The 113,330-nt window shown below is 48.1% G+C and overlaps 1 protein-coding gene across 4 annotated transcripts; it reads right to left on the bottom strand.

The window, feature by feature from the left end:
* Positions 1-21,120: 21,120 nt before the first annotated feature.
* Positions 21,121-100,457, bottom strand: FBXW11 (F-box and WD repeat domain containing 11). 4 transcript variants are annotated; one of them, XM_064671404.1, is made up of 15 exons: positions 100,322-100,457; positions 92,484-92,563; positions 84,848-84,949; positions 59,154-59,216; positions 57,891-58,116; positions 46,033-46,219; positions 45,170-45,260; positions 33,603-33,740; positions 32,914-33,032; positions 31,698-31,947; positions 30,128-30,246; positions 29,461-29,571; positions 28,439-28,517; positions 26,817-27,005; positions 21,121-23,531 (listed from the first exon to the last, which is right to left on the bottom strand). In XM_064671404.1, the coding sequence occupies exons 3-14, from the start codon at positions 84,896-84,898 to the stop codon at positions 26,844-26,846; spliced, it is 1,596 nt and encodes a 531-aa protein (XP_064527474.1). In that variant the 5' UTR covers positions 84,899-84,949; positions 92,484-92,563; positions 100,322-100,457; the 3' UTR covers positions 21,121-23,531; positions 26,817-26,843. The 4 variants fall into 4 exon arrangements, with proteins under 4 accessions (XP_064527474.1, XP_064527476.1, XP_064527473.1 ...); XM_064671406.1 differs by lacking the exon at positions 84,848-84,949; XM_064671403.1 differs by lacking the exon at positions 92,484-92,563 and having other exon boundaries at positions 100,322-100,338.
* Positions 100,458-113,330: the final 12,873 nt, after the last annotated feature.

Here is a 113,330-nt window from a genome sequence, read left to right on the forward strand (position 1 = left end):
TGCCAAGGGTGGTTCCTGCCCGGTGGTGAGTGAAGTGATTATTGTCTCTGCACTCAGCTCCACACCGAGCGTGGAAACCTGGGGCATGAAAGGCACCAGAGAGATACACAATATTATTGCTGCTATTACTATTATTTCACTGGCCTTTCACCTCACTCTCTGGCTGAGCAGCAGAATATGAGTATTCCTGACCATCCCCAAGCCTGCCTTCAGTCAAGCCTCGTCTTTAGCACTGCAGACCTTCAGGTCTAATTTTTTCCCATCATCTCAGTTCACAGAGCCACAGACCATGTTTCTTTACTCAGTATTAACTTCAAAGTATTTTTCTTTTTAAAATACAAGTCAATGTTATTTGTTAAATGACTGTTTTGAACTTGGATCCAATATTTTTAGTAAAATAAAAAAGAAAAAAAAAGTTTTGTTTTGTTTTATAACTGGAAGGGATCCAAACTATCCATGGCATTTATAATCCAACTTCCTTATGAGTCAGGACATTTATTGCCAGAAAAATATTATTTTAACTTCATTAGTGCAATATAGCAGTGACATCTAGTGGCTTTCATCAGTGTCATGATAAGCAAGGGACAGGTAAAACTGGCAGGATGTGGGAACAGACCCAGCTCAGGGGTTTATTACAGCATTGTTGGGATCCACTGGAAGATGGACAAGCTGTTATATAGGATTTCCCAAAATTAGAAAATTCTAATAATAATATAATGAAAATAAACTCTGAGACTGGAAATTCTAATCGTATGACACCCATGGGTGATTTCTTTAGCTCACATTTGTAACAAGTAAGGTAAAATTCCTGACTTTCTTCATCCCTCACACTATGGAGCTCCTTCATCAGGAACTAGAGAGACAATATTCTCAACTTTCTAAATCAAAGCTCAGTCTAAGGCAATTTACAGACCATGTCACCCAAATGCCATGGGCACAGCCCAGTTCCTCTGGAAAAAACACAGGACTTGTGACCCCGTTTTCCATAAAATAAGATTATGTCTTCAATGTTACCTGGTTTTCCCAGCTGAAGCCCCTTCTCAGGCCTTCAGCCAGGACACATTTGCACTCAGGAGTACCAGTGGGTTCAGGATTGGCCTGTTGGGAACAGGACTATGGCAGTGCCATCACTGTCAGCGGCAGGGGCTGCTCACAGGGCTCCTGAAGGAAAACTGACACCAGAGTTTGGCAAATGTAACACTTTTGGTGCTGGAATGGCCATTTATCATCAGCTTTGGAGCTGAAAATATTTTTTGTCAACTGTGCATTGATATTACAACCAACCTGGCTTTCTCTCTGGGCTTGCCTGCAAAGACTTAGCTGGGCACAAAAGTTGCCAGCTGTTGTTTGAAGACAAAGTTGGTTCTGCTCAACTGGCTTTGGAGCTTCAGGCCAGTAAAGCTTCCTGGGATTTCAAACTCTGCCACGGATCTTACACTTCATTCTGTCCCTTTGGCTCAGGAAGTCCTTCGTTGCTTGGTCAAACTGCATCAAAAGCAGGGTGGGCAGCAGGTCAAGGGAAAGGACTGTCCCCCTCCACTCTGCTCTCCTGAGACCCCACCTGGAGTGCTATTCACTGCTCTGGTGCCCCCAACATAAGGAGCACATGGAACTGCTGGAGCCAGTCCAGATCAGGGACACGGAATTGCTGAGGGGACTGGAGCACCTCCCCTGCAACAAGGGGCTGAGAGCTGGGGCTGCTCAGCCTGGAGGGGAGAGGGTTGTGTGGAGACCTCCCAGCACCTGCCAGTGTCTGAAGGGCTACAGGGATGCAGGAGAGGGACTTTGCATCAGGAACTGGAGTGACAGGACAAGGGGGAAAGGGTACAAATTGATAGAGAGTAGATTTAGATTAGATATAAGAAAAAATTCCTCCCTGTGAGGGTGATGAGGCCCTGGCACAGGTCGCCCAGAGAAGCTGTGGCTGTCCCATCCCTGGAAGTGTCCAAGGCCAGGTTGGACGGGGCTTGGAGCAACCTGGGCTGGTGGAAGGTGTCCCTGCCCATGGCAGGAGGTGCAACTGGATGTTCTTTAAGGTCCCTTCCAACCCAAACCATTGATTCTGTTCTAAACTTTCCACATAGAAGGCCTGTTTGACAAGAAAAGCCTCCAACTGAGAAAAAGATATTAATAATTGTTTTACTTAGCTGTGGTCAGTCCAACTACATACAGAAAAGGAGACTAAATTTTGGGAAGCTTCTTTTGTAGAAGTACATTAGCCTGTGTTGGCTGGCTGATCTTAGATAAACCCCAGGGTTGCTCCACAGTGGACAGAAATCTTCCAGGAGCTTTGTGGGAAAGCCTGTGCTGGGTTCTGGCAGTGCAGGTGAGTGCCTGGCATGGGGGTGGATCCATGTGTGCATGTGTTTTATTAGGAAGGGATTTAGTTCTCCCTGTGCAGCAGTGACAGCCCCCCAGAGGAAGGCAGAGCTGGGAAGTTTCTGATCCAATATTTGTGCTGTGCCTGCACTTTGTGTCCCCGTGCCAATGTTGTTGCTCTGCTCTCCCTCCTCGGGATTATTAGGGGGTTTGAAACATTAAATATAATTACTGTCTTTGAAGTTTAGACTTCACAACTGAGGCAGTTTTTCCACGTTGGCAGTTAAGCTGCAGCCTCCTTCCACGGCTGGCAGGCCAAGGAAACAAATGCTCAGCAGCACATCTGCCTGGAGCAGCTCCGTGGGGTCACCCCACTGCTTCCAGCCCGGGTGGAGCTGCCCCACACCCACCCCCCTTGGGGTCGGAGCCAGGGGTGTCCTCCAGTGCAGCCCCGTGGGACAGCCCTGGGGCTGTGGGTGATGGTCCCCAGCACAGGACACTGCCGTGCCCCAGGGCAGCATCCCCTGCGTGCTGGGAAAGGGTGAGTCAGAGCAGGCTTCAGGCAGACTTCAAATGCTCCAGCAGGTCTGGCAGAAATATTTATCCACCTGCATTTGCAAATATGCTCTACTTTCTCACTTTATAAATACACAGGATCCCGTTGAACACTCGGCCTGGCAGAGCCAAGCATGCCCCTTTTCATTTGATGAACCAGCTGTTTTTCTGGCCTGTTCATATAAACATATTTGTGTGTGTTGATTTTGCAGTTCACTGGGAAAAGAAACAGATGACAGGTTGTATGTGCAGTTTTGTTATGTATAGAACTGCACCCAGAAAATTCTCTTCAGTCCATTTATGTGTTTGTTTTGCACGAAGGGAAGCAGCACATAAAACGCTTCGAGAAGGCACAGGACTGGTGATGTTTTTCAACCAAATGGGTGCAAAATCAATTCATACAGGTGAGATGTTGCAGTGGGTCTGTTTGCAGGTCACCTCGGGCTGCAGCACCATGTGATGTCAGTCTACACGTGGGACAGCTGAAGTAGCCTGGACAGTGAGCTCCTGCTTCCTTTGGTTTTGGCTTCCACACCCCTGTTTCCATGTGTAACCTGGCACTGGCATTCGAGATTCAGACCAGGTTTTTCAAAGGATCTGTGACAGTCTTTGCGGCACTAAAATGCCATTTTTGTAGGTTGATGAGTCAAGAACTCACCTGCTCACCTCCTGCATGGCACGTGTGTGAACAGCAGCCACAGGCTCATTCTGTCCTGTGTGGAGGTTTGACAGGAGCTACTGCAACACCACAATCTCAACCAGCTCCGAAAATTATAAGGGGATGTTAAGGACATTTTACCAGGCCTGAAAAAAGAAAACGTTTCAATATCCTATTGTGGCCTCTCTCCAGCCCTGTAACCTGCTGAGAACCAGACTTTAGAGTGCTGTGGCAGCCAATGCCTCTCAACTCGGACCTCTTTTTGAAGGCACTGTTTTTCATTCAGCTGCATTATAGGCCTTTCCAAGGGAGACATGCGACTGGAACATCACACGGAAAACCTCAGCTTAGCGCCCTGGCAGTTTGTCCAGGGGGTAACAGGTAATTGCATGGGCCCTCAGCTCAGGAAGGACATGGAGGGGCTGCAGCAGGTCCAGAGAAGAGCAGCGAGGCTGGGGAAGGGACTGGAGCACAAGTGCTGTGAGGAGAAGCTGAGGGAGCTGGGGGGGCTCAGCCTGGAGAAGAGGAGGCTCAGGGGAGACCTCCTCACTCTCTGCAACTCCCTGACAGGAGGGGGGAGCCGGGGGGGGTTGGTTTCTTCTCCCAGGAACCAGCAGTAGCAGGACAAGAGGGCTGGGTCTTCAGCTGTGCCAGGGGAGGTTTAGGTTGGATATTAGGAAGCAACTGTTTCCCAAGAGAGTGATCAGACATTGGAATGGGCTGCCCAGGGAGGGGGTGGATTCTCCATCCCTGGAGGTGTTTAAGCTGAGACTGGATGTGGCATCAGTGCCATGGGCTGGGAACCACGGTGGGGTTGGATCAAGGGTTGGACTTGATGATCTCGGAGGTCCTTTCCAACCCAGCTGATTCTCTGATTCTATGTAACACCACAGAAGTTGTGCAATCCCCGACATAAGGAACTTTGCCTCACACAGGTCACTGGAATTAGACAAAAGAGAAGATATACTCCTTGGAGGTGCCAGATTTCATCTTACCAGTTTAATTCTTTATACTTACCTTAAGAACGCATTTATTATTTAATATTTTGCTCCATTTCTGGTTGTCTTTGGGCCCAAATTGTAGAATCTAAAGCACTATCAAATGGCTCAACCTGGTAAATATTCCCATTTCACCGGCTGCCAGAAATAATCTCAGTATGTTTTTACAGCCATCTGCCCCTTCCATTTCATCAGCAATCCCACTGAACTCCTTCTCTTGGGCAACAACTGAAATTGTAAAAGACCTTGTTAGCGTGTGTGTGATTTTAAGACATGATTTCACCACCAAGCAAAAAGACTGAAGGCAAGTGGCAGTCTACAGTTTTCTGAGGGGCAGAGGAGGGGCAGGGACTGAGCTCTGCTCTGGGGGGACCAGGGACAGGACCCAGGGAATGGCTGGAGCTGTGTCAGGGCAGGCTCAGGTTGGATCTCAGCCAAAGGTTCTTCCCCCAGAGGCTGGTTGGGCACTGACCAGGCTCCCCAGGGCAGTGGGCACAGCCCCAAGGCTGCCAGAGCTCCAGGAGGGTTTGGCTGATCCTCTGGGGCACAGGGGGTGACTGTTGGGGATGGGCCTGTGCAGGCCAAGGGTCACATTCTGTGACTGTGAAGTTAACAAAGAAAGCTCATTTTCCAAAAGACAGTCTTGTCTCCCTGATCCTTTGGAACTGGCATCCCAACAGCAGCAGCTCTAGCCCAAATATGAGCTATGGGGTTCTATTTCATTTTGAAGAATAATCTAATGCTATTTACTTCCTTTGGAATTTCACACAATTTTTTCTTTCCCTGTAGAAGTTTGAAACAACTTTATTTGCCACCTCCTGGGGAGATGTGATGCAGGGCAGGACACTCTGACACACCTGCACTCACGTGCTCCTCACAGTGCAGGGAGTGGCTCTGTTGGGGGGGGGATGTGCCTGCTCTGCCCAAACATTCACTGTTCCTTGCATGTGCCCCAGGCAAACTCAGCCCCCTTCGCCCCCTCCGGCAGTCAGACAACCCCAGCTGGACTGGCACCAGAAATCACTACTCAATCCTCAGCTGAGCCAGGTGGCTGAATATATGGGAGAGGAATCATTTCCAAGTTGCGTGCCAAGCTCATGTTCTCTGCAGTGGGGCCCCACTTTGTGCTGGGGAAGAGCTGGGGCTGTGAATCGCAGTGTCATGGGATGCTCTGGGCAGAGAATCCACTGCTGTTGGCTGGAGCTGCTGAGAGACAGCTCTGATCCTGTTGTAGCTCTGAAAATAGATCTGCACCTGCTATTAACATCAGCTCTGCCATCAAAACCCTGTCCAAGGGTGTAAATAACTCATGAACAAGAGAGATTTTGAAAATAGACTCCACTCATCCTCCCCATCAAGGAAACAACACAGACAAGGAATCCAAATCTTTCTGACCATTCAAAAGTTGAGACAGCACATTACAAGGGTTAGAAAGATAACCCCAACTGACAACTGTGCAATGGAAGTGGGCAACAGATTCACCTGAATTAAGAAATGCTGTCAAAGATCCAGGTATAAATTGACTTGAAAGCACCTGAAGAACTCCCAGGGTAATGAAATGATCCTGCACGTGCCAGCTTCCAGCTTCTCTGCCCTTGTCCTGCTCCCTCTTTGCCTTGCATGTGGGTTCCAAACTTGTCAGTGCACTGACTGTCCCTTTCTGTCTCCTGGTTTGTACCTGCTGCCCAGGGTCACAGCTGCAACTGAATGTGGTGTTTATTCTGTGAATAAAAGTATGAGAAGGTAGTAAAAGATGGCATAAGCAAAAATTTCAAAACCAACTAATCATTTAAAACATTTTTATTCTGGTTTATGGCTTGAGCTGCTTGAAATTCAATATTTGGGTTGTGAAGTAGTTCAACAATGCCTCTAAATTAATCTTCAACCACTGTGATTTCCAAAATCATATGACATTTTTCAAAATCTTTACCCATGAATTTAAAGTGAGGACAAAAAGCCCCATCCATTCCAAGAGGCAGAGAATGTTTATTCCCAGGCAAAGTTGGAGGGTATGCATTGGAGGAAGTTGTTTTTGAAGGTGATTACAAACTATTTACAAGAAATAGGTTCTGGTGTTGCTAAGAAGGAGCTGGATAATGAACAGGGATATGCACAGTAGTAAAATCCAAATATACAGGGATTATAAATGCAAGATGAGCAATGGCAGCTTCAGCTGTCTCTGTCTGCTGGTTTACCCAGCTGTGGGCTTGAGGTCACTGCACCACTTGCTTAAAACCAATGGTCTCATGTCTCATGCACAAGTAACATTTCAATTCAAACCAGTCCCAGCTGGTGCCCAAACCCTCCTGTCTGACCAGGCCCTGCCTTGCCTGAGCTCAGCCTGAGCAGAGCAGGACCAGCCCTGTGTGAGGAGGGTCCTCACACTGCCAGCCCAGACCCTTCCTGTGACCCTGCTCCCACTGGGGACTGTGTTAGTGGGAATCAGGCTGGATTTGTGCTGAACTCTCCTCAAAGATGGAGAAGTAAAGCCCCAGGTTTGGCACAGGTGACCTTGAACTGTCTCAGAATAAGCTAAAATAAAGCTTGCCTCAAGTTTGTGTCCCCATTGCCCTTGACCTCTGATGGCCCTGTGGTTCACAGGAATTCTGATGCTCTTCCCACACCGTATCATGGCGCTGGCTGAGAAAAAGGACACATGTCCAGTCCATGATGTTCCTGAAAAAACAATGTTGATTTTCCTTAAAAAGGGATATCATCTGGGTGCCTGTTCTCCTGCTGCAGGAGCTGAGAAGGAGCATGGCCCAGTATATTTGGATTGTGTCACATGGGACAAGTTAAACACTCAGCAATGGGCTCAGGAATTGCCAAAATGTCACAGAGGTAGTGGAAGGAGCGAAAGTCTGGCCAGCTCTCACATGAATGTGTGCTGGCTCCAGAATTCCTGCTGGAAGCCTATGTGGCAACTTGAATTTCCTCATTTCACTCCTCTTGTTTCAGTTATCCGGTCATGGAGTGAAAAAGCAAAACAAAAGAAGAGCACCCAAGGTACGTGATTAATCACTCCCATTAATGGCCAAAGTCACAGCAAATCCTTCCCCAGTGCTCTGCTGACACACACTGGGCTGGGGGCTCAGCCAGCTCTGACCAGCAGACTCCTAGAAATGTGTGTTTGCAGGAAACTCATCAACAGACAAAATATGATATTTGTTACTGGCATCTTTTCCAGTTCTATTATTTGCCTAATATGGCAAAACATGGTCAGGATGAAGCATAAGGTGCAAACAAACCATGCTGTGCTCACCAGGAAACCAGCTGGGCAGGAGGGCTGGAGGAGAGGGTGTGGAGTGGAGACCTCATAGCAGCCTCCCAGTACTGAAGGGGCCTGTGGGGATAGGGACACTTCACCAGGAACTGGAGGGACAGGACAAGGGGGAATGGCTTCACACTGACAGAGGGTAGATTTAGATGGGATATGGGGAAGAAACTCTTCCCTGTGAGAGTGGTGAGGCCCTGGCACAGGTTGCCCAGAGAAGCTGTGGCTGCCCCTGGATCCCTGGAAGTGTCCAAGGCCAGGTTGGACAGGGCTTGGAGCAACCTGGGCTGGTGGAAGGTGTCCCTGCCCATGGCAGGGCGTGGAACGAGATGATCTTCGTCCCTTTCAACCCAGATCATTCTGTGATTCTATGATTCCATCCCACCTGGAAGGACACCTGACTTAATCTCCAGGAAGGATTCAGATCTCTCAGCTGTCACAAGTGGGGCACAACTTCCAAAAACTTTCCTAAAATTCAGCCCCACACACAGGTTTTCAAAAGCATGTGCTGCCAGATGCTCAGAGCCCTTGGGAAACCCCAGCCATCCAACATGGTCCCTAAACAAGGGCTGGACCCTCCTGGATTTAACCCTTCTGAGCTGAGAACCTCACTGCAGGCTTGCTATTGTCTCACAGTGGCCATCAGGTGCACCAGAAAAAGGAAACCTTGAGGGCAACAGATCTTATCCAAGGTCATCCAAGCAGAAATGCCTTGCTCTGCAAACTCCTTTTCTCCCACTGTGCCCCGAGTGGCACCGGGATGGATCAGCACCAGCACACAACACACAGCTGTAAATAGACCACATAGAATGGTGTTTCATTTTGTATTCTCAGCTCTGGTGTGGCCAAATGAAAAGATCCACATGGAAAGTGTCCCTGCTCACGGCAGAGAGGTGGGACAAGATGATCTTTAAGGCCCCTCCCAACCCAAACTGTTCAGTGATTCTGTGATTCTGTGAATGGAATCAGAGCCCCACCTCTGACTTGGGGGGGCTGCCCACCACTCACCCTCCAAAGCTCATCCAGCTCCAGCTCCTTCCCATGGCTGGGATCTTCATCCCACCACTTGTCTGCCATCTGAGACAGTGCCATGGCAGAGTTTAGACCAAGGAAAGAGTCTGACAAAACCAGGCTGTGGAAAAGCTACCAAAACTTCACCTGTAGAAAGCTGCCAAAGCCCGAGGAGAACCCAAACCCACTGTCACTGACACAGGTACAGCTCAGGCAGAGAGAAACTGGAAAAGGAGCCAAATACAATGCACAAGGAAGTCCTGCTCTGAGGCATTGTTCCCAATAAATTAGACTGCTCTGAAGTGAATTACCCAACTACAGCATCTCTTTACTTTCTCTTTTGCATCCATGCACCCCGAAAGAACCACAGGGAAATAAAGACCACAGGGTCTCGTAAGTACCTGTTTGAATCACAGAATCCCAGAATGGTTTGTATTGGAAAGGATCTTAAATCCATCTCATCCCATCCCCTGCCATGGGCAGGGACACCTCCCACTAGCCCAGGTTGCTCCAAGCCCTGTCCAACCTGGCCTTGGACACTTCCAGGGATCCAGGGGCAGCCACAGCTTCTCTGGGCAACCTGTGCCAGGGCCTCACCACCCTCACAGGGAAGGGTTTCTCCCATATATCTGACATAAGCTTCCCCTCTGTCAGTCTGAACTCCTCTTTTAGTTTGATGGCACTGCAACAACATCACTCAGCAGTTCAGGGCATTTTGCCCACACCTTCCCATCCTGACATGGGGTTAAACAGGGCCCCAGAACATCTTAAATCCAATATCTCTAGTGCAAATGCCTGCAGGCTTCATTTTATCCCCAAGGATTATGCAGAGCCAGAAAACCTCCTGAGATATGTAAATATGCAGGAGGGGTAGGACAGAAGAGACAAACACAAGCAAAAAACCAGTTGGTCTGTGCAGGCTGAAAACTGCACATACCCACATTTAGGGAGTGTGTGCATCCCAGCAAACCCAGAGGGACACTTCTTGTCTATTTTCTTGTCCAGTAACAGGACCAAGACTATTTCTCCTACAGAAATAAAACAAGAAGTGTGTTTCCCCTGCTCCCTCTTTGCTGGAAGGGCCACGATCTTCTACTAAGATCTTCCAGAGCAGCTCCAAAGCACAGGGTGCTGTGAGGAGGGCACAGGAGGGAGCACACTCCTGCAGGGGCAGCATTATCTCCTTAGGGTGTCTGAATCAGCTCAGGCATCTGCCAACCCCACACCTCCTGCTAACCAGGCTCTGCCAGCTGGGCTTGGAAGGGAAAGTTCATTTGTTCTTCAGCATCACTCTGTGCCTTGCTGGTCACACAGGGCTGATTTTGGTACTGTTTTCATTGCTGCTCTTGCCATGAATATATGATTCTTTTTGATTTTTCTCCCTCCATTCCAATTTTCTTTCCAACCCCTGTCAAGGCAACTGGTGCAGGCATTTATGGCCTTTCTGTTTGGTGAGATGTGATCTTCAGCAAAGCAGAGTTTGACCTCCCCTGCCTCCAGGCCAGCACAGCTTTCTCCTGAGGCATCCCTGGCACTGGGCATACACGGGGTTTTCCCACAGCAGTAAGGGTGGGGCCAGAGAAAAAACAGTATTTTTTTCAAAATGAACAATGCACATTCCCACACACCCCTGTGCTAGAGGGGCTGTGAGGTCCTACCCAAAAGTCAGAGCTGGGGAGCAGTGCAGACCAGGGCATCCCCAGCAAGAGATTCAAACTACAGTGCAGGCTCTCCCTTTTTTTCAGGGGAAACACAGATAAATACAGAGGTACCTCAGGCCCAGGATCCAGCCTGGCACTCTGATGAACCACGTGCTTGCCTGAAAAAAACAAATTCTCCTATGGGGGCACAATCACTTCCACATCAATCCTTTTCCAAGTCCTGCTTGTAGCTAATTTCCAGGACATGACATCACCATCTCCTGAGGTCCTTTCTGAGCCTTGGAGTTCAGTAACTGCCACCATAAATTTGGAAGATGAAGTTCAGCAAGGGGAAGTGCTGGATTCTGCCCCTGGGATGGGGCAATCCTGGATGGATGGACAGACTGGGAATAAGAGGCTGGAAAGCAGTGCTGGGAAAGGGCCCTGGGGGTCCTGGTGGGTGCCAGTTGTCTCTGAGTCAGCAGTGCCCTGGCAGCCAGGAGGGACAACCCTGTCCTGGGGCATCAGGGAGGGGATTGTCCCACTCTGCTCTGCCCTGGGGTGGCCTCACCTCAACATTGGGGCAGTTTGGGGGGACACAGTGGAAGAAGGGTCTAAAGGTTGGAAAGTGTCCAAAGGAGGGACACAAGGATGGGGAAGAGTCTGGAGGGGTCACACAAGGAGTAGCTGAGGACACTTGGTGTGTTCAGCCAGAGAGGAGGAGACTGAGGTCAGACCTCACCGGGGTCTGCAGCTCCTCCCGAGGGGCAGCTCCATCTCTGCTCTGTGTGAGCAGGGACAGCACCCAGGGAATGGCTGGAGCTGTGACAGGGCAGGCTCAGGTTGGATCTCAGCCAAAGGTTCTTCCCCCAGAGGCTGGTTGGGCACTGCCCAGGCTCCCCAGGGCAGTGGGCACAGCCCCAAGGCTGCCAGAGCTGCAGGAGGGTTTGGCTGATCCTCTGGGGCACAGGGGGTGACTCTTGGGGATGGGCCTGTGCAGGGCCAGGGGTTGGACTGGATGATCCTTGTGGGTCCCTTCAACCCAGCACGTTCTGTGACTCTGTGAAGGCAGCAGCTCTCCAGCTGTTTGGCAGCTCTGCCCAGCTCTTTGGGCTGATCTGTATTTCCCCAAAACCTTTCCAGTGCTTGAGAACATGCACCTTAGCTGTGGTAGACCCCTGAGGAGCCCCCTGCCCTATCCTCTCCATTTATCCCTTCCCCCAGAGCTGAGCAGTTTGTCCTTCCTTGGCATCACCAGCAAATTTAAAACATCCCATTGTGTATGGGATCAAGAACCATGGCTTTGTGGCAGCATCTTTCCCTCCCCAACACTCCTGCCCAGGCTTTCTCTGCAGTTTTCATTTGCATTTGGGCTTTTCATTGGTGAATTTGCAAAATTTTGCCAGGTTTTGACACCAGTGGCACAAAGAGACAAAATGAGATGGAGGCAGCGTGGGGGTACACATGGGAAGCATCACAAAATCACAGAATGTGCTGAGTTGGAAGGCACCCACAAGGATCATTGAGTCCAGCTCCTGGCCCAGCACAGGCCCACTCCCAAGAGTCAAACCTTGTGCCTAAGAAAGATTTGGAATCCACAGCTTTACTGAGATAGACCAGAAAGATCAAGCTAAAACAAGGCTGGAATGACCTCACCACCCCAAGCCATGTAAACCAACATGGCAAGACAGAAGGAAGCCTTGGGAGGGGGGTAAATTTAAATTTTTCCCAAGCAAAACATTTTTATTAATTTGATAACCACCAGCATTGTATTTTGACATTAAGATTCCAGTCAAGATAATGGGAAATGGCAGCTTTTGAGAAAAGCTTTTTTTTTACAGCACCATTCAAAAAGCTTAGAAGCATTTGCTCCATTTCTGTTGGAGAATTTCACCTACAAGCAGCCCTATATGTTATGTGTTTTAAAAAATATTTCCATATGCTAAAGGAATGCAAATGGTTGCCAAGGAAAGGGGCTGTTACAGCAGCAGACTGGGGCTGTTTTTCAAGGAAAAACTGCTGCAGAAACAAGGTATCCACAGAGGTGCACTAAAGCAACACTAACTGCAGTGACCTTGAGATGACCTAGACCTCCTCATATTACAAAAACGAAAAGGGAGTTAGAAAATCTGAGGCCAATTAGGCCCTTTTTTTTTTCCTGGAGACATGATGAAATTTCCTGAAACAAAAACTTTAGCAAATTCTATAAAATACTTCTAGCTTTGGTGGAAAAATAAATTATTGCCTTTTTATCTCCTCATTCCTGAGGCACAGAACTGGCCCACTTCTGTTTGTGCAGATGGATTGGAGGGAAAACACCCAAAGAAGGGCCAAGTGGTGAGATTCTTGGCACAAGCAATTAAATGTGAAGTTATTCTCAGGGCTGCCTATTTGTTATTGCAGCAGGAATCATTAAGATTATATGGAAAGATATTGTCTGGGAAAAAGTGTGAAGTCAGGATTATATGTCCTGAAATGTGATAAGTGAGCAAAGCATCGTCTGTCCTGGGCAGGGTCCCTCTGGAGCAGCAGTGGCTGCGCTCAGGTGGCTCCCAGGACACTTGGCTTTTGGGCTGAGCTTCACTTCTGAGCCACGTCCAGGAGGCCCAGAGGCAGAGGAGAAGGTTGTCTCCTCACAGTGCTGTGTGTTCACCCACCTCCTTCCCATGGGATGTCCCTGGAATGAGGCTTCTGGTGGGCCCGAGGTGCTGCAGAGCCTCACTCACACCACGTGCAGCTCATCCTGGAGCAGGGTTTGGTGCTCAGCAGCTTCCCACCATCCCAGCCAAGCAGTGTTGGGGGGATGGCTCAGCCTTCTGGGAGCACACCCCAGACTCTGGCAGGGAGAGGCAGGACCCTGCACGAGCTGCTGCCCATGGTGCCAGACACCCCTGGGCACTGTGGCTGCCCATCGCCTGCTTCATCCTGGAGGTGCTGAGCAGGATCCATGCTGATTGCTGTAAGAAATGGGTGCAATCACGACAGAGGAGGCACCTCTGTGAAGGAGACCTTCCCTGCCCCATTACCTGTGGCAGCTCCCACTGTGCTGCTCTTCCCATCCCCACATCCCCCCACACCCCTCTCTGTGCAGGTCAGGATCAAAGGGAGAGGGGCTGCACAGTGGGATGGGGGCCCTGCCAAGGGGCAGCAGGATGAGGACTGGGGAGTGGAAAGGGTCCTTGGCAGGTCACAGTCAGGCAGACCACTAAGCTGCCCACCTTGGGGAGGGTCCTGTGGGGGGTCAGGAGTTGGACTCGATGATCCTTGTGGGTGCCTGACAACTTGGCATGTTCTGTGATTCTGTGATCCAGCTAAGCCTCTCTCCCTAAAACCAAGGCTCCACAAGCAAAACCAGGAGCCATTTTCTCTCCCATCCAAGGGCAAGCAAAGGTTTGGGGCCACACTCTCCTGGCCACTTCCTCATGCCTCTTCCTCACTCAGAGCAACCCCATTCGGGAGGGTGATGCTTGTGTTCCAAACCAAGTGCTGGGGGTTTGGACTTTTCCTTTCACAGCTCAAGTCCTGTGGCATCTGCTGCAACCTGTGACAGGGGCTTGGGGCCAGCCAGGAGCACGTGCCGAGGTCCAGCAGTGCCCAGGAGGGGCTGGCACGGTGTCTGTGCCAAACCAGCCGGGGTCTGGAGTCAGTGACAGGTGTGCTGAGTGCTCCAGGTACCTTTTCCCGATGGATCCCCCACACCACCCCTGAGGAGCTGTCACGGTGCAGCCAAGCACAGAGCAGGGTGGAGGGTGCAGACCTTGCACAGCTCATCAGAGACTCCTGTTTAGATGGCAAAGACCTGCAGGATCCTCGGATTCAGCTGCAGGTGAGGAGCCTCGTTGTGCTGATCCCAGAAATGCCACAGGCACAAGGACCTACATTCCTGGGACATGAGGCTGCCCCGGGTTCACAGCCACGAGCTGACAGCGGGAAGGATGATACGGGAGAGAGGGTGGTCAGACTCCAAACCCTTCCAGATGCAGCCGGAACTAATCACTGCTCCAAGAGCTCAGGGAAGGCAGGGGAACTGCACTGAGTCACCTGTGCCTAAAGCCTGATTGCACACAGTTACCTTGTGTGGAGATGTATAAACCACCTTGAAAATTCTGGGGAGTCTCTTTGGTTCAGTTGGAATTTTCACTTGTTAAAGTACTGTTTTGAATATTCAAAAAAAAATAACCTAAATGCTAAAATTAAATGAAAATCTCCTAAGGATAAAAATGTTTCAGTCAGTGCTAACAGATTTTAGTGGGCACCTGCCACGTGTTTACTGATAAGAGAAACAACCAGGGAAACTGAGGGAGCTCAACCAGCTGAAAGCAGAGAGGTCTCGACTCATTCAGTCCCTCATCCTGCTACAGCACCTGGACTCAGCATCCACGAGGTATTCAAAGAGGATGTCAGCCACAGACATGGGGAATCACTGCTGACTTTTGTCATCTTATGCCCTGAATTCCTGTTATACAGGAAAATAACAAGTATTCCTGCAGAAAGCAGGGAGTGCTCCCATGAAGACACCACCTCCCAGAGGGGTATTTTCTTCTGGTGTGTGAGTGACTGACAAGTGACTGAGTCCTGTTTCAGCCACAGAGCACAGCACAACTGCTTTTGAAGGAACCAGGGAGAAGCTGGACCTTGGAAAAGCTGGTGAGTGCTCCAGCCCACCCCCATGGCAGCAGGAACATGGGGGGCACCATAAAACCTGCGGGGCCAGGACACGGTGTGTGCTCAGCACCCTGGGCTGGGGTACAGGGACAACCAACAAACCAGCACAGAGCAACCAAGGTGCCACTGCAGCATCCCAGGGCTGGGTCTGCACTGCAGGGATGGGCACAGACCCTTTCAAGGGTGCTCTGAGCCCTGTGGCAGCACAGCCAAGAGAGGGTGTTCCTGAAGACTGGGTCTGCCCTGGGAATTTTAGGAGAATCTCTGGTGGGATGGGATGGGGTGGAGAAGAGGGTCTTTTCTGAACACATTATTCCTACACTTTTATCCCTGTATCCTCACAGCATGGCCAGCACGGGATGGGGGGATTCTGCCCCCTCAGGTGAGACCCCCCTGCGGAGCTGCTCCAGCCCTGGGGAACAGCACAGGGAGGACATGGAGCTGCTGCAGAGAGTCCAGAGGAGGCACCAAGATGATCAGAGGGATGGAGCAGCTCTGCTGGGAGGAAAGGTTGGGAAAATTGGGATTGTTCAGCCTGGAGAAGAGAAGCTTTGGGGTGACCTAATTGTGGCCTTCCAGTGCCTGAGGGAGCTGACAGGAAAGATGGAGAGAGACTATTGACAAGGGCCTGGAGTGCCAGGACAAGGGGGAATGGCTTCAAACTGCCAGAGGGCAGGGTTAGATGGGATATTGGGAAGGAATTGTTCCCTATGAGGGTCGGGAGGCCCTGGGAAGCCACAGGGATCCACTTCCTGGATCCCTGGAAGTGTCCAAGGCCAGGTTGGATGGGGCTTGGAGCAACCCGGGCTAGTGGAAGGTGTCCCTGCCCATGGCAGGGGGTGGAACAAGGTGATTTTGAGATCCCTTCCAACACAAACCATTCCATGATTCCATGATTTTTCTTCAGAAGTGGGTCCCATGAAGGCTCCCCGTGGGACTCAGAACAGGGGGATGTGTCCCAGACTCTGCTCCTGGGCACTCCCCAGGCTCTTGTCACAGCAGAGGAAGGTCCAGGAGCTCTGCCCATCCCCACTGCCAGCAATGCTGTGTTGGTTAATTCAGGCTGGAAGATTTTGGCTCTCAGAAATCCATAGCCCAGGGTGTTACATACCTACACACCTTGGAAACAAGGGCTAAAGCCTTGATCTTGATACCATGGGATATTGTGGTTGGTGCTGTAAAAATACAGACACTGAGGGCACAAACCTGGACTCACTCTCCTGGAAAAGCACTGAGAACTCAGTCCTGGAATGTGCTTTCCATGGTGATCAGGTGGCTCCCATGGGAATCTGGGCCTGTCCCAGGATGGGGCTGAAAGGTTCAGCATAAGGAGTTGCATGAAGGCAATGGCTCCACCAGTCCCAGCATTTCCTTCCGGCTGAAAGATTCAAATTCTGTAATCTCTCCACAGTTTTTGTTTGGTTTGTGTTTGCTTGGGGTTTTTTTCTTTACAAAATACATGAGAATTCAACCAACCACATTAGAGAAACACATTTCTCTCAAGTTAACTCCCTTAGCAACAGATTAATTCGCTAAAGGTATTAAAAACTATGAGAACCCCCCCAGAAGGTACCATTTTTAATCCTTTGTGACCTTTTGACTCTGTTAGTCTTTACCTGAAGCAAAAAAGTGAGCACTGTGGGGAGCACAGGGAAGATCCAGTGGCAGCTCGAGGAGCATCTTCCCACAGATAGAGGGAAAGAGCCCAGGCCAACAGGTGGGGTTCTGCAGCTGAGAGGCAGGGGATGGGCACAGGGCTCTTGCTCAGAGAAGGTAAATCCCTTCACAGCTCCCAGTCCAGCCCCAGGATGTGCTGGGATTCACCAGAGCTGGAGAGGACATGGAGCCTCGGGGCTGCTCAGCACAGCCCTCCCCCAGGGAACTGGATCACAGAACTAACACCACGTGGGACTTCTTAAGCAGATTGTTCTGCCATTAAAAAACAAAACCTGAGTGTACACAGCTTTCCCACCTCTTGGGAACACCAGCTGGCTCCTTCAGAAGACATCCTTCAGAAGACACACAGGGCTCCTGAAACCCTGAGGGACTGAATGACTGCAGCCTTTGTGTTCTGGGGTTTATTTGTTAACCATGAACACACTCACCCTTCAGAACCATTCCCATTTGCAAGATTTAATGAGCTGGCCCCACGGAGTGCTCACCCATTCCCAAATCAGGGCAGGCACACCCTGCCACGGAGGGCCCTGTTTGAGACCTGCTGGGAAGAGCTACTGCCCAGAGCAGAGCAAAACCTTGAGTCTGAGGAGGCTCCATCAGACCCAGGACCCAACCCCACCCTGGGAAAAACCCAGGGCATGTGGCTGAGCACTGTGCATTCCCCAGCTCAGCTCCTGCTGTCCAGAGGCTCATCCAGCAGAGTCATCCCACCGACCCCTGACATGGAAGGGCCAGCCCATCCTAGTGGGAGCCTCACAGAAAAAAGAAGCATGATGTGCTTGGAAATTAAAAATTAAACCTTCAAAGGGAAAAAAAAGGAGGAAAAGAAAATACAAAATTTTCAACTGCGGAAAAAAAAATAGTCAAGAGATACAAACGCATCTCACTTTGTTTGCACTGACCTGTGCCAAGGAAAAGATGGAAATGCCATTCCCTAAATCATCCCGACAAGGAAAGCTGTTTCTCCTTCAGCCTGAGCCCTGTCTCCAGATAAAAGAGGGGCCACCCAGCCAGGGCTGCCCCCCCACCCTGGACAGCAGAGCCTGGAGCAGCCCTGTTGGAGCTGCTGGGAGCAAGGGGGCTGTTCCCTCATGGATACACCTCACAGGGAGTGAAGGGGCCATTCCCACATGGATACACCTCACAGGGAGTGATGGGGCCATTCCCACATGGATACACCTCACAGGGAGTGATGGGGCCATTCCCACATGGACACACCTCACACGGAGTGCCAGAGCTGAGCCCACAGGAGCCCCCAATCCATAAACATGCAGGGAATGTTTCGCTCCTTTTTCTCCATGAAGAGAGGGAAACATCTCCCAGAGTGGGCACTCACCCCAATGGACTTCTCCTGCTGTTGGCACCCAGAATATCCCGAGTTGGAAGGGGTCCACAAGGATCATCCAGTCCAACTCCAGGCCCTGCACAGACACCCCAACAGTCACACCCTGTCCCTGAGAGCATTGTCCAAACCCTCCTGGAGCTCTGGCAGCCTTGGGGCTGTGCCCTGGGGAGCCTGGGCAGTGCCTAACCAGCCTCTGGGGGAAGAACCTTTTGCTGAGATCCAACCTGAGCCTGCCCTGACACAGCTCCAGCAGCTCCATGTCCTCCCTGTGCTGTTCCCCAGGGCTGGAGTAGCTCTGCAGGGGGGTCGCAGCTGAGGGGGCAGAGGGGCAGAATCCCCCCTGCCCTGCTGCCCACGCTGGGGGATCAGCCCAGGGCACGGGGGTCTCTGGGCTGGGTCATGTCCAGCCTCCCCCCCACCAGCCCCCCAAGTCTTTCTCCCCAGGGCTGCTCCATCTGCTCATTCCCAGCCTGGATTGATCCTGGGGCTTGGTCCAACCCAGGTGCAGCACCAGCCCTTGGTCTTATTAAACCCCATGGGATTCCCGTGGGCCTCCTCTCCAGCTTGTCCAGGTCCCTCTGGATGGCATCTCGTTCTTCAGGTGTGTCCTCCTGAGCCATCAGAGCAGGTCACAAGTGTGCAAGCACTCAGCACTAGCCTTGCTGTGCCATGAGGCCCTTTCAGGTCCCCAGTGCTCCCCAGCAGCTGCTCACTGCCCCAGTCCAGAGGGGATGGAGGGTAAATCAACATGTTCCCACTCAGCACTGCTGGCCCTGAGCTGCCCTGGCTCAGAGGTGGCTACTTCCACCTGATTCCAAGAATGGTTTCTAAAGCTTTCCTCATACAGCCTGTACAAGTAACAGATCTGAGATTTCCTTCTAGGAGCTGGGTCACATTGAGACACCTTTAGGAGGTGGACTGTTCTCTTTCCAGCTGTCATCTGCTGTGTTCTCACCTCTAAACAGAGACCAGAGCACCCCACGGACACGGCCTCTGCACCCGTGGGTGGGTTTGGAGGGGCAGAGCCAGGGCAGCACAGCAGCATCCCCACATGGAGCCCCACAGCCTGACCCCTCCTCCCCACAGCCCCCAGGGGGGCAGGCACAGGCTCACCCAAGGTGCTCAGTGCTCTAGGAATCACAGGATCACTGAGGTTGGAAAAGACCTCCAGTATCTTCAAGTCCACCCTGTGCCCCATCCCCACCTTGTCCCCAGCCCAGAGCACTCAGTGCCACAGCCAGGCCTTCCTTGGACACCTCCAGGATGGGGACTCCAAACCTCCCTGGGCAGCCCCTGCCAGTGCCTGAACACCCCTTCCAGCAGCAGGGCAGGGATGGGTCCCAACACCACCCAAGGCAGCCCCAGCAGGGTGGGCAGGGTTGGTAGCAGATGCTGGGCCCGAGCGAGAGACTCCAGTGCCTGTGAGGGCCAATGGACCCCAGACCTGCTCTCCTTGCCCACATGCTCCTAACCTTTGGTGGGAGGGGAGGGTCCAAAGGGGCTCCAAATCACACCAGGATGGGTGGGAACACCCAGCAGAGAGGTGCCTCCACAGCTTCACTGCTCTGGTGGGAATTAAGAGACAACTGTTAAAAAGGCTATAACTGCAAGGGAAACTCCAACAAAACAACCAAAACCAAAGACCACCCAGGTAAGGTGGAATGTTAAAGTTTGACCTCAAGGTTTATAATGCAGGTCTACCACAGGGCTTTTGCAGCTTATTGGGATAACAACACCCAGCAAGACCTTCCCAACCCCTCTCAGGAGCCCAGCAAGGCTGCACTTTTACAGTGCATTTCTGACAGAAAACAGATGAGATTTGGATCCTCTGCTCTCATTGAGAGCAGCCTCAACCTGAGCAGCAGCAACCCTGCTTAGAAACTATTACCCAGTGCTAGAGTGGGTCAAGAAGAATAAAAAGTGCTCTGTGTTAGAGGCATTCTGAGGACTGTAATTGCCAACACTGAGCCAGAACCAAGTTCATATTCTTACCACAGGGTTTGCAGCACCTTTAAAAGCATTTCAGGTCAGTGGCTCCAACAGACACCTCACCAAACCCAAGGCTTCACCCCTGTGACCCCCATGGCTGGCACACAAAGCCAGCCCAAGTACCACAGCATGAGGGTGTAACCAGAGATTGTCACCCCTCACTGTCCTTGGACCTGACCTGGGACAAACCAACACAGTCCTGGCCAGTCCCCCTGAGGCAGAGGATCTGCACCATGGACCATCTCTGGTCAGGAATGAACTGGAGCAGCTCATTAACCACACACAGGCAGCAACTGCTCAAACTGATTTGAAGTGAACTCATGAATGAAACTACTGAGAGAGAGCAAGGGAAGGGGGCACAGCCGAGAAGTTTTTCTCCCCAGTCACTGTACATTAAAGACAACCCAAAACAAGGCTTTTCCTGAGTCAGAGCGAGCACTGGAAGACACAGGGCTCAGGGCATGGACAGGCTGTTTTAACAAGCAAGCAGATGAGTAATATTTTAAAAATTCTATCTGCATTCTTGATAAAGTAAGAAAAAATTCATCTGATGTTCCTGTGGAGGCAGAAGTGCTGCAGGCAGGGGGGTTCAGCACCTCTGCCACGGGGGAACGAGCTCAGCTCCCTCAGCCACTGTGTCCTCCCAGTTTGCACCCAGCAAAGGGAAGGGTGACACCAGCTCACACCACCCATGCCAGAGCACAGCTGGGCCACAGCACACACGGTCTGACTCCAAATGCTTTGGCCTGGCAGCCTGTGCCCTCCACTGGGCACTGCACCAGCACTACACCCTCACCCACGGCTCCGGGCTGTGCAGTTGCACACGAGTTTGTATCGTGGAATGGTCTGGGTTGGGAGGGACCTTAAAGATCATGGGCAGGGACACCTTCACTAGACCAGGTTGCTCCAAGCCCGGTCCAACCTGGCCTTAACTCAGCACAGGACTGAGGGCTGTGGAGACGATGTCACTCATCCATTCATTTGACAAATTAAGTTCAAACTTTTTTTTATTAAGCACATTCCACAGTACAAAGCTTTAGATCATGAACAATATCTGTACAATTTAACAGTTTCAAGAAGCTGTTCATACACCAACTTTCCAAACAGATAATTGGCAAACATAATTACAAGTTAGAATTAGACTATCCCAGTGCTTTGAAACATTAATATCGCAGTAATGTACAGTTGCTCAATTATGGTTAGCAAAACAAAGTCCAGAGTGCAGCCAGGATCACTACCATGAATCCCAGGAGTCGAATTCCTTGGGTGCCAATCACAAAAGTCCACTGCTATGTTACACAAAGCACAAAGAAGTTTAGACTGCATGTTCAAATACCATTATCTCCCAAGGAAAAACAGGAATTTAAATCTTACACATGCATTTTAACAAAAGGACTCCGCTCTTCGGAAACAAATACCTTTTTCTTCAGGGCTGCGACAGGTTTCTCTTTTTAGCCAGTTTAATATTAAAGCTGTTAGATGAGAAGGGGAAAGTAAGACACTTGCACGAACTACTGCCAAGCTTACCAAAAATGATCTTATGGACACTCAGAGCGTTGGATCTTCCGCACTCCAGCACATTCGGTCACGGCGATGAAGGAAGCGGCACTGGAGGAACATGGAAATGGGAGTTTGACTCTCCCCGTGCAGGGGGGAGGGAACACCTCCAGCTGCACTCCCGGGGGGTCTTGTACCACCTCGCCATCCGTGTGCTCCGGAGGGTCTCATGGAGGGTCCCCCCGGAGCGGCCTCAGCACCGCCTGGGCCTGACCTGGGACTGGAAGGGGGTGAATGCAAACCAACAAACGCTGCCAGAGGACAACAGACACAGGACGTACACACGGCCAGAGGAACGACAGGACACTTCTGTGCCAGCACAACTCCCCCGACAGCGGGTGGGCTCACGGGGGGACAGAGGAGCCACATGGCTGAGGCCGATGAGCATCCACGCCTGACTTAGCCAGGGCTCATCCTGACCTCAGGAAAATGCAGTTGTACAACCACATAAATTAGAGGGGAGACTATGAGAACTTAAGAAACTATGGAGTTTCTAACAAAACCATGCTAATGAGGAGGAACCAGGACATCGCAACGTGGTCACAGCAGATTGTTATGGAAAACCAGCACGGGAACGAGCACGGAAACCAGACCGGAAGGGAGCTCCACTCCACCGTAAGGAAGTGTTACAAACCAAACATAAATAAATGTAACTTTGGCCCATGGTATCTTCTCCACTGAGCAGCCAAACTAATGCTACCGAAGGACATCAGCAGGTGTCTGTGAGGACCCGCTGGTGTTAAAGACATCTGTAAATACCGCGGCACAAAAATATAAGATACAGAACATAAATTAAACAGGTTTTAATTTTTAAAAAGTTTAGAAATTACATTTTAAAATATGTAGTTCCCATTAAAAAAAAAAAAAAAACAAAAACAAAACCAAAACAAAACAAAACAACAAAAAAAAAGAAACCAAAAACAACTAATGAATACTGAAAACCTCCTTTTGCAGAGAAAATGTCTAAGTAATTCATGTCCCCACCAGTGCCACACTCAGGACATCCTGCTGCCAAGTGCTACCACGTTCTGTGTTAGTGTGTACTGTCAGGAAATCCTGACTCTGGCACCAGAGGTTTCTGTATGTACATCATATCTACACGCTTACACAGTATCTGAAATGAGGCAAGCACACATGGGGTTTACTAGAGCAAACATTGGGGAGTGCAGGATGGCTGGAGTACAGGGCACAGGGAAAAGGAAAAGACAGTGCTATACAATTAGTTCAGATAACCTAGCCTGAATTACAGGGAATCTTTAATTTAAAAGAAATTATTGGTGCAGAAACAAGTAAACTGTCATCCAAAAATATTACTGAGCGAATCAGAAATATTTGTAAGAGTCCAACGTACACTCCTATGAACAGAACGGGCTCTGAAACTGGCATGAGTAACGCCTAAAGGACAGTGGTGACTGGAAAGCAAAGCTCTGTACATTCTGGGCATGTGTTTGGCACCCAAATTTCGTTGGAGAATGTTTTTTTTTCTTTAAAGTCAGACAAAAGTGCAAAGCAATATAAATTAGGCCAAGTCCTTTCTTGACTTCTGATTTATTTCTGAAAAACAAGCCATCAGAGTTCAGTTTCTACGGACAATTTACATGTGAAGCTTTGGATTTCTCACGGCAGGGAAGGATAGGCTTCTGAAATTCATCTACTCCAAGTCAGTGAATTTGTAGCAAATTCAAAGACGACCACTGAGAGCAGGGAAGATTAAGAAATTTAGATATAGAATTGTGCTGCTTTGCAACTACACAGCATCTAGAACCAATTCTGACTTTAGCTGTCAATCAACATCTTCAGGCATGTAGTAGCCAAAAATCCAGTAGTTCAAGACTGTGGAACCCTGCAAAAGACAAAAGACAAGTGAACTGAGAAAAGGCACAAATCAAACAGCATCCAGAGCTGGGCAGGCCCTCACCATCCTCTGCTGGAAGGAGAAGGGCAGAACGGCTGGAGGACGTGACACTGCAGCACACGGAGGGCTGCTCACTGCTAACAGCCCTTCCTCCAGGGGACAGCACCCCAGGGACTCTGCTGTGGGATGTGCTCTGAATTCCCTGGAGCAAGAGCCAGGCTCTGCAGGGCACTGTTCCTTGGGGGGTCACCCAAGGCTGGCAGTGTTCTTAGACGTGTCAGAGTCAAACCTGCCCTGGGCACTGCCAGGTGACCCCCAGCTCAGGTCACTGAACCCCAAACACTGTTTACTCAAACAGTGATCCACAGCTGCCAGAAAACTGTCCTTTCCTCCTCATCCTACAGAGGAGGAGTTTTGCACAGGAGGCAAGTTCAGTTGCTTTAATACATGAGGAGCTTTTAAGAAAACAGACACAACACTCAAGTACTTTGATATTTCATTGACCTTTTCCATCCCGATGACTCCCTTATCCGCTTGGAGGCTGTGCAAGCTCTGAGCGTAATTAAATTTGAACTTTGATTGTACCTGCCACTTCCCTGACATTTTTATGGACTAGGGAGAACTTCCCTCTTCTGATACAAAATTCTCATGAAAGGTTAAAACATCCGTAGGCACTTCCCGCTGACTCCCCTTCCCCCAACCCGAGGCCTAGTGCCTAATATAAGAATATTAGACTATCATATGGTAACAATTTTTATCATGTTACAATAAACAACAGGAATTCAACAGAAAGCAATAAAACTCTCACAGCCAATTGCCAGGACTGTCAAAAATGATCCACTTTGAAGAGGCCTCACATTGCAAAGCCTGTAAAAACGTGTACAGGGCTGCTTCAAAATTCAGAAGACTGTAATGTTTGAAAGCATATAAAACTGTTTCATTAAATGTCATAATGAAATACTAGCTGTTTGACCATAATTTTATGTAGATCTATGGTTTTTGGATTCTGAAGTCAGACAAACCTGTCAAAAAGTGACATCACAGCATCTCTCCAGGAGAGGAAATAGCTATTAAGGGACTGTCATTACCAACACAAGAAGTCCCAGGACACGGGGGCTGTGTGGTTCCAGCTGTGTGTCATGGGACAAGCCAGACTGAGCTGTGCAGAACTATCAAGTGTGCAGAATTTGAACTGCAGAACACCCTGCCAAAGGCATTTCATATTCCACTGGCAAATCCCAATGACAGGGAGTCATCTGGGCCATGTGGCAAGGAAGTCCCACACCAGCACGCTGCTGGTCCAAGTGAATCAATATAAATTTTATTCAACTCCTAATTTCTTGACCCAAGGGAATGGCTGGAGCTGTGTCAGGGCAGGCTCAGGTTGGATCTCAGGGAAAGGTTCTTTCCCCAGAGGGTGGCTGGGCACTGAACAGGCTCCCCAGGGCAGTGGGCACAGCCCCAGAGCTCCAGGAGGGTTTGGACAACGCTCTCAGGGACAGGGTGGGATTGTGGAGGTGTCCTGCACAGGGCCAGGAGTGGGACTGGATGATCCTTGTTGGTTCCTCCCCACTGAGGACATTCTGTGATTCCTTCGTGCTTAAGACATGAATCAAAGCTAATAAAAGAAGCCCAATGTACTTCTGTAAGAGAAGAACTGGTCTATCTCAAATGATCTTCAGGTTAACAGAAGCAAGCAGTGGTGCAGGGACTAAAAGACAGACTGTTCCTGAAATGCAACCTGTTCTGTCTGAGAAAGCAAGAAAAATAAATAACAGAATTACTCAGAAAGGAGGCAAAGAAGTTTTCTATTCAGAGGGAAAACCATTTAGCTGCAAGAAGCCTTGGAGTTGCCACAGCAGCAGCTCACTTAGGTCTGGACCCAGTGGCACAAAGCCAGTGGCAGGGGCAGGATGGAGTCCCTAGGGACACATCAGTGACAGCACCGAGCTTTCCCCAGGGATGCAAGTGTGTCTTCTGGGATCAACTGGAACGAGGGAGGCAGCACTGGAAAGCCTGGCTCTGTGGGGAGGTTCAGGAGCTCCCTCCCATGGAGTTGTGTCTTTAGCCAGTCCCCACCATGTACAAACATTCAGCTCAGCACTTGGGCCTTTGCAGGTGTCTGTTGTCCCTCTGCAGCAGGATGAGCAAGTCCATGAGTTTCACTAAACTACCCTACAGCAATGTTCCTAAAACGTGGCCTTAAGAGAAAGTTTAAGTGGGATTCTGCACATGGCTCATCATCACATCATTAGCCTTCTTCCTTAATCATGAGCCTGATTAGGTGGAATAATTACAGAGGCAGCTGCCTTGGCTTTTTCTAGAATAAGCAGAGTTCAGCAGCAGGGAAGGCAGCCAACACTTTCCCAGGAATGCTTCCAGGTGAAAGCAAACTCAGTTTGAAGCAGGAGCATCTCAAAGTATGTCTTCACAAGGGAAGCTATTTCCTAGCCAGAAGCAGAGATCCCACAGGAGCAGCAAACCTGAGGAACACGTTGCCACAGCAGGGACAAATGTATCCAGATAGATAATGAAAGTCCATTCTTATGTGAAGATAGGGAAAGCTTTTCACATCACATTTAAGCAAAGCATTATCTACTTCAAATAAAATAAATCCTTCCTGTTGGGGCAATGTCACTCCTAAATCCTCCTGTCGTGATGCCTCCAGTGCCTGGGAAGCATCCAGTCTGGCAGTGGCAGAGACTGCTCTGCTTTGGAAAGGCAGTGCCTGTGTTTCCACATCCCAGCACTCACAGCTGTGCATAGCTGGAAGCTCGACTGTTGGCGTAGATGACCTAGGGAGAAGAATCCACTGTCCCAACAAAGGAATCTACAGCAGAGCCTTTGAGCACTAACTGGAGCTGACTGGCAGGAAAAGGGAACCAAAACAGGCCAAGTTTCTGTCCATTTTGGACAGCTCTGAGCTGTCGTGGTGCCCAACACAACGTGATGTTGAGCTCTGAGAGCTTCCTCTGCTCCTCGTGGTGCTCACAGAGCTGCTCTTTCCTGGTGAGCACTTGCCCAAGACTGTTGTGAACACATAATAGCTTTCTACAAAATGCTTGAAGTACCCAATTCCAAACAGGAGGGGGAGATAACAGGACATGCTGAAGCGTGACTGCACCAAGACTAGATGGTGAAAGAAGTGGCATAAACAGGCTTTATTTGCTTAAGGAAAACTTCATCTTGTGTTTTGACTAAGCCAACCTGCAGGCAGAGGGAACATTTCAGATATTTATAACACATCCAATAAAAGGAGGAAGCCTTTCTTACCTTCTGAGGGCAGTAAAGTGCAGACTGTTATCTGGAGATGTAAGTGTATGTTCTAGATGGAGAGCGGGTCTCATTCTGGGCACTCGGTGGCACGTTTAAGAAATCCCAAATCAGAATTGTATCGTCATGGGAACTACTAATGATCTGAAATTCATCAAACTGGAGCCTAAAGACACGTCCTGAATGTTCCTGTGAGCAATAGGCAAGAAGTTAGCAAGGCAAGAGGGGAACACTTCAGTACATTGGTATCACACGTGTATCTGGACACGGGACAGAGTGTCCAAACTCTGCTGTGCTGGCTCAGAAACCCTTCGTTAACATTACACACAAATTCAAGAAAAGCTGCTTTTGTATGTAAGCTTTTTACAGCAAAACTCACTGCTTCCACATTCAGTGCCTGTACACCCTGAGCCTCCCTCAGCAGGGCCAGCCAAAGGCTGAGAGTATTCCAGACCAAAGCAGCAATTTCGGAGACTGGTTGGCACCAGTGCTCTCCCAGGGCTCCTTCTCTTGCAGAATTCTCTGCTGACTCTGTTTCTGTGCAGCCCCAAAACATCACATCCCAGCTTCACCTGGAGATGCCGCTGGAGGATCCTCAGGGCTCACCCACGAGTTCAAACACTGCTGTAAGAAGGGGGGTGGAACACATGCTCCAGTAGCTCTTCCAAGAAACCTCAAAATGGCACCAAGAAGCCCAGAAAAGGGTCCCCTCTTAGTCCTGCTTATCCATTTTTATTCACTTCAAAATGAGGACACTGCCTTTATTGGAGAACTAATCCCAGCTGGCAGAATGACCCCCAAACTCTAGCCTGAGCTACGGGATACCCACAGAAGGAAAACAATCAACTTTTTCATTAAAACTAAATTAAAGAATGGTTAAATCTTATCTCTGTGCGAAGACCACTGAAGGGAAAGAAAAACAGGAAGCTCCTCTGGCCATATAAGCCCTTCTCTAGGTGCTGGCAAGGCCAAGCACGTGCACACCTACAGCCAATGACTTCGGGTTGCTATCAGCTTGTCAAACTGACTCCTGAAGGGAAATTCCACCCACATTTCGATTAAAAGAACAATTAATTCATTTCCCCAATCTATTTTTAATCAAGTCAGCTGTCATAAGCCAAAACCCTAATTATAAAAAAAAATGTAACTTAAGCAACAGCCTTAAATGTGACAATCTTTCGAAGGGACAAGAGTCCCTGTGGCAATGTGCAACTCAACCCCCCTTCCCCCTTCCCAACTCTTCCTTGCAAAGTGAAGGGTTAGGAGAAAAGTTTGGGAAAGGCTCCCAAGATTCCTCCTCTCTTTTTAATAAAGAGGAAATTTAAAGCCAGCCCCACAGTGATATCAGGGAAACACACCAATAACTAGAAGGATACACACAGTTCATGATGATTTTTTTTCCTGTAAGAGCACCTGAGAATCCCAAACTAGAAAAACTTGGTCTTTCATTTAAGCTCAGATGCAAATCATTCAGGATATGACAATAAATTTTTCTTTACTCTTAAGCACTCTAGACTTCATAAAACATCCTAATATTCCCACCTATCCCACTATAATGCAATAAAACACCCCTCACCAAGAGAATATTTCAGATAACCCCAAATTAATGAGTTTTTACGTACCACTAATGTACGCAGGCATAATGTACTTGCTGGGGCACGAGGGTCAAGAGCAGCTTGCAAGTCCCAAACTTTAATTTTGCTAAAAGGAAGAGAAGGTCATTATGAAAACATCATTTCAAGTATAAGCACAGAAAACAACATCCAAAGCCCTGGAAAGTTTGCCATGTTTTCCCTACAGCTAATTCCTCAGGATTAAGCAAATTGTGAGAATCTGTTGTCACTAAAATACTAAAACTCAATCTTGTAAAACACAGGTAGTTTTGGGTTTCTTTTCAGCAGTAAATGCAGTGGTGGCTTTGTGATGGTTGTATGACAGACAAGTTGATGGTTGTATGACAGACAAGTTGATGGTTGTATGACAGACAAGTGGACTGTGCACACACAGACCCCTTGGGAACATGGGAATGAAGCTGGGCTGGCCAACCCCAAGGAGACACTGACCTCAAATAGAAGGCTACAGACAGACACGGTTCCAGAATTGTTTTCAGTAACTCTGCTGTTCAGGCAGAGAAAGAAATGGAGGGTTTGGCCATGGATGTAAAATGCCACAAATCCATTAAACACTGAAAACACTGAGCAAGACAGAGGTGCCCTGGTGGGACTCCTGCCCTCAGCCCCACAGAAACAGTCCCTGAAGACTTCTGAGAGCCCCACAAGATACATTAATGCTCATAATAAACATTTTTAGTGTGCTGCCTTAGAAAAATAGAAAGTTTGAACTACTCTAAGCACACAGGACCTGGCAAGGAGTGATTCCTGACGGAAGAAACAAAGCAATGTCACTTTTGCCCAACAAAAGTTTACTTACGACGGAAAATCAAACTCAAGTGATAACACAATTTAGGAGTGTGCTAAAGGGCACTAGACAAGCAGCTTCTTGGCCACTTAAAACTGTGCTGAAATGCTCAAGTGATCCATTCACCAAACCAGGAGAGACCCTGGCCCAGGGAACACAAGGCTCAGGGGCTTTTAGAAGACGGTTCACTAAAGGCAAAATTTTTGGCAACTGCTTTCCAACATACCCATCGTAGGCTCCACTAACAATCCTCTTGTTGTCGAACCTGATGCATCGAACCAGCTCTTCGTGGCCTTCTAATACCCTTAAACAGGCACCACATTCGATGTCCCAGAGCCTGCAGAGAACAGAGCAGGGAGGCTGAGCACTGCAGCTTCAGCCTCACACCCAGGGATTTAAATGTGCTACCGACTGGTTTCCTGGGCAAAATATTGTGTAATTTGCTCAAAAAGGCATGAGAACCATGCATGCCACTCAGAGCAGCTGCAGCTTATCAAAATTGGTGTAGTCATTCAAAATTACATGGAAGTAAAGCTTAGATCTGTGTTATTCTGGGAAATTTTAACATACTTTTTTCCATCTGCATAAACAGTTGATTAGAGGTTCAGGCAATTAGAAAACCAGTGACCAACGTCTTCCCCACCTCTCCAAGCAGAAGACAAGGTGATACAGCAGTAGGCAAGAAGTTTTGTTTAGTTTGAAATAAACCTGTGGCCCACTTTTTCACGGGGCTGTGATACGTTTACTCTCACATTGCATTAAGTTCCATTCATAAATCATCTGCTCCACTGGAAGCCATGCCAAGGATGTGCAGGAATCAAAAAAGGGGGAGATCCTGTTTTCCCTGGTCAAATGGACTCTGTTACACAGGAGCAGCAGCCCTGGGCACCCACCTGATGGTGTTGTCTGAGGACCCACTGACCACCAGCCGGTCCCGGTACTGCAGGCAGGCGATGCCGCGCTTGTGCCCGTTCAGGGTCCGCACGAACTCACACGTGCTCGTGCTCCACACCTGGGGGACACAGCAGAAACTCCTCTGAGGACTACACCACACAAGGTTTATGGAGTTCAACAGACACCACTATGAATTCACAAACTGGAGAGCCCTGAGGTTCAGCTTTTGCAAACCCCCAGTGTATCTTTCCAGGCCAAGAGGGTGCTCTGGGGACCCAGCAGTGACATTGAGCACTGCCACTGCACACAGAGCCACTGAGAAGAGCAGGAGGGTTGCATATAGAATGTTTTCAGGTGTTAGAGACTGCCCCAAATGACATCGTAAATTTGATTTCACTTGAATCTTGGTAAGTTAAAAATCATTTTTAAAAGTGGAAGTTATAACACACAAAAACCCCACTTTCTTTACCAAAGAATTTACTAGCAAGCTACTAGTAAAGAGAAGGTCCAAACTGTGGCCTTTAAAAGTTTGGTGGCTGCTTCTTTCTTAACATTAAAGGATTCAAACAACTTTGCCCATTTTTAATGAACTGTAATTGAAGTTGTAATGCAGAGTATCAAGTGGCTCATTTTCCAACACAGCACAGCAGGATCTCTGGCAGAGATTTGGACAGGAAACTGCCAAGAACTTCTTGGCCCAGGCTAAGGCAGCTCTGGTTCAGAGAGGGCAGAGTGGAAATGCCTTTGTTATACTGTAGACTCTGGGTAACTCAAATCTTCTGGTATATAACAGCCTTCAAATACGGCCTCTTCAGCCTTCAAACATGGCCCAGCCTGGCTGAGCTGCTGGGAAGGCACAGTGAGGAGACTGAGGGGAGACCTCAGTGCAGTTCCAACTGCCTGGGCAGAGGCAGAGGAGGGGCAGGGACTGAGCTCTGCTCTGGGGGGACCAGGGACAGCAGCCAGGGAATGGCTGGAGATGTGTCAGGGCAGGCTCAGGTTGGATCTCAGCCAAAGGTTCTTCCCCCAGAGGCTGGTTGGGCACTGCCCAGGCTCCCCAGGGCAGTGGGCACAGCCCCAAGGCTGCCAGAGCTCCAGGAGGGTTTGGCTGATCCTCTGGGGCACAGGGGGTGACTGTTGGGGATGGGCCTGCGCAGGGCTGAGGACTGGACTGGATGATCCTTGTGGGTCCCTTCCAACTCAGCACATCTTGGGATTCTGTGAAAGGCACTGCTGATGAACGTCACAACTGGACAGGATTGCCAAGCGAAATTAAAAATACCCACTGGAAATAGGCACAAGATGTTCCACATTCAACAACCAACCCATCTTGAGAGTAGAGCTCAAACAGCAAATGTGATTTGCTCTTCTGCAATTGCACCACAGAAGCCACGAGAGTATTCAAGCACAGTTATTTGCACAAACACCAACTGCCAGCAAGAGGAAGCCAAGGGGGAACAAGAAAGGCAAAGGCCCAGAACTGCTCATGGCTGCTCCGAGCTGAGGACGCTCTGAGGCTTCCCTGGCTTGGTGGCCACGCAGAGCTGGACCAGAGCTGTGCCCACTCACTTTGATGGTCCTGTCCCCTGACGCTGACACAATGTACTTGTCATCGAAGTCCACCACGTTGACGGCAGCGCGGTGGCCGACCAGGACCCGGCGCAGGGTGATGTCGGTGGGTGAGGCCATGTCCCACACGGCGATGGATCTGTCCTTGGAGCACGTCACCATCAGGCCGTTACTGAACCTCAGATGAAGCACTGCCTCGTTGTGATGGATCAGTGTGTTCAGAACTTCACCTGTATTGACATCCCAAACCCTGCGGAGAAAAGAGCGTATCCCACATGAAGGATGATGGCTCTGCAGGGCGTGAAGGGGCACAGGCCTGTCTGATCTCTACCAGAGCTCTCTGGCTGTTTAACCCCTGCCAGGGCCTGGGGAGAGCAGGGAGATGAGTGCTGGGAAGTATTCTTGTCACACCTCACACCCACAAATAACAACTAACATCAGCAAACACTTAGGCAGGAAATGCCTAACCTGGGACCACTGCTAAGAGAATAAGCTACTTAACAACTCTACAAACTTTTCCAGGATGACTAAAGTTTGTATGATGGAACAGACCAAAACAAACACTATCCATATGGGGTTTTTCCAGTTTTACACTATTCATTCAGATTTCATCCCCACCAGTAGCAACTGGGATGCAGCACCCTCCAGAGCTACCCAGCAGCTTACATGAAGTGTAAAATCACTACTTAATTCACTGTATTTGAGAGATTGCCATTGGCAGACCAATGCAAGGCACTAGAGGAGACAAGGCCCTTCCACTGAACTGCACCTGAGTGTCTTCATATTGGGACATCTACTGATCATTAAGATCATAGAAGAATTTTAACTCATTATGAGCAAAACTGCAGTCAGACAAATGCTCCATATGTACTAAATGCCCTTTCAATAATAGTCACAACTGAGAGATGTCAGAAGGCAGTACCATAAACCCTAAACCAAGAAATTATTGTACAGTTGGCCATCAGCCACTCTAAAACTTCAGGATATGCCTTGAATCACTCAGGTCATATTCCTTCAGAATTCTTAAAGGTAAAAACACGAGACAGATTTTGAAAAAAAATTATTTAATGAGATGCTCTGCCAACTATGAATATCTTGCTTCTGGAATAATAGTATCACATTTGTATTAGAGATGTCTTCTGATATTTAGAGATTAATTGTAAATATTCCCAGCCCTGATACTCAAATTATCTTTGTGGAAAAACTCAACACTCACCTCACTGTAGAATCTGAAGATCCAGTTACAATGACTCTTTCATCATATTGCAGACAAAGAACTGAGCCAGTATGTCCCGTTAATACTTTTAAACATTCCAAGCTTGTTTTGTCCCAAATCTATTAAAAACAAGAAGGATAAGTGGCTTATCAAGACCAAGAACATGGATCCAAGACTTGAAAACTGTCGTAACTGCGAAGGAAGGAGGAAAACTAGAGCCCCATGAGGAGTGAGTCTGTCCCATCAGTGAGCCTTGTCCTTCCTTTCAGCTTAAGGCAAGTCTTGATGCAAGTGTGGTTTGAAATAACCAACCATCATGGAAAGATCAAATCCTGTCTGGCAAAAGGAAAAGCCATGGACAATGAGCATGGAAGTAACCTGGCAGGATGACAGCAAACCCCTGGCAATGCCAACAATCCCAGCAAAGGACAGCGGGGCACACACACACTGCACCCCTCTTGTGGGAACACTGATCTCACAAGAATGTCTTTGTGGTCAACAGAACTGCCCTGGCTGGCAGTGCCCAGCGTTTCCAGGGCAAAGTGCAGGTGGCTTTGCCAGGGTCCAGCAGACATCTTACCCTGCTGAACCCTGCACAGACAAACACTGTCCCACGAGGAGACAGGGGAGCCAAGGAAGCACAGGCAGCCAGCTGTGCCTGGCAGAGCTCCACTGACAGCAGTGTTCACCTTGATGGAGTTGTCTCGTAGGCCACTGATGATCTTCTCATCATCATACTGTAAACAGTAGACCCCTTTGCTGTTCTCGGAGCGGCACTGGATCCTCTGCAGGTTGTGTCGCCCACACCGCCAGTTGGATTCTATGGTCTGGGGGCAGGGGGAGAACCAGCAGTTAGTCCCAAGATTAGAGCAGGAATGCTCCAACACACACAGACTTTGAAACATGCCATCCTTAAATCTCAGCTATGTAAAAACTTCAATGAATCTTTTCTCCCCCCTCAATAAAAACACACAAACCACAATGAATTAGAACTAGCACTTCTGTAATTTGCCATGACTAAAGCTGTGTTCAGTGGGGAAAATTATGGTCAGGCAACCTTAATGACAGTTTCCCAAGGAGCCACTACAGAGATACATTCAGTTCTTCCTCCCCCCATATTTATGTGACCATCTGACAGAAGCAGCAAAGATGAAACCAGGAGCTCGTACAGTGCCATGTTTAGTCTCCCCTGAGTGACCAACATTACAAAACTGCTGAGTCCAACAGCTGGGTTATGTGAGTTCTTGGACCTTTCCTTCCCCTACCCAGCCATATCACCTATTAATTGTAGTTACACACTTTAAAAAGGGATTTTGAGATATGAAAGCCTCCTCTAAGCCCCTTGAAACCTGATAAAAATAAAACTGAACAGGGACTTTATAAAGTTTCAAACAATCCAAAGTTGCTTTCCTCCTGCTCCTGTGGAAGGGTAGCTCTGCACGTTTGCATTCTGAGAGATATTTTTACAGAAAGAGACCTGACATGCCTTAAAAAGCTGCAAACTATTTTACAGTAGAACCAGGATAATTTTTGTGTTTTAATCAGCTTTATTACTTGTTGGACAACCACTGCTGGTTTCAAAGCCATGTAGGATTTTGGACAGGAAGCTCGTAACAACCATAAGGGAATGTGTGCACAGAACTCCAGGCCAACACCTGCAGCACCTGGACAGGCTGGAATGTTTTCACCTTCCAGCAGAGGCACCAGAACAGGCCACTTATTTAGCAATTTCTCAGGGATTCTCCCCAAATACTGCAAGGAATCCTGGGCAGAAGTTGATTGACTCAGTTTGTTTGGAAAAGCATATTTATAACCCATATAATCCTATAATCCCAACTTTCAAAGCAATAGCAGGCACCTCTGCAGCTCCTCCAAGACTCAAAACCAACACTTAGCAAAGACAGAAGTGCAGTGTGACTACGACATCCCAGTTCTAGGAAAGTATCTCTGCTTCAGGGGAAAACTAACTTTCCACTTTGTTTTTCATGCATCTGCTCCTTCAGTTGTCTCCCATTATGCAATTTGGAGAGAATTATACACAGTCATAATACAAACCTGATGTGCCCCAGGAATTTGTCTAGATCATAAATACCAAGAGATGCTTCCAGAGGAGCAGCTGACAAGCCACTCATCCTCTCTCATTCTCTTCCAATTTGGTGGGGAAGCTGATGAAATTAGGATAATGAGGCGGCTGTCAGTTTGGGATCAGCTTCCCTGGCCAAGCAGTGCACTGCTGACTGTCAGACTGGGAACTGGGCTCCAATCTCACACTGCTCTGCTTCAGCCTTGGAGGGAGCAGCTCCTCATTATGCTCCTTGCTCAGCATGGGATGGAGGGGGAAGGACAGGCAATTTTCAGGCTTTATCTGAAGATTTTTCATCTGTACTAAGTGGGCAGGACTGCAGCTCATTAACTCCTTTGCTGCTCCAGAGGTGACCCTCAGAAACAGGAGAGGACTGCAAGCAATAACAGCATGAACCAATGCAATTATAGATCTGAAGGTAGATTTAAAAATGCAACAGTAACACTGAAGAGACAGGAGACAAAGCATCAGAGATCTGAGTTAGCCAATTTAAACAGTTTTACAAACTATCTATGTTCAGATACTCAACTCTAAGAAGCCTTAGGGGAGAGCTTCCCTAAAGCACTGTTCTTGGAAAGCTCTGCAAGGAGCAGTTGCACAAAGCACGTGCCAGATGAGCTGTGAGAGCTCCAACAGTCTGTGAGCACTTTCACACTCCAGCTCCTGCGACAGCCACTCCCAACGGCTCCAGAACACACCGGGAACAGCACAAATCCCAGCTGCTGCTGCTCACAGTCCCCAGCCACAACAGCAGTGAAAGTTCACTCAGCAGACACTGGGGACACAGGGTGCCTTAATTCTTACAAATTCACTATAGGAAGCTACTTAACACACTCCCTGTAAGGAAATTCTGGCTTCAAATAAAGGAAACTGCAGTCCCACGTATATCCCTGTGAAGGCACTGTAAAGCAGTAAGTCACATGCAGGTGCACATTTTAATTCTGTGAACAGAGGTCATTTCATGTAGACATTACATGGGGTGGCTACTGTGGGAAAATACTGCATGTTTGTTGAGAACTTGTAAAATCCCCTTACACTGCGTAAATTCTCGGTGTGCTGGGAAGGCAGCCACCATACACACAGTACACAGCAGCACTGCAATGGGCAGCAGAGTGAAACCAGATGTGCATGTATAGAGAAATAACATTATTTTAGATGACTGAATAGGGCTGAGTGGGTGGGCAACCTGGAGGACCCTCCGAGAAGGAACATGGTTAGTACAATACTGGAAACCACATGAAAGCTTTTTGCTCTGGGAAATTTCTGGTTGTTACTCAATTGTGCAGTTCGTAAAAGTCTTCATCTGCAACCTCCTTCCAGGAGATATCTGACTGACCATGGATACACTGAGCAGGTGGGCAGGGAGGAGATCACTGTGCTCATGGACTCTCACAAACATCAGGGAGTCAGTGAAGAGTCCCACTGTTTACTTGCATGTTTATGGTTCCAAACCTAACACCAATATATTCAACACCCACTACTGTATTTTCTACAGATCCACTCAAAAGTCTCCAACTGCCTCTGTTCTTGGCTTTCACAATTAAAAGCAAGATGTTGCAGAACAGTCTCCTGAGTTCACACTTGGTTCTCACCCTTTGCTAAATATGCTCACCAGAGCAACAGCAGCAAGTAGCTGACGAATGCTGTACAACCAACAAAATTCGGGCATACAAGGGATAAAGACCAAGCCAAAGCATTTGCCACAGCAGGAGAGCCATTTGGCAGCTGAAGTGGTGCATAAATGGATATGGAAAAAAGGCATTTAATGAGAGAAATCCACATAGAAAAAGCAGTCCAAGACTTAGAGGTAAAGTCAAGCCTTGACCACGCCAGAATATATTCACTGGTACAAAGATGCACAGTGCAAAATGATGCAATTCATCTGCATTAACAGCTGGAACTATACATTAGAAGTGTTAAGGATAACCTACTACAAACAGGGGTTTTTCCCATTAGATAATGTACACTGTGTTCAGCTCCTTGGCTAACAATTGCATTTTTATCCTTGTGAATGTTATTGTAGAATAAGTGGGTTTATCTTATCCCATAAACCAAGGAGTTTCTGTTCCCTCTGAATACACAATTCTCCTGCAGGACAAATGGGGCAGGAAAAAGAAGAAGGAACGTACACATTTGTTACATACACAGGGATTCCTCTGACACATTAGCTCTTCACGTGCCTTCTTCAAAGAGAAAAGAGAAAACCCCTCCTGACCATGGCAGAGGAAAGGCAGAAGTAAGGTGGGGATGGGGCATAGGATGGACTTGATGGTCCAGGAGGTCTTCTCCAATCTTACTTCTAGGATTTTACCATTAAGGATTCTGCCTTGTGCTATTAATTCTCTCATCCTATCCCACAAAAAGCCTGAACCAACCTGATCAAAGAATCATTTACTTGGAAAAGCCCTCTGAGATCATCCAGTCCAACCATTCCACAGCACTGCCAAGGTCACAACCCATGTCCCCAGGTGCCACATCCACATGGCTATTAGATCCCTCCAGGGATGGGGACTCCAGCCCTGTCCTGGGCAGCTGTGCCAGTGCTTGATGAAGAAACCTTCCTAATATCCTAAACATCCCCTGGTGCAACACGAGGCTGTTTCCTCTGGTTCTGTCCCTTGTTACTTGGGAGAAGGAGAGCAGCCCTACCCTAGATTATCCACATTAAAGCTAAACCCTGGAAGAAACAAAAAGTTACATGGAAGAAACTGCTGCCATGTTACACCGGAAGAGGCAGTAAAGAGTAACAAAGGAAACAAATACATGGAAATAAATGCAAACAAAGGTTAATTCATAAAAGTGATCAACTGGGTTTTGGTATTTACATCACTTTATGCAAACAGAAGAGTCAAGTAAGAATAAAAATCACCTTCATGAATAACTGTAGCAAGTCAAACAGAGAATTTACTATACCCCACTAACATATAAGGAATGTTAATTTTATACATATGTATGCAGATATTTCAAGTTCAGCATGCATTGTTTAATATAAGCAGAAGTGCCCACTTTCACACACACACATACAGAAGGGGGGAGATTTCCAGGAATTGATAAGTGGGCTTCTGGCATGATTCAGAAAAATCCCAGGATACTCAGGCTGTGTTTTTAAGAACAGCCCCAAATTAAAGTGAGGCCAAAAAAACAGGAGTGAGAGCTACTCACACTTGAACACTATGTGGGCTTTCAGCTCAGTCTGGGGGAAAAGAGCCCTTCCAGGACGGACTCCCAAGACCAGAGGAAAAGCTGTAAACAGTCCAGAAATCTAAACAACTCCAGAGCAAAAGGAAACTGAAGCTTTCCCCAGCAAGTGTCTTGGCAGAATTTGAGGCCTAAGATCCAAATGTGACAACACAAACTGATGGAGTGTGGTCCCTTTCTGCATGAGACTGATCCCATAAGGATGAAGCTGCTCCAAGGTCCACAAGTGCAATCATTCCAACCTCACTGCAGCTTCACTGAACCCTTTTTAAAGCCACATTTTAAAAGAACAAATCGACCTCCTGATGCTGAGATCAATCTGGGCAGTGGAACATGTTTATGTCTGACAGAGGAAGAGGAGAAGACTTGGAGAATCTGCATTAAAGACTACTGACACCCAAGGAATCTAGAAATCACTTTGGGAGAAAGCTCACAGTGTAGTCTCGACCACTGAATCGAGCCTGAGGAAAAGACACTGTGATCTCCAAGTGTAAAACCAGTGTTAGACCAGCTGAGGCAAAACAGGTAAAATAAGGCAACAGAACCTGCCCTTTCAGCCCTGAAGAACAGTCACTCAGCATTAGGACTGTCTCACTGCCCAGGGTGGTGGGAGGGCCCCACTTGCTGGCTGACAGTGGGCACAGAGACACTGATTACTGCCAAGGAATTACTTCCCTGCAGCTCCTCCTGTCCCCACGGTCCCGTTCCTGGATGCTGTGCTGGCCAGCCTTTGATGGGACACCAGTTGTTCTGTCTCCCCAGGGAAGGAGTAAAGAATCCACTCAGCTCCTCAGCAGTCCCTAGAACAGGAGGATGCAGATGGACAAAGCAGATGCTCTCCCTGAATCACAGAACCATAAAAACCTCTGAGATCATCAAGTCCAACCCTTGATCCAACCCCACCGTGGTTCCCAGACCGTGGGCTGTCCTCTCCCCCTCTGCACACACAGCCACGAAGTACAGGAGCCCAAAAGGGATTCAAGGGCAGCACCTGCTGAAGGAAACCTTTCTCATGCCTGCAGTGCCATGATCACAGTAACACACACTGATGGATCTGGCTCCTTTTCTCTTAAAGGATCCTCATTTCCACCAATTTCCACCAACTAACAAACCTAAGATTAAAATGTCCAGCTTTTATGTTAGAGGTGCAACATCAATATATACTGACTTTAAATGGATTCCTGGTAACACCAAAGTGAAGGAGGGAGGAGAAGTACTGCTGTAAGTGCCAGATCTGGAGAGGAAATCAAGCCAAACAGCAACAAAAAGAGAGATCCTCTGAGGCACTTCAGTGACATGTGCCTCTGACTATACACAACACCTGACAAAAATCATGCTGCTGAAAAATAAAATTATTTCACCTTTTAGGTTCCATTAGAGACGACAATTAAGTTCAAGCACAACATCATAAAAACACAAAGTTCTTAGAAACACAGAATATCCTGAGTTGGAAGGGACCCACAAGGATCACCGAAATCCAACTCCTGGTCCTGCCCAGGACACCCCAACAATCCCACCCTGTCCCTGAGAGCATTGTCCAAACCCTCCTGGAGCTCTGGCAGCCTTGGGGCTGTGCCCACTGCCCTGGGGAGCCTGGGCAGTGCTCAACCAGCCTCTGGGGGAAGAACCTTTTGCTGAGATCCAACCTGAGCCTCCCCTGACACAGCTCCAGCCATTCCCTGGCTGCTGTCCCTGCTCACAAGGGTGAAGAGATGGAGCTGCAGACCCTGGTGAGGTCTGACCTCAGTCTCCTCCTCTCCAGCTGAACACACCAAATGCCCTCAGCTGCTCCTCATGTGGCCCCTCCAGACCCTGCCCCATCCTCATGTCCCTCCTCTGGACACTCTCCAACAGCTTTAGATCTTTCTGATATTGTGGCACCCAAAACTGCCCCCAGGACTCAAGGTGAGGCCGCCCCAGGGCAGAGCAGAGCGGGACAATCCCCTCCCTGATGCCCCAGGACAGGGATGTCTCTCCTGGCTGCCAGGGCACTGCTGACTCAGGGCCAACTGGGCACCCACCAGGACCCCCAGGGCCCTTCCCCTAGAGCTGCTCCCCAGCAGGTGTGACACAGGCAAAGTGAGCCAAAAAATCCAAGACAGGGCCCACCCCATGCTGGGGCATCTGAAAGGGGTGTTTGCCCTGTTCAGAGGAGACAGCAGAGATCTGTGTCATGCACCACAATAACTGTGTCCCTGCTGCTCCAAAGCCTCTCTTTTCCTTGGCCAGCTTCATTTTTAAGAAATGCCTTTTGGAAAGTGCCTGTGGAACAGAGATTTCAAAGGTTGGCTGAAAAAATTTCTAGGCAAATAATGCTGACCAGATTCTCCCCACACATGCACATGAAGTTTCTTCAGATCATAATGAGAGCAGTACTAAACAAACCCATTTCTCTCAGAAATTATACACTGTAACTTTCATAAACAACCATCTCCTCGTGCTGGCAGGGACTAAGGGTGGGAGCTGATTTTATCTCCTTTTCCAATTGTCCCAAGGCTTTAAAATTTCAGTTCCAGTCCTAAAATCTGAACTTATTCAGAATTCAGAAGAACACATGATGTTTATCTGATGGGCTGGCACCACATTTTCCTAAGGTCTTCGGAAAAAACACATTTTAATTCTTGTCTTAATTAAGTGGACCTAAGTCTCCATGGAAACCAGATGAGGGCATCCATCATGTGCCTAAAGATAAGAGGAACATTTATGAAATAAGTCTTCTCAATTCACCACCAGAAATAGATACTTGTGCTAATCCTGAGGGGAAAACAGAATAGTTGGCCAAGCTTCACAAATCAGATGGAAAAATTCCAGGGATTTGGGGTTCTGGAATCAGCACCACTGAACTCCCCAGCCTGGCACCGTGGGAAGGACACTCTGCACCAACCAGGTGCTCTCCAGAAACAAGGCCTTGCAAACCAAGTTCAGTTTCCTAGGACAACCGCCAAATCAAGTTTTCCCTTTAAAAAAGCTCTTAAAGAAGTTTGGCAACTCAACATGTGACTTGGAGATAGTCAAAATGATGGGCCACCTCTCGTGAAATGAAACCTAATTAAATCTTTGGCTTCATGGCGAAGGTGGAGATTTACCACCTCTTTCCAAGAATTTGGTTTCAGATCTCTAAATGTCCTCTTATTTTCAAATCCAATGATTTCAGAAGGGACATGATGTTCCTAAAATGTGTTTGGCACAAAATAAACAGATACTGGCACCATTAAATTTTCAGAGGCAAGGGAAGCCCCCTTTGCCAAGTCACTCACTGCCTGTATTACCTTGGAGATATCACCACATCGTGCTGGTGTGAACTTTTGACCAAAATACAAACAGAGCCCAAGGGAAAGAATTCCAATTTGCTGTTTCTCACTCGTCATTTTTCTTTCCAATTGTTAATTCAGATTTGGGATTATTTTTCAAATTGTGACAGTCAGAGAGCACCTTCTCCTTTGAGCTTATCTCTGCCCACAACCCAATTTAGTATCACCTGCAGTGAATTCCAAACTCTCACCATTAGAAACAGTCCAGCAGAATTTGGTTAATCTTTGTGCTCCAAGGGTGTTTTACTGAATTAAAAAATCAAGTCTTTTAACAACAGGTATATAATTCTATAAATGCTTTGGCTCATCACTCGCTCCCCAAGATCTGACCCTCTGACAGAAACAAGATCTTATTAAAGGCCCAGGAAAATATTTGAAGAAAAAACATTTTGGTATTCAGAGATACAAAATTCTTCATCACAGTTAAGATGAGAGTCTTATTTAAGAGCTTCTGCACATGGCTGTGAAACATGAAAGAATGGGAAAAGTAAGAAACTGTGGGAGAGCACAACTTTAGGCTTAAAAACAATGAGAGGAGGAAGAAGTTAAGAACTGCTCCTAATCTTAAAGCTAAATTTGGTTGTTATGGTACTCACCCTCTATATTTTTAAAAAGTGTTAAAAGCTTCTTTTGACAGCCCTTTAGGGAAGTAATTTGTGAAAAGTACTTTAAAGGGAGATTTATTTGAAAAATTATAATAGACCTTTGCAAGTGGAAGAATTATTGGCCCCTTGACTATCAGCAGAAACACTCAGCCCACTGCAGGTTGGAAACCTGGCAAACAGCAATATTTCAGAGGGTTTGAAGGAAATATGTAAGCAGGGAAAACTCTGCTGTGGCACAAAGCCCCTGCCTTCCCTCCAGCTCAGCTGTGCTCAAGAAGCAGGAATGGGAATCACACTCCCTGTGTAAATGGAGCCTTGGCAATTCTGGAAGTGGCCACTGGTTTTCAAACAGACTTCTCCACTCCAGAACACTGGACACAGCAATATAGGACAGATACTGAGCCATCAGTGTGTCAAAAAAGGAGGCAACAGAGATGGGGAAGGGCCTTGATTTGAAGGCGTGTGAGGACACTGAGGGCACTTGGTGTGTTCAGCTGGAGCAGAGGAGACTGAGGGGAGACCTCAGTGCAGTTCCACCTTCCTGGGCAGAGGCAGAGGAGGGGCAGGGACTGAGCTCTGCTCTGGGGGGACCAGGGACAGCAGCCAGGGAATGGCTGGAGCTGTGTCAGGGCAGGCTCAGGTTGGATCTCAGGCAAAGGTTCTTCCCCCAGAGGCTGGTTGGGCACTGCCCAGGCTCCCCAGGGCAGTGGGCACAGCCCCAAGGCTGCCAGAGCTCCAGGAGGGTTTGGATGATGCTCTGGGGCACAGGGGGTGACTCTTGGGGATGGGCCTGTGCAGGGCCAGGGGTTGGGCTGGATGATCCTTGTGTCCCTTCCAGCTCAGCACATTCTGGGATTCTGTGATTTATTTCCTAGTTCAGGCAAAGAGAGGCTTCAGTTCCTCTTGGTCACTTAAGGTCAGAGGCAGGAGCCCAGAGCTGACAGGTCCCTGCTTTACTCCACTTCCCAAGTGCCCCCAGGCCATGGATGGTGTTGAGGTTACTGCCAACACCTTAAATTCCTTAAATGCCAAGTGATGACAACCACCAACAACTGAAGTTTTTTCATGGGTTTATAGAAACAAGCACGGAAGGGAAAGCACAGAACTACAGGAAGTTTTCCCTGAACAGCCTTGATTCTGCTTCTCTATTCCTGTCTTCCTCCACCTGAGCCACACAGGAGTTCCCTGCGTGCCCCAGGAATATTTCACTTCCTTATGAATAGAAGCATTGGACAGAAACTACAAGAACCATAGGAAGAAGCAGCTGGATCACCAGGCAGCTTGGAATGGGCAGAAACTGCAGCAACAGCTCCCAGTTTGCTCTGTGCAGTGCAGAGAACACAACTCTGTCTCTTGACTTCCAAACACTGGGGTGTTTTCTCTCCATTTTGAACAGGAATTCAGCTCTGGGCTCTGAGCTCTTATTTACCAGGCTGTGTAGTGCAATTTTTTCTCCTAATTTGAGGGTTTAATATATTTATTGTTAATTTAATGAAATTCAGAGGTTTTTTTAGGAAGCATGCTCATGACTGTATGTTTTTAATGGCACACCCTTTCCCCACTCTCAGACTGACCATTTTTCTAGATTTATTATTGATATTGGGGATGAGAAAAGCATGGAGGGTTTGTTTTTTTCCTACTTATTTCATTCTAGCAAGAACTGTCCAATTCAGGAGCTTTGTTTCTGTGCACTGCACCAGCAAATCTACAGCAACTGAAGAATCACAGCATTAAAGAGCAGATTGGGACAGTTCAAAAGGCCTCAGAAAGTCCTCAGAACACCTTCAAGGAATTCTCCCATCTTTAACAGTAACAATCCCTACACAAATGTTCCACTTACACAAATATATATATGAGTTTCAGAAGACCATCCTTAAAAGTGTGAGTTACACTAACACCGAACTCTTTCAGTGGTCTGTGCAAAAGTTTTCATGCTGCTTTTTGCCCATTTTCTTTACAGAAAGCAAGAAAATATCACAGTGAGAGTTCCCCTAAATCCCATGGGCTTCTGCTGATTGCAGTATCACTCTCATTCCTTACAGGGAGAAGACATCAAATAACAAAGTGTATCATTCAGCTCACAGGTAAATATGAAGTTTGGCCATATCTTGCCTAGGCTGCATTTCATGCTTAGTTCTTTATCTCTGAAGGTTAATAAATTATGTAGCAAGGTTTATAAAAAGATATTTGAGAAGTATATTATGCCTTCCAGCAGATCCATTTCACAGCCAAGTTAAGAGCTCTGGATAATTTTGTTTCCTGAGTGCCAAGGAACACAAATTGCCATTTGCCATTGCTCAGTGATTCCATTAGTTCACATCTGTCTTCAACACCAAAACACGTGTTTCCCCACTAATGAATTTCAGACCAATAATTTCACATCCTGAAATGAATCCATGACAGTCTGGGGTGTAACTCCAGAGGGTTGTGGTGGGTACACAGCAAACAGAGCAAGACACATTTGCTGCCCGCAGGCAGAATATTGGGATTATCCTGATTTATCAGAAATACTTTTAAATGACCAAGCAAGCCCAACTCTGGAAATCTTAAACCAAGATGAGCAAAATTTTATATCCAAAATTTGCCACTGATGCCCCTGTGGGTTTATCATCATAGGCCTGGTTATTGTTCCCATCAAACCACTGGAGAGGGGAAAAATCCCACATGGTGAGCAAAGCTGGATTTGCAAAAGTCAGTCACTGCTCTAGAAGTACTAAGTTACATTTTAAATGACTGGAGTTTTAAGGCATTAACCTTCAGATCACTTCCTAAGGGAGTGTGACCAGTACACTGAACATTCAGCAATACATGGAAATGTTTGGCAGTCGTGTGCTCTATATCAGCTATTTTATTAAAATCCATAGTCCCAGAAGAGTTCCAAAAATTTTTAAGTGCAAAAAGGATGGTGTTAACACCACGTTAATGCCTGTGCTGTGGCAGTGAGTTGCTGAGAGCAGTAGTGACACAGATCCATTGCTCCAACATACACTCCCTCTGAAAGCCCCCCAGCGTGCACCATTGTCTGTCCTGCAGACACCTACCTACATCAGAACACCTACCTCTATATCCTGGATTATCTTCGGGTATAAGGACCTGTAAAATGAGTTGGGGGGCCCATCTGTTGGTCTGTTTTTAAACAGGTACTGATCCCTAGAAAGAAACAGAAACACAGTTTTCATTATATCACCAAGAATCCAAACTTCAAAGGGATGCAAAGCCTGCCCAGAACAAACCACTACAACATATTCTCACAGGATACCTGGGAGAATTTTTAGTATTGCTGTTACAACCCCTGTGACTGTGCAATTTGACAAGTATTTAAAATGTCCAAGATTAAAAAGATAACAGGTATTTTCCTTATGGTTTCCCAATTAGGATTCACTGCTCCACAAGGTTTCCAGGCAGCAGGTGTCCCTTGCTCTGTACAACATGCCTTGCTTTGCTCAGGCACACCACTAGAGAGCACAGGGAAACAGGTTTCTGAAGCAGAACATCTCTTCAGATACTTGGAAAGGACAGAAGAAGTCCACTGCCACAAACAGAAATGGTTTCTCTTCGAGAGGCTTCTGCAGCCCAAGCAGCTATTTTACACTGTAAGCAAAAAAGTTGAATTGGAAATACTTCATTTGAGAAAAAGCCCTGCAAACGTGCTGTCACTAGTTTTTGTGAGCTGATGGAATTGTTAGTTCTCCCTGCAAAACAGAAATTCCAAATTTGCAGAAAGCCTTAAGCAAGAAAGCAAGTGTGACAGACACGGGAGCACAAAAGGACAAGGCAGGGCAGGAAGGGGAGCTGACAGCTTTGCCCACAGCTACCCCCCAGTCCCTGGAGCTCAGCAATACCCATTTAGTATAGATTTCCTTTTTGGCAAAGCTCATTATTAGAGCATTGTAAAGGAGAGTTTAGCTGTGAAGGCACTTACCAACCCCTCCTCTCTGACAGCCCCTTCCACAGCGGGTCCGTGCGTACCATCCTCTCGATGAGCTTCTTCCAGAGCATTCCCTCCGAGATGACCCTCTGCCACTCCTTACACACCAGCTCTGCTGCACAGAGGGATCTGGCATCGAGATAGGAAAGGATGTTCTCTGCTATGTGATCTAAGCCTTGCTCTGCAAAGGAATAAAGGCAACCAGTCAGTTGGTGCACAGAGAACAACTGAACGAGCTTTGCAAACAGCCCAGAAATGCAGAGCTCTGGGGCACTGCAGGGACACCAGAGTCACCTGTCACACGGGCAAGCACCAGCTACAAACGACTGCAAACACACACCACAGCATCTCCATGTTTGGCACCTCCCCTGCTCTGCCTGTGGGACTGTCCCTCTGCCCTGCAGGGAGAATGAGCACAACAAGGCATCCAAAGGGCAGCAGGGCCAGGGAGGGGACTGTCCCCATCCACTCTGCTCTCCTGAGACCCCACCTGGAGCACTGGGCACAGTTCTCGTGCCCCCAACATAAGGAGCACATGGAACTGCTGGAGCTGAGGCCATGGTGTTGCTGAGGGGACTGGAGCACCTCCTCTGTGGAGACAGGCTGGGAGAGCTGGGGCTGCTCAGCCTGGAGGGAAGAAGGTTGTGTGGAGACCTCCCAGCACCTGCCGGTGTCTAAAGGGCTACAGGAATGCTGGAGAGGGACTTTCCATGAGGAACTGTAGAGACAGGACAAGGGGAATGGCTTCACACTCACAGAGAGTAGGTTTAAATTGGGTATTAGAAAGAAATTCCTCCCTGTGAGGGTGGGGAGGCCCTGCCACAGGTTGCCCAGAGAAGCTGTGGCTGCTCTGTCCCTGGAAGTGTCCAAGGCCAGGTTGGATGGGGCTTGGAGCAACCTGGGATAGTGGAAGGTGCCCCTGCCCATGGCAGTGGGCAGAACTGGATGACCTTTAAGGTCCCTTCCAACTCAAACCATTCTATGTGGTTCTGTGAACCCAAAATTCAGCAGAGTGCACAAGCAGCAGAATGCATTTTGCTACTTCTGGGCACAGAATGTGGGACACTTTGAGCACACAATCTCCCAGCACAGGGTCATCTTCCAGCACACACTTTACTAAGTAGCAGCAGTAACAAATTAAACTATTGATTCTTTGACCATTCCCTCACATGTAACACCAGGTAATTCGGCTCAAACATACAGGGCACCACAGAAACAGACACAGAGCACTGAAAGTGTGAGCACAGATTCTGCAGACACTTTCTTGCACCAAACACAGGGACATCCTTTCTATTTAAGCCCTCTTAAGAATCTGCTGGTGCCAAATCCACTCCTTAATTTTCCTCAGGATTCAAGTGGCAGAGCATATGCCAAAGGCACCATGCCCTGCAGCCTGATGTAAGGAGGGGAAATAATGAGTTGAACAGTTATTTGTTAACTGCAAATGGTGCTCTTATCCCAATTCAGGGATTACTGTTCCTAGATCCATACTTAGTGAAATTATTCCTGAACTACTTACACCAGAGGCTGGGGGGGTTGAGGCTTCGCCTCAGCAAGAGGGAAAAATAAAATCAAAAGCAGTAATTTTTTTTAAACAACTTCAAGTTGAGCAACTCAGATTGTAACATTCCATAAAGGATTTATTGAGGAGCCAATGGATGCAACTGGTTCTAGTATGAGAACCAGTTAAGAACCCTCAGGATCAGCAGCAGTTGAGTAACTCTCAAATCATGAGGGGCAACAGTGCAGCTTCTGCATCCTAAATTCCAGTGCAAAATAGACTTAGGTTAGCTTCCCAAAGATTTCCCAATGTATTTACAACAGCCATACAAATGGATATTATCTCGGCATCTTTCCTGCAGCTGCTGCTCTCCCACTCTCAGGGCACAGAGGTGTGAGTTTGGGCACTGCCCATCAGAGTGAGCTCAGCAGGGAACCACAGGAGAACTCCCAGGTAACAGGACATGACTCCAAGCAAAAGCCTTTGGCCAGTACTCATCCCAGGAACATCCCCCTGGGAGCTCCAACGCTGTGATTCCACCTGCAGCATCAGGATGTTGGTCAACAAGCAAGAGCTACCACAGAACCCCAGAACAGTTTGGGTTGGAAGGGATCTCAAAGCTCATCTCATTCCATGGGCAGGGACACCTTCCAGGCTGCTCCAGGCCCCACTGTCTGGGGACTAGGGACACACCACCATTCCCTTCGAAGATCCCAGAAGCAGCCTGGTAACCCCTGTGATCCTTTCATACCACAGTAGGGTCACAGTTAGGTATGAAGTGCTCTCAACCCCAGCACATTCCAGACTGCCAGAAGGGGGGCCTGGCCTGTTGATCCAGGACTACATAAGGCAACGTGCTACAAGAGATTATTTCACAGCTCTCAGTTAATACTTCTCCAGGAGCACTGGGCACTTCAACTGGAACTGGCACAAGAAATAAACACGCCAATAAATAGGATTATTGCAGTGAGCTGCCAGCACAGACCAATGAGGACACCAACCAGGTGAACACTGCACGTGTTTGCCTCTGCCCAGACCTCGTCTCCTGCTGCAGGTGCCTGGTTTAAAAACAGGATTGCAGTTGAGCAAAGGTCCATACACAGAAACCACTTCAATAATGTGCTTGCACTAAATTTAAACAGCAATCAAACTTTTCTTGTCCATGTTCTAACTACAGTGTCATGGGTCCCACAAAAAGTCACTCGTAAGTCTGTTATTTATTTCAAAGGACCTGCAATTTTGCTTTCCCCAAAACTCCCCTGAATCTGAGATCTTGAATAACTCCATTTTCATGAGTAACATACACCAGTTGGCCAAGCATGAAAAGAATCTGTCAAAGCAGGAGATGACGACCTTTTTAATTTTCCACTTTATCTCATGACAGCCTACTTTAGGCTTCAAATAGTCCTGGAAAACGAAAGGAACTCCTGTTAATTTCTGAAGGAATTAAGAAAGTGTGTTCATACAGTCCTCCACTGCATGCTAAACTTGGCATGGCCTCTGTAAAAATGAACAGCAACAGAAAGGAGAAGCCAATACATGTAGTTTTATTCATTTATTCATTTCTTCTACATAATTTAGAGAACTAAAAAAAGGCTTTAAAGGATGGTGAAAGCTCCTACAATGTAAACTGGGTTTATACAAATTTTTCAACACCAGTCATAATAACAGATTCAAATAACTGAAACGTAACAATGTCCAAATAACTGGTGGGTCTCAAATCTCACCACTTCCAAAAAAGAAAATTCTCTCTTAACACCACCGTGTCTCAGAGCAGCTTTAAGCTGCCCCACCTCCTACATCAGCAGTCTGAGGAAAATACCAGGGCATTTTAAATCCACTGGAACAGTGGCCTGCCAGTCTGCCACATCCCAGTCTTGCTAGTCAAAACAGCTCCGAGATTCTAGATGCTGTTCACTTGGGATGTATTTATCTTACTGTGATGCCATGTAATCCGAAACAGTTCTCGAGGCTTTTGCAGAAAATATAATCATTGCAAGGTCCCTTTCAAGAGTCAGTCTAAAATTATGAAGCCTTAGGTACCAAGACAACAAATTAATTCATTATGAAAGTGGAGGACATGGATGGTTAAAATGAACAAACAGGTCTGCTGAGTAAAGCACTTCTGATTGTGAAGGTTCCAGATGTGAACAGGGCACACACCACATTCTAACAGGAACTCATCCAACAGTTATTTTAGAATTTAGTACCAAAGAGTCGTGTTCAAAAACACAAGAACAACCTATCACAGAATCCCAGACTGGGTCAGGCTGGAAGGGCCCACAGTGGCTCATCTGGTCCCACCTCCCTGCCCAGCAGGGCCATCCCACAGCACATGGCACAGGATTGTGCCCACACAGCTCTGCAAGATCTCCAGTCAGGAGACTCCACACCCTCTCTGCTCTCTCTCCAGGGCTGGGTCACTGCCCAGCAAAGAAGTTCTTCCTCCTGTCCAGCTGCAACTTCCTGGGCATCAGTTCCTGCCCGTTCCTCCTGGGCCATTGCTGGGCCCCCCGAGCAGAGCCTGCTCCAGCCTCTGCCCCCTCCCTGCAGCCCCTGACACAGCCTGGGGAGGGCCCCTCTCAGGCTCTGCTCTGGAGGCTGAACAGCCCCAGCTCCCTCAGCCTTTGCTGCTCCCAGAGCTGCTCCAGCCCTTGGGCATCTCCGCAGCCTGCGCTGGCCCCGCTGCAGGAGCTCCCTGGCCCTGCTGTGCTGAGGAGCCCGAGCTGGGCCCAGCCCTGCAGATGTGCCTGCCCAGGGCTGGCCAGAGGGGCAGGATCCCCTCCCTGCCCTGCTCCAAGGCTCTTCCTGATGCCCCCAGGATCCCATTGGCCTCCTTGGCCCCCAGGACACACGGCTGGGCAGAGCAAGTGACTCTGTGGTCCATCTCTAACCCTGCACTCACAACAGAGCTCTCCCTGTTCAGGACATTGTGAAGGGGAAGGATTTTCTACACAAAGCACAGCAGTTCCCAGAGCAAACAGTGCAAAGGACACGGCAATTATCCCCTGTAACTGCAAACCCCATGTGAGCAGAGCACTACACCGAGGTTCCTGGACAAAAGGTGTTTCAGGCTCCCATTTCACTGCAGCATTTTTCTTCCAACAGCCAATATCCACCATCTGACCTGAGCTCACCTCCCCCTCCCTCTGCAGAGGCTGTTAGTGCACTCACTGTCCTGCACATGTACTAAAGGTGTATTATTTACCTCCCACAGGAACATTTAGTCAAGTCATTGGGTAATAAAGAGACTACGGTGCTAAGAACTGTCAGAATTGATCACTCAGTTCCATCAGGCTGCTACATTTCATGGGTACTAATTAAACAGAAAAAATAATGACAGCAAAACTTGGAACAAGTTTGAAGAAACCAGAGGTAAACACTAAAGAGTTACAGATAATTTCAGCAGACCCAGCAATTACTGAAAAGTGAGGAGAACACCATGATGCCAACAGGATTTCTGCAATATGGGGCAGAGTGACAAGGACACGGACTTTCAGCTTCCATCTCTCCTGGAGATCCCAGGATGCTGTCTGGTCCCTTCCCTGTGACAGGCATTTAGAACCAGCAGTGGTGTGGCAGGGGAGCACACACACATCAAACCAACCTTTTCAGATGTCCTGAACTCCCCTTTGTTAGAAGAAAAACACAGCCCAGCTATGGCTGGGTTCCAGAACAGCCAGGAGCACACGACAGACAAATCTGCCAATGTCTGCACTCTTCAGGTGGCAAATTCTCTATTCCTGCATCCCTAAGATTGTAGGAGACTGAGCAAAGGAATGATGCAAAGTTCACCACATAAATGTCTGGAGAGCCAAAGGAACAGCTGTCCTTGGCACATGGGGGTCAAAACACTACCCATGTTTTGAAACAATTCTCAAGGTTTTTCCAGAAAATATAATTATTGCAAGGTCACTTTGAAGAGTCAGTTTAAAATCATGAATCCTCAGATATCATAATGGCAAACAAACTGACTATGGAAGTGGAGGACACAGTGATCCCTAGTGAAGGTTGGACAGCAGGATCAGTGCTGAACAGGGACCCAGCTGCTGGATGCTGTTGTCATGCCCAAGGTGAGAAGTGTAATTTTGCCCAATTAGCATAATTTATAAACCAACAATAACATGTGTACTGAACTCCTTAGGTGAGAGAAACTGAAAAGAGCACTGAGCAAGCCCTAACTGTGCCCTTCTTTCAGCCATGGACTGAGGAGGGGCTGTGGGAGGGACAGGGCAGCCACGCTGGCACAGCAATGTGGTGCTCACACCTCACTTATAGTTCTGAGCAACTTTTGAAATGTAGAGATCATGAACATGTCAGATATGAAATCAACAATTCCTAAAGGAGAAAGTGATGGATAAATAGAAGATGCTCAAATGACATGGAGGCAGCTTCAGGGTGAGCTAATTGTGGCCTTCCAGTACCCAAAGGAGCCAACAGGAGGATGGAGAGGACAAGGACCTGGAGGGACAGGACAAGGGGGAATGGCTTCACTCTGCCAGAGGACAGGGTTAGATGGGATATTGGGAAGAAATTGTTCCCTGTGAGGGTGGGGAGGCCCTGGCACAGGTTGCCCAGAGAAGCTGTGGCTGCCGCTGGATCCCTGGAAGTGTCCAAGGCCAGGTTGGACAGGGCTTGGAGCAACCTGGGATGGTGGAAGGTGTCCCTGCCCATGTCAGGTGGTGGGACTGGATGGTCTTTAGGGTCCCTTCCAACCCAACCATTCTGTGATTCCATGACATTCATGGATAAAAAAATATTGTAAGAATTTATCTGTTACTGCCATCTCCTGGCAACAAACTAAACAATCCTCCTGCCCTGAAGGAGAGATGGATGAGAACTCCAAGGAGCTGTAAAGTTACCCACAACCAACCCAAGGCCACACTGCAGAGCATCCTTTTAACCAAACATGTGCCTGGTTCTGTGGTTTTTTGCTGCTGTTGGGTTTGGGGCTTCCCCCCTACTCTCACACACTCCGATTATCTTCCAGAAGACACCGACCAGTTCAGTTTGAGAATCACCCCTGACAAGCCTTTCAGAGTCAGCACTACTGCATCACTTGTGTTTCCAGAGCGGGTAAGTGGGTTTGAATCAAGCACAAACACTTCACAGGTTTCATATCAGCATATTCTGGTATTAGAAATCCATGTTGAATTTGAAATCCTTCACGTGAGTAAGAATGCACACGTCATTTGAGCAGTGTCAGAAGAATGTGACTGAGTCACAATCTTAACACCATAAAAAAAGCACTTGAAGTCAGTCCCAATGGCAGACAGGACACAGCAGGGCTTGCCTTCCATCCTGACACTTTTCAGCACAAGGCAAACACAGGATTGTTAAAGTCCATGGGTTTATGATTTCCTATTTAGAAATGAATGTGGTCTTCAGTCACTTATGTTCAACTTGAGTTTGCTTTCTTGTGAAACATATTTCTCACAAAGATTTTTCCATACTTCTCCAGATTAAATGCAGTTGCCCAGAATTGATTAAAAAAATTATAGATGACAAAGCAGGAACATGTTACAGTTGTTCAGTCTTTCACACAACTGCATTGGAAAGGGAAATGACAATCCTCTGAAAAACATTGTGAAAATCTGGATCCAGAGACACCCTTCATGCTCAAAGTCTGGAAGTGCAACCAGAATGACCAAGGCACCACCAGCAATCCATTCCCAAGCTAAGCCTTCTGGCTGTTGACAGGACAATTTGGAGCAGAAATGAATGCCATGTCCTCAGAGAGGGACACACCTCGCTGTGCCACTGGAGAGCTGGCCCAGTGACTTGAACCAAAGCCTCTCCTCCGCTCCAGAGAGCCCATGGGACTGGGCACTACAGTGTTTGGTGCCTTTCTGGGGCAGGTGCAGAACTTGGAAGGACCGGGCTAAGACTTGGGTCTTTCTCAAGATTCCGTTTTAAAAAAATCCTGTCACTATAACCTACATACCAAGAGTTTAGAGGACAGGACTAGAACACAGTTCCCAAGGAGAGCAAATAAACTAAAGTACAAGGAAAAAATCTTTCTTCTTAAGGTGCCCTCTGTTTCCCACAGGTTAGGAAAGTTCTACAGAAGATTTCAGCTTGACTGTTTGTCTACAGAAGGATGTTTTATGGAACTATAAGGTCAAGCCAAACCCCAAGTGACAAGTGTGCAGCTAATTTTTATTCACTTAGAACCATGGAATATCCTCAGTTGGAAGGGGTCCACAAGGATCACCGAAATCCAACTCCTGGTCCTGCACAGACACCCCAACAATCCCACCCTGTCCCTCAGAGCGTTGTCCAAACCCTCCTGGAGCTCTGGCAGCCTTGGGGCTGTGCCCACTGCCCTGGGGAGCCTGGGCAGTGCCCAACCAGCCTCTGGGGGAAGAACCTTTGCCTGAGATCCAACCTGAGCCTGCCCTGACACAGCTCCAGCCATTCCCTGGGTGCTGTCCCTGCTCACACAGAGCAGAGATGGAGCTGCCCCTCGGGAGGAGCTGCAGACCCCGGTGAGGTCTGACCTGAGTTTCCTCTTCTCCAGCTGAACACACCAAATGTCCTCAGCTGCTCCTCATGTGGCCTCTCCAGGCCCTTCACCATCCTCATGTCCGTCCTTTGGACACTCTCCAAGAGTCTTAGACCTTTCTGATATTGTGACACCCCAAACTGCCCCAATCTTGAGGTGAGGCTGCCCCAGTCAGAGCAGGTGGGACAATCCCCTCCCTGATGCCCCCAGGGCTGCCAGGGCACTGCTGACTCAACTCACTTCAACCCAAGGCTTTTTCAGCCTCTTCCTTCCAGCATAATCCTGGTACCAAAGTCTTGTTAATGTTTAACTGAGCTGAGCCAAGGTTTTCAATCACAGCCCACTGCAAGCAGCTCCCACACCCCCACACCAGCTCTCACACACGTGCACGTCAGCCTGGGGCTGGGCACCTTCCCCAGGGGCACCCTGCCCATCAGGAAGCCAGGATTTCACTGAGTTTTAAGGATCAACTGGGAATTATTAGGCAAAAGCCTCTTCTTTATCAAGATGCCCAATTTTCACAATTCTGTATAACACTGGTCACAATTAAAAGCATATTTTTAACGAGCCAGAAACTGCAGTGTTTTCTGATGTTAAAATCTGACAATCTCATCTTCTCTGAATACACAGAGCCTTCAAAGTCCCACACTGAGCACAAACACACAAATGCTTTGCTCTGCCATCAAGTCTATTCCTAAGACTTTCACTGCTTGCAGAAGTACTCCTTTAAACTGCTACATTAAAAAAAAGATGTCAAGTAAAATATTTACCCAAATTAACAAAGTAGGAACAGGTCCAAAGCACAGATACTTAGGACAGGCCCACTCCAATTGTGTCAGACAACATGCAGGACTAAGTTTAAGACACATCAAGGCCTGAAATAGCTGCATATCCCTATTTCACATTAGAAGACAGCAAGTGTTTATTAGAAAGAGTTTCTGAAATAGGTACTAAAACCTATCCATTTTCTTAAGTAAAATGTATGTAGCATCCATGGACAGACAAGAAAACATGACACCCATCTCTTATGCCTCTCCAAGAGTTTTTGCAGTTTTATAGAAAATGGTGAAAAAGTTAGAGCTATTGTTGATTAGAGGGACCAGCTGAAGGGTTGGTTGAATTTCAATATTAAATTAAAACAATTAAAATTCACAGGGCTTTCAAAGGTCAGTGTGTAAATATCACTTTGTATGAAAACAAAACTCAAACATGGGATGTCAATGCAATAAAACTGCCCAACTTTAGACACAAAACAGTCACTCAGATGAAGCAACTGCTCAGGCTTTTATTAGTTTAGAAACAAATTTCAAAGGAAACCTGGGAGGATTTTACTCGCCTGACACAGAGTACAGCTCTCACAGGTTCAGACACAGAACAGGGATGGAAGGGACTCTCCTAACCAAGGGTGACAAGGCAGTGCTCAGAGATCACAGGTGTAATTCCTCTGAGGAAAAGGCACAGGTGGGATGAGACCATACAAGTAATATTAACATCCTAAAGATCCAAATAACCAAAATCACAGAGATGACTAAGTTCAACTGGACAAGGATCACTGAGTCCAACTCTTGGCCCTGCACAGGATGACCCCAATAATCCCACCAAGGGCCTGCAAGTGGTACTTCTCTGTGATCCTTTAATGTGATTGCAGCCCAACATGGGATTGATTTCAATCACCTCAGATTAAGTTCCTGGGTAAATTTAGACAGATGTTCTTACCACACCACATCACCTTCAAGGAAGGCTGAACATGGAAACAATTCACAGTATTTACATTGTAAAAAAGCAACAGAAGTTGTAAAAATATATCTTGATTTATATAAACATGATGTAAACAAGTGTCATCTTATGAAGCTTCCAAAAATTTCTTAGGCAGAAATATATAATATGAAAGAACTGTATAACTCTGTATCAGCTCTGAGAGGTAAAAGCAAACAAAATACAACTATAATTGAAGCTCATACTTGCAGATGGTGGGTCTGGAGAGTCAGTTTTACAAGGAGCAGCTGAGAGAGCTGGGGGGGCTCAGCCTGGAGCAAAGGAAGCTCAGGGGGGACCTTCAGGCTCTGCAACTCCCTGACAGGAGGGGGGGGCCGGGGGGGGTCGGGCTCTGCTGCCAGGGAACAAAGGACAAGAAGAGAGGGAACGGCCTCCAGCTGTGCCAGGGGAGGCTCAGGTTGGACATCAGGAGGAATTTCTGCCTGGAAAGGGTGGTCAGGCACTGGCAGGGGCTGCCCAGGGAGGTTTGGAGTCCCCACCCCTGGAGGTGTCCAAGGAAGGCCTGGCTGTGGCACTGAGTGCTCTGGGCTGGGGACAAGGTGGGGATGGGGCACAGAGTGGGCTCAGTGGGCTGGGAGGGCTTTTCCAGCCTCAGTGATTCTGTGATCACCATGACTTTCTACATCACTTTATTTTCAGTTAATCCCAGATACTCCCTAGAGAAATCAACATCCACACTCCCCAAAGGAGACAGCTCTGCACAGGAACCGAGGAGCACATTTTCCAGACAAACTCACTGTTTTATAAAATAACTCCTGTGAAACTGAGGTGGGGGAAAGGACACCTCCTCCCTTTTAGAGCCCTCCAGCACCTTTTCTCAGCTTGTTTTTTTAAGAAAATAGAGCACATATAAAATTCCACATCACTGCCCTACTCTGTGTTCTTCATTCCTATCCAAGGACTCAGAAGTTCATTTCACCCATGTTGGACAGCTGAGCCCAAATCCTCCCCATCAGCTCCCGGAGCCAAATTCCAGCACTGTCAGGAACTCCTGACATCTGAGGAGGATCCTGTCCCCCAGACCAGGAAGGCCCCACACACACCACCTGAGCACACCAATGCCTCCAAGAGCCTCAGAGCTTCTTTAGAGAGAGTTTACTCCATGTCCCTGTGCAGAAAAACTACCAGTTTCCAATTCCTTTTATGATTTGTATCACCTCCTCTTCCACCCTCAGCGTTCCCTGCTGTGTCCTGGCATTCCCAGGATAACATCCCAGGCTGCTCACACACGGCAGGGGTGACTCTTGCTGGTGGTACTGCAAGTGGCACTCCAAACATTCTGACCCTTATTTCTGGCTTATTTCCCACTCTGGAAACAATGTCCACACATTTACCTTCCAAGGAATAAATGAATCACTCTTCCCGGCAGCAAAAATCCAGAGATACAATTTCTTCCAAAAATTAATGGAAAAAATACACACACCTTACCAGGAAACCACAACCTAGAGACTCTATGCCTCGTTGTTGCTGCTCCGTGGTTTTTTTAGGAAATGCACAGAGCAAGTGTAAGGACAGATTTCACATCTGAACTAGTGACACAGGTTGGCACTGATGGGTGACAGAAGTTCTGAGGAACTGAAGGGAGGAATCATGGCTGTACAATACAATAAAAATCCACGAGTGCTTTTGCTCTGAAGTCAGCAACAAGACCAGACAAACTAGATCCACCCATCTAAGCAGTCAAATTTCTAGTTAAGGAACTCAGAACTTAAGACTTCATCAATTAATAAACATCTGTAGCAGTACTTTCTGCACTCATGGGGTTTGCATGAAAAAGGGATTTAGAGCAGAGCTTGCAGAGGTACAACCTTTGCAACAACTCGGTTCCAACTCGTGTTCCTCGGGATCCGCGAGTCCAACTATTTTCACATGGAACAACACTGGCATCCAGTGGCCAACTCAATTAATCACAGAACGGAATGACTTCACTACCCTCCTGCCCTTCTTTGGCCCAGGAAACACCATTAGAAGAGACCATGTATTCCTGGAGGCTGCTCCTAAAAGTTTGCACACCTCCAGAGTGTTGACCCGCCCCTCCCTCCATCCCTGCTGTGACCAGCCCCTGCTCACCTGGCAGCGCAGTGATGAAGTCCCGCTGTAACATGGGCTTCAAGTAAGAGTTAATATGTCCATGCTGATAGTGACACATTCGGGAAATAAGGTGTTCCACAAATTCCACTTGATCTGATTCAGACCACTGGTCAAAGTATTTTATACACAAGTCTTTTTCCTTTTCGTAGTTTCCTTCCGATGGTCTTTTTCTTGAGACAATCACGGATGAAGTTCCATTACTTATCTGGTGTTAGAAAAAGAACAGCACTGTTAAATATAAATACCAGGAACAGCTTTGTAAGAACTCTCTGAAGGAAAAACACGGAAGATGCAAAGAAATAATCAAAACTAAATTTTAAAACACATCCTTCAAGATATGAGTTACACCAGATAAATTTCATCTTTCATAGACAAAGATCAATTAAAGGACTTTGCTTCTAAGTTACTTCTTACACTGAAAGTCTTGAATTCCCTCACACCTCTTAACATTTCAACAGCAAGGAATTTAGTTCTTTTTAGCCATGACTTCCCCAGATTAACCCAGTGGTTTCTGCAGCACTTTGCAGTTGCCTCCACAAATGTTTCGCTCAGGTTTCAGCAGTTAAATTAACAACACACCAAAGCTGAATATTAATACTCTAATTAACACAAGAATTTGAGATCCTCGTGTCAGTGTTGAACTTCCTGTCCCTAAGTGAAAACTGAGAATGACATGACATCCAGGGTTTGGTTTGTTTTTGAAAACCAGCTCCTGTCAGTGTTTGGGACATCCACATAAATACCTCATTAAAATCCTGGGAGTTGGAGCCACAAATGAGGATGCTACAAGAACACCACCCCAGGAGTTACTGCTAATTACTGAGTAGAACATAAGACTGATGCCAGGCTCCTCTGAGCCCTTCAGGAGGCCACCACGCTGCTGGGGACCAATTGTCAGCTCTCTGAAATATTCCCAAACTCCTTCAAAGCAAATTGGTTGCATGTCCTTGCCATGTTGAATTTCTCCTTTCAAACAACAGTGACATGCTCAGAAACACAGCTGAACTTTATTCCCAATTGTCCTTCCAAGGTCAGCACCAACCACAAAATCTGAGAAGAACAAGTAATTTCTCAAGGATTATCCAATGGTGTCATCCTTCACTCCAAGGCTGGGCTAATTTTAGGATGATACAGTGAACTACGTCCAAGGATGATTATACAGACACAAGATTTGGATATTTCTCAAAAGCAGGAACACACAAAATCATGTCAACTCTCTTTCTACAAGAATGTTAGTCCTACCTGCCACAGGGTATTTTTCTTTGGAGACTCATCTTCATTCTGATCCTCCATTACTGACGTGTTCTAGAAAAAAAGAGGAAATACCACTTCAATTTTTTTACTCTGTGATAATTTCTCTCTCTACAAGCACTATGAAGAAGCAAATCAATTGAACTTATAAAATTCATTTTTGTAGTGAACAGAACTATCAAAGACTTCTGGTCACAAAACCTGAATATTATAAATAAATTCCCCTTTTAACTGACATGTTTATCAATTCCATTTACTGTAAAGATAACTCCCCAACCCCACTTCAATTTCCTTTGACAGGTTTTCATGCAGCCTTTCAACGCTTTTCTCACTGGGAAATAAATTCACTTTCATCCTACTCAAGCCAAAGCAATTAAACCTGTCAAAGTATTCAACCAGCACTTTCTGCCAAACTTAAACTGCATACAGCTCGTAGAAAAAAAATTAAAAATCACTATACACTACTTACATGCAACAGAACGGGGGTTTTTCCCAGCTCTAGCTACCACAAGGAATAGGGATTGCTCTCTGCAGAACAACTCTGCACTTCACTGCCACTCTGTGTCTCTACACCTTGGCAGTCCCCATCTTTCTCCCCCTGCCTTAACTGCAGTGCTCTCCCCACATCAGAACTGCTCCTCCCTTCTGTTTTCTTCACCAACAGAAGATGTAAGAATTTCTATGAACATTCAGCTGCAAGTGTTCTTTGAGCTCACCTTGGTTTCCCAAAAGCTTTCCCTCCTCCCGTGCCTCGTTCATCGCCCGCTCCCTCGTGCTGTGCAGGCACAGCCCCACCTCCTGCTGCCCACCCCGTGTCCCTCAGCCCCAGCCCTGTGCCCATCCCTCTGCCCAGGACACACCAGCTGACCGGCACAGGGGTCAGCACCATAAACTCAGTGTCCTCAAACACTGTCTGCATTTATTTCAGCCTCCTTCCCCTCCATCAGCTGCCTCAGCAGAAAGAGGAACAACACCCTCAAGTAAAACACATGATGGAATAAGTCACACAATTCCTTCACTCTTGTCACTATGGATTATGGATTAACCCCTTAACAACCACATCCACTCCCACTCAAAACACAGTTCCACCTCAAAAGCATTCATCTCCTCCTTTTTCTGCCATAAGGATGGACTGCATCAAACCCAGAAAATGTGGAGAAGTTAACACTATGAGCTCTACAGCAAAGCCTTCCTCCCCCACCCCACCATGGGCTCACATTTACCTTGAACCCTCTTCTGCTTTGCAGCCAGGTATGGAAAAACATGTGTCACATGGACTTCAGATGACATAAAAACTGTGGCCACAGGGTGATGGAAAGACTCAAGTCTACCCAGTTCTGACACACAGGACAATGACAAACACGAGCCTAGGAGATGGCTAGAGGGGAATCCAGAAAGGGCTAAAGGCAGGAAAGGGTTTGGGTGACTCCGCAGATACATATATTGAAGTGTTCCTGGACATACATAGAACAGTAACACTGAAAGTAAATCACATTTTGCCCAGTTTTTAAAGTGACAGACTCTTCAGGGCCACCCCAGTTATCCCAAACTACTCCCTGCTCCCCCCCAACCCTCTCATGGGGTACAAACCATGTCCCCCACACGGTGCCCAGGACACACATCAGCCATACACCTACTGGGACCCAACCAGCTGACACCAGTTAAACCATTCTGGAAAGCAAACACGCCACCAGGGAATTCTGCAGGGTTTCTTTGATTTGATTTGATTTCAATATGAATGTGTAGAAATTTCATTACAGTGACTGTATGTTGTTAATGGTATGTTATGTATGTTAATGGTGTTTCCAATTAGTATGTCCTTAAATGCTGAGGGACATCTCATCTCCTTTAGCAGCTGAAGGCTAAAGAAATGCATCAATCCTGTAAGCCACAAGCAAGGAACACAGGGAATACCAAACACAGGTGGCTTGGGTCAGCATATTCAGCAGAAATCCCACATTTTATCAACTTAGCCCCCGCCTAACTTTCCTTCAGCAGGTCACAGCAGACTCTGCCATTGCACTTCTCCCTTTATCAGGAAACACCTCAGTTCACTGCCAGCTTTCCCTGGGATGGAGGCCAAGAACTGCCTCCTAAACGTGGTGTCTTTTCATTTCAGGCACATACAATAAACCTGCAGCAGAGCAGCCCTGTAACAGTGTGCAAGGTCACACACTCAGATGGGAATTCCACCCCCGGCAGATTGCAGAGCCAGGTTCCCTCTGTTCTGTCACCCACTCAATTCTTCTGTGCCTCTGATGCTGCCCAGGGAAAGAAAACTGGGCAGCAGGATTTGGGGAGATGTTACATCCTTGGCATGTCACTGAATCACAGAATCATTTAGGTTGGAAAAGACCTCCAGGATCATCAAGTCCACCCTGTGCCCCATCCCCACCTTGTCCCCAGCCCAGAGCACTCAGTGCCACAGCCAGGCCTTCCTTGGACACCTCCAGGGGTGGGGACTCCAAACCTCCCTGGGCAGCCCCTGCCAGTGCCTGAACACCCTTTCCAGGCAGAAATTCTTCCTCCTGTCCAACCTGACCCTCCCCTGGCACAACTGGAGGCCGTTCCCTCTCCTCCTGTCCCTTGTTCCCTGGCAGCAGAGCCCGACCCCCCCCGGCTCTCCCCTCCTGTCAGGGACTTGCAGAGCCAGAAGGTCCCCCCTGAGCCTCCTTTGCTCCAGGCTGAGCCCCCCCAGCTCCCTCAGCTGCTCCTGCTGCTCCAGCCCCTTCCCAGCTCCGTTCCCTTCCCTGCACACGCTCCAGCCCCTCAATGTCTCTCTTCCATGAGGGCCCAGAACTGGACACAGCCCTGGAGGGGCCTCAGCAGGGCCAGCACAGGGACAGTCACTGCCCTGGTCCTGCTGCCACACCATGGCTGGCACAGCCCAGGGGCCACTGGCCTCCTGCCCCCCTGGGCTCCCCTGGGCTCATGTCCAGCCCCTGACACCAGCACCCCCAGGGCCTTTCCCAACAGGCACTTTCCAGCTCTCAACATCTGAGCCATGAATGTGAGGGCAGATGACACAGATTGATTTTTAGGGTGGAAATTTAACAGTTTATGTAGATATTTCACCAGGAAGCAGCAGCTGTGTTAATATAATGGTATCTATTGCTACAGTTTCTTGTGTTTTCTCTCTTTTCCTGTCCTCACTCCATGTTCTGTTAGTATACTTTAGAGCTTTTAAATCCTTCATCCTTTCCCTTTCCACGCTCAAATACATTGTTTGTTTTCACTATTATATATTCTCTTCCTAATAAATTCACTCTCCTTCTGTCTTAAACATCTAATTTTGGGGTCATTCTCCAGGTCACATACATCCTAGCTCCGACTACAGTCTCTCTCTCCAGCACTTAAACCTAACTTAAGACCAGGAGATGACAGAGTGGATCCTGCCCTGTTGTCTGGAAGGAGCAATTAGACAACTCTAACCTGTCCTGTCCATTCCCAGCACTTGGCAAAAGAATTTCAGAATTCCTAACAGCTGGTGTCACCAGTCCCTGCTCTGTAAGGCCTCCAGCTCTTGTGCAAGAACAAAGATAGGCATCTACAAGTTCAACTCTTCCCTCACCCTGCACCTCCTTGTTCACCCCACCCATTCTCTACATAAAGCCACCTCTGCCTGTTTCCCAGGTGGCTTTAAAGTGGCATCAACACAGAATTCAACCTATTCCCCTGTAGCTGAACAGCACCAAGACCCGATGCCATCAATGCCATCTCACTGCAGTGACCCAGCAAGGCCACGAGCCCTGCAGTACTGACCTGCCCTCGCAGACATTGCCCAGGCGTGATTTTGGACCCCCACGAGGGTCTTGCAGCTCCTCGGAGGGAAGCAGAGCTTCTAAAGAGTGTCAATTCATCTTGTTTATATGTTCATTTTTTCCAGAGATTCTTGTGAAGTTGCTCACAGCTCTTGCAAAAGTAGAATGGTTATTTCCAACCAGCTGTCATTCCTTAATTAGTCAGCCTGGAGTAAGTGCTCTCCATCCCTACTGGGAATGGCAGCAACAGCAAGAGATAACACTGGGTCCGAGCAGGGATGTTCTGCTGGTGCCTTACAGTTGTTCAAACCCCACTGAGCCCAGTTAGCCTGAGAAAGGCCCAGCAATGGCAGTAAAGCTGACACACTGCTCTGCAAGCTTAAAAAGCTGGTTTCCTGAACTTTTGCATCCCATATTCCTTGCTCAGTCCCACAGTAACTTCAGGCTTTCCTTAGTCTTTCTGCTCCACAACAACTCAAGTCTTTGGGATTTCTACGAGATGCAGATGAACATGGCAAACAGGTTCAAAAATTACTTAGGGAGAAAGAGGTACTGACAAGCCTAATTACAACAGGTTCATTCCCTTTGGAGATCATGAAAAGCTTCCAAGATAGAAACAACTAGCAATGATCCCCAGAGGCAAAAGATTTGTCAGTATTGTAAAACTCTATAAACCACAGTTTCCATTAAGATCCCTGGATACCTGGTAGCAACCAATATCTCAAAGTTTAGTAGTTTCCCGTTATGTGTTTGTACAACACGAGGTGCAGAAGCAGCGATGTTTTCCTGCAGCTGAAGGGCTCAGGGCCTGCAGGGCTCACCTCCCTCAGCAGGGGCAGCAAAAGCTGCACCTTTTCTAGCAGAAATCTATCAAACCTGCACAGGCTAATCCAGATTTCCACCAGATTGCTCTTGGCTCCAGGCAGGGAACACCCGGGTTTGCACCCAGGGAGTGCCTTGAGTCACTTAATTGACTGGGAAGAGGAACAGCCCCGGTGCAGCTTTGTTCTCTAACCCAGTTCTAGTTCCAGTATCGGGAGAGCAATTACAGAAGTGATAGCAGGTGATCCTGGGAACTGGGACAGAAACATGAGGTGCAGGAGAGCACCCAGCAGGGCAGACAACATCACTGAGCTTCTCTGATGATAAACTTTGCCCTAACAAAGAAGCATTCAAGCATTCAAAGGATGGATGGACAAAACCAGACAACAGCTTTGTTACCTTGAAAAAAAAGAATAACAGTCTTATATTTTGGCTATAATGAAAGAGAAAGTGATAGAAAACAATCACTTGTATTTCCCACTGCCCTTGAGATTACACCAGCAATTCTGATCTCAGTTAAAGATCAAGCTAAGTCTTCAAAAACCTTAACTCTTCACAAGATTCCCACTCTCTGAAGAAAGCACTAGGGAATTTCAGTTAAAATTACAAAATAAGCAAAACTAATCATAACAGTTCAGCTAAACAGGCTCTGATCTCCTTTAAGAAATCATGTCCATATCTGACTTTGAAGAAGTTGAAGAAACAAGAAAAAATAACTAATACATACTTGGATACTTTGAAGTCAAACACAGCAGATTGAGCTCGAGCCTGAAGCACCTCCCGAAGCCAGCTCTGCCCGCCCAGGGACTGCCAGAGGCACCAATGACACACTCCCAGAGGAGGAGAGGAGTCCCCATCCCACGGGACAGCAGGGCCACAGCAGGAAGGGACAAAGCTGGGCATCCATCTGTACCATCCAAGAGTGAGGAGCATCTGTCCTCAGGGCTTCCTGCTACAATACAGCCAGAAACCCCAAATGCTTTAGAGCATTTCTAAATGAGGGTGAGCCTCTCCTTTGGGTGCAATGGACAACATTTGCTAAACCAGGAGCCTGGTAAACAATGGTTATTGATCAAGGATTTTCCTCTTTTAACTACTGAGAGACTCTTAATAAAAATATACTGTAGCACAAACATTAAATTAAATTGGAGAACTTAAACTGCACTAGATGTGAATCAACCCATCTCCCAGCAAGGACCAAATCCCTACTTATCTGTCTGCAAGGAAAGACAAAAATACTACAGTGCTTCCAAATGCCAGGTCAGGAATAGGAGATCCAACTGTGCTTATCCTAAACACTGAAAAGATTCATCCCCACAAGAAATATCTTTGGAAGCACAGCCATGGGCTGTATATGGAGCAACAATATCAAAGATTCATGTATAAGCATAAAAAGGTATGGATAGTTATTAAAATCTGGTCAATAAAGACACTGGGTTTCACAGAGCAATAACACACCTTCAGCTACGGGTTTAACCTCACTCAGGTTCCCTGTGGAAAATGGTTCTTTCCAATATTTCTCCATTGATTATGTAACTTGTATTTTTAATATAGTGAGATAATCATGTTGTGGCTTTATGCAAAAAAAACCCAAAAAGAATAATTCCCCTGAGAAAAGTAGAAAATAGAGCCCACGGCCAAAGGATTTTCCAAATACAGAGCTTCTGAAAACACCCAATGGTAGATAAACAACTCCACTGTCTACAGTCACTACAAAGCAGTTGGAAAAAAAAGCTCTCGGGTTCATCAAATTAAATTTGATTAAGTTTTCAGCAGTGCGGTGACAAGCAGGGATCTGGACTCAATGATCCTTACGGATCCCTTCCAGCCTGAGACACCACAGGAGTCACAGACTGGGTCAGGCTGGAAGGGCCCACAGTGGCTCATCTGGTCCCACCTCTCTGCCCAGCAGGGCCATCCCACAGCACATGGCACAGGATTGTGTCCACACAGCTCTGCAAGATCTCCAGTCAGGAGACTCCACACCCTCTCTGCTCTCTCTCCAGGGCTGGGTCACTGCCCAGCAAAGAAGTTCTTCCTCCTGTCCAGCTGCAACTTCCCGGGCATCAGTTCCTGCCCGTTCCTCTTGGGCCATTGCTGGGCCCCCCGAGCAGAGCCTGCTCCAGCCTCTGTCCCCTCCCTGCAGCCCCTGACACAGCCTGGGGAGGGCCCCTCTCAGGCTCTGCTCTGGAGGCTGAACAGCCCCAGCTCCCTCAGCCTTTGCTGCTCCCAGAGCTGCTCCAGCCCTTGGGCATCTCCGCAGCCTGCGCTGGCCCCGCTGCAGGAGCTCCCTGGCCCTGCTGTGCTGAGGAGCCCGAGCTGGGCCCAGCCCTGCAGATGTGCCTGCCCAGGGCTGGCCAGAGGGGCAGGATCCCCTCCCTGCCCTGCTCCAAGGCTCTTCCTGATGCCCCCAGGATCCCATTGGCCTCCTTGGCCCCCAGGACACACGGCTGGGCAGGGACAGCTGGTTGTCCACCAAACATAAAAGTTAACTCTGCTGACCACAGACATGTCTATATTTGACATCTGTATTAGTAACTGCTTGTTTCAGCTTAAACCAAACTATTTATGTAAGCACTAGAGATCTGCACAAATTCGGCTGAACACGCTCCATTTCTTACCTAGCTCGCTGCTCTCCCAGTTGCCAGGTTTTATTTTAGTGCAGCTATTGCTGGAAGTTCAAACAAAAATACACTTCAAATACTAAAAGAGTCTACCAAGAGCCAACAGCTGAAGGTAAAATTAGAAAAAAACCCTCACACTGAAAATAAGGCATCAATTTTTATTCGGCCTCTGAGTAACCACCAAAAAGTTGAGAGGAAAACAGGGAGAATTCAGCACCAGCACAGTTACCCAGTTTGTGCTTCAAGCTGCTACAAACAAACAGTATTTGGTGTAGTTTGACCACAAGTTGTAGATGGGAAGTTTTTAAAAGATACCTAATGCCTTTACATACCCAGTTTGACACCTCTCAAGGGTCTATTTTTTATGACGTTTTGGCCAAAGCAGTGAATTCCCCAAAACCAAGAGCTGCCTGCTCCTGTCTCTGCTCAGAGAAAGAAAATCTCAGGCCATTCTTCACCTAAATGTTCCAGGCCAGTTATTTTTTCAGGTTCCAAAGACTACAAACAGTTACTAAACAGGTCATCCTGCTGAATCACCAATGCCTTGATAACCAGCAATTAGTACCACTGTGAGAACTTTGGTTCTGAAGTATCAGAGCTGCCTTGAACTCATCCCAAAACTAACCTGCTGATCCTCTGTATATCCATAACTGTGTATCTTCAGTACATGTGACTCCAGGTAGAGCTGACCCCAGAATGGTTTGGGTTGGAAGGGACCTTTGGAAGAGATCATTGATTCCACCCCTGCCATGGGCAGGGACACCTTCCACTGTCCCAGGTTGCTCCAAGCCCTGTCCAACCTGGCCTTGGACACTTCCAGGGATCCAGGGGCAGCCACAGCTTCTCTGGGCAACCTGTGCCAGGGCCTCCCCACCCTCACAGCCAAGAATTTCTTCCCAACATCCCATCTAACCCTGCCTTCTAGCAGTGGGAAGCCATTCCCTCTCATCCTGGTACCCTTGTCAATAGTCTCTCTCCATCTTTCCTGTCGGCTCCTTCAGGCACTGGAAGGCCACAATCAGGTCACCCCAAAGCTTCTCTTCTCCAGGCTGAACAATCCCAACTCTCCCAGCCTTTCCTCCCAGCAGAGCTGCTCCATCCCTCTGATCATCTTGGTGGCCTTCAGCAGTCAGGTCACTGTGGCTGTGTCCAGAGTTACACTACGTAACTTGTTTTTAAAATGAAATTACACATGAAAATGCTGAGCACTTCAGGATAACTTTCCTGACCCATGAAACATGAAGGACTCCAACTCCACCACTGAGCTTTAGGTGATGGCACATCCTTTCCATGGGCAGTGTTGTGCCCAAACTGCAGCCTGAGCCTGCCTGGCAGAGCAGGGATTTAATTCATACCCCAACCTGTGAAGCACAACAGCTGATGGAGAACTGTAACAACAGAATCACTCTCCTGGGTTTCAGAGCTTCTGAAACAGTGTAATACATATTCTCATCAAGATTTACATAAAAAACCTGACTAAACTAGCAGTCAATTTAGGTTGTAATAAGAAACAAAAAAATTCTACTTCTGATCAAGCTAGCAGCTATTTTCCAGCATGTCTCAATCTCCACTGAGCAAGCTGATGTCACTAGAAAAAAAATGTAATTACTGCAATCCCGAGAGACACTCAGGGGTGGCTCTTGTTTGGTTTTGCTGGTTTGGGTTTTTAAATATGCAATAGCTTATTAGTTCTTAAAGGCAGGCTTCCCTCAACAGGTACTGCAGGAGTGCACCTCACAACACAGCCCTTGTGCAACTGCTTCAAAGACACCTTAAACTCTCATTTCATTTTCGGAGTGTCCGGAGTAAAGAGTCAGTAATGAAAACCTGCCTGCATCCATCCTATAAAAATATGTTGTATTTCCAAGGACAATGAGCACTGAATTGTGTAATTGTAGCAGTGTGATGACTCATCCCTGCACCACTCCGGGTACCAAAGCAGGGCTTGCAGAACTTGCACATCACACAAACTCTTCTGCTGAATATAAATACATTGAGCCCCAAATAGAGACAGAAATCACTCCTCTACACCTGCCCCTCAAAGCAGAAAGCACCACTTTGATGCAGAATCAGCTCACTGGAAGAAATGGCAAAAGCAGTTTGCAGTTCAGCCAGGCCAGGCCTGGGGGCCAAGTCGAGCCTTGCCCTGACATCCCCCCAGCGCCCAGGGCTCAGCGCCAGCTGGCACGGCAACATTTCGCATCAATGAAATAATCATAATACTCTCTTAGCTCGTGACAGAGCATCCAACAAGTCTTCCTGCAAAGCTTCACCTGAGGCTCAGTGGTCATGTTTTACCTCAACTGAAAACCAGCTTCTTTTTCCAAGCAGCTGCTCTGCAGCCCCTTCCCAGCCTGGAGCAGCTTTCATTGTACCTGCAGCTTACAAGTGGTGCTTGTTCTTCGCTCTCTTGGTTCCACTTCTTGCCCAGAGCAGACAAACCTCAGTACTCAAACTGTTTATCAAAGCAATCAAGCTTATCATTGATATCAATGAAAACAGTTGCAGTCACTTTCCTAGAACATTTCTCAATTAACTTCCACAACTCCAGAGGACAAATACCTCATAAGAGAAATCCTTTCTCCCTGCAAATAACGATTTTAACTGCAAAATGTTTCAATCAGAAATACGGCCCTCACAAACTGGGAGTAGGAAGGTACACAGACATCAGGAGCAAGGTACTGCTTTGTTTTTTTATTTTGTTTTTCTTTTAAATTAAGAGAAGTTACCTCAAGTTCTCAGCTGCAATTATTACTATTGGTTTTGCACCAATGGTTCATCTATTTTCCACATAAACCTATTTAGGTAGAACCTATCTGCACTTCCAATCTTAATCCATCCCAAAGTAAAATAGTTTTTCCTCTGTACTTTTAGGACTCAAGGGGAACTTCAAACCATGTTACTCAGTGAACTCATTAAAACTTCTGAAGTAAATGCAGAGCTTAAGTTTTTAGAGCTCTGACTACACCATGGACATTTGTCTTGTGCAACATACTTGTTCAGAACATTTGCACCTACAACTATACCAAAAGCCACCCTAAAAAACTGGAGTTTGTTAGGCAGGATTAGATATGGGAAGCTTTTGTGGGGGGGTTGGTATAATGGAAGCATTAAGTAGTATTTACTACCTTAGAAACTGTCTCAATGTCTAGTAAAGAACCCCTTTAGCTTTGATTTCCTGTGTTAAAAAAATCCACAAATGAAAATTCGAGGGGAAAATACTGACTCAAGATTATTGTCACCTTTGTTCTTTTTGAGCAGGTGTAAAGAAGCTTCTTCAGATCCACTCATCAATTATAGGACTTGTAAAAGGAAAACAAACTATTTAAACAGTTGCATTTCACTGCTGCCTTCTCCAATTAGCACAAACTGAGGGCCTTCAGCACACGAGCAGCATATGCAACTGCCAGGGCTCTGGGAGCAGCCGAGGCATTTCAGAGTCCATTGATGCATCCCTACAAACATAACTGCTCCATCAACACATGTTCCACAGCCCTGAACCTGCTCCATGCACCTCCCAAAAGCCCAGCAGTTCCCCTGGAGCATCCTTTCCAAAAGTGGGGGTGCTGTGTAGACACCCCGAGTCAGGGGCAAGGCAGAATTCAAATTCCAAAAGCTCCAAGTTGGACATTTTTCTTTACATCACATTCATGGGTAAACAAGACAACACACCCTCCTACCCCACCCAATTAATATGTGTTAACAGTATTCCAGATTGAAGGCAGGATAAGGAACTTCTCAGAAGCAAATTTCAAGGTAAGGTGGTAATTAGATGACTTCAGATTCATCAAAAATAAATTAGCCTCGGTTAAGATTAACTACACATGTGCAACTCGGCTGCCTGGTTCAAATATTTCAAGGGTTATTCCTAGATTCCCCCAGGGAACTGAGGTTCAGGTCTCTGCTGCTGGTTCCGTGAGACAGCAGCTCTGTCCCAGCTGAGCTCCCTCGCTGAGCCAGCCCACAGAACAGCCCTGTACATGGAGGGGCTGAGGGGCTGGGACAGGGACAGAACTGCTGGGCATGGGACACACCATGGACACAGCATGGACACAGCATGGACACAGCATGGACACACCATGGGACACACCATGGACACACCATGGGACACAGCATGGACACACCATGGGACACAGCATGGACACACCATGGGACACACCATGGACACACCATGGACACGCCATGGACACACCATGGACACGCCATGGACACACCATGGGACACACCATGGACACACCATGGGACACACCATGGACACACCATGGACACACCATGGACACACCATGGACACGCCATGGACACACCATGGGACACACCATGGACACACCATGGGACACACCATGGACACACCATGGACACACCATGGGACACAGCATGGACACACCATGGACACACCATGGACACACCATGGGACACACCATGGACACACCATGGACACACCATGGGACACAGCATGGACACACCATGGGACACATCATGGACACACCATGGACACACCATGGGACACACCATGGGACACAGCATGGACACACCATGGACACACCATGGACACACCATGGGACACAGCATGGACACACCATGGGACACACCATGGACACACCATGGACACACCATGGACACACCATGGACACAGTATGGGACACAGCATGGACACAGCATGGACACAGCATGGACACAGCATGGACACAGTATGGGACACAGCATGGACACAGCATGGACACACCATGGACACAGCATGGACACACCATGGACACACCATGGACACACCATGGACACACCATGGACACAGTATGGGACACAGCATGGACACAGCATGGACACACCATGGACACAGCATGGACACACCATGGGACACACCATGGGACACACCATGGACACACCATGGACAAACCATGGACACACCATGGACAAACCATGGACACACCATGGACACACCATGGACACACCATGGGACACACCATGGACACACCATGGGACACACCACGAGACACACCATGGACACACCATGGACACACCATGGACACACCATGGGACACAGCATGGACACACCATGGGACACAGCATGGACACACCATGGACAAACCATGGACACACCATGGAACACATCATGGACACACCATGGGACACACCACGAGACACACCATGGACACACCATGGACACACCATGGACACACCATGGGACACAGCATGGACACACCATGGGACACACCATGGACACACCATGGACAAACCATGGACACACCATGGACACACCATGGGACACAGCATGGACACACCATGGGACACACCATGGACACACCATGGACAAACCATGGACACACCATGGACACACCATGGACAAACCATGGACACACCATGGACACACCATGGGACACACCATGGGACACACCATGGACACACCATGGACACACCATGGGACACACCATGGACACACCATGGGACACAGCATGGACACACCATGGGACACAGCATGGACACACCATGGACAAACCATGGACAAACCATGGACACACCATGGACACACCATGGACACACCATGGACAAACCATGGACACACCATGGACAAACCATGGACAAACCATGGACACACCATGGGACACAGCATGGACACACCATGGGACACAGCATGGACACACAATGGACACACCATGGACACACAATGGACACACCATGGGACACATCATGGAACACACCATGGGACACATCATGGAACACACCATGGGACACATCATGGACACATCATGGGACACATCATGGACACACCATGGACACACCATGGACACACCACGGACACAGCATGGACACACCATGGACACAGCATGGACACAGCATGGACACACCATGGGACACACCACGAGACACACCATGGACACACCATGGACAAACCATGGACACACCATGGACACACCATGGACACATCATGGACACACCATGGACACACCATGGACACATCATGGAACACACCATGGACACACCATGGACACACCATGGACACATCATGGAACACACCATGGACACGCCATGGACACACCATGGACACACCATGGGACACACCATGGGACACACCATGGACACATCATGGACACACCATGGACACACCATGGACACACCATGGACACACCATGGGACACACCATGGGACACACCATGGACACACCATGGACACACCATGGACACACCACGGACACACCATGGACACACCAGGGAACACACCATGGACACACCAGGGACACACCATGGACACACCATGGACAAACCATGGACACACCATGGGACACACCATGGACACATCATGGACACATCATGGACACACCAGGGAACACACCATGGACACACCAGGGACACACCATGGAACACAGCATGGACACACCATGGACACACCATGGACACACCATGGGACACACCATGGACACACCATGGACACACCATGGACACACCATGGGACACACCATGGACAAACCATGGACACACCATGGACACACCATGGACACACCATGGACACATCATGGAACACACCATGGACACACCATGGACACACCATGGACACACCATGGACACACCACGGGACACACCATGGACACACCATGGACACACCATGGACAAACCATGGACACACCAGGGACACACCATGGGACACACCATGGACACAGCATGGACACACCATGGACAAACCATGGACACACCAGGGACACACCATGGGACACACCATGGACACATCATGGACACAGCATGGACACACCATGGGACACACCATGGACACACCATGGACAAACCATGGACACACCATGGACACACCATGGGACACACCATGGGACACACCATGGACATACCAGGGACACACCATGGACACACCATGGACACACCACGGAACACACCATGGACACACCATGGACACACCATGGACACACCATGGCCACACCACGGAACACACCATGGCCACACCAGGGACACACCATGGACACACCATGGACACACCATGGACACACTGGCACCATGGCCAGGGACAGGCGGGATCCTCACACACACTGAGCCATTGTTTTCTCAGATCCACTACTGCTTAATACCTCTGTCTTTCCCTAAGGTCTAGAAAATCCCTGGAAGTGTCCAAGGCCAGGTTGGATGGGGCATGGAGCAACCTGGGCTAGTGGAAGGTGTCCCTGCCCATGGCAGGGGGTGGGATGAGATGAGTTTTAAGGTCCCTTCCAACCCAAACCACTCCATGAGAAGCCCTGCAGCCCTTTAACCCTCAAGCAGAACAACACTGAGAAGAGGAGTGGACACGACTTCCAGTCTGAGAAAAGTGGCTGAGCAACAAACACCACACAGCAAAGCACACATAAATGAGGAATAATTGAAAAATAAGCAACTCCAAACAACTACAAGCCCACAGCCACAAATTCATTGGCATTAAATATTATGGCACCAGGAATGGAGAACCAAAAGAAGACATAAGCTTCAATTAAATGTTCAGTAATTTCCTCCAGCGTGGCTCTATATTTTCTCTCATTTTTCTAAACCAGATTCTGACACTTCTTCCTCTACAACCCTTCCTGTTTTGCCTGGGCACCAGGACCACATCAGAATTTATTCACATTCATTGGGTTTTGCTCTTCCCCAAGGATCAGCAAAATTTTAAGCGTATTTTGAAGAGCCTTCTATACAGACTTTTAGTGTAAAAGTTACAAAAAGGTTACTCAAAACCACTGAGGAATCTGAAATACTAAAACTGCAGTGACCCTTAATTATTTATCTTTTGCAAAACAGAAGGTGTTTGCACGCAAAAGAAATATAGAAGTAGCACTGCAATGAAATATTGAATACAACTACAGCCTAGAACCAGTGAGCTACTCCAAGGAAGAATCCCGTGCTGTTCCAAGTTCAGTCTTTAACTCCAAAGACGTATGGCAGTGTATTCCAGATTTGGCAACTCAGGAAACTGGATCAATCCTTCACAATTATTCAGGAAATTCTAATCACTCACTAATTGTCTGAAACACAAGTTTTTGTTTATACACAATTTCAGTGTGTTTTTGGAACTGCTGACATCCAAGCAACCCAAAACCTGCAGAGAACCTTATCTCTATAAGGGTTGCAGACTAACCAGCCAAAGAACAATCCCTTCAGTAATACAAAATGGAAAAAACGCCCAAACCCTTTTTTCCAGCCCCCACTGAGCCTTGCCTGGGGTGAGCCAGACACTCTGCACTGAGTGCTGATTCTATCTGGGTATTCAAAGGCATGTGCAATTGCATAATTGAGACTTCACATGGTTTATATAATGGATGGGAAATGCTCCTGACCTGCACGGTCAGCACCACTTCTCCCTCTCCAGCTTCAAGATCCAGTTGATGGACACAAAAAGCACATCAGTGTAAGACTCCACAGAAAGGGTTTGAGAACAGGAGGAACACCTGGTCCAGGTCTCAGGTTCCCATGTATAAGTTTGAGACTTTCAGACTCTATTTGCTTTAACAACCCAGGCTTAAGTGTACAGGACTGTAGGTGGGTTCCTGCAACAGTACAGCAAATATTTTTTCAGTATTATATGCCTTTAATAAATTCTCTAGTTCAAGAATCTTCAAAAGCAAACAAAAGCATTCCAGTTTTTTAGAGCTCAAGTATGCATTCGAATTCTGCCATCATGTATAAACCTTTAAAGATAACTTCACCTGATCCTTGTTTAAGTCATTTTTCAAGTAGGACATTTAATCATCAGCTACTGAGGAACTCAGAGAGAACTTTACGGTCCACTTTCATTCACTCATCTTTTTCTTTTAGATCACATTTTTCTGTATTTTCCTTCAAATTTAGATTCTAACAGCCCTAATCCATTTAGCACAATGATATTCATCATTTATCAGTCACAGCATGAAAGACATGCCAATATGCTTGCATTTGCACACCTTAAATATTTAGCAGTCTATTTATTAAAAAATAATATTAAAAAGATGCAGGAAAACACAGATTAGAAACATAGTTTGGATCATCCCTAAAGCCTGGCTTAATAATTGCATCAAAAAATGCATGTGAACTTGAGGAATGCAAAAACCATGTAAGAATTAAAAAAGCAAGAGTTGATCTTCAACAGCTGAGAGTTCCTGACCGCACCAGTGCAACGGCACCGAACAGACCTCAGTGCTTACAAAGTGAAAAGGCTGGGATGGAGACAGCCTCTAGTATTTCTCTGTGGCAACAAAGTCAACTCAAACTTCTCAACTATCAGTAAAATCCACTTGGAAGCACTGGGAGAACATTCTGCACCACCAAGTAATGCCCTTCCCCAGGGGGACTTTGCAAACATGAATATTTTACCACAGAAATATTATGTAAAGTCGTAAAAAGCTTTGGCTATAGTTCCTTCTTTCTCTGTGCCACTTCCCCCAGACTGGGCAGATGGGCACTGGTGAAGTTTGCTCAGTCCTGCTGCTGTGGTTGGAGCCACCTGTCCTGTCCCACCCTTCCCTCTGAGGCCTCCTCTAATTTATGTGGATTCTCTCATCACTTCCAAGGCTCACAAGAACCAAACCACCCATGTGAAGACTCTTCTGTGTCATGGCCTTGAAGGCCTGCAGAATAACCTGTGGGATGCAAATGATGGAGGCCCAGGGATACCTGGGAATGGCCAACCTGCTAAACCCCCAGGAGCCTGGCACAGGGAAGGGCGAGTGGGACCATTCCTAACACTGACATTGCCACAGCTGCTGAATTCCCTCCAGGCCAGGGCCAGCCCCTCCTGCAGGGCTCTGTCCCAGGAGGAGTCCGGCAGTGCAAAGACACCGAACAAACGTCATTTCAACCTGAGCTGGGAATATATGACTACATGGTCCTGTTTCCTTGAAAATTCTCCTGTGGAAGAGAGACCAGAGACCTGCAAGGAAGAGGACAATGTCACACCCACCCAGAAGACGCTGCCTGGCATCTCCTCTCTCCAGATTTCCCTCCTCCCCTGCCAGCAGGAGCAGGGCACTGCCAGGAGGCAGGCACACAGCAGGGCACACTTCCTAGCACATTGCTTTCCACCGTAACAGGATCAGAGAGCAAAAAAAAAAATCCTCTTTTCCAAAGGAGGCTGAGAAAGCACGAACATGAGGCTGTGGCTGACAACAGCCCTGCACTCACACACAGCCTGCTGCAGATGCTTCCTAAGAGGCATCAGCAATAACAGCTCCTGCCCACTCCCTGTGAAATCTCTCAAGCTTAGTGGGACTGTGTTAAGGGACACAGATTTATGTCAAAATTACACTCCCTGTTGCAGCTCTGAGCAACGGGCTCTGGATTTGCTGAGACAAGGTCTAGTACTTCGTGGGGTTACATGAATGCATCACAGAGAAATGTACTTGTCTCCACAGGGACAGGTCCTTCCAGTCTGAGAGAGGATAGATTGAGATCTTTATGTGGAACAAGAGAAACACCAGCAAAAGGCAGGCCAGCAGGTCACCTAGAGGAATAGGAACCAGGTCTCTAAGCTCACACCACTTTTTCTGTGTTCAGAAGTCCCTTCTGCAGCAGCTCAGTGACGTATCTCAGGAGGGAGTCATATCACCACTTCCTCCTAATCTCGATCATCAAGATTAGTGATTAAGTAAATTACTAACTTTTGATTAGCTGCAACTTCTGAGGAAAACACAAAGAAGAGAACTGCCCACCAGCCAACAGCCATGGCTGAAATGATTTGAAAAGCTCTTCAGAAAGAGAGCAGGGCTCCTGAAAGGGGTCACTCCTCTGTTCAAGCCCATGTGCAGCTCAGGGATGAGGTGTATGATCTTCAGTGCTCTCTAAAAACCACTGAGAACCATCAAGCCCAAAAAAAGCACTCGTGTATGAAGTTGTTTGTACCAGCAAAGCCTTTTCCCCACGAGCAGAAAGGTCGGGGGTTGGCAGCTCTCAAACAGTCCCATGCTGGGGAGGCCACCACAGGTGACCCCAACCTGTCACGTGGTTCCACAGGCCGCTCTCACCACGTGCTGGCCACAGACCACAGGGAATACAGCTGGACTGGTGTGGCAGAGGCCAAGGGACCGGCGTACGTCACGTCTGAGGAAAATCAGGAACCAAAACTCACAGATATTTACTCCATTTGCTGGTCTTTAGACATCAGGGACACACTTCTCCTCAGCTGAGGAAAGCACTGAGCAGAGCTCTGGTTCACAGCTCAGTCCTCGCTCAGGGGCTGCAGTTAATCCAGTGAGTAACCACTCACTTCTACTGCAAAAGAAACCCTAGGAACTGACCCCCTAAAGAGCAGCTCTCTCTTCTGCCCTAACAACGAACAGGCCGAGTTGATAATTGAAGCCATAAAGCTGGAAGCACTCACACACACAAAGGACAAAGTGCTTATCACAGTCCTTCCTTCGGAGAACAAATCACACCTGGAAAAAGCAATCCCTGCATTCCACAGCTCCTGATCCAGCCGGTGTCCAGAGCCAGCACCAAGCCATGGCCACACCAGCAGAAGCTCCACAAGCTGCTGTCCCCCTAAGGGGCTGCAGCAGAGCTGTGTCTGGCTCTGAGACCCATCCTAGTGCCCGTCCCAGTTGGGGCACTCCACAGGAAATGGCTGGGATACAGTCCTGGTGGAGACAACCAGGATGGCCAAGCACGGGAGCATGAGGGGGAATAAAATGCAATGTTACCCTTTGCAAAATACTTGCAGTAAGTGCAACTACCACCAAATTGGGCTGTCACATCAGCACTCAAAATCTGTTACACCCACACAAAGAACTCAAAAAAAAAAAAAAGATGTTACAAGAAACTGCTGAAAACAAACCCCAAAGTCCTGTTAACTTTAACTGAGAGCAGACTCCAGCTTCAGCCAGAAGAGTCAACAATACTGGGAAGCACTGCTGTTGGTCACCAGAGGGAAAACTGGCCATTTTTACCTCAGATTTAAGGACTAGGGATGCCAGGCCATCCCCCTGCCCCAACCAGCACCAGGCTGACCATGGGCAGAGCTTTCATTGCTTCTACACTGAGGGGCTCAGGCTGAAAGCTTCGTGTCTCTGAAAAAAGCCCATTTAAAACAAAGGGACAAGCACAAATATTTCAGATATTGGAGAGAACACTCTGTTCCTTTAAAGAAAAGGAATAAAATATGTATTTCTTTTTAATGGATCTGTTGGACTGTTTCCAAAAAGAAATAGTAACAGTCCCACTGTCTTGAGGCAAAATACCAAAAGACATGCCAAAGAGGTATTTGTAAATTCCTTCCAACCTAATAGAGGCAGCAAAGCAGTTGCCTGGTTCTGACAACTCATTTTAACAGCTGCAGAGAAGAACATTTCCAAAAGGATGCAGGCTCCAGAGTGACAGGCCAGGCCTCACCTCCCATCTGGGATTTCATGCTCCAGAGGAAAAGGCTTGAGCAGAAAAGCATCTCCTGCACTTGCTGGCATTTTAAGAACACTGCATCATGTCTGTGCCTGAATTTGTACCATGAAAAAGGGATGATGAAGTTATGATGTTAAATTCGTGGCTTTCAAGTACAAACTTTTCCAACTCCAATTTCCGTTGTTGTGTTTCCTTCTGGTATCAGAATAGAAACATCAACCAAAAGGAGCTCAAAATTAGTAAAGAATAACAAACAGAAGCTTAAGCAAGTTAATCCTAAATTGTATCATCAATAAATAGAAAGATAAACTTCCTTCTGGAAGTTTCTGTGTTTAAACTGAAAGAAGGGAAATTTATGTTGGATATTGGGAAGCAATTCCTCCCTGTGAGGGTGGGGAGGCCCTGGCACAGGTTGCCCAGAGAAGCTGTGGCTGCCCCTGGATCCCTGGAAGTGTCCAAGGCCAGGTTGGACAGAGCTTGGAGCAACCTGGGCTAGTGGAAGATGTCCCTGCCCATGGCAGGGGGTGGAACAACATGAGTTTTAAGGTCCCTTCCAGCCCAAACCATTCTGGGATTCTGAGATTCTTTGTGCTTCAGTTCAGCTGTGACAGCACTAATGAATAACTGCCTTTGCAGGGAATGCTGGTGTAAGGAATGAACACACATATATACACCCTAATGCTCCAGAACTCCACTTGCCCCTGGGCAAATAGGTTCTTCTGAACAGCAATAAATTACAAATTGGCCAATTCAAATTAAGACTACGATTTCTGTGAAGACAGCTTCCAGTTATAAACTGATCCACTCCTGTCAACCTGTAAGCAGGAATGAGAGCACCAAGAACTAAGTCAACATCCTGTTCCTACTGCTCATCCATCACCAGGACACGTGGAGGAAGAATCACAGTCACTTTGGTTGGAAAACCCCTCCCAGCCCATGGAGTCCCCCCTGTGCCCCATCCCCACCTTGTCCCCCAGCCCAGAGCACTCAGTGCCACAGCCAGTCATTCCTTGGACACCTCCAGGGCTGGGGACTCCATGAAAACAAAAATGCAGATGAAGGAGAGCCCCTGGAGCTGGACATGGCATTGGGCAGAACCAGGATACGGGACAGGTAAAGCCAAGAGCACCATCACGAGCCTATGGAGCACTGGGAGAGCGGGCTGGCAGGAGTCGGGAGAGTCACGTCTGACAAAGCCACCGCAGGAACTTTAAGACGTGGCCTGTGGAGGAACAGGTCGATATCTCCCACTGGATGCTCGGGAAGAGAGAAGTTCCTTGTTCTCTGTTAGAGCTTCCCAGCTCCACAGCCTATGTGTGAACAGGAGAGGAGGGATAGAGCAGGGCACTACATGCAATTATGCTGAGAATTTTAAGAACAATAAATAGAAAGAAAGGTGTAGAAAAGAACCCTTCCTAAGATCCCCAAAGACCCTGTGAGGGTCTAAATAAGCATGAAAAAACCTAAGCAGAGTTTTAGAAGAGAGATAAAATGATCTTTTTTTAAAAAAGTGAAGGAAAAGTGTAACTGAAACAGAGAAGAAAGTTGGTGGGGCAATATTTGGTTACTAGGTTAAGTTCATTACATCTATCTAATAATTCATTTCCCAAGGACTATTTCATCACATCCTACATTATGCAATAATTCAAAGTGATGTCTGGGCTCTTATCTCCTGCTGCTGAATGATTAGTCTCCAGTTCACACTGCAGACATTGCTTACAGAGCCCTGGCTGATGCCTGACGGAGCTCTTGGAGCTATTTCCCAAATCAGTGTGACAAATATGCTTCAAACCCTGCAATGCTCCACAAGGATGAAGCCATGGAAGGTGCTGTACCACAGGGTTGCATTACACAACTGGTAATAGAACCAGTTCCTCTAGAGACCTAAATAAGAGACCAGTATGGTTTAATGTTGCAGTCAGATCCATATTGGAGCAGATGAAAACAGGAGCCATTGGAATCCCTGTGCATTCATAATGGTGAGCTCCTTGGTACAATAGCATTATTAAAGATAATTAAGGAGTTAAAAATAAGGCCTAGGAATCTATAACAGTTTCAAGTATTAGGAACTGGCATTTAATATATGCTTCTCAATGCAACAGCAACAAGTGATAAGGACCGAGGATTTTGTTTCCAAATAACAGCAATTACATTGCAAGTCAGAATAGATCAGAGCAAACTCCAAGTACCACAAATAGGAATAAATACTTTTTAATAAATTATCTGTCTCTCCTCTCCATTCACTAACAGCTCACAGACTGCAGAAAGTAAATAATTTTCCAGTAAACTACAGGAATTATGAAGGTATTTGACTGCATGAGAAAAAAGCACAGAACACAAAGACTATTTGTGGACAACTGGAACACCACCTCCAATCCATGGGCATCAGAGGTATTTGCTTAATGTTACACCCTCATTTTAGAAGAGCCTTGTTAGGTTTCATGATTAACAACATCATGGAGAGCAAGATGGTTTGCAAGAACAAACCTAATCTCTGCCTTCTCCTTTCAGATGGGTTCCAAATGACTCCTGAAGCCTAAATGTTTGAAAAAGCACCAAGACTGAATAAAAGCTTCCTGAAGAGATTCTACAAGGATCCAGATTTAAGACTTTTCTTGCCTCTTTCTGGCTTGTTCACCACGTGCTGCACACAGACACCACACAGATAACAGATATATCTCCCAGATAAGGTCTGTGAATCACTCAAGAGCTTCTGTATCTCCCTCCTTGCACTTCCTATTAATCATCATTACCCTAAATGATTGTGTGCTACAGAACCAAGATCTATCTATGCCCCACCTGATATATATGTGGGCTTACAGCTCAGGAAACAATGAAGAGCAAGCCATGGTGCCAAAAATAAAAAATGGGGAAAAGCAGCTGGTGCCACTTTCACTTCCAAGTTCCCCTTCAGCTGTTACCAGCTCACACACCCAAAAGGAGAACTTTAAAAAAAGAATCTCCACAGATACTTCCAAAAGATTCAAAACCTCTTCTGGCTGCAGTTCTACAAAATAAATTAGTCCTTAATGAAAAGAAAAAAGCCTTCATTTTGGAGCAATACTTCATAGACTCATGGAATATCCCACGTTGGAAGGGACCCACAAGGATCATCCAGTCCAATCCCTGGCCCTGCACAGGTCCACCCCCAAGAGTCACCCCCTGTGCCCCAGAGGATCAGCCAAACCCTCCTGGAGCTCTGGCAGCCTTGGGGCTGTGCCCACTGCCCTGGGGAGCCTGGGCAGTGCCCAACCAGCCTCTGGGGGAAGAACCTTTTGCTGAGATCCAACCTGAGCCTGCCCTGACACAGCTCCAGCCATTCCCTGGATCCTGTCCCTGCTCACACAGAGCAGAGATGGAGCTGCCCCTCGGGAGGAGCTGCAGATCCCAGTGAGGTCTGACCTCAGCCTCCTCCTCTCCAGCTGAACACACCAAGTGCCCTCAGCCACTGGACTCAAACCAGCCAAGCACCCTGCACACCCCACTGAGTGGCAAATCCCCCAGGGATCTGCCTGCTTAGGACATTCATCCCTCTTATTGCCTGGACAACCCATCAGGAGGGTGCAGCCAGAACAAAGCACGAGCCCTGCAACAGGCAGGGGGAACAAAATCCTGGTGAAATCCTCCTCAGTCCCTCCTCATAGAATCATAGAATCATAGAATCAGACGGGTTGGAAAGGAGCTCCGAGATCATCAAGTCCAACCCTTGATCCACCACCACCACAGTTGCCAGCCCATGGCACTGATGCCACGTCCAGCCTCATCTTAAAAACCTCCAGGGACGGAGAATCCACCACTTCCCTGGGCAGCCCATTCCAATGGCTGATTACCCTCTCTGGAAAGAATTTCTTTCTAATATCTAACCAGTACAATAGGCTGGACACACACAGTTGTTTCTCTGCACACACTGAGCTCCCACAGCCCCAGAGCAACCCCACCTGCCTGAACAGTGGGGCTGCCCTTGCAGCATGTACTTAATCACTGAACTTCCTTCACCCTAATAACTGTTGCTATTATATGGCTAAAAATGTTCTGGGATTGTGCAATTCCCACAGGCATATGGAGCAGGAAAGCCTTACACAAATGAACTGGCACTTCAACACGGTTCTCATAAAAGCTGACAGATCTGTAATAATTCCTGAAAACAAGACAGGTTTGAGAAATCTTTCCAAGTGACACATTCTGACAAAACAGCTGCCTTAGCTCTGGGTTTTAATTATATGGCACCACATCTGTGTGATAACAAGTTTCCAAAAACCTCGTGTATAAAGCGGCACGTTCATGAACAAACTGGATTGTATTTTATCCTGTAATCAATATTATCAACAGAAGTTTGTAATACTACACATTCTGCACCAGTTAATCAACTCCCAGCCTGAGCAGAGCTTTGCCCCTGTTTAATTTACAGTTTATGTACCCAGTGGAGTTGATTTATAAGGAACTAGGGACAGTCAAAGTTCTCAGACTCAGCACTAAGAAGTCCTGAAACAGTTCTCAAGCTGGTGAACACAGTTAGGCTGAAGCCACAACTTCCAAAATCAGGTAGGGAGGAGGTAACAAATTAAGCCCTGGGTCTGCCGTGGCAGCAGAGCAGCAGCTCCCACCCTCAGCAGGGCTCAGGAACCATCCCTGCCCATCCCACCACACTCCCAACATCACTGTCCAGCTTCAAACCAACCATGATCACTTGCTAAAACATTCTGAGACATCCTTTGGCCACTCACAGATAAGATCCAGGGAGAAAAAGAAATTCAGAACTCCCACTGAAACAAAGTTTTACTTTACTTTTCCAAGAGGGCGTCAATGCTGAGGATCAGGAAAAGGGACAGGAAGATTTTACAACAGAACAAGCTTGCGAATATTCCCAAGACAGACACCAAACCTCAGTGACTGCCCTGGCACAACTATAGGCACCTTCTATAACCATTATTTGGCCATGAGACAGTGATAATTTCTATACATTTGAATTATCCTTCTATGTGTTTATCTCAGGGTGTTTTTTCCTTGCTTTGAATACTATTTCAAAATGGGAAATATAAAGCATTGAAACAGAAAAAACATTTCTATTTTAACAGAAATTTTGAAGGAATTTCTAATTCTGAAACTGAAATTTGCTGGAACTCAAGTGGCCACATTTTGCAAGTGGGAGGAGAGGCTTTGAAATAACTGGTTGCTCTCTAAGGTAAGACTGTGGCTGAACTCAAATGGAGTGACAAACAAAACTCAATTGTTCGTTTGCATTCACAAAAGCAATTTAAGTACTCGCTCTGTACACATGAAAGACAGAACCACTGAATAATGTTATTATGTTATAAAATATACAAATGTTAAATAATCACTGTGCTCTGCTAAAAAACAATACATTCAGAAACACCTGAGGAAGTGGCACACAGTTACTACACAAATTGGGCATTTTCTTTCCAAGGTAAATCCCCTGGGAGTTCAATATTGTTAACTGGTACCAAAAGCTCCTTTTTTATCATTTTCAATCCCTCCCAAACCAGTGAAGAAACAGCAGCAATTCCCCATCTATAAATTATGCAGGCTCAGCTCCAACAGCTTACTAGAAAAAAACAACAGAGAACTTAAGGTTTAGTGGTTTTCTATGCAGAATAACCCCCCCATCCCTTCACTTCTTTAAATTAAAACACTAAGTGAACAGGGCAACCCAAAGACCCCAGGACTCCATGCTCACTGTTCTGCATTCAAACACGTGCAAAGACCAACGTAAGGCTACACCCAGGACCGCGCTCAGCAGCAAACAAAAAGCTTATCCTTTCTAAATGGAATCACACAAATATCACAGGCTAGTCAGTTCATTGCAATTTAAGAGAAATGGTAAAGCTCATTATGTTATTTTTTTAAATTAAACGAGAAAGCAAAACGTAGCAGGCAACATGCAGAACTATGTGCTACTTATATCACAACTTGAGTAAACAGGCAATCAAACACAACCTCACCACCCCCCAGCACCTCCGGCACAGACAGCCCTTTAAGAGTCACTCCTCCAATGCAGTTAAGTAGAAGATTTCAGAAAAGGATGCACAACAAACATTTAGCAGACTTAACAATTGGATTAAACAGAGTCCTGCGAGTTTAACACAAGTTCAAAGCATAGGCATAACATTTACAACAAGAAAGAAGAAAGGCACCTGGAGACATCTGACACTGGGCATGCTCTGCAGGCATCTCAGTGCGCACATGCTCTCTACCAGGTTGGAGCAGCCTAGCCACAAAGACCTTGGCACAGAACACTGCAGGGTGACAAAAAGGAAGGAAGAGAAGAAGCAGTTAGATGCCACAACAAATCACTCAAGGCAGGCAACTCATTAGTAAGATAACGTGGGTACTTATCTATGTTATTTCTACATCAGTCACCAGGTTGGCGGCCAAGGGTAAAATAACCACTGAAGATCCTCTGCAGCAAAGGAGTCATCCCTCTGTCCTGTCCAGGACAAGCCACCCCTCTGTCCTGAGCTCATCTGCCTCATTTGTAACCTCTTGGGTTTAGTGCCCAGCTCAAGGTTTTAACGTAGTACCAGTAGTCTGGGAGTTGTCACAGTCTGGGTCCCACATTGCTGCTGACAGAGGTTCTGGGGCCTCACTCAGCAGAGGGAAACGCTGGGACACTCAGTGGAGCAACTGGGGATCTGTCCTTCAGCAACAGCAACTTCAGCTGCTTTTTTTTAGGTTACTGAGCATCTTTATTGCTTAACTCAGATTAATAGCTCTGGATCAAAGCTATATACCCATTGCCAAATGCTCTTTGCAGGGAATGCAGCAACTAGACAAGAGAACCACAAACACCATCATGTGTAAAAAATCCTCAGGTTTTTTGGTTCTTTACTGTTATTTCATAAAAACATGTGTCGTTCTCTCTCTTAATACAGTGTTGCTGCTGCCTTATTTTCCTCTCTCTGGATTTTTTAAGGATCCTGTCCCCAGAGTGCACCCCAAAAAGGGAACAGCACCACGTGTTCCCTTCATAGTCCCCCCCGAGACACAAGGGCAGGAGGTTCCCATTAGGGTGGCAAATCTTGAGAGTGGAAGTGGAGGAGCTTTGGGAATTAAGGTTTGCTCCTCCCCACTGTCTCAGCTTTCCCAAACTATTTGTGGTGCTTTATTCCAACAGCAAAACCAACATTAGTGTCTGAGGTTCCAGTCTCTCTTCTGGGACACTGACAACCAAAAAATTGGGGTATATTTTAGACAGGAACAGCCTCTAAGTTCAAACTGCATGACCAAGTTCTGGTTAGTCAAGATACATGGTATCCTGAGAAACTGGGGGAAAACTTTGGAATTATCAGTTGAAGATATCCTAAAGCCAAATTATACCCTGACTACAGTTATTACTCACAGCACCACCCAAGCCATAAAGAACCAAGCTTAACTACCAGACTCCCCATTGCTGACAGGAGAAGTTAGGAAAAGTTTGGAAATCCTTTTTGGGTTTTTTCTGAAGCTGAAGAAGTGTTCTGCAGAGACTCCCCAAACCTTTTATAGCTCCAGGGTATTATTTCACAGCTCCTTTTAAGGGCAGAGTAGCTCATACACCAGATAAAGTTGGGGAAAAGGCTTCAATTCCTCAGCATCAAGCAGTGCACAAACCCAGCTCGAGCCCTTGGCACAGACTGAGCTTCCAGTATTTTTCACACTGGCTTTCAATTTAGTTATAACAAAGACCAGATCTTTAAAAGAGAAACCCCACACAGGCCAAAGCTGACAGTGGAACAACGGGAGGTGAAGCCTCCAGGAAAGCAGTTTGTGCCAGGAGAGAGGAGGGGGAGAGAGCTCAGAGCACCTGAAGGGGTTAAAAACTAATTGTTTTCATTTCATGTCTTATGAATAAAACAAAAGAAAGTGTAATATTTTCATCTCCATGCTAAGGAGAGAAATTAAAGCAAGAACAGGACAAGAATGCCACTCCCAACATCAAAACACGCTGGAATTCTCTCCTGTATGGTGTTTCTGCAACACTGAACCATTAAAATTCAGGGAATCATTGCAGGTATTTATTAAAGCCCAATGAAAATGTTGCATTTTTAAACATATAGGTCTGGTAAAAAAAATTTCATTCTGCTCACATGACTTAATAAAAATCATTGATCAAAAAACACAGCAAACTTGTCTCCTAAGATGTTCAGATCAGGTGCACAAAGCCAAGTATAATGTTTTTAATGAATCTAAACCTGTAGGTGTCCATAAATTATAAGCTAAATAGTTTTACTATTTTTCACTAGTTTAGGTTGTTGGACTGCTTTTTCTTTTATGAACTACTTTATACCTAAATAAGCTGAATTTTAAATACTTAAAAGAAAGATGGGTCACTCAAGAACATTTTTTTAAATTTAATTTAAAATACTTTAGACAGCGAGGCTGTTTCCACGCCAAGTTGAAGCCCCACAAAAGCCTTTTCACAGGATTACGAAACCCTGACTGAAAGGATTTATAAAACCATATTGCACAACACTACAAATTAAATATTGCCTCCCACTTCACACCAAACAGGAACGTGCAAATATTTGTGTGTTCACCGACATGTCACTGCTTGACCTGCTTGCGTAGGGACTGTCAGGAATAAAAGTTTAATGGCTACTACAGACTTAACCTTGCCCAGCAGAAGCCTGAACTCGTGCCTTCACTCTCCACTTGTCTTTCCTCAGGATCCCAGGGAGATGCAGCAGGATTTCAGGAGGTTTGGAGAGCTGTGGGATCACCTGAAGGCCCTGTCTGCAGGGCACAGAGGGGCTCTGAGCTCTAGGGCAAGAACACAGAAACTCCCACTGACCTTTGCCATGCCTTACACTTGGAAGGATTCATACCCTAATTTTATTATTAGATGATTGATTTTACTTCTATACACAAAGCTCCAGCAATTACATTGCAAGATTTAGGTTTCAACCTTAAATCTCAAATTTAAGCAGCCTATGCAAATGCTGCATTTGCATTCAAACCTGGAAATTCTCAGCAGTATCAGTAAAAAAGGAACATGCTTCAATGCCTTTAAATCTTAGATGCTAAGAACTTCTTATATTAATAGCAAAGCACAAAGCAGTGTTCACCCAACAAACCAACATTTTAGGATGAAGGTATCAAAAAAGGCCCTGAACATCTCAGGCCCTGAACCATCCAAAGTTTTCATTCCCCCTGGACTTCTCCCAGGTTACGGCACCGCTGTCTTGTTAAAGCACTGTAAAATGTCCAGAAACCATTTGGTTCAGTGCATCATTAAAGAGTGATGTCCCACGGAAATCCTCACACTTTTGTATCCCTTAAAAAGAAAAATCCCTCATTTATCCTATAAAGCCCATTAAATTGCTCAAGAAATGCCTCTGGGACTACAGTGGGTACTCCTGATGGAACCAGCATCCCTTTGCTGCCCAGGGATGGCAACACTGCAGTGTTAGAATCAAGAATTACAGCATTTCCATAACCAAGCCTTGTGCTGCAGCTCTTAGAAAGTATTAAAATTATGACCTCACAAGTTTTCATGCATTCATTTTATTTATACAAGATAATTTAAGGAATCCACACTTATTGGATCCAAATTTACTGGAATCCAAATTTATAGCTTGGGAAATTCGGGTCATAAGGCAAAAATATCCTTGTTTTTTTACAGTTTCTAGACAGAATACAAAAAAAGATTGGCAAGGGGAGGCATTTTGGAATTCCAAAGGAAAATGCAGTAAAACAAATGAAGGAGCTAATTCACCTCATTTTTTTCCAGGAAGCATGGCTAACTATATTAATTCACTCCTCCTGCAGCAACTTTTTTCTTACACAGAAACTGAACATCAGAACCCAGCAAATCTTTTCAGTTTATAAATCCTAAAGTCTGACATGCTTTTCCCAGCTTTCCTGGGACAGCAGATCAGTTCCTCAGCAAGGTTAGGTTGTGCTCTGGATGTCCATAGGGCTATAAATTGATATTTGAACTGGCAAAAAAAGGTACTGGTTTTTAGCTGTAAGAAACTCACATGCTACTCACCATTGGTGATTTACTGCTTAGTTTACTTTGATTTAGGCCTGGACCAATAGAACTGACACTTCTTTATTTCCAATTATTAACAATTAATATTGATACATTTACAGGGTAACTGCTGCTACTTAATCCCCTCTCCACAGCTGGGGGCTCAGTTTAGTGCTGCACAAAGGGGTGTTTATGAAAAGAAACTTGGATTTGAGGGCAGTCTGACCACCTGGGAAAGCCTTATGCTCCCAACTCAAATTTAATATCAAGCTCAGATCTCAGTTTGTCAAAAATCAGCATTAACCACCATAAGACATGAAAACCATAAAGCAGTAGCACTGTTTCAAGGCCTTCAGTATTATTTTACACTCGGTAGGGCACAGTTGCCAGCTGGAAGTCCATCCCGGTTTGCAGGCTGGGATATCATCCAGATCTTACCTGGAGCTTTTACTGTAAGTCATTTATTCAGCGTGCCAGGCAGAGCAGTGGTGAATCACTGGGCACAGGAAGGAGTGCTCTGAGGATGTGAGGGGTGGGAAAGCAGGAATGTCAGTGTGGTGTGTGTGAATACTCGTGTGGGCCGTGCAGGGAGCACCCACAGTGTCCCCGGTGACAGCCCAGCCCTGCCCTGCCCCTCTGCTCCAGCAGGGCAGCTCTGCAGAGGGACTGGGGCAGTGACACGCTGCCCCCAGCCCAGGGCAGCACTCGGGCTCCTCCCAGCCCCCTGCGAGCCCAGGCTGTCCCCTGGAGGTGCAGGGTGTCCACATGCTCTGTACCAGTCTGCTGGAGTTGGTGCCTTTCCCAGGGCCAAAGGCAGCCTCACGGCACCTCCGGAGTGTCCGGACGGGAAGGCTGTTGGAGCACCATCCCTACAACGTGTTTCCAAACTCCATGGAGTTGTACACGTGTTCCAGTTACCTGCTTCAATCTAAGCAGGACTATATTTTCAGGTCAAGAAAACTGTCTTAGATATAATTTACTCTTGCATTTCTGTCCTTTGATGAACTACAAATGCAAAAGTGATTTTCTCAAAAATAATTATCCACACAGTAGCAAATTCTTTTTAACTTGTGAAATGTTTTTGGTTATTCCTTTATTATCAGATCATTCTAAAAAAATAGGTAACCAATAACTGAGTCATGGTGCCATTAGGAAAACCAATTTAGACAAATTATTTGCCATTCCCAATAAAAGTGGCTCAATGCAACAACTTTCCAACAGCCATTCAAGATCTGCACGTGAGCTCTTGCATTTGGGGAAAAGCACTAAGTGAGGAATCAGGAAACTTAAAGCAAGACAAAGGGAAAATAATTGATCAGATAAATTCTCCTCATTACCACACCGTTGCTCTAGATAGGACACTGAATTCACAGGAGGGTGATGGATAACGCTGTCCCACTCTGCTCCTGGAGATCAAAGTACACGTGTTCTACACCAAATGAATGCTACAAAAGGAATATGGGTTCAGTGGAGAGAAGATAAAATGCTTTCCTTGAATATAATAACCATCTTACTCCATTATAATTTATTCATCAGGATAAGACTCATCAGATGCAGTAGCTCATTTTCAGGAAGACACAAAGGACTAGGGAGAAAATCCTAATTCGTTTGTGTAAATCACTCTGAACATGAACTGAAATCATCTAAATTTTCCAAAATACACAGTATTTAGATTAACCCTCCTTCCTTCATGCACATACACCCCAACTCCCCCAGTTGCAAAACTCCCTTCCATTAACACACCCTGTGTTACATTCAAAAGGCCATTTCCAAAGCAAAGGGTTTCCCCTGTTCTCCTGCAGCAGGAACAGAGGGGTCAGACACCCCCAGACAGCAGCACCCCTGCTCTGAGCACATAACAGCTGGGGAAAAGAGACCCAGCGCTGCCAACTCGGACAGGAGACACTTTGAGTGAGTTAAACACGGACAAAAATGTGGCTGAAACTTGTCTAACATGTTAAAAGTTGTCTCAGACTCTCTTCTGTATTAAGTTTTTAAGGGTGAGGCCAAACATAACTAACAATAATATTAACCCCCAACTACACACACTCCTGAGGTCCAAGCCTGGGCTCTCACATAACAAAATTCAGGATTCACATGCAGGGTTTATACACCAGAGGCCGTGCAGAAATACTGACACAGCTCTGAGAGCTGCCTTATGTTGTACTTTCTGAAATGTAAGATTCAAAACACGGGCAAGAACAAAGCCATCAACCTGCTCAGCTCTACTGCTGCCTTTGTAGGGCTGTTTCATGTTTCCAAAAGTTAAGCAATATTAAATATCATAACACTGGGGATCTTGATCAGCAGGAGCACACATTTATGCTTCCTCTTTTTCCCCCCCTCAGTGTATTTTGAATTATTTCCTCTTTTCAGGTTTCGTCATAAAAGATGCCAAGTTCACTTCTGCCTCCTTATTTTCTCTTTTTAGAAAAAGGCACACCCTGAACAGTAAATATTCCACAGGAAGATGTTATTTTACAGTTTTAACTCCAAAGTGAGTCTGATAGGTGCATGGGACAAATTCAATTTGATATTAGATAAGACTGCAAGAAATGTGCCAGACTAGGGTTAGTAAGTACTTCCCTTAGATTTTCCCCAGGTTTATTTTAAAGAATTACACTAAAACAGCATGTCCAACACCTCTCCACCCTAACCAAATAAAATTCTACTACTCAAAAAACCAAATCAAAAACCAACAGCACCCTGTGCGCAAATAATTCATTACACATGTATTTATCAATTAAATTCAAATATAACTTTTGCACAAAATACCACACCAGCAAGACAAACGCAGAGCTAAAACAACCAATGGCACCCACGAGAGTCTCTGGTACAGGAGGTTAAATACTGAGGCCTTACCAACTGCTGTAGCAACTCCCTGCCAGAGAGAACACACGAGTGGCTTAGTGTTATTGCTACTGTCCAAAGGAATTGAGGGGCATTGCTTTGGAGTGACTTTGGAAATAAGCTGCCAAGTTCATCAAAGCACTAACTGACAATAGAGCTGGGCACTCAGAGAGCTGCAGCTCTCCTGTTCACACCATATATACTGAACTGGCAGAACTTTATTTTCCTACCAGTTAGGGACACAGCTTTCCTTCCTGAGGCACAAAAGTACCCTCCAAACCCATCTCTGAGACAACATCTTGTAGCCTTCTACAGTCATCTCAAAACCTCAGATGAATGAGACTCAAAATACAACCACTCTCCCCTGCTCTGAAATAAACCCGTTATCACTTCAAGGCTCCTCCCTAAGGCCCTGCCTTACACCTGGCTTAGATACCTCCAAAAGCAGCTGGGGACAGATCTTCCCACTGAAATCCCACAAAGGGTTTAGGACACTGCCCACAACAGAATTTCAAATGGCATTTCAGCAGGAAAAGCTAGAGGAGTTTGTACTAGGAACAACTAGAGAAACTCTCTCCATTTCTGCTGAAGCCATCAGAACTCGGAGCAGGTGAGCTCTGGGAGCTCCCTGAACTCCGCCAAGAAGCTCAATGCAGTCCCTGGCAAGGCTGCTCTGCCCTTCCAGAGGCAGGATGTGGCAGCCACTCACTCCATGCCCCTGCACACACGGCTTTCCAGCTCCACAGAAGTTTGCCTCATGTTCCTAGGCCTGTCCTTCACAGCAGACCAGCAATTCCCTACAGTCCTACTGTAACTCCTGGATATGCCCTTTCTGACTGCGAGCTCAGCAGCTGACTCCCTGTGTCCAAACACTTCGGGGACATGAAGCAGTTAAAGCAAGAGACTGAATGTGCGGACAAACTCATCTAAGCAGAAGCAGCAAGATATAGTACAGGGTGACATCTTACCTGAAACTTTGTTTCTGGGCTTCAGATCCACCAATCCAGAATGAAAGGGGATTCGAATGGGTTTTCCTTCTCAGACTTGTCTGTTAAAAGAGAGCAGCCAATCATCTTCAGCTTGGTGTATCTACTTCTTTCTTGAACGAAAGCCCAATTACTGCTAAAGCTGTTAGAGACAAGGCACTGACCAGCCCGGCACCGACTGCGTTAGTGGGGCGGCGGATTGGTGGATCTAAGACAGAGAAACGGATTTACTGACAACAATTGCTCCTTCCCCTACCCTGAATCACCCAATGAACAAGTGTTTTGGGGCTACAGCTCACTTTGCAAAGATCAAAGAAGATGAGAAGAAACTACAGTGCAAACAACAAAACAAATACTAAAGCTCCAAGCACCAGCTCACACCTCGCACGGCCGCTCCAGGAGCTGCCCCAAGGGCCATGCACAGGGCAAACAGCCCCACGTGCTTCTCCTGATCCAGAACCAGGAGAGAGGAGGACACAGTCCGCTACTCCTGAAACAAGAAAATGTCACCTCCTGCTAAGCAAAGAGATAAAAGGCCTCCAGCCAGTACTGTCAGCAGCACACTTTAGGTGACTCATTTAAAGCAGCTGGAACAGTAACCCCTAAAAGAAGATGGAGTCTGCAGAAAACTCACACTACACGTGTCACAGAAAGCACATCCTACAGAGAACAAACTGTGAGCCTTTCAGAGAGATCTTCAAAAAGTCTGGGCCGTGGCCTATAAAACTTCCCCTGCCAGCAGCCAGAAGCAAGAGCAAGGTTTTCTAGAACCAAATGCTGCCACATCCCCAGATGAACACGGCACGGTCGTCTCTCACCCTCTGCCCTCCAGCCCCTCCAGGGAGCTGAATCGAGTGTTCCTCAGCCTGTGCTCCACATCTCAAGCCATCAGCAACTCAGAAGGGTAGGAGAAACTGCCACTGTTCCCAGCTGTGTCAAGAAACTGCTCCATGAGGACATGAGTGCCCCTGATTGCCCACAGCTTCCCAAAGAAAGGAGCGTCTTTATCCTGGGCCAATTTCCTGCTTTTCTACCACTGGTAAGGCCACAGTAATTACAGGGCAGCATTTCAAGGACAAAGCAGCACTGTAGGCCCAGTACCATGTCCAATGTATGATTTTTTAAGGCTGCCAAGAAAAGTACTAAGATGTTAAGGCATATGAGTCAGAATTTTAAGAGTACAATACAGCTCAGCAAGAAGTCATCTATCAAAATTACATAAATGTACTGATTTGCTAAGTCATTGCAGAGCCAGCAGGGTGTTGGAAGGAGAGGCATTCCTCCATGAAGGCAAACCTCAAAATTATTTGCAATTGTCACAGCACAGGTCTGATTTTGGTCTGGAGAAGGACTGGTGTGATGGACACAGCCTGAATAACAAGTTTCCCTGGCCAGTCCTTCCATGCCCCAAGAGATTCTCTATCAAATCCAAACTGCAGATTACTAAGTTTTGCAAATTCTAAGTGTAGATTTTCAAACAGCTGTAGGTATTTTTGTCTGAAAACTTGAAATTGGCTTCACTGAAAAGGCTGGGAGATTTGAACACAGTCCCATCCTGCAAACCACCCTGAAATACAACCACACACCTCTCAAAAAGGCAAACAGTGCACGTGTCACAACTTCTGTACCAGAACTCCACATTCACAAACTCCTCAACAGAATGAAACTCAGAGTGCAGCCCTGCAACTTGTACACTGAATATACACATATATATTGCTGTGATTCTCCTCCAAGTCAATGAGCAAAACAAAACATTGTAGTGTTGCCACAGCCAGAAGTTGACCCACAAAAGCTTTTTTTTCACTGTTTTTCCCAGAAACCACATCAGTCCCTATTCCTATCAAGCAGGTCCCTACTACACCTTACAAATTTCCAGCTGTATTCATATGAGAAACAGGCCTGGGAAGCTGAACTACTCTTTGATCCCAAATAAAACTGGTAATTTCCTGGGGTGCAAATACAAGGATGCAAGTCCTGCGGGGACCTGGATTAACAAAGCACCGAAGAAACAACATGCCTTCAAACGTTCCCGTTGTTAATTTAGCCTGCATGAGAAGCAAATTAAGTTTTCAAAAAGAGTCAGTGCTTTTTGGTTATCAAAGCACAAACAGCATTATGTTACTTTTGCATTATCTGGTCTCGGTCATGCATTGCTCATATTGGAAAATGTGTGGAAGTGGTACAGGAAAGCAGAGTAGGCTGTCAGATGTCACACCACTGAGCTCATAAATACATCAATAAAGGTGGGAAGGAAGGGATTTTCCAGAAAAAATGGATTTTCTGTGAATAATGATGCCATAAAAATCAAACCAAGAAATCAGATTATGTAACAACATAAACAGTGGCACTCGTATAAAGAAGACATCACCCAAGAAAAAAGCTGGAAGGAAAGGATTGTTACTAATCAGCATTAGTTTAAACAACTCAGTAAATATTCTCATTTCCTTTCAATTTATTTTCTCCCTTGCAACAAAAAAACCCCTTGTCACGGAGCAGCCCTCTCATAACCACGGCCTCTTACTCTCTCCCACACATCATCCCTCTCACATTGGCACGTTTGCTGCAACATCCATTTCATTGCAGGGCCATCAGCAATCTCCCTTCACATGCTGCTGCACAAGCACCGGGGCTGCCCAGGGACAGGGATGTGGAAATGCCAAAGAAACGGAGACCTCCAAGTGCACAGCAACACCCCCCAGCAGACACACAGCACGGTGGTGTAAGGAGAGAAGGTGCTTGAGAAAACACAGGGGAAATGAAAAGGTACAGCCGTCCTTCAAAGCACGTTCCCAGCCTCTCTGAGGGCACAGCTCGTAACAAGGCAGGTTGTTTTGCTGACATGCTGCTCACAACACTCCTCAGCGACCCAAATTTTCCACAGCACTCCGAGCCCTGTATCCCAAGGGATACAGCGAGCACCATGTGACACAGCCATGGCAGACACGTGCTCCACATGCTCCACGTGCTTTGGAAAGGAGCAACCCAAGAGCACTTCAGAGAGGGCAGCTGTGCACAGCCCAGCCTGCCCGCGGGGAGGGGATCTCGTTCCTCACGGACACCGGGATGCGGATCCCCAGGCGCGGGGCAGGGCTCGGGCAGCAGCCCCGGACCTGCTCTGCTCTCGCACAGGAAGCCTGCACGTGTTCCAGCTCAAGGGAACTCTCTCTGCTGCACCTCCCCTGCTCACGTGGGGCAGAGCTGGAAAATTCACTGATGGTACAAAATGGAACTGCACTGGGAGGTAAAAAGCCTCCAAACCTCGAAAGAGACTGAAAAAGTGAAACTTTGGTCAAACACCAGACTCTCCTCAAGATACTGTAACTTTTCTATTAAGAACCAAAAGCAATTTACTTTCAGAATTTTCCCTCCAACTGGCACACTGCAGCTTTCCTTCACCTGAATAAACTGACAGCTGCTGCCACCCTCATCACAAACCTCACACTTCTGCATCTTTGTAGTCTCCTTCTTCCCTCTGCCATCCCATTTCCCCAGTCAGACCACTCCTTCACCTAACCCTTCCCAAAAGGTGCAGCTTTCCACACTTCTTTGTCTACTTCCCTCATTTCCTCCCCACTCTGCTGGCTCCAAATGCAGTAGCTGTGCTCTAATTCATGTTCTTAAGCTCTTCCTTCCCATTTTCTGCGTGGCTGCCAAAGTCACAGCAATTTCTTCTCTTTAGCTTTGCATCCTTCCTCTCGGAGGCACTCTCTGAAATGGGACTGTCACTTGGAGCCTGGCAGCAGCACAGACCTCACATCCCCTGCCCCGCAGGCTCATCCTAAGGCTGTGCCTTCCTAACACCCATCCAAGCACCACCTCTTCAGCTGTCTGCTCCAGCCACTGCCTTCAGTCCATGTATGAACCCCTGCGTGCTTTAATGTCCAACACACAGCTCCCAGCTCTGTTCGTTTGGCTACTGAAGATCAAAAAAATGATAACTGCAGAGCCAAGAGATTGTTACCCTGCTGAAGAAAGCACAACTAGGTTACACACAGGTTTACAAAAGCCTTACTAACTCTCAGTCTACTCCCAGGCTTCGATTAAGAACCAGTGACATTTCAGCCAGAACAGCACCTCCTTTGTTTCAGCTGCAAAGATGATCATTGCCTGTATCTCCATCACTACAAAAGTCCGCTCTTTGAAGGATTCCTCCAAGAATATGTGGAAAAAAATTCCCACAAATACAGCTTTGCCTGTTTGGCTTGCAAAGACTGAGACAAGGAAGAAAAAAGCCAGACTACTATAGTCCTCCTGAGATACACACAGCAGCTGTATTTTAGTTTCCAAACAGAATGCTGAGATTTATTTTGCACTGTAAAGCTTTAAATAGTTTGGGGGCACAACCATCTCCAATTGCAGTAACCCAAGGAACTGATTTACAGCAGGAGCTGCTGCTGGCAAGGCAGGCCTGTGTGAAACACATCCTTCTGAAATTGGTACCTTCGGATTTGAAGACCTTCAGCTCCCATCAAAGCCCTGCCATGAGAACCGGAAAGATTTCTGGCAAGATACTCAATTAGAGTTCTTCATTTATTATTTACAGAGGTACTTAAACACTGGACGCTTTTAGGAGAGCCAGAGACGTTCTAGACACTGAAGGCAGTGTGTTCGGAAGATTATTTTCCACATATGGAACTTCAAGATGCAAATGATAACACAGTGTGAACAAGTGCTTGTCCCTTTTATTCCTAGGCATGGCCTTTCCATAACCCTTTCCTGCTCCTGCCACGAGCAGTGCCTTGCTGGATTTGAACTGCCAGCACAGGGATCTGTGTCTGGAGAACAGCACAGGCACCAGGGGCACAGTGAAACACAGATGTGAGAATTTACACACAGGAGCCATGGCCCGGAGGGGTCTGGTGGGTACCACAGCCTGGGAGCAACAGATTTATTTTCTTGTACTATAGACATCTTATGCTGGACACAGTTTACCCCATAAATGCTTAACTTTTTAACCTGTATTAAAAAAACCTTCTTTGTCATATTTATGTACTCTTTTACAACCACTTTAATATAAACTAAGCAGCTAATTACCCCCTGCTTTGAAAGCTGCTGGTAAAACTGAAGTATGGTGCAGGGAAGCTTCCTGAGAAAATGAAGAACACAAGGCTTTTAGCAGGTATCAAAGGCAAGTCACAGGGTTGATGTGACTGAACACCATAGATTTTATACACAACTCAGACTCCAGAGGTAACAAAACCTATTTCACAAAGCATTGTTAGTACTTCACCTTAAGAAAGAAAAAAGGTTGGTTCTTTAAAAGAGCAGAAAGGTCACAGTTATCTAATTTCACTGAGAAAACCAAGCCCAGGAAGAAAGAGCCCTTTCAATCACTGTAGCTGGCCCCCCATCTGTTCTGGATTACTTCCTCACCCCTCACTTCCCACCCACTGTCACACAGCCCTTCCCTGAGCCTGCCCCCTGCACACACCGTGAGCCTGACTCTGCACACCCCAGTCAGCCCCAGGAAACCTGGGAGGCCTCCAGCCTCCCACAGCCACCTCTGCAGGCACCAGCAGCTCAGCTGGACAGGCAAATGAAGCCATGGAATGGCATCACTCAATCACTGCTCATCCCTGGAAATGACTGATGACAGGATACAGAACTGGCACCAGGCACGGGAAGCCCTCAGCTGTCCTAAGAGATACAGTGACTTGGGAACACTCACTAAAACTTCATACAGCAAATCAAAGTTGTCACTCTGAAACCTTAAAATATTTCTCTTAGATTCCAGCTTTAAAAATAGAAGAGTGTTATTTCCATGACTGATTTTCCTTTAAATAAATGCAAATGATTTATCCAGGGAAGTCGAGGGCTAGAACAGCGTGTTCTGAAACTTCCGTGCAATTACTGTGTTGACACATCATCTCTTGTTTATCAGCCCCTCAGAACCCGGTTGTGTTTGCTCCTCAGAACTTTCACATCACACATTTGCTCCTCTACTTACTACAGATTCATCCTGGCACTGCAGGGAAGTAATGGAGCACCCAGAGAGCACCAGTGGCATCTCCTGTATCAGAGAGGCATAAAACATCCTGCTTTTAGTAACCAAGAGCACTCTCAAAAGGAACAGCACCCCCCTAAGTCTGCCAGGCTGGGATGAGCCCGAAGCCCCAGGCTTTGGGATGTTTCCCACCAGCACTAACACCCGAGTTTTCATTTCACACAGAAATCCCTGATGGGAAACTCAACCCAAACAGCTTCTGCTCTGTGGATTTAAACAAATCTCCTGGAGAATCTCACCTTCCACACCACACAAGAAGGCAAAACCTCCACGTCTTCATTTAGGGATGATTTTCAACGATTTTAGTGAAACATTTCCACTCAAACACAAGTGTTTCTGTGCAAGCCCTCACTTAGGTTAACATTAAATTCAGCTACCATCTACATTTTGCAGAGTACCATTTTCTGCTAGAAACTACAGAACTGTTCATCTTATTAAAATCTTTACATATATTCATTTCTTGTGGAAGAGAGAAAAATTTGTTTCTTAAACCTCCTCCTACATAATGAAACTCTTACTAACCCCACAGATATTTGCATGGATCAGCATATTTCCCAGCTCCAGCTGTAAATGGAGGGTACAACAATTACCAGCAAAAGTTCCATTTGCTTCCTCCTGCTACAGCCTGGCCCCAAATAGGAGAGACTAAAACAGGGGAGCACTTAGAAAACAACAAGAAAGAAAGTTGAGGGAGCCAAACCTTGCAGCCCCAAACGCTATTTGAGCACCTCACACAACCCCCAGCAGAGGGGTGTCAGTGAACCACAGCCCCAGGGAGGGAAAAAGCCACCAGAACTCACTTTTCCCCTCGGGAATTTCACAGGCATCTTTCTGGAGGAGCCTGGTCCTGTGAGGGACCCCACAGAGCGGCCCCAGCCTTCCCCTCACTGCTGCAGGGCACTGATGGCTTTGATGTCCCCCAGGGATCCACAGGGGCCAGGGCAGGGGGCTCCCCAGGAACAGCGTTTAAGCCCTTGGCCTCAGCGACCAGTAAAAATAATGAAAGAAACATAAAGGGTTTTTAGGTTTCCCCTTTTTCTATTTTATTTCTGCTTTTTGAGGCCAGGTGATACATTTAAAGAAAGTTCATATTTTCCAGATCAGGTAATTTAGCAAGAACTCCACTGGCCAAAAAACCCATTTAATGTCTCCACTGAACCCAGCTCACCTTCAGAGTGCCTTAACAGCAAATTACTTGCATTCTGCCCCTCAATTCTGAAGAACTGCATGAAAACTCGTATGTGAGACCAAATTATGCCTAGCACAAAAAGCAGTTACGCTCATAGCAAATAAATTAGAAGATATTTACGGATTATTATTCTCTCCCAGCTCCTAACTGAATTTAATTCATGCCTAAAGGCAGCAAAACGAAGGGCCCCTCATATTTGACTGAAGAGACCTAATTTCCTTATATTAAAGAAAAAACATCTCTTCCTACTGCTCCCATCAGACCGCCTCTCCGCTACGGTGAATTTAGCGGCGTGAGCGTTAATTAGGAGTACAACCAACACACAGTTAGGTGATTCCGTGTGTGCCGGCCCGGCGCGGCCCCGGCCCCGCTCGGCGGGAGCTCCGGCCCGGCCCGGGGGTGCGGGGGAGGCGCGACCGGACCCCCCTCCCCGGGGCGTTCCGCTGCGGGTCCGAGCGGCGCCCCCGGCCCGGCGCGGCCCCCGCGGGGTTAATTGTTGTTAGTGATTTACCCGCGGGGAGCCCCGGCGGGGCCTCGCGGGGGGCGCGGCCCCGGCTCGGCCCCCTCAGAGCGGCGGGGCGGGACCCGCGGGGCCTGGGGCGAGCGGGGCGCGGGGGGGTGACTCACCATGAGCTCGATGGTCTTGTCCTCGATGACCGAGTCGGGCTCCATCGCGGCGGCGGCGCTGCCCAGCCCTGCCCAGCCCAGCCCAGCCCCGCTCGGCCCAGCCCGGCCCGGCCCCGCCGCCGCCGCCCCGCGCCCGCCAGGCCCCGCTCGGCCCGCCCGCCCCCGCCGCGCGCACGCGCACGGGATCGCGCACGCGCGCCGGGGCGAGCCGTGACGTCACGGCGCGCGCGGAGCGGGGAGGAGGGCGGGGCGCGCGCGCGCGGGGGGTGACGGGAAGGACCCCGCAGAACCCGGAGGGAGCGGCGCCCGGGGCTGTCCCGGCTCCCGCAGGGACCGGCAGTGACGGCGCTGTCCCGCTCCCTCGGAGCCCTCGGGGAGCGGGGGGACCGACACAGGCGGGGCTGTCCCGGCTCCCCGGGAGCGCACGGGGACCGTGCGGCACTCGGAGCGCCCGCAGCCCCCCTGCCGTGTCCCCCTCCCGCGGACGGGCGGCCCTGCGGCGCTGTGGGGCCGGTCCGTGTATGTGTGTGGGAGGGGCCGCGCTGCGGTTTGTGCTGGAAACGGGGAATCGAAAGCGCTGGAAAAACGCCTTTGGGAACCCGCGTGTGCTCGCCGCGAGCTCTTGGCACAGGCTGCCAGAGAAGCTGTGGCTTTCCCATCCCTGGAAGTGTCCAAGGCCAGGTTGGACGGGGCTTGGAGCAACCTGGGCTAGTGGAAGGTGTCCCTGCCCATGGCAGGGGGTGGGAATGGATGTAAAGTCCCTTCCAACCCAAACCAATATGGGATTCTCCCTCTGCTCCACCCTGTCCTGCTCCACTGCCCTCCCACCTGCCGTGGCAAATTAACAGATTTAAATAGATGACGCTTTCCTGTTCTCAGTAAATCAATCCCAGGCAGTTTGAATATCCCACTACTGAAGCAGACTTGGCTGAATTTCTTTTTCCTGCTCTGCACCCAGACCAACACAGGAAGACTGAAATCTTCCAGCAGCCAGTCCTGGGAGAATCCCTCCCTCGCTCTGGACTGTGCCCAGGGAAGTGGCTCTGGGATCCTTCTGGCTCACCCAGAGAGGGAATCGCCCTCTTGATGCCAACCTGAGGGCTCTATCCACCTGATTAACGCTGAGAAAGCCCTGGGGGGAGGAGAACGGAGCTTCAGGGGGTGAGGGAGCCTCGTCAGCGTCACTGGGTACCGGTACCGGGGTGTGTGACGGGTCGTGTTTTCATGAAGAATGAGACCTTGGGTGGGGTTGTAGCTGTCCCTGTAAGGTGTCCCAGCAGCTCTGACCCAGTTCTGCTTTCAGCAGAGCTGGGAGTGACTCGCTCAGCCCAGAATGCCTGTTACAAACCCAAGAGCTGCAACACAGGATGGTACCTTGGGAAACGAGACACCTGCCCCTCCGAGCTCCTGCACGGCCCACGGTGTCACGGGAGGAGGTGCCACCACCTGGGACTCAGGGGTGAAAATATGGAGAAGGAATTCTTCCCTGTGAGGGTGGGGAGGCCCTGGCACAGGTTGCCCAGAGAAGCTGTGGCTGTCCTTGCGAGTGTCCAAGGCCAGGTTGAACGGGGCTTGGAGCAACCTGGGCTGGTGGGAGGTGTCCCTGCCCATGGCAGGGGGTGGAACAAGATGAGCTTTGAGGTCCCTTCCAATCCAGACCAGTCTGGGATTCTGTGATACCCCGAATCACGAGCTGGTTCTGCACACTGTGCTCTTTATTTAATAACCAGTTTTATTTAAGAAGCCCCAGCCTCGGGCCTGACCTTGCTGGCATTGCTGGCTCAGGTTGTCCTGTCTGTCCCTTCGAGCAGGGTGCCTGTTCCTGCCAGCTTTGCTCCTCCAGCTGCTCAGAGGGCCAGCCCTGGAGGAGAGGGATCCCTGTCATGGATGCACTGACATGGGATTATTTACCACAATCCCACTGACAGCAGGCACAGCATCCAGAAATAACCAATGGGCCTTGCCAGAGAAAACCTCTCGTGCAGGTGAGAGGGAGACAGGGTGGGGTACAAAAGCCTGTACAGGAGATGTGCCGTATTTGCAAGGGGACATGGAAACACCTGGCTCAGGTGATGGCATTTCCATCTACTTAACCTCAACCTTTGGCAAGGAGCAGCTTTTTCAGCCTTCAGGGTCTGTACCCCGCAGGCAAACTGCAGTGCCCCCATTGCAGTGGGGCAGGAGCACCCAGGAGCCAGGGCAGGATGGGAGACACTCAGGTGCTTCGGGGACCAAGGACACACAGGCTGCCAGCAGATGACACAGCAGGGACCAAATGCAGCAGCAGGCATTGGAATTTGAAATCCAAACTGTCCTAACAGCAGCATGGTGTGACAGCACAGCACTGGGGCTTGCCATGGAAATGGACCCAGAGCTTCCTGCTAAGCATTTTTTTCCGTTACCTGTTTGAATTTCTGCCAAATGGTAGAGAGATGGAGTATGGACAAATGGGAATGGTGCAAAGTCCTTTCTTATTGACAGCACACCTGCCTCCCAGGACATTGGTGTCAGCAGAAATGTCTTTAATCCATTCAAAATTGCTTAGGACAGTGCTTGTTGTGAGCTCTAAACCCTTTTTGTAGCACTTAAAAGGTAAAGCAGGAGCTGCAAGTCTCCCTCCCCAGCAAACAACTGCTACTGCTCCAAGTCTGGGGGTGAAACTTTGATGTACCTCAAAAGCTGCCCCATTTACATTCTTCTGGACAAAGCCAACACCAAACACGCCATTGCCCCAAAGTCCCTCTGAGTGGGGCCATGAAGCCCAAAGTCACACACGTGCCCGTCAGCCTGGGCTGTGTGAGCACTGCTGACCCTCAATGGACAACACTCCATTTCCAGGTGAAAAAACATCCGAGGGCTTTTCCTGTCAACCCTGGGCACCTGAGCTGAATTCCTTCCACCTTCACATCATGACCTGTAACAAAGGACTTGCAGGTCAAATCACACCCGTTGTGTAACTCCCCCTCAGCCAGCTCACAGAGGTGTCACCGAGACTGAGATGGGACAAAATCCAGCCTCTTCTGCTCTCCCTGTAATCAGACGTTTGCTCTGGACATCACCCAAGGCAGCAGAGATTTGTTTGTGACACCAAAGTAAAAAATCAGCATGTCTCAGTCTAAATATACACAGAATAGAGATTTGCTGACCAGCACAATGCTCTTGGGGCTTTCCAAAGTACTGCTGTACAGCCAGGCTGGTGTCCTGACTATGGAAAGGACATAGCCAGGACATAGGAAATGAGGAAAACATGAAAAAAAAGAAAAAAAGGATAAAAAAGGGGGGAAAAAAATCTTCCATTTATTTGTAGAAAGAGTAAATCCGTGTCTCATTCTGGCAGTTGATGCATTGCACCAATGGATGGTGCAGCAGTGGCCGTGGGTCTCACTCTGTGGCAGGAGATGTCAGCTGGAACTCGAGTTCCTGTAATCTGTTTGTAATAGTGACAAAAACAATTCCTATGATATGAGAGAAAGAGAAAAACGTTGAAATTAATTAAGGAAAGCATTATAAAAAAAATCAAACATTTTGGCTTTAGCAGGGAACACCAGGAAAAGCAAGAGAGGGGATATTGATCCCTGCATCTGTAAATTCAAATTGTTTCTGAGCAGCTCCCAAAGTAAGACCTCGTGAGTAACATGTCCAAGACCTAATAAGATGGATGAAAAACCAGGTTTTTGATAAATTTTTTCTGAGATACAAACTCACTGAGAGAGAGTCAGTCATGTGAGGGAGCTGGGGGGGCTCAGCCTGGAGCAAAGGAGGCTCAGGGGGGACCTTCTGGCTCTGCAACCCCCTGACAGGAGGGGGGAGCCGGGGGGGGTCGGGCTCTGCTGCCAGGGAACAAGGGACAGGAGGAGAGGGAATGGCCTCCAGCTGTGCCAGGGGAGGCTCAGGTTGGACAGCAGGAGGAATTTCTCCCTGGAAAGGGTGGTCAGGCACTGGCAGGGGCTGCCCAGGGAGGTTTGGAGTCCCCACCCCTGGAGGTGTCCAAGGAAGGCCTGGCTGTGGCACTGAGTGCTCTGGGCTGGGGACAAGGTGGGGATGGGGCACAGGGTGGGCTCGATGCTCTTGGAGGGCTTTTTCAACCCCAGTGATTCCATCAGTCTATGATTCAAGTACGATATTCCCATGAGTACCTGACCCCCAGGCTGCAGCAATTTGGGGAGCAGTCTCTGGGCGTGTGCTCTGCTGAGACAAGGCTGCATCAGGAGCTCCTCCCCGGTGTGTGACAGATCTGTGTCACATCAGCACAGCAGCCACGCAGGGACACGGCTGATAATTAGTGCTAATGAGGACCTTGCTCAGGTGGAAGCACACCCGGGCGGTGGGGCAGTTTCAGCCCAAGAGAACTCGCTCTGCCTGTTCTCCTGTGAGGATGAGGATGAGGGGAAGTGGAAGAGGGAAAGTCCTGGTGCCAAGGAACCCGGAGATATCTCCACATTGTGCAACAGAATCCATTGAGGGTGATGTCATCCTCACTGCATCAAAGCAAAAGGAATCAGGTGTTTAAAAAAACCCTGGACAACTTGTGTTGCGGTCTCAGGCCCAGCACTGCCCTGAGAGCTCCGGGTCACCCTGTCTGGGCGTGCACCAGGGCACGGCCCCGGCCCAAACCACCACCTTGGGCTGACCCTGCTGAGCCTTGGCCATCATTTCGAGTCCCTGTTTTTTCTACCTTCGTTTGTCACAGGAGGATTTGCTCCCTGATCCGCCCCAACCTCTATTCCCACGCGGGATGGTCTGGCTGTGGCTCACACTGCCATGGACCAGCCCCACAGCACACCTGGGCTGGGGTACTGGAAGAGACACCACTTGAGTTTGTCTCACCACATTTTTCTGGATAATAAAGTGAACTATTTCTAAGCCTGTGCCCATTTCCTGCATTTTTTTTAGGCCTTGGATAACCCAGGCAGATGGGAATCATCCTGGCAGCTTGGACCTTTATTCCAAGGCTGCCTTTGGGTGTTAAACACCCACAAGATGAGCATCAGAGCAACTGGACACAGGCTGCTCTGAACCCACCCACTGCCCCCAGGGCCACTGCTGGTCCAGGCTGAGGCAGGGAAAAACAAGTTAAAGTAAGAGCCAGGCAGTGACAAAATGACACAATCTCTGGGATTTGCTCTGGGGCTGGTGGGAGGCAGCTGCTCAAATCCTCCAGCAGCTCTGTGGGTATCCGTTTCCAAATTTCAGATGCCTTCCTGAAATCCCCAGCCTAACAGAGTCTACTCACTAAAACCCTCATCTTGGATCTTGCAGTGTTTATTTGGCTGTTTGGATAGGGATCAAGGGTTACTCAATGGCCAGTAACAGTGACAGCACTAGAAAAGCAAGGGCAGAACCATTCCAAATTCTCCTGCTGGAAGAATAATTATTGAACTTCCAGCTGGTAGGAGTAAGATATAAATAAACATTCTTGTGAGGGCAGGGATGGCTGCACTTGGAGCGTGAAAACATTTATTCTTCCTTCAAAGAAGTATCTGTAGCCAAAATGAGCTGATACTGGGTTCGATGGGTTTTTTAAAGATCTGGAAAAGATTCATGAGCAGATTCGTGGTGTCCCAGGGTGGTGCCAGGGCTGCTTCTCACGAGGGTGTGGGCACAGGGCTGCTGGCACTGCTGCCTTGGGTGTTGGGGCACAGGGCACCCACTGATCTTCACCCACACTCCCAAGCATGGGGCCCAGCAATTCTTTCCTGTGGCTTTGTTCCCTGGATAAAGATTGGGATATAAGGAAGGGGGGGAGAGGCAAGTGTGGGCAGCAAGAGGCTGCAGCTGCAGTGCCCGTGTTGGTGACTCAGGGGTGCAGCTCTCACACAGCCCACGGGATGAGCAGGACATGGGCTTGTGGTCCAAAGATGAGAGAGGCAGAAAATCACATTCCAAAGTATGGATTAAGCCTCTTGTCCTCTGCTCACAGCCCACTGCTCCTCAAGTCTCCCCCAGGCCCAGAAACCCTCTCCCAGGTGTAGGAAAACAGCAGTAGTTGCTCTTTGCACTTCACACAGGCAGGTGAAGTCAGTAAAAAAATACTCCCTGGTATGATGGGATTTGGTCTTGAATATGGACTCAAACTGCCAGTCATATGAAAACTACAAAAACCCATCAGCTCATACAATTCAGAAAGGTGTTTACAAGGTGGGAAGAGTTCATACAGTGTCAGCTTTAGAGTGCTATGAAAAAACCCTTCAGTTTGTAATAAACCATATTTGAAACTGGCTGAGTCCCCAGAGCTGCCCAGCCCTCACACCCCTCACACTGAGCTGTTGGACACCGTTCCACTTGGTGCAAAATGATTGTGGGGACTTTTGGGGTGGGAACTGCTCTGTCCTGGATGGCACCTCTGGGGCTGGAGTCACCTGCAGCCTCTCCCCTGAGCCTGACTCAGCATCCCCAGCCCCACCTGAGCCTGGCTTGGCATGCCCAGCCCCCCCCACACCCCCTGCCCTGCCAGGGGGGCACCTCTGCACAGACACAGCCCTGAGCCACCCCCAGCCCCAGCCAGCTCCTCCCCACATCACCCACAATGTTCAAACACTGGGGGCACTGAAATGCTGTTTCACAGCACTGGTACCCCAACATCAAAACCAAAGCCAGCCCCAACCCAGACCCCATGCACCTTTCTGTTTATTTATTTCATGTTTACACTGCATTTGATTCTGTACTCACAGAATCCCAGGATCACTGGGGCTGGAAAAGCCCTCCCAGCCCACAGAGTCCCCCCTGTGCCCCATCCCCACCTTGTCCCCAGCCCAGAGCACTCAGTGCCATGGCCAGGCCTTCCTTGGACACCTCCAGGGGTGGGGACTCCAAACCTCCCTGGGCAGCCCCTGCCAGTGCCTGACCACCCTTTCCAGGCAGAAATTCCTCCTGATGTCCAACCTGACCCTCCCCTGGCACAGCTTGAAGCCGTGTCCTCTTGTACTGTTGGTTTGTCCCTGGCAAATGCTCTCTGTAGACACACAGTCAGGTTATTCCAGCAATGTCTTTATTTTCTCTGGATGCCTTCAGCATGTTTTGGACACTTAAGAAATTAAAAAATTTTTTCACCTTGTACTGGATGAAGAGAACAAAAAAGAGTCACAAAATCCCTGTTTTATCCTCAGAGCCAGCCTTGCTCTGCAGCTTTTCCAGGGCTCTCACCTGGATTTTAAGGAGGGACAATAACAAAAAGGATTTCTGCATCCCTTGCCTGGAACTTTAGCATCCCTTTTGCTGCAGGAGTCAAAACCAGATCCAAACCTTCTTTCCTGAAGCTGAGGCTGGGGGTGTCACTCCTAAAAGGGGTTGGAGCAACGTAAATCATGGAATCACGGAATCACAGAATATGCTGAGTTGGAAGGGACCCACAAGGATCATCCAGTCCAACCCCTGACCCTGCACAGGCCCATCCCCAACAGTCACCCCCTGTGCCCCAGAGGATCAGCCAAACCCTCCTGGAGCTCTGGCAGCCTTGGGGCTGTGCCCACTGCCCTGGGGAGCCTGGGCAGTGCCCAACCAGCCTCTGGGGGAAGAACCTTTGGCTGAGATCCAACCTGAGCCTGCCCTGACACAGCTCCAGCCATTCCCTGGCTGCTGTCCCTGCTCCCCCAGAGCAGAGCTCAGTCCCTGCCCCTCCTCTGCCCCTGCCCAGGCAGTTGAACTGCACTGAGGTCTCCCCTCAGTCTCCTCTGCTCCAGCTGAACACACCAAGTGCCCTCAGTGTCCTCCCACACCTTCAGATCAAGGCCCTTCCCCATCTCTGTTGCCTCCTTTGGACACTCTCTAATGGCTCAATACCTTCCCTACATTGTGTCCCCCCAAACTGCCCCAATGGTGCAGGTGCCCCAGTGCAGAGGATGTGGTGCTGCCATTGCTCTGAGCCAACCACAAGCCCCAAGGACTCCACTTGACCTCAGCTGGAACTGGACCATGTTCCCACCACAGCCAGGGATTGTCCCTGTCGAGTGACAGCAACTCACTGAGCTTTGCTTTGGTTGCTGCAATTACAGTGGGTGCCCTCAAGAACTGGATCAAATGTGGTGAAAATGCTGCAAAGCTCAGCCCTCAGCATTGAATTAAATGTACAGACCAGAAGACAGAAGAGCCCCCAGGGACTGCTCGGGGCAGATCCACCCAGGACACGGCACTGGCTGCAGGAGCAGCACAGGAGCTCCTACGTGTGGCAGAGGGCAGTGCTGGCTCTCCAGCCTGCTCCAGGAGGTGACATTGGGGCAGCTGGTGTCCTGCCAGTGGTAAGACAACCTCCTGAAGCCAGTAATTGATTGGAGGATGACAATAAAGCTACAAAAGACTTGCTTCACTCTGCAGAGCCCTTCGGGCACATCCACCTATCCCAACAAACAGGAGGGACCGAGAACAGCCCACTTATCCCATCATAAGAACTGAGAACAAAAGCAAGTCTCACACAGGGGCTTTATCCCAGCACTGGGCAGTGAGGGATGAAACCTCCTGCTGGGTTTGCAAGTGAAAGGGAAAAGCCCCAGCCCTTTTGTTGGTCTTCATTGGAATTTACTTCCAGGTTATTTTTTTACCACAAATTGCAGCTGTGTGGACTTTGGGAAGGATTAATGCCCTGAGGGTCCCCCTGGGTCCTGCCATCCCTGCTGGCCCCCAGCAGCCCCAGGTTTCTTGTCCTGTGCAGTGCAGCCTGAGCTGCAGGAGCTCCCAACACCTCCTGTCTGGCCAGACACCAAAGGAAAGGCAGCTTTTTGAGGAGAGAGGCTTAGGAACAGCAGTTCTTCCTGAGCCTCGGGTGTATTCTGATATTTTGACGTATTTACAGCAGCTCTTTGATTCCTCTGGTAGCCTGAACCCCAGGAGATGAGACAGTGGGTGATGTGGCACAGGGGCACCTCCCAAGCAGCACCCGGGGTCTGTGCCCATGGGGGGGGATGTCCAGCCCAGCAAGAATGGCCTGGACTGGGAGGGACCTAAAAGGTCATCTCATTCCAACCCCTCCTGCCATGGGCAGGGACACCTTCCACCAGCCCAGGTTGCTCCAAGCCCTGTCCAGCCTGGCCTTGGACACTTCCAGGGATCCAGGGGCAGCCACAGCTTCTCTGGGCAACCTGGGCCAGGGCCTCACCACCCTCACAGCCAGGAATTCCATCCCAATATCCCATCTAACCCTGCCCTCTGGCAGTTGAAGCCATTCCCTCTTGTTCTGTCACTCCAGGCCCTTGGAAATAGTCTCTCTCCATCCTTTTGGTTGCTCCTTCAGGCACTGGAAGGCCACAGTCAGGACCCCGATGGGGGTGACCTTCACACCCACGGATGTTTCCAGGCCTCTGAACAGCTCCAATCTCTCTGAGAACCACCCAGGCTCGGCCCAGAGGGAGATCCTGGGAGCTGTGGGAGCCACGTGCTGTGCTGGAAGGCTGAGACCCCCAAAATACCCAGTGACAGGGACTGGGGTGTCCCACCCCCACACCTGGGGGAGGCACCACAGCAGCAGGACAAAGCAAGGGGAGACACCTCCACCTCAGGCAGGCCCAGCAGCGGGAGTGTCCCCACACTGGGGGACATCTGTGGCCAGGCCAAGTGTTCCTGAAGGATGGCATCCAGCTCCAGCAGTGCCCAGGGGAGACCAGGCAGCCCTCCCTCTTCTCTTCTGCCTCCCAGTTCCTCTACAGTTTCCATTTTCCTCACTGGAAAACAGCTTTTTTGTTCACTTTTACCTTCCAGGCAAGTCTCCCGCCTCCATCCCCTCTGTCCTCAGACAATACAAACCCCTCTGCTATCTGGGGTAAATTTAGACATGACAGTGCAGAACCTCCCCACTGGGGGTAAGGTCTGTCCTCTGACATCCTTCCTGCACACCCAGTCAGTGCCCTCCTGTGCCCCCCAAACCATCCCAAGCCCCCCATGGCTGAGCAGCACGAGCTGTGCCCTGTGCCTTGGCAGGGGCTGCAGGAGTGTGGCCAGGACCCTGATCCCTGGGGAAGCACCAAGGAGCTGGTTTGTTTAGTCTGGAGAAGAAAAGCTGGAGAGGAGACACGGCATGGCTGCACCTCACAGGTGGTGCTCATGAGAGGGCATTGCCAGAGGAGGGGTTTGTGCCAACGTGGAAACTTGGTGGCCAAACAGGTGAAGCTGCTCCTCAGGAAAGCCCTGCCCTGGCATTAAAAAGAAGAACCTGGGTTAGAAACTGGTTGTGCCTTAAGAGCTCCAGAAGTGGTTGGGGTTGTAGGGAAGAGTCCAGCACTTGGACATTCAGACAGCTGGACTTACACACAGATTCCTTCAGGAGCTCCTGCCTCCCAGTCCTGGCTGTCCAAGAGCTGCCACATCCAGGGTGGGCACTGAGGTGGCTCTGGGGGGAGCAGACCTGCACACACAGCACAGCCAGGGAGCCACAGCCACGGCAGAGCCAAGGGGGAGCCCAGGGAGGCAGAGGGGATTGGGACCAGCCCTGAGAGGGGCACTGGGAGAAGAGCAAGGAGCCAGGAGTCAGCCCCCAGCAGTGGCCATGGAACACCTGCACCGAGCAGGACAGAGCAGTGGCTGGGGCAGAGCTGGGATGTCCCAGCCCCTCTCAGCCCTTCCCAGCCAGAGTCTCCGCACCCCCAATTCCACCCTTTCCCCAGCTCAGCCTCCGCAGCAGCTCGAGGTCACCCCCTTGTCTCACTCATTAGCAAGAAGCCAGGATTTGCTCTTTGATTTATTTAAGCCCTGACAACGACTCAGAAGTGTTGGAAGTGCAATTTTTCACCACCGACTAAAAATAGCCGAGTGGAATTCCAGAGCTGCCTCCCAGCGCCGCGGGCCGGGCTCGGCTGCCCAGGACAATGGCATTTGCAGCCCGTGAGCAACAACAGCACAGGCCGGGCTCCAGCTCCCGAAATAACAGCTTAGAAAGGGCAAATTCTGGCTTTAATTACGGCAAGACAAAAAAATGGTGTTTAAAAAGTGCATTATCAGAATATCTGAGCACACGGTGCAGCTTCAGAGCAAACAGGGCAGGCAGTGAGGGCAGGGCGGGCTCACTACCCATGACATGAAAAGGAGTAGGTAACACTGAGGGTTGGGGCATGGGCAGCTGGAACGTTTGGAAGAGCTGAAGCCTTCAGTGTGAGGAAACAGAAGCAGGCAGGCAGCAGGAGCTGATGATCCTCTGTGGGTGCTGCAGTGGAGCCTCCCCCCAGCCCTCCCTGGCAGCGCCTGGCCAAGCTCAGCTGGACACCAGGATGGGACCCTGGGTGTGCTCTGAGCCACTCTGAGATGCCCAGCACCAGCTCCACGGGACAGCCTGGAAGTGGCACTTCATTTATTCTCTCAATTCCAGCTGATCAAGGCCAGATCCCTTCCAGGGATTTCCCAGCCCATGGTCCGGCAGGCAGGTGGGTGGAAATCCATCCATCCATCCATCCATCCATCCATCCATCCATCCATCCATCCATCCATCCATCCATCCATCCATCCAATCCAGCTATCCCTCCATCCATCCATCCATCCATCCATCCATCCATCCATCCATCCATCCATCCATCCATCCATCCAATCCAGCTATCCCTCCATCCATCCATCCATCCATCCAATCCATCCATCCCTCCATCCATCCATCCATCCAATCCAGCTATCCCTCCATCCATCCATCCATCCATCCATCCAATCCATCCATCCATCCCTCCATCCATCCTTCCATCCAATCCAGCCATCCTGCCTGGCTCCCAAACCCAAACCTGCAGCCCCCGACCGCTTGTGGCTGGAAGTGGCCACACTTGCCCCCTCCCAAACCCCCTTCCCAGGTCCAAGCTGTATCAATTCCATGTGCTGAAGGTAGTCAAGGCTCCTGGATGGAAGCACTGCAAGGGTGATGCTCACCTTTACACAGCAGGAAAAACCACCTGATCCGCTGCAATATTTGGTGTGAAAAAAGGCTGGAAATCAGCACTTTTAGCCAGGAAACAACCTGAGTGCAACTGGAACAAAAGCCAGGCTGCAACAGAACTGCTTTCTGAAGGGTGAAAGGGACCCAGCGACTGGATCTCGGCAGCTGGAAGGAAGAAAAGAGTTTCACCACCTCTCTCTCCAGTGGCCTCATCCTTCTGTCAGGGTGAGGTGCCTTTGGAAGTGTTCCAGGGGCAGCTGGAGGGTCCCAGACACGCCTCAGGGCAGCCCAGTGCACATGGCCAACGAGACCCACTTGTGTTTTCTCACTGAAACGTGAAGGAGGAGAGACAGGAGAACCAGCCAAGATTAGTGAGGAAACAGCAGCTTCCAAGCAGGTCTGGCGTGGAGCAGCTGTGACACTGGAGGAGACAGCTCTGGGCAGCCCTCCACAGCAGCCAGGCCTCGCTGCTCCTCCTTTCCCCGGGAATGCAAAACTGGAAAGCAGAAACCAGGCTTGCTGGTGCTGCCAGTAAAGGGTGAAATGAGAAATATTTGGGGTTTTTTAACAATACACATCCACATGCCTGGTTACACCAAGTGGGGAGACGGGTGGGCAGTTTTCTGCCAGCAGCAGCTTCTCCTGTGCCTGCGCTGACTGAGGGGATCGTTTTTATATTTTTCACTTGGTGCTGACCTCAGTTCAATGCTTTGACCTGTACCACAAGATGAATGGTGATCCCTTTTCTGTACTTAGGTCACAGACAGCGTGAGATTTGTGCATCACTGTTATTTCTGCTCCAGCAGAAATGGCACATCTCCAAAACTCTGGTATCCGGAGACCCAAGGACAGCAAGCTCAGACCCTCCCGTCTGCTCCAGCTGCAGATCAAACACTGGGGGAGGCAGGGACTACAAAAAGGGAAGCCTCAGGTCTCAAGAACAACTCTTGCTGCACCAACCTGCATGTGACAGCAACAGGCAAAGAGCCTCCCACCCAGATCCTGCTGCTCTGCTGTGAAGGTGGATGCTCAGCCTCAGCCAGAGCATCTCAGCTGAGCAACACCAGCCAGGAGATGATTTCACACATCCCTTAAAATTCCTGATACTGATGATGTCTTTCCCGTATTGCCTTCCCAGCTGGGGCAGGAGGCAGGTGCTCTCTGGACAGCCCAGGT

This window comes from Pseudopipra pipra, chromosome 15 (assembly GCF_036250125.1).
Source record: "Pseudopipra pipra isolate bDixPip1 chromosome 15, bDixPip1.hap1, whole genome shotgun sequence".
Classification (NCBI taxonomy): Eukaryota; Metazoa; Chordata; class Aves; order Passeriformes; family Pipridae; genus Pseudopipra; species Pseudopipra pipra.

What these genes read in the sequence shown, in the direction of transcription:
- FBXW11 (XM_064671403.1), bottom strand. An exon ending in AGATAATCCAGGATATAGAG is followed by an intron (nt 33,741 to 45,169) that starts GTAGGTGTTCTG and finishes CCCTGCCCCCAG; the next exon opens with ACCATAGAATCCAACTGGCG. An exon ending in TCCTCAGACAACACCATCAG is followed by an intron (nt 29,572 to 30,127) that starts GTGGGTGCCCAG and finishes TGTTCTCTGCAG; the next exon opens with GCTCTGGGACATCGAATGTG.